General features: G+C 41.1%; 6 protein-coding genes and 1 non-coding gene across 19 annotated transcripts in view; 3 read left to right on the top strand and 4 right to left on the bottom strand.

The window, feature by feature from the left end:
* LOC135584025 (nuclear pore complex protein GP210-like) overlaps positions 1-22,493 on the top strand; it is a 52,551-nt gene extending 30,058 nt beyond the window's left edge. For all 4 annotated transcript variants that reach the window (XM_065144934.1, XM_065144933.1, XM_065144931.1 and 1 more), the window contains 12 exons: positions 2,909-3,011; positions 3,102-3,232; positions 3,422-3,493; positions 3,781-3,862; positions 18,249-18,356; positions 18,446-18,587; positions 20,354-20,434; positions 20,555-20,789; positions 20,893-20,947; positions 21,033-21,124; positions 21,491-21,551; positions 21,838-22,493. In XM_065144934.1, coding sequence (XP_065001006.1) covers positions 2,909-3,011; positions 3,102-3,232; positions 3,422-3,493; positions 3,781-3,862; positions 18,249-18,356; positions 18,446-18,587; positions 20,354-20,434; positions 20,555-20,789; positions 20,893-20,947; positions 21,033-21,124; positions 21,491-21,551; positions 21,838-22,193 — 1,518 coding nt within the window. In that variant the 3' untranslated portion in view covers positions 22,194-22,493. The remainder of the gene's footprint in view (positions 1-2,908; positions 3,012-3,101; positions 3,233-3,421; positions 3,494-3,780; positions 3,863-18,248; positions 18,357-18,445; positions 18,588-20,353; positions 20,435-20,554; positions 20,790-20,892; positions 20,948-21,032; positions 21,125-21,490; positions 21,552-21,837) is intronic.
* Positions 22,494-22,657: 164 nt separating this feature from the next.
* LOC135634561 (uncharacterized) lies at positions 22,658-24,703 on the bottom strand. The gene has a single exon (XM_065144935.1). The coding sequence runs from the start codon at positions 24,627-24,629 to the stop codon at positions 22,719-22,721; it is 1,911 nt and encodes a 636-aa protein (XP_065001007.1). The 5' UTR covers positions 24,630-24,703; the 3' UTR covers positions 22,658-22,718.
* Positions 24,704-78,922: 54,219 nt separating this feature from the next.
* Positions 78,923-80,536, top strand: LOC103981792 (fructokinase-1). The gene is made up of 4 exons (XM_009398534.3): positions 78,923-79,399; positions 79,556-79,888; positions 79,989-80,105; positions 80,190-80,536. The coding sequence occupies exons 1-4, from the start codon at positions 79,004-79,006 to the stop codon at positions 80,316-80,318; spliced, it is 975 nt and encodes a 324-aa protein (XP_009396809.1). The 5' UTR covers positions 78,923-79,003; the 3' UTR covers positions 80,319-80,536.
* Positions 80,537-81,794: 1,258 nt separating this feature from the next.
* Positions 81,795-99,021, bottom strand: LOC135586010 (uncharacterized). Of its 9 annotated transcripts, XM_065148642.1 has the most exons (14): positions 98,627-99,018; positions 97,828-97,880; positions 96,103-96,271; positions 95,950-96,013; positions 94,531-94,610; positions 94,205-94,361; positions 88,087-88,148; positions 87,881-87,943; positions 85,096-85,154; positions 84,748-84,829; positions 83,346-83,395; positions 83,017-83,265; positions 82,049-82,110; positions 81,795-81,957 (listed from the first exon to the last, which is right to left on the bottom strand). In XM_065148642.1, the coding sequence occupies exons 1-13, from the start codon at positions 98,771-98,773 to the stop codon at positions 82,092-82,094; spliced, it is 1,254 nt and encodes a 417-aa protein (XP_065004714.1). In that variant the 5' UTR covers positions 98,774-99,018; the 3' UTR covers positions 81,795-81,957; positions 82,049-82,091. The 9 variants fall into 9 exon arrangements, 7 of the variants coding, with proteins under 7 accessions (XP_065004714.1, XP_065004715.1, XP_065004717.1 ...); XR_010496004.1 differs by lacking the exons at positions 81,795-81,957; positions 82,049-82,110 and adding an exon at positions 84,255-84,376 and having other exon boundaries at positions 83,174-83,265; positions 98,627-99,021; XM_065148643.1 differs by lacking the exons at positions 81,795-81,957; positions 82,049-82,110 and having other exon boundaries at positions 83,063-83,265; positions 83,346-83,403; positions 98,627-99,020.
* A 963-nt stretch (positions 99,022-99,984) lies between these two features.
* On the bottom strand, positions 99,985-105,993 carry LOC103974698 (hydroxyacylglutathione hydrolase 2, mitochondrial). Of its 2 annotated transcripts, XM_009389570.3 has the most exons (8): positions 105,844-105,993; positions 104,829-105,014; positions 103,047-103,250; positions 101,938-102,061; positions 101,254-101,354; positions 100,651-100,725; positions 100,477-100,575; positions 99,985-100,265 (listed from the first exon to the last, which is right to left on the bottom strand). In XM_009389570.3, exons 1-8 carry the CDS (start codon positions 105,895-105,897, stop codon positions 100,119-100,121), a joined length of 990 nt encoding a protein of 329 aa, XP_009387845.2. In that variant the 5' UTR covers positions 105,898-105,993; the 3' UTR covers positions 99,985-100,118. The 2 variants fall into 2 exon arrangements, with proteins under 2 accessions (XP_009387845.2, XP_018677444.2); XM_018821899.2 differs by lacking the exon at positions 104,829-105,014 and having other exon boundaries at positions 105,844-105,959.
* Positions 105,994-107,289: 1,296 nt separating this feature from the next.
* LOC135586636 (protein root UVB sensitive 6-like) lies at positions 107,290-114,991 on the bottom strand. The gene is made up of 13 exons (XM_065149743.1): positions 114,445-114,991; positions 113,420-113,518; positions 113,173-113,286; positions 111,468-111,539; positions 111,272-111,382; positions 111,066-111,185; positions 110,086-110,187; positions 109,912-109,984; positions 109,250-109,333; positions 109,108-109,172; positions 108,801-108,902; positions 108,534-108,725; positions 107,290-107,881 (listed from the first exon to the last, which is right to left on the bottom strand). The coding sequence occupies exons 1-13, from the start codon at positions 114,850-114,852 to the stop codon at positions 107,813-107,815; spliced, it is 1,611 nt and encodes a 536-aa protein (XP_065005815.1). The 5' UTR covers positions 114,853-114,991; the 3' UTR covers positions 107,290-107,812.
* A 22,916-nt stretch (positions 114,992-137,907) lies between these two features.
* On the top strand, positions 137,908-137,982 carry TRNAI-UAU (transfer RNA isoleucine (anticodon UAU)). The gene has a single exon. It is a non-coding gene; the product is annotated as a tRNA-Ile (tRNA).
* The last annotated feature ends 6,197 nt before the right edge of the window (positions 137,983-144,179 follow it).

Below are 144,179 nucleotides of genomic sequence, written 5' to 3'. Positions count from 1 at the left end.
CGAAACGACAAGGTCGAGGCCTTAGTCGATCGACTGTTGGACGACACTAAAGACTCCGTGCAACATCTATAGGAAGTCGTGGTAGAACTTACTTCCAGGGTGACCATGCTCACAAGGGCACTGAATGCGGGAGGAAGCAACACCCGCGTTCTGCCGTCACAAAACTTGAGGGCACCCGAGCCGCATTGTTATGGAGGTGCCAGAATACTAAAGAGCTCGAGAATTTCTCGTTCGACATGAAACAATACTTTCGAGCTACGAGACCTGATTTTGAAGAAACCAAAGTTCCTATTGCAACCATGTATCTGAACGGAGATGCAAAACTTTGGTGGCGAACTCGTTGGGAGGAGATCCAACAAGGTTGGTGTCGAGTGGACACATGGGAGGACTTGAAGCGGGAGTTGAGAACTCAGTTCCTATCGGAGAACACAGAGCTCGTCGCAAGAAGGAAGTTGAGACAACTCCGCCAAAGTACTTCCATTCGAGACTATGTGAAGCAATTTTCTGCACTAATGCTGGACATACAGGACATGTCCGAAAAGGATAAGTTGTTCAGCTTCCTCGATAGTCTGAAGCCATGAGCTCAATAAGAACTGCATCGAAGAAATGTCACCGATGTGATCGGGGCAATTGTTGTCGTAGAAAGGCTCATCGACTTTGTTTCCTCTGAGGACCCGGGAAAAAGGAAACAATCTTCAGGAAATCATCCTCCAAAATATTCTCGAGGGAAGGAGCCCGGAGGCGAACAAAGGAAGAAGAGATCCCACAAAGGGCCAAGCTCAAAAGGCAAGGCTCCAAAACCTGGCGGATGCTTCTTGTGCGGAGGGCCGTACATGGTGAGGGAGTGCTCATAAAAACATACATTCAATGCTTTAATAGCTTTCATCCACCCCCCAAATCAGACAAGGGCAAAGCTGTCGCCCTTAGTTCAAGCAGTTCAGAATCTAGCAGTGACGATGAGGAGTCGCATGGTCTGATGTGGAGGGCCTTCTACTGCAATTCTTTAGGAACAAAGTACACAAAGGATTGATGCGTAAGTATGAAGGGCCCTTCCCAATTATTAGTAGGGTGGGCAACGTCTCCTACAGGTTGCAGCTATCGGCAACTTGAAAGCCTACCACTCAGATCCGCAAGATGCTTCCCGAAGTGTTCCAACTCGGCTACTCCCCACCAGAGCCTCTTACGAGAAGCAAGTTGAAACCATTCTGGTGGATCGCAAGATAAAGCTACCCAATGGAGCTGAGCAGACTGAATACTTGGTGAAGTGGCGAAAGCTTCCCCGAACTGAAGCCAGTTGGGAGCCCGTAGACGCCCTACAACATGAAGAAGCAATCATCAACAACTACCAACAAGCGTGGACGAGGGCGCCTCCTGACTTAGGCAATCCCAACTAGGTCTGAGAAGTTGGCACAAGGGTGCTTCGCGACTTAGGCAACTCGAGCTAAGTTCGCGTCTTGGCCGCAAGGGTGCCTTACGACTTAGGCAATTCCAGTTAAGTCTGTGACAGTGCGAATGAGAAGTCGTTGACGACGTTGAGGCCTCGTCGCCTTAGACGAGGAGGAGGCGACATCTCATCTATGGCGTTTGGCGAGGGAGGGTGGCGATGGGTTACGATCGTTGAGGGAGAGCGACGTCGAATTTCCAGGTTCTCCATTTTTTTCTCCCTCTTCTTCCTTCTCCCTCGGCTAATCCTACCCCGTAGCAGGCAGCGACAATTGAAATCAATCGTTACCGACCGATTTCGTGTAGTAACGGGGGGAAACAGCCCCAATCGACGGTAGCGGACGTCTGCGTACTGGTTTGCTGGCAGACTGATACATATACTAGGCGGTTTCATTCAAAATTAAAAACCTTACAATCTGGTAGGCTCGTATCACACTAGCCCGATTGGACACCAAAACTGATATTGGCTGAGATTTAAATCCTTGCTTAGCACAACAATAAGAAAAACCAAAAAATTGTTTGGTGTGGTTGGTGCAGTGCAGTATTTTATTAATATTCTACTGTTAATAGCATACCACATGAAAATTTTTTCTTTGTTAGAATTGGTCCTTCTTGTAGGTCTTTTAGGGATACTAAAAGAACATTTCACCTTAGTTAAGTTGCAATTTACCTGGAAATTCCGGACGACTCCCAGTGCTATAGTTTCATCATATCTTCAAATAGTTATATCAATATCTTAAGCTTTATTCGAGTTTGGAAAATTGCAGTTAATGCAAACAAAGTGACTTGTCAAAGAGACCAGCCATATTCTACAAGTGTCTCCAATAGAAATTTAGATTAAAAATCCATGAAGGCATGGCATTATCTTTCTGGAAATATGATATAAAATTTTACTGTGTTTGGTGTCTGCATCAAGCCATTGAGTCTTTCAATATCCAACACAACAATTCTTGTAGTACTAATATTTATATTTTATTATTCAACTTTGCCTCTTAACTTCATTTTTGCTTTCATCTATGTTTTTCATCTGTCCATATCATCTGTACATTGTCTTAAATCTTAAGAAAGCTAAAGCAAATCATATCTCCTTCACATATAACTTTCTGTTTTACTCCACTAATTTACATATTCATTATTGTTTTTCCTCTTTTGCCCATCCCTTCATATGCTGAAACTTAAGTATAGTTTTTGGTTATTTATCTTGATTTCCAATAACTTGGTCATTAGTACAATAATACAACATTGTGCTTTATTTCTTTTGTTGGATATTTACCTTTTTACCTTGTGAAAGGCCATTTTTCCCTTGTATAGCTTATCTGTGACATGTCTTGCTTAGTTAGTTATCATTTGCAAACATATCGATGTTCGTTAAATATATTCTTTCTAATTTTTGCTACTTGCAAGTCTTGTATTAGCTTGTAGAGTAAGCTATTTTAGGCAAATTAATGTGTTCTTTATTGCTCAGGTGTCACAAGTATGGGTAACTACAACAGAAGCTTTGTTACATGTTGCCTATCTTGCCGTCAATTCTAAACTTGAGTTAGATATTGGGTACTCAGATTATTTAGGTACTTTACCCACAGCTTAACTGAAGTACCTAGTCTATTCTTAGAACTTGAGGCTGGATCTGTCATTTTCTACTTAATGTTCCATTTTAGGTTATCCTTTTGCTGAAGCACATGGTGTGGTTCCACTGGAAGTTGAGACTAATCATCCTGATGTCCTCTCTATTTTCATGTCATCAAAGGATAATAACAGTACACATGGCAATGAACATGTCCTTATAGAGGTATGTCAGCTCTCTTTTACTATCACATTCAAGATATTTTATTATTTTATACTAGATGGCTTGGTCTAGGCTTGTTCTGATTGTTCACAACAGAGCATTCAACAGTGTCAATTTTTGTATCCTCCATGATTGACTTCCTGGTTGATTCTCCTCTTTTTTTTCCTTGGTGTTTGTTTCCTTATCATGTAGGCAAAGAAACCTGGTAATGCTCTTGTGCGGATATCCATCAATAGGAACCCAAGAAATGCGGACTTCATTCTGGTATTGATTTGCTTATGCTATCAAATTGATAGAAAATAACAGCAGCCAGCCTCAATTTCCAAACACTGGTTTTGGAAGTCAAACTAGTTTCTTTTTCTCTTGCTTGAACATATTTGTTGAACTCTTTGGTTTGGAAGAACCAAGTTCACTTGAAAATATCTTTGGCTTAGTCGTTTTCATCATGAAGATTAGTCAAGTAGCTTGACTTTTATGGATTGGTGCTTTGCACAAGCTCCAATATTCCAATTTTAGTGTTAAATTTGAACTGAGAATATCAACCTCGCCAGGTATCAGTTGGTGCACAATTGTATCCTAGGAATCCGGTTCTTCATGTTGGCCAATATCTGAACTTTACTGTAGTTGGTGATGGTAAGTGCCTCGCTTTACCTGCTTTTATTTCACTTTAGATTAATCTGATTCTTATCCTTAAAATACTATGCTTGCTCTACTATTTTATTTTTTGTTTCTGTTGCTAGAAAGTTCTTCATTGTTTGTCACATTCTTATGATATGCTGTTAAACAGTAGTCTCTGATGCATCTTGAAAGGCTGCTGTGCTGGCTGGATTGACTTAATCCAAAGAATTTAGGTTACCAGGATAGTGGCAGAAGATGCATTTCTTCTAAGATTTGTCTCATGTGTAAGTTGGTGCAAATGATCATCATGGATTGTTATGAGCATAAAATAGTGTCCCTGCAAGCATAAACAGCATGTCTGATTCTAGTTACTGACATGCTTTGTTGCACAAGAGGCAATCCTTAGACTGCAAAATTTCTTCTTCAAATTACGTCTTTATTTGCCATTTTTCTTTTGTATCCTTGAACCCACATACTTTCTTATTTTTCAGTTGTACTTGCCTGACCAAGGTTTGAGGGATCGAGATTGAAATTAAAATTAGCCATGGGTTTCATGATCAAGATCTGATCAGCTTGGCAAGACCAGATTCATTAATCATCTTCATGATGAACACATTTTCTAAAAATTCATACATAGGAAAGATTTTGAAAATCCCAAAATATTAAATAAATGGATAATGAAAATTAAGAAAAAATAGAGAACTTTGAGCTAAAAATCATTACATGGTTGAGAAAATATTCAACAGTAAGAATCACTATCTAGGCAAAATTGAAAGGTGAAGACTCCTTGGAAATAAAGGTTTTTGGGCTTTATGTGAGAAACTTCATTTGTAGTTTTCAGAATAACTTAAGATAGATTGGTATCAGCAGACTGGGAGTTTTGGGCACAGTTTGTCCCTTTCAATCTGAGAAATCTTGATCGTGTGGACTTTGGATCCATTCTCAAATTGCTGGTGAAGATGGCTAGAATCTATTGGAACTCACCTAGATAAGATGGTTGTAGAATCTTTGTCAGATTCTTGTGGATAAAAGCTGATTCCTTTAAGGAACTTGTGCTGATGATTGGAAAGGGTTAGCACTATTAGGGGTAAAGGATGCGAAAGAGATGAGAGGAGGATGATATGTTGGTATCCCTATCAGATTTGATCGTCCTTGGCCAAAATGGAAGAGAAGATTTGTCTGGGGCCCAAGAGAGAAAAAGAAAAGATTGGTATTATGGCTGGTTAAATAAGCTTTTTTTCTCTTTACCAAGAGAGAAAAAGAAAAGATGGTTCGGACCAGTGATTTCAATAGGCACTTGGGCGCTTTCCTAGGCGCTCGGGCGAGGCGAGGCGGGGCCCGAGTGCCTCGCTTCATTTCCAGGCGATGCGCTTCAAAGAGGCGTCGCCTGGGCGCTCGCTCGAGCTTAGGTGCCGGGCGCTTCGGGCGAGCGCTTGGGTTAAACCAGGTGACCGAACCAGCGTGTTAGGTTTGGTTCGGTCTCCGGTGCTTTAGTTGGTTCAATCGAACCAACTAAAGCACCGATATCAACTGTCGCTGCCTAACCCTAACCCTGCTCGCCGTTCACGCTGTCGCTGCCGTTGCTCGTTGCTGTTGTCTTCGCTCGTCGCTACCGCTGTCGCCGCTCTATCACGGACTTAGCTAGTTTTGCCAAAGTCGTGCGGCACCCTTGTGTGTCCGTCTGCAAAGGTCAGTCTCCCCGAAACCTCCCATGGTCCCTTAGGAACTACAAAAGATAAAACGGGTTAGAGAAAACGCCTTACTCGGGATCCACAAGCAAACATTTCCGAAAACACTTCATAGACAATGAAAATTACAAATAGACTTTACAAGCTCTGAACAGTTGCACAACAAAGGGTCGAAATTGTTCATTATAGATCGAATATCTCTCACAAGTGTCTACATGACACGACCTTTATTTACAAGCCTAAGAAAGCCACCAAACCTAACTAAAATGGGGCCGTTAAGCCTTCGATCGTTCCTCTACATGCTGTGCAAAGCATGAACAAACAGAAAGACACAGACATATATAAGTATTACATCAAACATCCTGTTTAGAACTTTGACCGTGACATTCTCCCCCACTTATTCCTTCGACATCCTCGTCGAAGCCTTTTGCCGACATTACAACTCCTCGCCTTTGCTGAGTCTTCAATCTTCTGCTCCAACTGCAATGCGCCTCTTGGCTCCCAATTGCTCTCCGTTGCTATTGTTGAGTAGTCGAACTTTTGATCCGCTATGCTATTTCAACTCGCCAATGACTTTGACTCTAGTGTGGAGTTGGCTGAGTTATGTTGATCCTTATTGATTCTTGCGGATCCTCTAGATGAAGGAAAAGATCATCCTTACTATGCGCTAGTCTCTCAAATACCATATGTTGTTTGAACTGGGTGGATGCTTGTTGGAGCTTTAACGAGCATCGCCTCGTAAACTTTCGAAGTTTTGGGTCCTTTCTCCACAAAATGTCCATCAACTCTTCTTTCATTTAGTTATCACTTCCAAGTAGATTCGCATCACTTTCGCTTTCGATTGGCATTCTGTTGGGAAATGAAGCGGATAATCTACTCTCAATAGCACTGATCACGATTGGTGAGGATTTGACAATTATTATCTTCTATTATCTTCGAAGGGTCTTTGAACCAGTGCAACACTCCTCTTACGAGTTGAGAAGGCAATGGTTACTTGACTTCGCTTGCCTCCTCGAGGGTTATACTCCATGCATCGGGTTGGTTACTGACCTTCGCCTGCTCTTTGCTCACACTTCTGAAGCACTCGAAGTGTTTGCACTCCTTGCAATGAGTTAGCTACTGTGATTCACCTTCTCAATGCCATTGAACTTCTGGAATGCAGGAAGTTTTCACCCCAACTTGGAGTAAGTCTCTAATAGTTTTGGTCGCCTCTGGGATTGTACCGTCTTCTCCATCAACCCGGCCGCTTACTCCATTGAGTAGCAAAGGTACAGCACCGCGTACTGCTTGCTTCGTTCCTTGGTCGTGCACTTTTGCATGACCCGAAGTCCTTCACTTTCGGCTATCTTAATGAGAAGCTCGTTGACACCGGTCTTACGAAGTTCCTTGGCCTCAACCCTTTAGCCTTATCTCGGTACTTGGAGTTTGCCTCTATATGCTCCACCTCCTCGGCCCCTTTCACGACCAAGCGCTCTCCCTCCATGAGAGCAAGGGATCAATGATTTTCACGGAAGTCCCGCCTCTACGGTACCATGGCGCTGCCATGCCCATGGCCCTACTATCCGTCGCCTCGCCTCTGTATCCCTTTTCTTCACAATCAGTAGAGATGTCTCCGTGGCACTCCTCTGAGTCCACCTCCATTCTAACTGATGCTTGATTTTGGGTAGCTAAGTCCCTCTGGACTCGTCGTCGCTTCCTCGCCCCTTTCGACCCCCCTGCTTCAACACCTCTGTGTTCTTCAAACAGCTCCCTTTGATCGATGGAAAGACAGACTGCAACTCCCATGCATGGCCTTTGCCATCACGTTGTAGGGTTTGCACCGATTCTGTTCTCCTTAGCTTCCTTAGTAGTAACGTTCGCTTACTCAATCTTGTCCTCTGACTTGTCGGGCTCCCTTAAGCGAATATGGGCTTTGGAGTAGTCCAACTCTCCAGCTGCTTCGATCATACCTCTGCATGATCAAGTCCCTCCCATGTCACTTACTAGTACTTGCATTCGAATTTTTCCCTTGGTGGAACATAGTTCCTATATGCTGATGACCAAGGCTTTTATCCGATGCAAAATTCGATGCACGCACGGAAGACTCGCCTTTGCGGTACCATGACCTTCACCCCTTGAATCCATAGCTCTTCTTGCCGTCGTGTTGTTCACCGAAGTGGAGCTTCCAGTAGCTCCCGATCATACCTCTGTATGATCTAGTCCCTCACGGGACAATGTCGTGTGTATCGTATTGCCACGAACTGTTCCACCACGATCCGCTGCACCATGTCGCCTCCTGGTGACATCTCAATTGCATTCTGATCCTTGTGGGATGAATTCGAATTGTGATCCCTTTATTTGTGGCCTCTGCCAATACATCGTAGGATCTCTTCCACCTTCGATTTTGTTCGCTCTTTTGACAATCGACCTTCATCCACCCACTCTTGGGTCACACCTAGATGAAGCACCGCTCTAGGACAATTTGTTGCCTAGTAGCTCTCGAAGTCCACCGACTTCGTTGCAATTAGTACACCATTGCCTGGATCCTGGGCCTCCGCCCCTACCAGCACAATCTCCGCTGTGCACCACTTCCTGCCTGGCAACTTGACTGGCAACACTGTGACATATTCTTCAAGAATACTCGCCTCTGCGTCCTCTTGCCCCGTGCCAAGGCCTTCTGAACCCAACTTTGCCTCCGCAAGTTGAGTCGCCTTAGTTCCTCCATCAAATGCTTCTCCGAGATAAGGTGCATGTGCCTAGAAGCTCCCTCCGTCTTTAGCACTATGCAAGATGAGTCCTCTCCGTCAGAATGAAGGACCCATGGAACAACATGATCCTGCTCTTGCCTCTGCAAGAGTTCATGTCCTTGACCTCTGTCCAAGGAAAGTACTGTGCCTCCGCTCCATTTTCCATCTTCTATGCTGGCTTCCTTCATGCGGCTTGGGTACTTCGTCAAGTTACACCCAAGTTGCTCCGTTCCTTGTATTTGCATTGAGTTGATGGTGGCCCTTGCGCCCACCATTCCCCGGGTCAGCCCTCCCTTGAGTCCAATCTCCATATCGACTCTAAATGTGCCTTCATTTGTGTTGCTTTGGGTCGCTCCCCCACTTGATCTCGCAATGCATCCACCAATACATTCTCTCAAGCGAGATCATGTGACGACTCCTCGCCGTTTCTCGATCCATTAAGCTTCGTGGAGTTATTGTTTGTTGAGGTACTCCTCAACATGTGCGGTTTGTTGCACATGATTCTCCCTCTGGAGAAACCAGGATCTATCCCTCTTGGATAACTGTCCCGTTGGAGCAACATCTCACTTCGTTTCGGAGACCACCATCCCCTTGGACTACTCCGATTTGTTGAGCAAACTGTGCATTGTTTTGCCTCTTACAAACGCACTTGCTAGATTGCGACTCCACGTCAATACAGCCCCCGCTGCACCACTCAAGGCCTAACGACATGTTGAACTCGCTGCACACTTCAACCTCCTACGGACGTATCCATCACATGCCGAAGAGAAAGTTTCAATGCTCTATGGCGCTGAGTTTCGGTCGCCTTGGGATGGCCGCGAACATTCCATCGTTCGTATACAAGCCCATGTATGAGTATCGAATTCTTCGAGTTAGCAATTCCCCTCACCTCTGTGAGCTTTGCACAACTCTTTCGGTCGCTGAGCAACTCATTCCACCTTGCATGGTCTTATCCTTTACCAAGCGCCTCGTTTGCCTTGAGCACCATCAAGTATAGTTGTCAACATCAAGCCGTAGCTCGAACTCAGCCATCCCAACGTTTGTGCGCTCCGCATTCTTCCAAGCTTGCTTGTTCTCGTGGTGCCTCTTGCGTGAAGGGTTGGCCATTCCTCTGAATGACAATCTCAGATGCTCGCTCCTCCGAGCGACTTCTTTTCCCTACATCTCCAAACGGTCGTGCGTGTGCTGACTGCCCTCAACACAGCCTCGCTAGGTCCCCCATGTTTGCATGCTAAGTGTTTCTGTGAGTGCTTGTCCCGCTCTGATACCATCTGTCATGGACTTAGCTGGTTTTGCCTAAGTCGTGCGGCACCCTTGTGTGTCCGTTCGCAAAGGTTAGCCTCCCCGAAGCCTCCCATGGTCCCTTAGGACATACAAAAGAAAAAATGGGTTAGAGAAAACGCCTCACTCGGGATCCACAAACAAACATTTCCGAAAACACTTCATAGATAATGCAAATTACAAACAGACTTTATAAGCTCTGAACAGTTGCATAACAAAGGGTCAAAATAGTCCACTACAGACCGAATATCTCTCACAAGTGTCTACATGATATGACCTTTATTTACAAGCCTAAGAAGGCCACCAAACCCAACTAAAATGGGGCTGTTAAGCCTTCGACCGTTCCTTTACATGTTGTGCAAAGCATGAACAAATAGAAAGATACGGACATATATAACTATTACATCAAACATCTTGTTTAGAACTTTGTCCGTGACAGCTCGTCGCTCCCGCTCCCTTTGCCGTCGCTCGCCGCTCCTGCTCCCGTTGTCGCTGCCGTTGCCACTGTCGCCGCTCTGTCACGACCTTAGCTGGTTTTGCCTAAGGCGTGCGGCACCCTCGCGCGTCCGTCCGCAAAGGTCAGCCTCCTCGAAGCCTCCCATTGTCCCTTAGGACCAACAAAAGAGAGAACGGGTTAAAGAGAACGCCTCAATCGGGATCCACAAGCAAACATGTCCGAAAAACACTTCATAAACAATGCAAATTACAAGCAGACTTTACAAGCTCTGAATAGTTGCACAACAAAGGGTAAAATGGTCCATTACAGATCGAAAAGCTCTCGAACGTGTCCACATGACACAACCTTTATTTACAAGCCTAAAGAGGCCACCAACCCAACTAAAATGGGACTTATAAGCCTTCGGCCGCCCCTCTACCTGCTATACAAGGCATGAACATGCCAAAAGACAACGGACAGACATAAGCATTACATCCAACATCTTGTTAAGAAGTTTGTTCGTTACATTCTCCCCCACTTATCCCTTCGACGTCCTCGTCGAAGCCTTTGTGAACACTGCAACTCTTCGCCTTTGCTGAGTCTTCAATCTTCCGCTCCAGCTGCAATGCGCCTCCTGACTCCCAGCTGCTCTACGCTGCTGTTTTTGAGTAGTCGACCCTTTAATCCGCCATGCTGCTACAACTCACCAATGACTCTGACTCTGTTGGGGGGGTTGGCTGAGTTGTGTTGATCCTTGTCAATTCTTGCGGATCCACCAAATGAAGGAAAAGACCATCTTTTCTGCGCCAGTCTCTCAAAATTTCCACATGCTGCTTGAACTGGGTGGATGCTTGTTGGAGCTTTAACGAGCATCGCCTCGCAAACTTCTGAAGTTTTGGGTCCTTCCTCCACAAAATTTGCTCATTGACTCTTCTTTCAGTTAGTTGTCACATCCAAGTAGGTTCGCATCACTTCCGCTTTCGATTGGCATTTCGTTGGGAAATGAAGCGGACGATCTACTCTCAGTAGCACTGATCACCGTTGGTGAGGATTTGACAACTATTGTCTTCCATTATCTTCGAAGGGTCTTTGAACTTGTGCAGAGCTCCTCTGCTGGATAGATAAGAGAACTGGGGTACTCGGTTTCGCCCATTCTCTTAAGAGTTGAGAAGGCAAAGGTTACTTTGACTTCGCCCGCCTGCTCGAGGTTGTACTTCATGCATCGAGCTGGTTACTAGTCTTTGCCTGCTCTTTGCTCACACTTCTGAAGCACTTGAAGTGTTTGCACTCCTTGCGTTGAGTTGGCTACTGTGATTCACCTTCTCAATGCCATCGAACTTCTGGAATGCGGGAAGTTTTCACCCCAACGTGGAGTAATTCTCTGATAGATGAGGTCGTCTTTGGGATTGTACCGTCTTCTCCATCAACCCTGCCGCCTACTCCACTGAGTAGCAAAGGTACAGCACCGCGTACTGCCTGCTTCGTTCCTTGGTCGTGCACTCTTGCATGACCCGAAGTCCTTCACTTACGGCTATCTTGATGAGAAACTTGTTGACACCGGTCTTACGAAGTTTCTTGGCCTCTGCCCTTCAGCCTTGTCTCGGTACTTGGAGATTGCCTCTGCATGCTCCACCTCCTCGGCCCCTTTCACGACCAAGCGCTCTCCCTCCATGAGAGCAAGGGATCAATGACTTGCACGGAAGTCCCGCCTCTGCGGTACCATGGCGCTGCCATGCCCATGGCCCTACTATCCGTCGCCTCGCCTCTGTATCCCTTTTCTTCACAATCAGTAGAGATGTCTCCGTGGCACTCCTCTGAGTCCACCTCCATTCTAACTGATGCTTGATTTTGGGTAGCTAAGTCCCTCTGGACTCGTCGTCGCTTCCTCGCCCCTTTCGACCCCCTGCTTCAACACCTCTGTGTTCTCCAAGCAGTCTGTTTGGTCGCTGGAAAGACAGACTGCAACTCCCATGCATGGCCTCTGCCATCACGTTGTAGAGTTTGCACCGATTCTGTTCTCCTTAGCTTCCTTGGTAGCAACGTTCGCTTACTCGACCTTGTCCTCTGACTTGTCGGGCTCCCTTAAGCGAATATGAACTCTGGAGCAGTCCAACTCTCCAACTGCTTCGATCATACCTCTGTATGATCAAGTCCCTCCCATGGAACTCACTGGTACTTGCATTCGAACTTTTCCCTTGGTGGAACACAGCCCCCATATGCTGATGACCAAGGCTTTCATCCGATGCAAAATTCGATGCACGCCCGGAAGACCCGCCTCTGCGGTACCATGGCCTTCACTCCTTGAATCCATAGCCCTTCTTGCCGTCGTGTTGTTCACCGAAGTGGAGCTTCCAGTAGCTCCCGATCATACCTCCATATGATCTCATCCCTCACGGGACAGATTGTGTGTATCGCATTGCCACGAACTGTTCCACCACGATCCGCTGCACCATGTCGCCTCCTGGGGACATCTCCATTGCATTCTGATCCTTGTGGAATAAACTCGAATTGTGAACCCTTCATGTGTGGCCTCTGCCAATACATCGCAGGGTCCCTTCCACCTTCGATTTTGTTCGCTCCTCTGGCAATCGACCTTCATCCACCCACTCCTGGGTCACACCTAGATGAAGCACCGCTCTAGGACAGTCCGTCGCCTAATAGCTCTCGAAGTCCACCGACTTCACTGTAATCTGTGCACCATTGTCTGGATCCTGGGCCTCTGCCCCTACCAGCACAATCTCCGCTGCGCACTGCTTCCTTCATAGCAACTCAAATGGCAACACTGTGGCATATTCTTCAAGAGTACCCGCCTCTGCGTCCTCTTGCCCCGTGCTAAGGCCTTCTGAACCCAACTTCGCCTCCGCAAGTTGAGTCGCCTTAGTTCCTCCATCAAATGCTCTTCCGAGTTAAGGTGCATGTGCCGCGAAGCTCCCTTCGTCTTTGGCACCATGCAAGATGAGTCCGCTCCGTCAGGATGAAGGACCCATGGAACAACATGATCCTACCATTGCCTCTGCAAGAGTTCATGTCTTTGACCTCTGTCTAAGGAAAGCACTGTGCTTCTGCTCCATGTTCCAACTTCTCTGCTGGCTCCCTTCGGGCGACTTGGGTACTTCGCCAAGTTACACCCAAGTTGCTCCGCTCCTCGTTTTTGCATTGAGTCGATGGTGGCCCTCGCGCCCACCATTTCACGGGTCAGCCCTCCCTTGAGTCCGATCTCCACATCGACTCCAAGTGTACCTTCATAAGTTGCTTTAGGTCGCTCCCCCACTTGATCTCGCAATGCATCCACCAATGTATTCTCTCGAGCGAGATCATGCGACAACTCCTCGCCGCTTGCTCAGTCCATCGAGCTTCGTGAAGTTGTTGTTTGTGAGGTACTCCTCCTCAACATGTGAAGTCCGTCTCACATGATTCTCCCTCTGGAGTGCCGAGACTTATCCCTCCTAGATAACTGTCCCGTTGGAGCAACATCTCTCTTCGTTTCGGAGACCACCATCCCCTTGGACTACTCCGATCTGCTGAAGAAACTGTGCATTGTTCTGCCTCTTGCAAACGCACTTGCTAGATTGCGCCTCCACGTCAATACAGCCACCACTGCACCCCTCAAGGCCTAGCAACATGCTGAACTCGTTGCACACTTCAGCCTTCTACGGACGTATCCTTTGCATGCCGAAGAGAAAGTTTTAATGCTCCATTGGCGCCGAGTCTCGGCCGCCTTGGGATGGCCACGAACATTCCATCGTCCGCATACAAGCCCATGCATGAGTACCAAATTCTTCGAGTTAGCAATTCCCCTCACCTCTGTGAGCTTTGCATAACTCTTTTGGTCGTTGAGCAACTCATTCCACCTTGGATGGTCTCATTCTTGCCAAGCGCCTCGCCTGCCTAGAGCACCATCAAGTATAGTTGTTAACGTTGAGCCGTAGCTCAAACTCAGCCATCCCAACCTTTGTGCGCTCCAAATTCTTCCAAGCTTGCCTGTTCTCGTGGTGCCTCTTGCGCGAAGGGTTGGCCATTCCTCTGAATGCCAATCTCAGATGCTCGCTCCTCTGAGCGACTCTTTTCCCTACATCTCCATGCCCGTTTTCCCTCAAACGGTCGCGCGTTGCTGACTGCCCTCAATGCAGCCCCGCTAGGTCCCCCACATTTGTATGTCAAGTGTTTCTATGAGTGCTTGTCCGGCTCTGATACCATATTGTCACGACCTTAGCTGGTTTTGCCTAAGGCGTGCGGCACCCTCGCGCGTCCGTCCGCAAAGGTCAGCCTCCCCGAAGCCTCCCATTGTCCCTTAGGACCAACAAAAGAGAGAACGGGTTAAAGAGAACGCCTCAATCGGGATCCACAAGCAAACATGTCCGAAAAACACTTCATAAACAATGCAAATTACAAACAGACTTTACAAGCTCTGAATAGTTGCACAACAAAGGGTAAAATGGTCCATTACAGACCGAAAAGCTCTCGAACGTGTCCACATGACACAACCTTTATTTACAAGCCTAAAGAGGCCACCAACCCAACTAAAATGAGACTTATAAGCCTTCGGCCGCCCCTCTACCTGCTATACAAGGCATGAACATGCCAAAAGACAACGGACAGACATAAGCATTACATCCAACATCTTGTTAAGAAGTTTGTCCGTTACAGCTCGTCGCTCTCACTGTCGCTGCTCACTTTTACCGCTGTCGCTGTACCCTCGGTCTTCCCTTACACTCCTCTTTCTTATTCTCTTTTGAAAGTATATTGTTAACAATCTACTAGTAACGGTAATGTATTTGTATTTATTAGATTAATAATAAATTATTTTGATTTTAATACTGTTAATTTTTATTTATTTGAAATTATTGTTAGGTTTCAGGATAAATGGCAAGTGTACAGAGCAGCTCAATAGCATAATATCTTAGATTTTCTTAATTTAATAGCATATTTTTATTTAAAATTTTAAATAATTATATTTATTAATTATATTATATATTTTTATATTTTAGTGTCTCGCTTCGCTCGGGCGAGCGCCTAGCGCCTCAGGTGTTTTTGAACCTTGGCGCCTTTTGATGCCTAGTGCTTTTTAAATCACTAGTACGGACAAGGCTTGAATGGGTCACCATATATGATTTTTTTTTTAATTTTTTACATTTATAAATCCATAGATATATGATATACGAAAAATATTATTAACTAATAATTGGCAAATAGAAAAAAAGGTGGTTACATGTGAATCGTATGATGTTGCTTGTTAACTTATATGATTTTGTCCAAATGATATATATTATTTGGCTTAAAAATGAATAGTATGATGCAAAAATACGATGATAATATTTTTATAATTATTTTCATAGTTGCTTTAGGTGTTGTGATTATATCATCCTTGGCTGATTTAACCATGACCTGTTTCTCAATAGACCTACTGACCAAATAACTTGGATTGAACATGCTTAGAAGTTAGAACTATAACATGAAATGCTTAATGAAAAATTATTAGTAGTAATCCACAAGCACCATATACCATCATATCCCTTCCAACCTCCAGTGTGGAACTGATTGGTTGATGCAAATCTTGATTCCAATCTTGTGAATTTTGCTTTCATTATGTTGAGGGCTTGGGTTTGATCCATATTGAGGCCATCACTCTACCAAACTTTGCTCATATTTAAGTCAGCCACGTCAAATATAATACTATTTATGGAGATCATTCACCATTCATCTATGACTCCATTCTGGAAATGGTGGTTCTTTTGGAAACTGATGTGGTTTTCAAGGAATGCTATTTCGTGTCGGATCCCGAGCTTTAATCCAAATATCTTAATTGTTGATTCATGCCAGATTTTCAGTAATCATTGATTAAGAAGATTAAACAAGTGAGTGTGAGGCAGTGATTGCAAAAGGCGCTCGGGCGAGGCGAGGCCAGGCCCGAGCGCCTCGCTAATGTCCCAGGCGGCGCGCTTCAAACAGGCGCCGCCTGGGCGCTCGCCCGAGCCCAGGCGCTGGGCGCTTCGGGCGAGCGCCTGGGTAAACCAAGGCGACCGAACCAGAATTTTAGGTCTGGTTCGGTTGTTAGTTGGTTCAATCGATCCAACTAAACCGATATAACCCCAACCCTAACCCTAACCCAACACTAACCTGCTGCCGCTGCCGCTCTCGATCGCGATCGCGATCTCGTCGCTCGCTACCGTTGCTCCCGCTGACGCTGCTCGCCGCTGTCGCTGCTCGCGCCTCCCGTGAGCCTTCCCGCTGCTCGCGCCTCCCGCAAGCCCTCTCGCTGCTTGCGCCTCTTGCGAGCCCTCTCGCTGCTCGCGTCTCCTGCGAGCCCTCCCGCGAGCCTTCCCGCTGCTTGCGCCTCCCTCGAGCCCTCCCGCGAGCCTTCCCTCTGCTCGCGCCTCCCGCGAGCCCTCCCAACTGCCGTGAGCCCTCCCTTTGCTCACGACTCCCGCAAGCCCTCCCGCTACTCGCGCCTCCCGCTCCCTTTCCTTTTCCCCCCGCCGCTTGCCGCTGCCGACGCTGCTTCCTTTCTCCGTCAAGCTCAGACTGCTCAGTATACTCTTAAATCTTAATATTAAGTTTATTTGAATTTTGAAATGATTAATTTTCATTAATAGATTAATAATATATTATTTTGATTTTAATGTTATTAATTTTGTGATTTTGTATCTTAGATTTTTTTAATTTAATAGCATATTTTTATTTAAAATTTTAAATAATTATATTTATTAATTATATTATATATTTTTATATTTTAGCGCCTCGCTTCGCTCGGGCAAGCGCTTAGGCGAGCGCCTAGCGCCTCGGGCGTTTTTGGACCTTGGCGCCTTTTGGCGCCTAGCGCTTTTCAAATCACTGGTGTGAGGAGTGAAAGTGAGAGTGAGCGAGAGTGAATGAGAGATGGAGAAAGGTGGTGGCTTTAAAAGGCCATAACAGGGTCCAATAGTCAATTTGATTGTTGGAACCTAGTTTGACTGGAGAGGAGACCGATATGGTTGAAATCCAACCATTACTGACCCATATCAGTTGGTAATGGTCGAGTTGGGTCCGTATGGACCGATATATGAGGAATACTGATCGGTACACCCACTATAAATACGTACCGCTAAAATGGGCTTGTCCACATACTAGTTAGCTGGCGGTACCACACATTTCATACTGTAATGGGCGGTATTCCAAAACATTATGGTTTTATGATGACATATGAAGGCTTCTTTCTGTTTTGTGTGTTTGTTATCTTTATTTTTCTTCGGTGGGAGTGTGTCAGGCATTTACTTGGTTTATCTACTTTAATGCCAAACATTTATTTGGATAACTGATGATAACATATGAAATCTCCATATATTCCTGTTGTAATATAGTAATATAGAAGCATATATAATAAAGCCAAATAATTGTCTTTAGGTAGCTGTTATAAAAACAGCATATGGCTGAAAAGGTAATTGCAAGAACTGGTTCTGACACCAATAGTTACTCTGCAAGGTTGTATCTATTATCTTAAACCTATTGAAAGATGGTACATGTTGACAAATAGAAAAGTAATGTCTAAATCGATATGAAAAAAAGATTGTAATCTAAATAGCTACATGAATAAACAGGTGTTTGAATGTGAAAATTGTCTTTAGGTTTTGTAGTACTTTTAGTTTAGTGCATTCACTTGTCTTACACAAAAGAGTCCTTTATCTTGTGATTCTACTTGTACCCTCTTAAGCATTTCTTAGGGACTAATGCTTCATGATTGGTTCACCCCACCCCATTATTATTATTATTTTTTCTGTAATTAAAACTCTTCTATAAAACAGTTCAGTTCATACATTTACACTCCATTAGTGTTGTAGCTCAATATATTGCATCACTCATTAGTAATTGTATCTGAAGTTGGCTAACCAGTCACTCACCTTCACTCGAGATATAGTTACAAGGTTTATTTAGGTACTGACAATTCTCTATACTTAAAAAGTAACTCTTTCAGATGAGGTGTAGGCCCAACTGAGCCCACCCTCATGGTCCGGCATTTTAGTCTGCCCCATCCCATTATGTTGATCAGATTTTATGTTGACAATCTGAAGACATCAGGTTTTCATGTTCTTTTTTCGTCTTCCTAGGCAAAAGCTTCCACGTGATTTTATTCTGTGTTGCAAATATGCAATTGTAAAAGTATTTTATGCTTAATTAAACTTATCTAATGAATTAATTGTTTTTTATATATAATGATGGTTAGAACCAATGAATTTATTTACAGAGCATATAATTATCGTATCTTAGCCTTTTGCTACAAATTCTTATTTTGATAGGAATTGATGGTCTTCAGTCTGGCAAGTGGTTAAGTGGTAATGGTAGTGTCCTATTGGTAAATAGGATCACTGGAGAAGGATATGCTCGCGGTGAAGGTGCAACTCAAGGTACTTAATTTGCCTTTTGACTGTTGATATAATTTTTGCTTGGGATGTTCACTAGATCCTGATGCTCTGTAATTATGATATTTTTCTAGTTATCTTTGTTGGTTCAAACTTAAAGTTGCAAACAACAGTAGCTGTGATGAAAGTTGGCCAGCTATCAGTTTATGCTCCAGCGAAGACCCTGACTAATATTCCATTTCCTACCAAAGGTTACATGTTCTGTGTAAAATTTAGGTTTGTATTTCTCTCTCATGCTCCCTCTCTATATTTGTGTACATAGTATATAACCAAATGTTGATGTTTATATAATTAGTTGAGCTATAATTCTATCTGGAGGATTTAGGTCTTGACAGTTCGATGAACTTAAAACTAACAGTGGGGACTCCAAAAAAGATCAACTTCATTGAGCATGATCTGTGTTATTCAAAAGTCCTAGAAAGAGAATTTATATGATTTTGATATACTGTGTATTCATCAAAGCAACACAAGATCAAGACTGTTATTAGCACTTGTATATGACAGTATGATCAAGGCCATTTCAATTAATGATCTGAACCATTGATCTCTGTTTATATAATATAGATGCTTGCGAACTTCATCTTGTTTTGATCAACTGATAAAGAAGTTCTATGGCTTCTAAACTATTTATTTTTTACCCTTTATTGGTCTCTGCTAAATAACTTGATCCACTGTGGAGACTGATCTTTCAAATTTTTTTTTTGTTATTTTTTAACAATCAAAAGAGAGTCTTTTAAAGCTATTCCCTCTCTTCTCCCATCTTATCTTGATGAACACATGGCTTTAGTGCCGTAATTAGAGACACCCTTGTAGGACCTTTTTGTCTCCCTTTTTGTAGGATATAACATTCTTCCATACACTAGGATCAGCATGTTCACTGACAAAAGTCTAGACCTCTGTGGATCAAGCTTCACCCTTATTCCATTTCTCATCTCTTCCCCTTGTTTCTTTCTCTTTCCTGTTGCTTCATCATGTATCCTCAGTCAATATTATTTTGTATGAATTCAATGCTATTTTATGTCATACTGTCTGCCAGAAAAGACAAGGTGAAGATTTTCATAATATCAGAATCCTGAAAAGTAAGAATAATACAAAAAAATTGAAAGGTGGTTGAATTCATCATCCAAAATTTCAATGGCATCATAGAGTGCCAACCAAATCTACCTTGAAATGAGTGGAAAGTGGAAACTACTCTTTAAGTTTTGGAACCTTCAGCATATTTGTAGTGGATTGCATTCCTGCTGAAGCAGCTTTTGCAGGACCCACTTGTGAAGTATCCACATGTTTAAGAAAATATTAGGGTAGAATAGCTTATAAAAAGGTGGTGATAAGACGACAAATTTGACATTATCAAAATTGTCACGTGACATGTCAACAACCGGAATTCTCACCTTATGATAATTGAGCCAACTCACTACCACCTAGGCTACAGTTATGCCACTTCATCCACCACCTCAGCTGCAGTTGGGCCTCTCCAACAACTGGAACTGCCACCTTGCAGCATTTGGACCATCTCACTGCCACCTAGGAAACAGTTACGCCACCATACCTGCCAGCTTGACTGGCGGTTGCACCCACTCAGCAACTGCTCCATCCACTTTAAACTCTGATAGTTACAGGTCTCGGAGTATAAATAGTCTCCCTCAGTATTTTTCTTTCTCTTCCACATCTTTTATTTGTACTTCAGATGTATTGCTGACTTGAGTGTCGGAGGGCCCGAGTCGAGCATTCTTGACATTGGTCTTCTTAAGGTACCCAGACGACATCCCGGGAATGGCAGATCTTCATCGGCAAAACATCTGGATTTTACCTTCATTGTTTTCTCTGGTTGACTTTGATACAAGAGAAACTTTTACCTTTGTTGTTTCATGTGTTTTAGAAAAAGCTATTCCGATATGACTAGTATCTTTTTCTGGATGTTTTGCGTGGTTCTCCCACAGCCTAGTTGAATCTGATATTCTTTCCTCTATTATTTTTTAAAGTGAACCTGTTGACTACAAGCTGGAAGCTACTGGAAATAATGAAGCCCCATTTGATTGTCGGGTTGACCCACCATTTGTTGGGTATGTTTTGTTCCGATTGTTGTCGCACAGATATGTATCTGCACAGATAATGAAGCCCCATTTGATTGTCGCACAGATATGTTTCTCTTTTTTTTTAAAATTTTTTTCTCCACGCTGTAGGTATTCAAAGCCATATATCAACAATGTTACAGGCTACTCTTATTGCCTCTTCTTCCCATACTCACCGAAGCATTTGTTGAGTGTAATGTCTAAATCAAGTATTAGACAGCAAGGAAATGCAAACAGTGAAGGATTAGTCTCTGTCTCTATTATTGCATCACTGAAAGAAACCCCAAATGTTATTGGATCTGCACATGCAGCATTTGTTGGCGGATTTGTTTTGGACACTGAGAAGGTAAATATTTACTTATAAGCCACTTTTCTTTTATATTGTGGAGATTCACATAAATGATTTCTTTCGCAATTTTACTAAGTAACACTACATATGTTTGGTGTAGTTAAACTTGACACCAAAGGTTAATAAAAGCATCATAGCAATAATGGGGAATACAGGTATTCAAAGATAAGCTAGTCATGTTTCTTCTGTTGACTTCATTTCAATAAGCTTTAGCATGACTTTAGTTGTTTTTTATTGCAGATGTTGAGATAAGTTGGAATGCCAAAGATTTATTGTCCGTTAATCCTCTAAATATAGTCAGTTTTGGTATGGTGGGAATTATTGAGTATGAGGTGGGTGATGTAGCTGCAGATATATGTGTGTATATATATATATATATATGTATACATATATACATATATGTATACATATGCATACACATACATATGTATATGCATACACATACATATGTATGCATATGCATACATATATATATATATATCCATACATATATATATACATATATATATACATATATATATATACATATATATACATATATATATAACAAACTGTTATGCATACATATGTATATGTATGCATATGCACACATATATACATATATATATACACATATATATATATATATATATATATATAACAAACTGCAAAACCTATGAAATTTGTATTAATGATTATTCGTGGATCATTCATTGCAGGTCAAAGTCCTCAGAAGCCAAAAATTTAAAGATAAGATTGCAATTGTTCTTCCTGCCACTGGTATGCCATCCTTTTATACTGACAAAGTTCAAGTATAATTTCATTTTAGAAAAGAAAGCTGAGCTTTACCGCTACTGGCTTGCTACTTGTTGCATCAAATATTTCTACTGGCTTGCTACTTGCATCAAATATTTCGTTGTAACGTATTTAAATTTCCCTGCACCAGTTGTCACTGTTACAATGTAGGAGCCTTGTAAATTGCCCCTTCTCAACGTATTATCAATGTTCTACCTTTCTCTATCAATCATGTAAACTAGTAGTGATTGATATCAGCTGCTTGTTTCAGGTCAGAGAACTGAGATTGATGTTACTTATGAGCCTGGAGAAGGAACTTCTGCATCAGGAGTGAGTAATATCACATGGACTGCAGTTTTGATCTGTGCTGCTGTGCTGATGGTCACAGTCGGAGTCTTCATGAGGTTGCTGGAAAGACCAGACAGGTCTTTACTGTCGAGGCAGGCAGGGCCGACATCGTCAGCTGTTGCAGGGCCTGTGACAACAGACTCTATATCCACTGGTAACTTTCAGTCCTCTCCTCGGACACCTCAGCCTTTTATGGAGTATGTGAGAAGGACGATTGATGAAACTCCATACTACAATCGGGAGGGGAGGAGGAGATTTGACCCGAGGTACACCTACTAGAATTCAAGATCTATATACCCAACAACACCACAATTGCTGACCATGGAAAATTTTAGCTGGATATGAATGTTAGAACACGGTGGCCACAAATTTCTTGTGCATGTAATATCCCTTGTTCCATCATGTGTGAAGGTGTTGACCCTGGTTGACTTGGAAATTAAGCAGGATACCTCCTTGTTCTTATCATTCACAGTGAGGTGGATGTGATGGATATCCTTTTGTGAGGTCGGCATTATTTGGATATTTTATTGAATAATGTTTGTGAAGGTGAGGCGAAAAAATTTGCTTATTTTTTGCTGAGAGGATCTTTGTTGATTTCTCGAATTTCTCATTGCATAATTAAGGTTATTTGGTCGTCTGCAAGTGAATTCCACCTGCAAACGTATAGTCGTGAGTAGTTAAACTATTATTACAAGCTGCAATGCTACTTGTGATCTAAAAGTATCGCATGTCACGCTTGTGGATACAAAATGGACGTGGATATTGTACCCCTCCTCGAAACTGTACATGTAAGCAACAAAATGGCTACCTCTCGAAGCCTATGTAACTTTGTGCTTCATGTCCGTATAGCTGGAGCTGACGAATGGCTCTCGGGAGCAGCTCGTCGAGGGAAGGGTGCCGTGCCACCGCTCTGCGGCGGACGGATTCCAGCGTCAGCAACACCCTCTCTCTTTCCAAAGCTTCATGTCTCGGCACGTGCGACGCCAGGCAGCAGAGCAAGACTAGCCCTGGCAATTGGCTCTTTTCACCCGGCCTCAGCAGCCTCATGAGGGGCCGCACGCCCTCCAACTCCACTATCGCCGCCGCGTGCGCCACGCAGAGGTAATTGTCCGGGCTCGCGAACTTCCCCAACGCCATGGCGGCCTCGGCAGAAACGTCCGAGTCCTGGTTGCCCAGCTGCGTCACCAGTGGCCGGAGCACACGGGCCTCGCGCGCCGGAAAAGTCCTTGCCAATGACCCTAGAGCCCTGATGGCGGCTGCTTGCACCGACGGGCTTCTCCCCTGCTGTGCCAGCCGGAGGAGCTGCTCCACCACCGACTTCGCTACAGAGGAGTTCTTCTTGAATGCCGACCCCCGGAGGTCGGCGTCGGACTCCGCGGCGGCCGCGATCTCCATCACCGTCCTGAGGCAGTTGAGCTGGAGCTGGTCCTCCTCCGTCTCCATGAGCTTGGCAAGGCAGAGCAGCCCGACGGTCTCGGTGACCTTGCGGCTGCTTTCGATGGAACCTTTGCAGAGCATCCACAGGGCTTCCGCGCACGCAGTTTTGAGCTCGAGCTTGGCTGCCGGGCTCTCGTCGACGTAGCCGCCGCCATGGGCGAGGGAAACGCGAGAGCTTCGAGTCGAGAGGGACGCTGTCATGGATGGGGGTGGCGCGGTGTTAACGTCGTCGCCAAGCGAGACATCGGAGGAGAGGAGCGCGACGAGGGGAAGAATGGCGTTCTCCCTCGCGAACTCCTCACAGGCGAGGGCGTCCAATGCCGCCATGCGGGAGATAAGGGACGCCAGCTGAGACTGGAGCCTCGTGGAGGTCGAATCGGAGAGGGTTTGGACGATCACGGGGATCGCGAAGGCGTCGGCGACGGTGGAGATGAGCTCACGATCGGTACAGAGGTTGGAGAGAGCCGCGGCGGCGGCGGATTGGGAGGCCTCGTCGTCGCGGTCCTCGAGGAGGGCGAGGAGCGGCGGCACCGCGCCCTCGTCGACGATGACCCACCTGTTGCGATGGCCATCGCGGGCGAGGTTCGCGAGGGATTGGGCAGCGTCCGCGCGGTCGGAGGGCCGGGATGCCATCTGGATCGCCGCGACGAAGGTCCAGACATAGGACAGGACGGGGTCGGTGGCGGCGATCGGGGGGAGGCTGAGACCGACGCCCACGGAGGCGGCGTCGCCGCCTTCGCCGTCGTCGTAGGGGTAGAGGGAGAGGAGCCAGCGGAGGTCTGCGAGGGAGGCGTCGAGGTGGGCGAGGGCGCGGCGAAAGTCAGCTGCACCGGTGGCGGCGAAGGGGATGAGGAAGCGGAGGAGCGCCGCGGGGGAGGGAAGGAGGAGACGGCGGCGTCGGCGGCAGCGGCGAGCAAAGGAGATGGCGCGATCGAGAGAGCGGTCTGCGGAGGCGGCGACGCGGCGGACGGGGGCAGAGTAGGGAGGCTGGTGGGGTAGAGAAGAGAGGCGGCGGGCCACAGCGCGGAGGACGGCGGCGATGAGGTCGGCCCGGTGAGTGAGTTGGGAGCACTCGGCCCTCCACGAGTCAGCGTCGGCGGCAACCTTCTTGAGGCGATCGGCAAGGGTGATTAGCCGGGAGAGGTCTTCTTCGACGGTGCTTTCTCGTCGACGTCGTCCTCCTCCTCCTCCTCCTCCTCCTCGTCCTCCTCCACCGGAGGGTCTGATTGCGCCGCCGGTGATCTTCCTCGTCTTCGTCATCTCTGTAGAAATTTCCATCCTTCTATATATATATAGGTATAGTATTTGGGTGAGAGGAGATCGGAGAACAACTTCGAGGAAACTTCGTCCTCGATCGAACTCCATTCCTTGGAGCTTTGTTTCTATTTCTTACGTTGACGTCTCCGTGTGAGGGGTTGGAATGGAAACCGAAAGTGTTGACGCGCAAAACGGAAGCACGTTGTGGTGACCGAATCACCCTGGTAAATTTGTTTAGCGTGACGTGGCTTTCTGCGAGACTGTGCAAGCGGGGCTCACTCTACTTCAAGGACGGGGACCCAGGTCAACTTGCCATCGTCGACCTTCTTCGTCAAGCGGGGCCCACAATACAATTCGTCATAAATATTGGGAAGAATAAGTGCATCATTCGATCGATCGGTCGTGTAATCATAGGTTTGAACGCAGAGATTACAAAATAATAATAATAATTTTCCCAAGTCGACCCTATGAGGCTGAGTTAAGCATTATCGTTGGTGCCATTCCTAGTTTTGTTCGTAAGGTCTATGTCCGTTAGCGGGAATGGTGGTCACATATTCAACGATTGTTTACGTGTCATATCTCTCATATTGTCTATCCCATCGTATTGAAACATACCAAGTGAGGTCGAGACATAATGTACCATATAGTAGGTTATCGACTATATTATCGAATGATGTTCTATGTCTAAACTAGTTACATCATTGTTTTCTTGTATTATGTAATTATCATAAGATATTTTGTGACTGATTCGATCACATCATTATTGAAGAATATTTCTAGACGGACTCGGTCTCGTATCATCGCAAGATACTTCATGATTGATCCAATCATGTCATTGTCGCAAGATGTTTCGTAACCAGTTCAATAGTATTATCATCGTAAGATGTTTTATGACTGATTCAATCGTGTCATTATTGTAGGATACTTCATGGTTGATTCAACCATGTTGTCATCGCAAGATGCTTCACTTTCGATCATGTCATCCTCTCATGATGGTTCATGACTTATTCAATTGTGTCATCATTGAGAGACGTCAAACATGACTCTTTGTTGCTTGTGCTACGCACATTATTCATTCTTGTCCTTTTAAATTCTAGTTTGTATAGCAAACGTGACGATGGATTAGATCTGCTCGTGTAAGCCTCATTAACACATCGATTTCCCTCGAGCCTATTGCTTCAACCACAAAGCCTGATTTGATTTGATCTGATTATTGGCACTCGCAATGATTGCCTAATAGATTATTTGCATGGCATAATGTTAAGAGTTTTAGGTAAGTTATCAGTCCAACCATTAAGGATTGCTGCTTAAGTTGATAGAGGATTTGGACAAATGCCGAAGTAAGCAAAATGTACTCAGAGTGAGCCAATTCGAGAATGCACCTTGACATCATGGTAAATACCAAAAATTGTTATGTGTATCATTCGACCATCAAATGGTCGTGTAATCATGTGTCCGATATATCAAATCAGCTTTTCCATCAATGTTGTATGATCACTCTCATAGGTTCGAGTTGACATCCTCATAGGCACACGTCATTTAGCTCGTAAAGACATCCCACTTGACGTGTTGATTGAGCGAGAATACAGTGTCGACCAAATGGAGGCTATGTATTAAGCATGTGAAAGTGACGTGTCAACAATATGTGGAGGACACGACATGTCGATAGTTACCGACATGTCATATCTCCTATATTGTATAACATACATGTTGATATAACCAACAAAAATAAATAAGATATATCAATGATATAGTTAACAAATTTGTATACATTTATGCTCAAAAGATTTTATACAGTAGAAACGTGGAAATATATTATCAATCAATCATCATTCATTTGACGAGTAGCCAACATGTGGAGTCCTTGGTGAGAGAAAAGAATCAAAGTTACCATTCACCAGTCTGCCCATGTTGACAAGAGTCCAAGATAGATAGTTCGGAGTTGTCTCCCACTTGTCACTCACGTGGATAAGACACCAAGAAGGGATCGTTAGGATGGTTATAGGCTGTCTCCCCTCCAAGGTCAGATATTAAAATATATCCCCAACACGACACTTCGGGGGTCTTTATTTCTTTTGATAACTCACGCCTGTATTCATTTCAGGTTATTAACTTGAGTGTCGAAGGAATCAAGTCAGGAAACCTTTCTTGACCTTGGTCTTCATGTAGGAAACACTTCAAGAGCTCGACGTTTCTACCTCGAAGGCACCGAACCCTATACATATGGATCTAGACTATGTCGGGTTGACTAAAATATTAACGACTCTTTCTTATAATATTTTTGGTACTAAAAGGAGGACATGATGTCATAGGAACATCCACTTACCAACCCTCTCAACGAACACTTGAGCGAGGAGATTTTGCCCCCGATCCATAGTACTATCACTTGGGGGGGTGTTCAGTAGCTACCCTTTTCGCACATAGATGTGTCCACCTTAGTGCAAAAATTGATGCGATACTCGCGTTTGTTCAATAACCCAAGCCCCTCTCGGCCCCCAAGGTGATCTCGAGCCACCTACTCATCCCTGCTAAGGTGTTCTTGAACCTCACTCAGTAGGTGCATATGCTAATGGGCATGATGCAAGTGTAGGGAAATCTAGCGACGACATCACATGTGTAGCAGAATAATATAAAACAAAAATTCTAAATTTCTCAAAAGATGTTCGTCGTCGTGTGAAGATTAATACGTAAAAACCCGTAAAACTGAAAACCATGTGTGAGATAGTTGTGTTACATAGGGAGATCGTATATTCCTGGATTCCTATAGATCTGTGGGAGAGGATGAAGGAGGTCAAGGGACCTCCTCTCTAGCGGTGATACACACGATAGGGGCTGTGAAGACGCTCATTGAATTACTATCCAAATCTACACACCTGCTATATGAGGAGGAGAAGGGGAGAGGAAAATAAGAGGTGGTAACCAACAAGCTTAACCTATGACCCTTTGGTTCTCTCTTATTTATAGAGGCTCCCTGTCAATTTAACTATAATAAATCCTTCCTTATTGAGTATTGGATATTCATCCAACTACCTAAGTCTATTAGATTAGTGGATCTTTATCCAATAATATCTTATTAGCTTTTATTGGATCTCATATATAAGATCCAATAATTCAGGGGCTTAATGGATATCCAATAAAATAAGGGATCTGGCGGATATCTCATATCTGACCTTTACTCGTAATAACATCTACCATATGTGTGACTCTCTAGGCCCAATATCGATCTGGCCGTGAGTGATACCTATCAGAACTCTTTCTAGCTCAGTGAAGTATTATCTTTATAATAATTCACTCGACTCATCAATTGCGGACGTACTAGGCCACTACGTTGTAGTCCCCAAATGATATAAGGGAATCCAATCCTTTGGACCTATTTGCCCTTAGTTACCGTCTACCTATAGCCTCTCATCTATCTAATATCCTAGAGACCATACACTGAGCATGGTGCTGTCAGGCCTATACGGTTTCTCCCCAAGTCTCGCTCTAATCGAATTCTCCCGGAGAACTCTTTCTCTCTCAATCCGAATGAGATTGACCAAGGATTTGTTTGAGCAAGAATATATGAGATATTCCCCTCATAATACTGAGAGCAGATAATCCTCTAACGACACTCAATAACCCTCGTGAGGTTGGCTACCACTCCCGATAATCAATTGTACTTGATCTGGAACTTCCAAACCTATAGGTTTGGTATAAAAAATTGGAGTACTCATACAGGATATCCTTAGTGTCTTAAGTCTAAGGACCATGTGCACTATTGGGATGACGGAATCGATGTTTGACAATGAGGTACCATCAACCATCCAACATTCCGTGAGCAGATCAATCAGTGAACTCATTCTCTAATGAGCACTTGCACTATAGCCCTAGTGTCCTCAAATGAGCAACTATGAGACCAGCTGCCTCTATCATATGGATGAGGATACATAACACAAGTCTGTCTGGTTTTCTCGATGTCCCTCTCGAATAACTTATGACCAGGATTATTTAGGGTTTATGTTTAGAGGTGAATCAGTCTCATTATCATGTTTTCATCATAATCTGATTCGCATTACACAAATCCATGGACATCATAATATATTTATACATCAAGTAATATAAGTAAAAATTATCATAAAAATAATAAGCGAAAAGATTGCGTGTCATGTCACACGTGCCATCATTCACGTGATTGGTTTGTAGGGCACCTATGACTAGCAATTTTCTACTTGACCTAAAGCCAATCACCTATGTGTCTAATCCCTATCAAACACTTGTGATGCTAAAAAATAATTTGAGACATTGGCTTTGTCAATGGATTTGCGATGTTATCTTCGGATGTAACTCTTTCTACTACTATATCTCCATAGGCCACGATCTCTCTAATAAGTTGGAACATTCTCAAAACACTTCTGATGAGACCCGAGTTCTCTTATTTGAGTAATCGCCTTATAGTTATCACATTATAAGGGAATCGTCTCCTCGTTGCTAAGAACGACTCCTAGATCTATGATGAATTTCTTCATCCAAACTCTCTCCTTTATTGCTTCTACCGTAGCAATGTACTTCGCCTCTGTGGTCGAGTTAGTAATAGTATCTTACTTGGAACTCTTCTAGCATATTGCTCCTCCATTCAGGGTGAACACATACCCTGAATTAGACTTGCTATCATTGACATCATATTGAAAGCTTGAGTCCATGTAGCCCTCAACCCTGATGTTACTTCCTCCATATACCAGTAAAAGATCCTTAGTCCTTCTCAAATACTTAAAGATATATTTTACTGCTTTCTAGTCCTCCAAGCTTGGATTCACCTAATACCTGCTCTTGACAGTTAGAGCATATGTAATATCAGGCTTAGTACATAACATAACATACATGATAGACCCTATCGTTGAGGCATAGGATATCTTATCCATGTTTGCTCTTTCTTCAGGAGTCTTTAGGGACATACTCCTAGAAAGTAATACCCCATGTCTCATAGGTATGAGACATCTTTTAGAATTTTTATGTCAAACCTTTTGACAATGGTGTCTATGTACATAGACTGGGACAAGCCAAGCATCATCTTAGATCTATATCTATAGATTCGAATCTCCAATATATAGGATGCTTCCCCTAAGTCTTTCATTGAGAACTGTCTAAATAGCCAAGTTTTTACTATGGAGAGCATTCATATATCATTCCCAATTATTAGGATGTTATCCACATATAACACCAAGAAAGTGATAGCGCTCCCATTTACCTTCTTGTACACACAAGGCTTATCTTCGTTCTTAATAATGTTATAAGATCTAATCGCCTTCAAATCTTATGTTCTAACTTTGAGAAACTTGCTTCAATTTATAGATGGACCTAAGCAATCTATACACCATATTTGGACTTTCTTTGAACATGAATCTCTTAGGCTATATCATATACACCTTCTCCTCGATGTTGCCATTGAGGAATGCAATTTTCACGTCCATCTATCAGATCTCATAATCATAGTGTGCTGGAATAGCCAATATAATTCAGATAGATTTTAGCATGGCTACGGGTGAGAAGATTTTATCATAGTCAACACCTTGCCTTTGACGATACCCCTTGGCCACTAACCTTGCTTTATAGGTCTCTACGTTTTCTTCTACTTCTATCTTTTTCTTAAAAATCCACTTGCAACTAATGAGTATAATACCCTCGGGTGCATCAACTAGGTTCCAAACATTATTGGAGAACATGGAATCCATCTTAAAATTTAGGGTCTTTTATCACTTCCCAGAGTTTATACTCATAATAGCCTCCTCGTAGGTCTAAGGATCAATATTCTCAACATCCTCTCCTTTGATATGTCTCACATATCTTTCAAGAGGATGGGGTACTCTATCGGACCTACGTAAAATTGGAACTTGTGTGTTAGGTACCTGAATAGACTTGGATTGTGGAGTAGTATTGGAGCTAGATTCTCCAACCTCTCTCAACTTTATCACGCTCCCACTGTCTCCGCCAAGAATATGTTTCTTCTCAAGGAACACTACTCCCTTCGTTACAAAGACCTTTTGGTCCTCAGGATGATAGAAATAATACCCATAAATTTCCTTAGGATATCCCACGAACTTACACTACTCCATCCTGGATTCCAACTTATCGGGGTTGTATCTCTTAGCATAGGCAAGATAGCCCCAAATCTTAACAACCTTAAGATCGTGCTTTCTCTCTTTCCATATCTCATATGGTGTATACACTATCGACTTAGTTGGAATTCTGTTTAAAAAGTAAGCTACGATATCTAGAATATATCCCCAGAATAAGAAGGGTAAGTCGACAAAACTCATCATCATGGACTGCATTACGTTTAACAGTGCATGTTTCCACCTCTCGGATATATCTTTGAACTGAGGTGTATAAGGAAGTGTCCATTGGGATAGAATCCAATGATTCTTAAGGAATTGGGTGAATTCTGTACTCAAGTACTCACCTCCTCAATATAATCAAAGAGTCTTGATGCTCTTTCCAATCTGGTTCTCCACTTTATTCTTATATTCTATAAATTTCTCGAAGGCCTTGGACTTATACTTCATCAAGTACACATGTCCATACCTTGAGAAATTATTAGTAAAAATAATGAAGTAGGAGTAACCACCTATGGCATGAGTTGACATAGGACCACATACATCACTATGTATGAGTTCCAACAACTTGGTGGCTCTCTCTCCAATTCCACTAAATGGAGAGTTGGTCAATTTTTCACGAAGGCAAGACTCGTAAGTTGTATATAACTCATAGTCGAATAGATCTATGTATCCATCCTTTAGTAACTTTTGAATTCTTTCCTCATGGATATGACCTAACCTATAATATCACAGGTATGCATTGTTCACCACATCTCGTTTCCTCTTAGACTCACTTACATTCATGATATGTGGAGCAATGTCTAGTATAAACAAACTATTATGAAATGCTCTTTTCGTGATGATCTTATCATCTAATTATATTGAAAAACCATTATTCTCAGAAACTAATTTATATCTACTAACTGTCAAACAAGGAATGAAAATAATGTTTTTGATAATAGAAGGAACAAAATAGCATGCATCCAATGCAATAATAACTCCACTAGGTAGACGTAGGATGACCTCTGCTAATCATAGGTGCCGTATAAGCCAATAATGTGAGTAATGACACGTGTGACATAACACAGTCTTTTTACTTATTATTTTTATGATATTTTCTCACTTTATATTGCTTGATATATAAATATATTATGATGTTTATGGATTTGTGTAATGGGAATCAGATTATGATACGATCACGATAATAAGGTTGATTCACCTCCAAGCATAGATCCTAAATAATCTCGGTTATAGGTTACTCGAGAGGGACATCGAGATAACCGGATAAACTAGTGTATTGTATACCCATCAATATGATGGAGATGGCTATAGTACAGGTGCTCATTGGAGAATGAGTTCACTGATTGATCCGCTCACGGAATGTTGGATGATTGACGATACCTCATTGTCAGACAATGATTCTCTATCCAATAAACTCTCATTGGATCTTATTGGATCTCTTCCATAGTATCCAATAATTCAGAGGCTTATTGGATATCCAATAAGATATGAGCTTCGATGGATGTCTCATATCCGAACCTCTATTTATTGCAACACCTACCATATGTGTGTGACCCTCTAGGCCCAATATCGAGCTGACCATGAGTCTTACCTGTCAGAACTCTTTCTAGCTCAGTGAATTATTATCTTCATAATAATTCACCCGACTCATCGATTGCGAACGTACTAGGCCATTACACTGTAGTCTCCAGATGATAAAGGGGAGTCCAATTAATTTGACCTGTCTATCCTTAGTTATCGTGTACCTATAGTCCATCATTCATCTAATACCCTAAAGATCATATACCAGACATGGTACTGTCAGGCCAATACAGTTTCTACTCGAGTCTCGCTCTAATTGGATTCTCCCGGATAACTCTTTCTCTCTCAATCCGAATGACTCTAGCTAGAGATTTTTCTGAGTAAGAACACATGGGATATTCCTCTCATAATAGCAAGAGTGAATGATCTTATATCGACACTCAATAGTCCTCGTAAGGTTCGATACCGCTCCCGATGGTCGGTTGTGCTAGATTTGAAATTTCTAGACCTATAAATCCGGTATCAAAGAATAGAGTACTCATATAGGACATCCTTGGTGTCTCAAGTCTAAGGACCAAGTACACCACTAGGACAACATAATCATTGTCTGACAATGATTTATCATTAACCATCCAATATTCTATGAGTGGATCAATTAATGAACTCATTCTCTAATGAGAATCTGCATTGTATCCTTAGTGTCCCCTCATGAGCAGTTATGAGACCGGTTGCCTCTATTATATGGATGAGTATATAGCATACCAGTATGTCCGGTTATCTTAATGTCCCTCTCGAGTAACTTATGACCAGTATTATTTAGGGTTTGTATTTAAAGGTGAATCGGTCTCATTAGTATGATCTCATCACGATCCGATTTCCATTGCACAGATCCATAGACATCACAATATCTATATGCATATATGCAAAAAGTAATATAAAGTAATAAAATATTAAATAATATAATAAGCAAAAAGAGTGTGTGTCATGTCACAGGTGCCATCACTCATGTGATTGGCTTGCGGGCACCTATGATTAGTAGGCTGTGGTACCACCTAGTATCAATGTGTTAGGTGATGGTACTATTAGACTATGCAGTGGTATCGCCAAGTGTCAAACTCACAGGCGGTGGTATCGCCAGTACCTCAGAAACCCGGGGTTTTAAATTTTGGCTCTAATTTTTTAAGCTATTTGGGTCTATAAATACCCCATAAATTTTTGCTTAGAATACACATAAAAGTAGAACAAAAACTCTATGATTCCAAGGTTATAATATCTTAAAGTGTAGACTTCCTCCTCCTAGAGCTTAGTGATAGTCTTAAGGGAGGTGTGTGAGGGAACACTTATAAAAGAGGGGTGTAAAGGTTCTCTCCCGAGTCTGTCAAAAGGAGAAAGAGTTGTAAGAGGGTAGTTAATCTTCGCCCATTGAAAGAAGATCGTTAGTGAATGCTGGTGGCCTCGATGGAAGAGGAATCAGGAGTGGATGTAAGTCACGATGACCGAACTACTATAAAACTCAATTTGCATTTATATTTCGTTGTTTACTTTTATTGCAAACTGCTTTACTTGCTTATTAAATTCTTATGAATATTTTCAAGTTAAACATATTTTCGATACGATTTTATCGAACGAGATTTTCATGAATTAGCATAACTTTTACGAAAACACTAATTCACCCCCCCCACCCCCCTTCTAAGTGTCGATTTCGGTCCTAACAACGAGCAGGTATTAGGCAGATCTAGGTTTGGAGCACTAAAAAATAGTAAAGTGTATCCTTAAGTACTTGAGAAGGACTAAAGATCTTTTACTAATATATAGAGGTAGTAGCCTCAGGGTTGAGGGCTATACGGACTCGAGTTTCCAATCTGATATTGATGACAACAAGTCGAATTCGGGGTATGTTGTAACAACCCATTAGTCCCACATCGGAAGTGGGCAATGTGTATGATTATCTTATAAGGGCCTGATGAGTGTACTACGTTAACTCCCGCTTAAGCATTTTGGTCCGTGGTTGAAGGACCAAAATGGAGTTATTGGCCAGTTGGCTCATCAAACTCGGGTCGTGACATTTGGCATTAGAGCCGACCTAGCATTTGGGTAGGGTGAGAGGGCTCGAGCAGGAAAGGGCTACCCGTGGATGCTTGACGAGGACGTCAAGCTAATTGAGTTGGGGATATTGTAATATCCTATTAGTCCCACATCGGAAGTGGGTAATGTGTATGATTAGCTTATAAGGGCCTGATGCTCAGGTCATGACATATGTATGATTAGCTTATAAGGGCCTGATGCTCAGGTCATGACATATGTATACTCCCTGGAGAAGCAGTATTCTGGAAGAGTTCCAAGCAGGATGTTAGACTCGATCACAGAGGCGGAATATATTACGACGATAACGGGATAACATGTCCACTAATAAAGTCGTTGTCTCATATTGGGAGATTGCTAGTTATAGGTGCCCTACATGTCAATCATGTGAGTGATGACCAGTGTTATAGGTACCCGCTCCTCTAAGTGACTCCCGCTTAAGCATTTTGGTCCGTGGTTGAAGGACCAAAATGGAGTTATTGGCCAGTTGGCTCATCAAACTCGGGTCATGACATTTGGCATTAGAGCCGACCTAGCATTTGGGTAGGGTGAGAGGGCTCGAGCAGGAAAGGGCTACCCGTGGATGCTTGACGAGGACGTCAAGCTAATTGAGTTGGGGATATTGTAACATCCTATTAGTCCCACATCGGAAGTGGGTAATGTGTATGATTAGCTTATAAGGGCCTGATGCTCAGGTCATGATATATGTATACTCCCTGGAGAAGTAGTATTCTGGAAGAGTTCCAAGCAGGATGTTAGACTCGATCACAGAGGCGGAATATATTACGACAATAACGGGATAACATATCCACTAATAAAGTCGTTGTCTCATATTGGGAGATTGCTAGTTATAGGTGCCCTACATGTCAATCATGTGAGTGATGACCAGTGTTATAGGTACCCGCTCCTCTAAGTGACTCCTTTTTCCTACATCTCCATGATCGTTTTCCCCCCAAACGGTCACGCGTGTTGGCTGCCCTCAACACAGCCCTACTAGGTCCCCCACATTTACATGCCAAGTGTTTCTATAAGTGCTTGTCCCGGTCTTGCGCAACGGAAGAACAAGAAAACAAAATCCCTGATTCCCAAAAAGATGTTCGTCGTCGTGCGAAGAGCGAAACATGAAACTGCATATAGAGTAGATTGTGTTACCTAGGGAGATCGTATATCCCTATTTCCTTGCAGATCCTTAGGAGAGGGTAAAGGAGGTCAAGCGTCCTCCTCTTTAGCGGTGATCCACACAGCAGGGTTGCGACGACGCTCCTCAAAACTCCAGGCCTGATTTGAGGTGGAGAGGAAGAGGAGAATAGGAAAGGCAAGCAAAGGCTCTAGCCTATGAGGCTCTGAATCCCTCCTATTTATAGAGGTCCCCTGTCAAACCCTAATGGGTCCTCCCCTAGTGGGTATTGGATCTGCATCCAATAAGACAAGGGCTCCGTCGGATATCTCATATCCGAACCTCTACTCATCACAATGCCTACCATATGTGTGTGACCCTCTAGGCCCAATATCGAGCTGTCCGTGAGTCATACATGTCAGAACTCCTTCTAACTCAATGAATTATTATCTCTGTAATAATTCACTCGACTCATCGACTACGGACGTACTAGGCCACTATGCCGTAGTCCCCAGACGATACAAGGGAATCCAATCCATTGGACATGTCTGTCCTCAGTTACCGTGTACGTATAGTCCCTCATCCATCTAATATCCTAGAGACCGTATATCGAGCATGGTGCTGTCAGACCCATATGGTTTCTACTCGAGTCTCGCTCTAATCGGATTCTCCCGGAGAACTCTTTCTCTCTCAACCCGAATGACCCTGGCCAGGGATTTGTCTGAGCAAGAACACATGGGATATTCCTCTCATGACGCCGAGAGTGGATGATCCTCTATCGACACTCAATAGCCCTCGTAAGGTCGACTACCACTCCCAATGACCAACTGTACTAGATCTGGGATAGCCAAACCTATAAGTCTGGTATCAAAGAGTGGAGCACTCATACAGGACATCCTTGATGTCTCAAGTCTAAGGACCAGATACACCACTAGGACTATGGAATCGCTGTCTGACAATAAGGCATCATCAACCATCCAGCATTCCGTAAGCGGATCAATCAGTGAACTCATTCTCCAATAAGCACCTGTACTGTATCCCTAGTGTCCCTACATGAGCAACTATGAGACCAGCTACATCCATCATATTGACGGGTATACAGCACACCAGTCTATCCAGTTATCACGATGTCCCTCTCGAGTAACCTATGACCGGGATTATTTAGGATATGTGTTTAAAGGTGAATCGATCTCATTATCGTGATCTCATCACGATCCGATTCCCATTGCACAAATCCAAGGACATCATAATATATATATATATATATATATATATATATATATATATATATATATATATATATATATATATATATATATATATATATATATATATATATATATATATATATATATATATATATATATATATATATATATATATATATATATATATATATATATGCACATATGCAATAGTTATAAAGTGATATACGCCAAAATATAATAAGCAAAAAGATTCTGTATCAAGTCACACGTGCCATCACTCACGTGATTGGCTTGCTGGGCACCTATGACTAGCATTAGCTAGTTTTGCCTAAGTCGTGCGGTACCCTTGCGTGTCCGTCCCCAAAGATTAGCCTTCCCAAAACCTCCTAGAGTCCCTTAAGACATACAAAAGAGAAAACAGGTTAGAGAAAACACCTCACTCGGGATTCACAAGCAAACATTTCAGAAAATACTTCATAACTAATGCAAATTACAAACAGACTTCACAAGTTATGAACGGTCGCATAACAAAGGATCCAAAATGGTCCACTACAAATCAAAATCTCCCACAAGTGTTCACATGATACAACCTTTATTTACAAGCCTAAAATGACCACCAAACCCAACTAAATTGGGGTTATTAAGCCTTCGATCGTCCCTCTACATATTGTGCAAAGTATGAACAAACCAAAAGACATGGACACACATGAGCATTGCATTAAATACCTTGTTTATAGTTTTGTCCGTGATAAGATGATATAGGAGAATATAATCTTTTGGACTTATTTATCCTCAATTACTATGTACCTATAGTCTCTCATCCATCTAATATCTCAAAGACCATATTCTGGGTATAATGTTGTTAGGCCTATAAGGTTTCCCCTTGAGTCTCGCTCTAATCGGATTCTCTCGAAGAACTCTTTCTCTCTCAATCTGAATGACTTTGGTCAAGGATTTGTTTGAGCAAGAATACATGAGATATTCCTCTCATGATATCGAGAATGGATGATCATCTATCGACACTTAATAGCCCTCATAAGGTTGGTTGTCACTCTCGATGATCAGTTATACTAGATCTGAAACTTTCAAATCTATAAGGCTGGTATCAAAGAGTGGAATACTTATATAGGACATCCTTAGTGTCTTAAGTCTAAGGACCAGATACACAACTAGGACGACGAAATCATTATTTGACAATGAGGTGTCATCAACTATCAAGCATTCTGTGAGTGGATTAATCAGTGAACTCATTCTCCAATGAGCACCTGCACTATAGCCCTGGTGTCCCCACATGAACAACTATGAGACTAGCTGCCTCCATCATATGAATGGGTATATAGTCTATCAAATGAGCACCTGTACTATAGCCCTAGTGTCCCCACACGAACAATTATGAGACCAATGTTAGGATCAAGAGCACTAAGAGAGAGGGGGGGGGGGGGTGGTGTGAATTAGTGCAGTGGAAAACTTTCGAGAATTTAAAACTGCGTTCGTATGATAAAATTGTTTCTGACGTAAAATCGTTTTCGGAAACTTAACTTGAAAGCGAGTTCGTAAATGAGTGCAGCAAAAGTAATGAGAAAGTAAAGCACATATGGAGGTTTGCAGTAAGGTAAGCAGCAAGAATAAATACAAACCAGAGAAGACAAGAGTTTATAGTGGTTCGGTCAATCGTGACCTACATCCACTCCTCCGATAACTCTTCCGTTGAGGCCACCGGCATCCACTAACGATCTTCCTTTACTAGGCGAAGATCAACCTCCTTCTTACACCCCTCTTCTCCTTTTACTAGGTTTAGGAGACAACCCTTACAAGCACTCACTCTCCTCTCTTAAACAGAATTCTAACACTTAAGCTAGAGGAGGGAAATTATAGAGATTATAGCAACATTTTTCTCTCTTTTAATCTCTCTGTGCTTGTGTGTTTTACCCAGGGATGGGAGGGGTATTTATAGGCTCCAAACTGGTTTGAATTTGGAGCTCAAAATTTTTATTTTCCGGATTTCCGAGGTCCTGGCGGTACTACCTCCTGACTGGGGCGGTACAACCATCTGGCAGCTCGGAGAATGAGCCTCTGGGCGGTGCCACCACCCAGTCTCACTCGAAGACTGAGCCCAGGCAGTGCCACCGCCTGACTAGGGCGGTTGCACTACCCAGTCTCGCTCGGAGACTGAGCCCAGGTGGTGCCATCGCCTGACTGGGGTGGTTGCACCACCCAGCTTTCCTGGGAGACCATCTCCTAGGTGGTGCCACCGCCTAGCAAGAATTCTGGTCCGAATAGGTTGATCCATTCGGCCCAATTTTGGTCTGTCAAGGGCCCAATTGCCCCTAGATTAAGTTAATAGGATTACCTCCCATTCCTAACTTAATATATATGCTAACTACGATATTTCTAAATGTTGGGAAATCATGGGGGGGCGACATCATATGCGCAGCGGAAGAACAAGAAAACAAAAATCCCCGATTCCCAAAAAGATGTTCGTCGTCGTGCGAAGATTGGTGCGCAAAAATCGGCAAAACAAAAAACTGCGTATAGAGATTGTGTTACCTAGGGAGATCATATATCCCTGTTTCCTTGCAGATCCTTAGGAGAGGGTGAAGGAGGTCAAGCATCCTCCTCTCTAGCGGTGATCCACACAGCAGGGTTGCGACGACGCTCCTCAAAACTCCAGGCCTACTCTGAGGTGGAGAGGGAGAGGAGAATAGGAAAGGCAAGCAAAAACTCTAGCCTATGAGGCTGTGAATCCCTCCTATTTATAGAGATCCCGTGTCAAACCCTAATGGGTCCTTCCCTAGTGGGTATTGGATCTGCATCCAATAAGACAAGGGCTCCGTCGGATATCTCATATCCGAACCTCTACTCATCGCAATGCCTACCATATGTGTGTGACCCTCTAGGCCCAATACCGAGCTGGCCGTGAGTCATACCTGTCAGAACTCCTTCCAAATCAGTGAATTATTATCTCTGTAATAATTCACTCGACTCATCGACTACGGACGTACTAGGCCACTACGCCGTAGTCCCCAAACGATACAGGGGAATCCAATCCATTGGACCTGTCTGTCCTCAGTTACCATGTACCTATAGTCCCTCATCCATCTAATATCCCAGATACCATATATCGAGCATGGTGCTGTCAGACCCATACGGTTTCTACTCAAGTCTCGCTCTAATCGGATTCTCCCGGAGAACTCTTTCTCTCTTAACCCGAATGACCCTGGCCAGGGATTTATCTGAGCAAGAACACATGGGATATTCCTCTCATGACGCCGAGAGTGGATGATCCTCTGTCGACACTCAATAGCCCTCGTAAGGTCGACTACCACTCCCAATGACCAGCTGTACTAGATCTGGGATAGCCAAACCTATAAATCTGGTATCAAAGAGTGGAGCACTCATACAGGACATCCTTGGTGTCTCAAGTCTAAGGACCAGATACACCACTAGGACTACGGAATCGCTGTTTGACAATAAGGCATCATCAACCATCCAGCATTCCGTAAGCGGATCAATCAGTGAACTCATTCTCCAATGAGCACCTGTACTGTATCCCTAGTGTCCCTACACGAGCAGCTATGAGACCAGCTGCATCCATCATATGGATGGGTATACAGCACACCAGTCTATCCGGTTATCACGATGTCCCTCTCAAGTAACCTATGACCGGGATTATTTAGGATATGTGTTTAAAGGTGAATCGATCTCATTATCGTGATCTAATCACGATCTGATTCCCATTGCACAAATCCAAGGACATCACAATATATATATGCATTTATGCAATAGTAATAAAGTGATATACGCCAAAATATAATAAGCAAAAAGATTCTGTATCGAGTCACACGTGCCATCACTCACGTGATTGGCTTCCTGGGCACCTATGACTAGCAATCTCCCACTTGACCTAAAGCCAATCACCTATGTGTCTGATCCCCATCAGAATCCTGTGAAGCTCAAAGACAATCTGAGACAATAGCTTTGTCAGTGGATATGCAATGTTATCTTCGGATGGAACTCTTTCCACTGCTACATCTCCTCGGGTTACGATCTCTCTAATAAGCTGGAACCTCCTCAGAACACTTCCGATGAGACTCGGGTTCCCTTATTTGAGTAATCGCCCCATAGTTGTCGCAATATAAGGAAGTCGACTTCTCACTATTCGGAACGACTCCCAAATCTGTGATGAACATCTTCACCCAGACTCCCTCCTTTGCTGCATCTGATGCAGCAATGTACTCCGCCTCTGTGGTCGAGTCAGCAGTGGTATCTTGCATGGAACTCTTCCAGCACACTGCTCCTCCATTCAAGGTGTACACATACCCTGAATTCGACTTGCTATCATCGACATCAGACTGAAAACTTGAGTCAGTGTAGCCTTCAACCTTAAGGCTATTACCTCCATATACTAGTAAAAGATCCTTAGTCCTTCTCAAATACTTAAGGATACACTTTACTGCTTTCCAGTGCTCCAAGCCTGGATCCGCCTGATACCTGCTCGTGACACTCAGAGCATGCGCTATATCAGGCCTAGTACATAGCATGGCATACATGATAGACCCTATTGTTGAGGCATAAGGTATCATATCCATGTTCGCCCTTTCTTCTGGAGTCTTTGGGGACATACTCGTAGAAAGCGATATCCCATATCTCATCGGTATGAGACCTCTCTTGGAATTTTTCATGCCAAACCTTTTGACAGTAGTTTCTATGTACCTGGACTGGGACAAGCCAAGCATCCTCTTGGATCTATCTCTATAGATTCTAATCCCCAAGATATAAGATGCTTCCCCTAAGTCCTTCATGGAGAAGTGTCTAGATAACCAAGCCTTTACTGTGGATAGCATTCCTATGTCATTCCCAATGATGAGGATGTCATCCACATATAACACCAAAAAGGTGATAGCGCTCCCACTTACCTTTCTGTATACACAAGGCTCATCTTCGTTCTTAACGAAGTCATAAGATCTGATTGCCTCATCAAATCTTATGTTCCAACTTCGGGAAGCTTGCTTTAGTCCATAAATGGATCTAAGCAACCTACACACCTTATCTGGGTAGTTCTTGGACACGAATCCCTCAGGTTGCATCATATACACCTCCTCCTCGAGGTTCCCGTTGAGGAATGCGGTTTTCACATCCATCTGCCAGATCTCATAATCATAGTGTGCTGCAATAGCCAATAGAATTCTGATGGATTTTAGCATTGCTACGGGTGAGAAAGTTTCATCGTAGTCAACACCTTGCCTTTGACGATACCCCTTAGCCACTAGCCTTGCTTTATAGGTCTCTACCTTTCCATCTACTCCGATCTTTTTCTTAAAGATCCACTTGCAACCGATGGGTACAATACCTTCGGGCGCATCAACTAGGTTCCAAACCTTATTGGAGTACATAGAATCTATCTCAGAATTCATGGCTTCTTGCCACTTCCCGGAGTCTATACTCATAATAGCCTCCTCGTAGGTCTGAGGATCAATATCCTCAGCATCCTCCCCTCTAATATGTCCCACATATCTCTCAGGAGGATGAGATACTCTATCAGACCTGCGTAAAGTTGAAACTTGTGTATTAGGTACCTGAACAGACTCGGGCTGTAGAGTGGTGCTTGAGCTTGGTTCTCCAACCTCGCTCAATTCTATCATTCTCCCACTATCTCCGTCAAGAATGTGTTCCTTCTCAAGGAACACTGCTCTCTTAGCTACAAAGACCTCTTGGTCCTCGAGATGATAGAAATAATACCCATAAGTTTCCTTGGGGTATCCCACAAATTTGCATCGCTCTGTCCTTGATTCTAACTTATCGGGGTTGTGTCTTTTAACATGGGCAGAGCAGCCCCAAATCTTAACAACCTTAAGATCAGGCTTCTTCCCTTTCCATATCTTATATGGTGTAGACACTACCGACTTAGTTGGAACTCTGTTCAGAAAGTAAGTTGCGGTTTCTAGGGCATATCCCCAGAATGAGATGGGTAGGTCAGCGAAACTCATCATGGACCGTACCATATCTAATAATATACGATTTCTCCTTTCAAAGACACCATTGAGCTGAGGTGTATAAGGAGGTGTCCATTGGGATAATATCCCATGGTCCTTGAAGAACTGAGTAAATTCTGTACTTAAGTATTCACTGTTAGGATCGAGAGCACTAAGAGGGGGGGGGGTGAATTAGTGCAGCGGAAATCTTACAGCGATTAAAAACCAAAAGCTGCGTTCGTTCAAAACTATTACGATGCAAAAGCAAATTCTCAGTTTGTATCTAAGTGCAGTTTGCGTCTAAGCGCAGATTGCGTCTAAGCGCAGTTTTGCGTCTAAGCGCAGTTTACGTCTAAACTCAGATTTACGTCTAAACGCAGTTTTACGTCTAAACGCAGATTTACGTCTAAACGCAGATTTACGTCTAAACGCAGATTTACGTCTAAACGCAGTTTTACGTTTAAACACAGATTTACGTCTAAACTCAGATTTACGTCTTAAACTTAGATTTACGTCTAAACGCAGATTTACGTCTAAACGCAGTTTTACGTCTAGACGCAGATTTACGTCTAAACTTTGAAACTCGTTTGTATACTCGCAGAAGGCAGTATGCAGTTGAAATCAAGACGTAAACGTGAACTGAGAACTGATGATTGAGCGAGGAAAGCCGATTTACGTCTGAATGCAGTTTTACGTCTAAATGTTAAAACTCGTTCGTAAAATTGTAGAGGACAGTTTGCAGTTATCAATAGGATCAAAATGTAAGTGTAAACTGCAAAGAAGCTCGTTCGTAAAGGCACGGAAAACAGTTCTGCAGAATCAAACGTAAACGTAAACTGTAATGTATGAAAATACGAATTTACGTCTGAATGCAGATTCGGAAGAACAGCACTTAGAACTTGTTCGTGAAAGCGCAGAGAGCAGTAGTAATGAAGGAGGTTTGCAGTAATGATAAAGTGCTCGAAAATAAATGCAAACCAGAGATTTAGAGTGGTTCGGTCAGCCTTGACCTACTCCACTTTTGGCTTCCTCCACCGACGAGGTTGCCGACGTCAACTAGGGGCCTTCCTTCAATAGGCGAAGGCCAAACTGCCCTTTTACAACTTCTCTCCTTTTGACAGGCTCAGGAGACAACCTTTACAGACCTTTCTCTCCTCACTTTACAACTGAAAACTTGAAGAACAGAAGGAGGAGACTTAAAGGCTTTACAACACTTTTGAGCTCTTAGAATCACAGAAAAGATCAAGATTTCGGTGTAGGTCTGTATCTTTTCAGTGCTGAATGGGTGGGGTATTTATAGGCCCCAACCCAGTTCAAAATTCGAGCTCAAAACCATCAAATCCCGGAATTCCGGGATCAGGCGGTTGCACCTCTTGACTGGAGAGGTTGCACCGCCTGGCAGAGCTCGAAGACTGAGCTCAGGCGGATGCACCTCTCTGTCAGGGGTGGTTGCACCTTCCTGCCAGAGCTCGAAGACCGAGCTCAGGCGATGCATCACCTGTCCAAGGAGGTTGCATCACCCTGCCAGAGCTCGAAGACCGAGCTCGGTGGTTGCACCTCTCGGCAGAGCTCGGAACTTGAGCTCTGGCGGTGCTACCTCTTGACAGAGGAGGTTGCACCGCCCAGTCTCACTTGGAGACTGAGCCGTGGGCGGTTGCACCTCCTGGCTGGAGCAGTTGCACCGCCCAGTCTCGCTGGGAGACTTAGCCTGGGCGGTTGCACCTCCCTGCCTGGGCGATTGCACCTCCCACAGCTACTTGGGTTCGAATGGGTTGAACCATTCGACCCAACTTGAGTTCTTCAGGGGCCCAATTGCCCCAGGATTAAGCTAATGGGATCACCTCCCATTTCTAACTTAATCACCGTGCTAACTACGATTAAATCTAAGACAATTTCTGCAGCTTTGCTTCGGTACGTCAATCGCTTCTTCCGGCGAGTTTCCGGCGAACTTCCGTCGATCATCCGATGAACCCTCGGTGATGCTTCTGCGGACTTCCGGCAAACTCCTGGACTTTGCGACGATCCACTTGGCGAGTTCCGACGAGCTTCGCTTGGCAAGCTTCTGGACTTCTTGGATCTGTTCTCGCTGAACCTCCGACGACCGTCCGAACTTCCGTCGAACTCTAGAACTCCCAACGTGATCATGATCTTGACTCCGGCGCAACACCTGCTGCTTGTCTAACTTTCATCGTAGTTAATCCTGCACAACAAAACAAAAACTTCGATCGAGACAATTAGTTCTAAGCAATTAACCAAGTTGTCCGGCATGTCATTGGTCTCTCGACGCTTCGTCCGATTCTTCGGCGCATCGTCCTCTTCTGCAGCCTATTGCCCAATCGGCCAGTCGACTCCGCAACTCCGATATCCTTGGCACAATACCCGCTCTTCTTGGCCCGATGCCCGAGTCCACGACCCGAAGCCTTCTGTCGATACGTCGACCGATCCACCGGCCCGATGTCCAATCTTCTGACATGTTCCTCCGGCACAACATGATGTTCCTGCTTTAATTGTCTCATCCTGATTGAAGCATCCTGCGTCACTCAAAACGCAGATTAAATCATAAACATATATCAAGTAGTTTCATCATTAAAATACGAGATTCAACAATCTCCCCCTTTTTGATGATGACAACCACTTGATGACGGAGTTAAGCTTAACTCCCGGAGTTTAAATAAACTCCCCCTATCAATATGCCATATTGATAGAACCTTGAATTCAAACTGAATTCAAGTCATTGCAATATTCATCATGAATACTTGCAACACGTAAATAAACTCCCCCTATCAATATGCCATATTGATAGAACCTTGAATTCAAACTGAATTCAAGTCATTGCAATATTCATCATGAATACTTGCAACACGTCAACATGAACTTATGCATAAACTTATGCATCACATGTCATGTCATCAACATACTTCTCCCCCTTTGTCATCAACAAAAAGGAGAAGTACTACAATCAAGTGTGTGTGATATTGGTTCAACTCATTGCATGAAAATCATAATGTCAAGTTTTATCATCATGCAAGTTTGCTAATATCAAATACCAACATGAAAAATTGCGATGTAAGCTTTTGATATCATGATGCAAACATTTCAAGTGTTTATCAATTATAGCATTTCATCACATGGTATAATACAAGTTTGGCAATCATAGCATCAATTCATATATTTCTCATCATGGCAGTGTTTATCAATTCATATGTTTCTCCCCCTTTGTCAACAACAAAAAGCATGATAGCATTATCAAGTACATAAAGGAAGTTATGACACATATAATTATTTGAATACCTCTTTATTGTTTGTTGCTTGAAGGAGAAAAGTCATTTTTCAAAAAGTTTTCATAAGAGTGTACAGGAACATCCCATTTTTAGCATACAAACCGAAAAATGCATTTGGTTAAAAATATTTGTCACATGATTTGCAACATGTAATAAACTAGTTTAAGTACTCGGACACATCAACATTCCTAATTCTCTTCTTATGTAATCAAATTGTTCTTCACATAGTGGTTTTGTAAAGATATCAGCTAGTTGATGTTTGGTATCAATAAACTCTATGGTTACATCATGATTAGTGACATGATCTCGTATAAAGTGATGTCTAATATCAATGTGTTTTGTTCTTGAGTGTTGTATAGGATTTTTAGTTAAGCATATTGCACTCGTGTTATCACATTTAATGGGAATATCTTTAAGATTCACTTTGTAATCTTCTAAAGTGTTTTTCATCCATACAACTTGTGCACAGCATGCACTTGCTGCAATGTATTCAGCTTCGGTTGTTGATAGGGCAACCGAGTTTTGTTTCTTAGATGACCAGGATACAAGGGCATGTCCTAAAAATTGACATGATCCTGATGTGCTTTTTCTGTCTAGTCTACAGCCAGCGAAGTCCGCATCAGCATAAGCTGTTAATTCAAAATTTTCTGATTTTGGGTACCATAATCCTAGATTGGTAGTTCCATTAAGATATCTGAGTATTCTTTTGACTGCTTTGAGATGAGATATCTTAGGGTCTGATTGAAATCTAGCACAAAGTCCTACACTGAACATAATGTCTGGTCTGGTGGCAGTGAGGTAAAGTAAACTTCCTATCATACCCCTATAGGTTTTTTGATCGAAGCTTTCTCCATTCTCATCAATTTCTAACTTAGTGGAGGTGCTCATAGGAGTGTCAATGGCTTTTGAATTATTCATTTTGAACTTCTTTAGCAAACTCACAGCATATTTGGTTTGACTAATAAAGATGCCATTGCTTAGTTGTTTGATTTGTAGGCCTAAGAAGAATGTTAACTCTCCCATTAGACTCATTTCGAATTCATGACTCATAGTTTTCGCAAAGGATTCACAAAGAGATTCATTTGTAGAACCAAAGATAATATCATCAACATAAATCTGAACAATGAGAAAATTATTTTCAAAATTCTTGATAAACAATGTAGTATCAACCTTGCCTTTTATGAAATTATTTTCAATGAGAAAAGAGCTAAGTCTCTCATACCAAGCCCTTGGGGCTTGTTTTAAACCATAGAGAGCTTTAGTTAATCTAAACACATGATTAGGGTAGCCATTATTTTCAAATCCAGGAGGTTGTTCAACATAAACTTCTTCGGAAATGAAACCATTTAGAAAAGCGCTTTTAACATCCATTTGAAATAACTTAAAATTATTGCAACTAGCGTAGGCAAGGAGCATCCTTATGGCTTCCAATCGAGCCACAGGTGCGAAGGTTTCTTCGTAATCGATACCTTCTTCTTGGTTGAAACCTTTGGCCACTAATCTAGCCTTGTTTCTAACCACGATACCATTTTCATCTTGCTTGTTTCTAAAGACCCATTTAGTACCAATTACTAAATGGTCATTTGGCCTAGGAACAAGCGTCCATACCTCATTTCTCTCAAATTGATTTAATTCATCTTGCATTGCGATAATCCATGAATCATCTTTCATGGCTTCATCAACACATTTGGGTTCAATTTGGGAGAGAAAAGCGGCGTTGGCACAAAAGTTTTTAAAAGACGATCGTGTTTGAACCCCCTTTGATGTGTCTCCTAGGATTAGCTCCTTAGGATGAGCATCTATATACTTCCAATCCTTGGGTAAGGATGTTTCGGAAGTGGATGCATCCAAGTTGCTAGTTGGAGACGGGGTTTCGTTTAAATTCAAGGAATCAAAATTAACATCATCATCAAGATCATTTTTCTTAATTTCTGAAATTTCATTGAAAACAACATGGATGGATTCTTCAATAATTAAGGTTCTTTTATTGAAGATGCGAAAAGCTTTTGAAACCGAAGAATAACCAAGAAAGATTCCTTCATCAGATTTAGCATCGAATTTTCCTAAGTTATCCTTTTCATTCAAGATAAAACACTTACACCCAAAGACTTTAAAATATGAGACATTGGGTTTTTTGTTAATTCATAAGGAGTTTTGGTGAGTAAGGGTCTTACTAGGACTCTATTTAAAATATAGCATGCAGTGTTTACAGCTTCGGCCCAAAAATATTTGGGTAGGCTATGTTCATTCAACATGGTTCTTGCCATTTCTTGTAAATTTCGATTTTTTCTTTCTACTACCCCATTTTGTTGAGGATTTCTTGGAGTAGAGAAATTATGGTTGTATCCGTTGAGTTCACAGAATTCTTGGAAGTCATGGTTTTGAAATTCTCCACCATGATCACTTCTAATTGACGAAATCATAGATTCCTTCTCATTTTGAACAAGTTTACAAAACTTGGTGAAATATCTAAAGCATTCATTTTTTTGTTTTAAGAAGTAGGTCCATGTATATCTGCTGTAGTCATCAATAATGACAAAGGCGTATTTACTACCTCCTAGACTCGATGTAGAGATTGGTCCGAACAAGTCCATATGGATCAATTGTAAGGGTCTAGAGGTGCTTATTTGATTCTTAGCTTTGAAGCTACCCCTAATTTGCTTACCTAATTGGCAAGCATCACATACACTATCTTTGATGAACTTGATATGAGGAATTCCTCTTACAAGTTTTCTAGATGATACTTGAGTGATTAGTTTCATGCTAGCATGACCTAATCTTCTATGCCATAGCCAAGCATCCTCATTCATAACGGCAAAGCACATTTCATCACATAAGTCATTGATGTCAATAGTGTATACGTTGTTTTGTTTTAATGCAATCATAGATATATTTTTGTGTGGTTTTTCAATGATGCAAGCATTAGATTCAAATCTTATAATATATCCTTTATCACATAATTGACTAATGCTCAAGAGGTTATGTTTTAAACCATCAACTAGTAAAACATCTTCAATAGAGAGGTTGGATTTGTTACCTATGGTTCCTTTGCCAATGATTTTACCCTTGTTGTTGTCTCCGAAGGTGACATATCCTTCGTCTATGCTAGTGAGCTTAGAGAATTGAGATGGATCTCCGGTCATATGCCTCGAGCATCCACTATCAAGGTACCATTTCTTGCTCCTAGCATGCGATTGTTTAGTTCTCTCCTCTTCGATGGCCATAAAGGCGTAATGAGCAACTTGCTCGGTGTTGGACTCCTCTTCCTCAGATGCGCTCGAATCATCCCATATTGCTTGGAGTGCCTTCTTCTTTGTTGTTCTTTTCTTGACTTGGGGACAATCATTCTTGTAGTGTCCCGGCTTTTTACATTCGTAGCAGATCACTTGGTCCTTCTTGGGTTCAAGTTTATTTTTCACATCGTTTTTAAACTTGTTTCTTTTGAAGAATTTCTTAAACTTTCTTGTCAAAAGTGCCAAGTCATCATCACAGTCCTCATCACTTGAGTTTTCTCTCAAGTGGCATTCAGAAGTTTTAAGTGCCATATCCTTCCTGTTCTTTGGAAGGATGTCTTCTTGCTCTTCATGAGCTTTGCAAGTCATTTCGTAGGTCATTAATGACCCGATTAGTTCTTCAAGAGGGAAGTTGCGCAGATCCTTTGCCTCTTGAATGGTAGTGACTTTAGGATCCCAATTTTTAGGAAGGGATCTTAGTATTTTATTTACGAGTTCAAAATCCGAAAAACTTTTTCCGAGTCCTTTTAGACCGTTGACGACATCCGTGAAACGGGTAAACATGTCGCCAATGGTTTCACTCGGTTTCATTCGGAAAAGTTCAAAAGAATGCAGCAACAGATTGATTTTTGACTCTTTCACTCTACTTGTGCCCTCGTGGGTCACTTCAAGTGTGTGCCAAATATCAAAAGCAGTTTCGCAAGTTGAAACACGATTAAACTCGTTTTTATCAAGTGCGCAAAATAAGGCATTCATAGCCTTTGCATTAAGAGCGAAAGCCTTCTTTTCCAACTCATTCCAATCGATCATTGGAAGAGAAGACTTTGAAAATCCGTTTTCAACAAGGTTCCACAGTTCAAAATCCATAGAAATAAGAAAGATCCTCATTCGGGTCTTCCAGTAAGTGTAGTCCGTTCCACTGAACATGGGTGGACGTGTAATCGAATGCCCCTCTTGGTTTCCGGCGTATGCCATCTCTCTTGGGTTTTAATCCTTTAGAGAGTTAACCTTGCTCTGATACCAATTGTTAGGATCGAGAGCACTAAGAGGGGGGGGGGGGGGGGGGGGGGGGTGAATTAGTGCAGCGGAAATCTTACAGCGATTAAAAACCAAAAGCTGCGTTCGTTCAAAACTATTACGATGCAAAAGCAAATTCTCAATTTGTATCTAAGTGCAGTTTGCGTCTAAGCGCAGATTGCGTCTAAGCGCAGTTTTGCGTCTAAGCGCAGTTTACGTCTAAACTCAGATTTACGTCTAAACGCAGTTTTACGTCTAAACGCAGATTTACGTCTAAACGCAGATTTACGTCTAAACGCAGATTTACGTCTAAACGCAGTTTTACGTTTAAACACAGATTTACGTCTAAACTCAGATTTACGTCTTAAACTCAGATTTACGTCTAAACGCAGATTTACGTCTAAACGCAGTTTTACGTCTAGACGCAGATTTACGTCTAAACTTTGAAACTCGTTTGTATACTCGCAGAAGGCAGTATGCAGTTGAAATCAAGACGTAAACGTGAACTGAGAACTGATGATTGAGCGAGGAAAGCTGATTTACGTCTGAATGCAGTTTTACGTCTAAATGTTAAAACTCGTTCGTAAAATTGTAGAGGACAATTTGCAGTTATCAATAGGATCAAAATGTAAGTGTAAACTGCAAAGAAGCTCGTTCGTAAAGGCACGGAAAACAGTTCTGCAGAATCAAACGTAAACGTAAACTGTAATGTATGAAAATACGAATTTACGTCTGAATGCAGATTCGGAAGAACAGCACTTAGAACTTGTTCGTGAAAGCGCAGAGAGCAGTAGTAATGAAGGAGGTTTGCAGTAATGATAAAGTGCTCGAAAATAAACGCAAACCAGAGATTTAGAGTGGTTCGGTCAGCCTTGACCTACTCCACTTTTGGCTTCCTCCACCGACGAGGTTGCCGACGTCAACTAGGGGCCTTCCTTCAATAGGCGAAGGCCAAACTGCCCTTTTACAACTTCTCTCCTTTTGACAGGCTCAGGAGACAACCTTTACAGACCTTTCTCTCCTCACTTTACAACTGAAAACTTGAAGAACAGAAGGAGGAGACTTAAAGGCTTTACAACACTTTTGAGCTCTTAGAATCACAGAAAAGATCAAGATTTCGGTGTAGGTCTGTATCTTTTCAGTGCTGAATGGGTGGGGTATTTATAGGCCCCAACCCAGTTCAAAATTCGAGCTCAAAACCATCAAATCCCGGAATTCCGGGATCAGGCGGTTGCACCTCTTGACTGGAGAGGTTGCACCGCCTGGCAGAGCTCGAAGACTGAGCTCAGGCGGATGCACCTCTCTGTCAGGGGTGGTTGCACCTTCCTGCCAGAGCTCGAAGACCGAGCTCAGGCGATGCATCACCTGTCCAAGGAGGTTGCATCACCCTGCCAGAGCTCGAAGACCGAGCTCGGTGGTTGCACCTCTCGGCAGAGCTCGGAACTTGAGCTCTGGCGGTGCTACCTCTTGACAGAGGAGGTTGCACCGCCCAGTCTCACTTGGAGACTGAGCCGTGGGCGGTTGCACCTCCTGGCTGGAGCGGTTGCACCGCCCAGTCTCGCTGGGAGACTTAGCCTGGGCGGTTGCACCTCCCTGCCTGGGCGGTTGCACCTCCCACAGCTACTTGGGTTCGAATGGGTTGAACCATTCGACCCAACTTGAGTTCTTCAGGGGCCCAATTGCCCCAGGATTAAGCTAATGGGATCACCTCCTATTTCTAACTTAATCACCGTGCTAACTACGATTAAATCTAAGACAATTTCTGCAGCTTTGCTTCGGTACGTCAATCGCTTCTTCCGGCGAGTTTCCGGCGAACTTCCGTCGATCATCCGATGAACCCTCGGTGATGCTTCTGCGGACTTCCGGCAAACTCCTGGACTTTGCGACGATCCACTTGGCGAGTTCCGACGAGCTTCGCTTGGCAAGCTTCTGGACTTCTCGGATCTGTTCTCGCTGAACCTCCGACGACCGTCCGAACTTCCGTCGAACTCTAGAACTCCCAACGTGATCATGATCTTGACTCCGGCGCAACACCTGCTGCTTGTCTAACTTTCATCGTAGTTAATCCTGCACAACAAAACAAAAACTTCGATCGAGACAATTAGTTCTAAGCAATTAACCAAGTTGTCCGGCATGTCATTGGTCTCTCGACGCTTCGTCCGATTCTTCGGCGCATCGTCCTCTTCTGCAGCCTATTGCCCAATCGGCCAGTCGACTCCGCAACTCCGATATCCTTGGCACAATACCCGCTCTTCTTGGCCCGATGCCCGAGTCCACGACCCGAAGCCTTCTGTCGATACGTCGACCGATCCACCGGCCCGACGTCCAATCTTCTGACATGTTCCTCCGGCACAACATGATGTTCCTGCTTTAATTGTCTCATCCTGATCGAAGCATCCTGCGTCACTCAAAACGCAGATTAAATCATAAACATATATCAAGTAGTTTCATCATCAAAATACGAGATTCAACATTCACCTCCTCGATCTGATCGAAGAGTTTTGATACTCTTTCCAGTCTGGTTCTCTACCTCATTCTTATACTCTCTGAATTTCTCAAAGGCCTCGGACTTGTACTTCATTAAGTACACATATCCATACCTTGAGAAATCATCAGTAAATGTAATGAAGTAGGAGTAACCTCCAATGGCATGAGTTGACATGGGTCCACATACATCACTATGTATGAGTTCCAACAACTCATTGGCTCTCTCTCCAGTTCTACTAAATGGAGATTTGGTCAGTTTTCCACGAATGCAAGGCTCACAAGTTGCATATGACACATAGTCGAATGGATCTAGATATCCATCATTTAGCAACTTTTGAATCCTTCTTTCATGGATGTGACCTAGCCTACAAAGCCACAGGTATACACTGTTCAACTCATCTCGTTTCCTTTTGGACACATTTACATTCATGATATGTGGAGTGGTGTCTAACATAAATAAACCATTATGCAATGTTCATTTCGTGATGATCTTATCATCTAATAATATCGAACAACCATTGTTCTCAAAAATAAATTTATATCCACTAACTGTTAAACATGAAATGGAGATAATATTTTTGATAATAGAAGGAACAAAATAACATGCATCTAATACAATAAAAGGTCCACTAGGCAGATGTAGGGCGACCTCGCCAACAGCTAATATAGCAACTTTTGCTCCATTACCCATCTTGAGGTCCATCTCGCCTTTCTCTAGTCTCCTAAGCTTTGCCAGAACCTGCAACGAATTGCATATATGATAAGCACTACCGGTATCCAATACCCATGTGTTATCATAAGAGTCTGACAAATGGAGACTGATCATGAATGTACCTGAAGCTTCATCAAGCTTTTGTTTCGCCCTTTCTGCAAGGTACTCTTTACAGTTTCTCTTCCAATGCCCATCTTTACCACAGTGGAAGCACTGGCCTTTGTCCTTTGCTGGGTCTTTCTTAGCAACCTTTGCTTTACCTTGTTTGCCCTTGCCCTTTCCCTTCTTAAGGGACCTTTCTACTTTCCTTTTCTTTCTGGTCTCACCAGTGTAGAGAACTGGCTTCTCTTTCTTAATAGTACTCTCTGCCTCCCTCAACATATTGAGGAGCTCTGGGAGAGTCTCCTCAAGCTTGTTCATATTAAAATTCATTATGAACTGTGAAAAGGAATCTGGTAGGGACTGAAGCACAATGTCCACACACAAGTTATCCTCTAGGACCATTCCTAGACCTATGAGTTTCTCTATCCACTCAATCATCTTAAGGACATGGTTCTGAACCGGTGTCCCCTCAGTCATCCTAGCGCGGAAAAGGCTCTTGGATATCTCATATCGTTGAGTCCTTCCCTGTTCCTCAAACAATTTGCGGACATGTAGGAGAATGGATCTGGCATCCATCTTTTCATGTTGTCTCTGTAACTCTGGAGTCATAGAGCCCAACATATAGCACTGAGCAAGAGTGGAGTCATCAATGTACTTCACGTAGCGAGCGATCTCATCCTGGCTTGCCCCTTCTTCGGGCGTAGGCATCACTATATTAAGGACGTACACGATTTTCTCCGCTGTGAGAACAATTCTCAAGTTACGGAGCCAATCCGTATAATTTGGACCAGTGAGGCGGTTGACATCAAGTATGCCACGTAAGGGATTTGAAAGCGACATTTTCTGAAAATAAAGATGTAGCAGAAATGAATAACATGCAGATTTTGCAAGAAATAAACTATCAAGATATGGACTTCTATCTTAATATGCTCCCACTATTTTACTAACGAGTCACGCGACACCCTCAGCACGTGAAACGGAAGTCTCCGACAGACTTCTAGTGGGGATCAAGATCCAATCAGCGTCTTAGTGTAACCTCGAGGGACTCGACCAATCACACTAAGCCTAAAAGGTAGGCAACTCTTGCCGATCACAACTCCTTGTGATTCCCGTCCTATTCGGCCTCCGAATCACCATGGCCTCGAGGGACTCGACCAAGATGCTCGGTTAAGTCAACACATTCGTTACAAGATGAGTCTGATTTGATGATATACCCTCGAGGGACTCGACCAACCATACCATGCCCTCAGGTCACCGGTGACATCTCTATGTCGTAAGCAAGATAGCGAATCGCGATATAGGTGAGTCTCGAGGGACTCGACCAACTCAACCTACATCGGGAATCGGTTCATACTCATAACGATGGAAGGCCACGTGGGTCAATCTAATTGCCTCACGTTTACCGACTTAATATTATCGAGAGATGTTTCTATAATTTGATCTCCTAATATGACATGTCACACATATACATATTTAATATATATCTACATCGCATGCAAATATATATACATATCTAGTATGTGTATAAGCAATCACATCAGATGATCATGGACCACAACCTAATATGATTAGGCCCGAGCCAGTAGGCCTAATCACTCACATCAAGATTTATGTGTGCAACGGTGCATCTCCATGCCCTGTGATCGTCCATCTCGTCCTCGTCGGTTCCGTCGACATCTTGATGCATCTCCATGCATCACGATCGTTCGTCTCGTGGGTCCCGCTATCGCATCCACGCTCCCGCTGCACCTCCTCATATGATTACAACTTAATCATAGGCACGCAGGCCCGACAATAAACGAGAAATATAATGGAGGTTCGCAGACCTCAATAATAATAATCACAAGTACACACATCACACGGTCCATGATCATTTGTCCACACATCATACATCACATGTATAAATAATCATCATCATATAGGACTACTAGATAATAATAAAAATAATAATCAACTAAATCTTTTAATTAATTAATATTTTTTTGAAATCAAGGACATGTAGGGAATTTCTCATTCCTAAGGGTATTTTCGTAATTTGGACAAAAGACAGAAACTGGAATTTCTCAAACTGGCGGCGATGCCGCTGCGGGTGGGCGCCCCCTTCGGGCGCCGTTGCCTCCGTAGGCGGTGTTGTACCGCCGGGCGGCCGCCCCTGTTGGGGGGTTTCGCCCGCGGGAGCAGCGGCGGCAGGCGTCGCGCGTCGTTGCCCTGCGGCGGCAGGCGCCGCTTCCTTTCGGCGGCAAGCGCCGCTTCCTTTCGGCGGCAGGCGCCGCTTCCCTGCGGTGCCTCTGCCCGTGGGTTGCCAGCCCCGCCGGCAGCAAGCCTGCTGCAAGCAGGCCGCCGGCCGGCTGCTGCAGACGCAGCCCCTGCGCTGCCCGCCTTCGGCTGCGCTGCACGCACGCAGATCGAGGGCAGTAACTGTTGCTGCCCTTTCTCGCTTTTGCATCAACGATTTTGACGTCAATATTCTTCCTAAACACAACACACGCAGTTCAAAACCAATCATTCGCACGAACAACCTTGCTCTGATACCACTGTTGGGAAATCATGGGGGGGCGACATCATATGCGCAGCGGAAGAACAAGAAAACAAAAATCCCCGATTCCCAAAAAGATGTTCGTCGTCGTGCGAAGATTGGTGCGTAAAAATCCGCAAAACACAAAACTGCGTATAGAGATTGTGTTACCTAGGGAGATCGTATATCCCTGTTTCCTTGCAGATCCTTAGGAGAGGGTGAAGGAGGTCAAGCGTCTTCCTCTCTAGCGGTGATCCACACAGCAGGGTTGCGACAACGCTCCTCAAAACTCCAGGCCTACTCTGAGGTGGAGAGTGAGAGGAGAATAGGAAAGGCAAGCAAAGACTCTAGCCTATGAGGCTGTGAATCCCTCCTATTTATAGAGATCCCGTGTCAAACCCTAATGGGTCCTTCCCTAGTGGGTATTGGATCTGCATCCAATAAGACAAGGGCTCCGTCGGATATCTCATATCCGAACCTCTACTCATCGCAATGCCTACCATATGTGTGTGACCCTCTAGGCCTAATATCAAGCTGGCCGTGAGTCATACCTATCAGAACTCCTTCCAACTCAGTGAATTATTATCTCTGTAATAATTCACTCGACTCATCGACTACGGACGTACTAGGCCATTACGCCGTAGTCCCCAGACGATACAGGGGAATCCAATCCATTGGACCTGTTTGTCCTCAGTTACCATGTACCTATAGTCCCTTATCCATCTAATATCCCAGATACCGTATATCGAGCATGGTGCTGTTAGACCCTTACGGTTTCTACTCAAGTCTCGCTCTAATCGGATTCTCCCGGAGAACTCTTTCTCTCTCAACCCGAATGACCTTGGCCAGGGATTTGTCTGAGCAAGAACACATGGGATATTCCTCTCATGACGCCGAGAGTGGATGATCCTCTGTCGACACTCAATAGCCCTCGTAAGGTCGACTACCACTCCCAATGACCAGCTGTACTAGATCTGGGACAGCCAAACCTATAAGTCTAGTATCAAAGAGTGGAGCACTCATACAAGACATCCTTGGTGTCTCAAGTCTAAGGACCAGATACACCACTAGGACTACGGAATCGCTGTCTGACAATAAGGCATCATCAACCATCCAGCATTCCGTAAGCGGATCAATCAGTGAACTCATTCTCCAATGAGCACCTGTACTGTATCCCTAGTGTCCCTACACGAGCAGCTATGAGACCAGCTACATCCATCATATGGACGGGTATACAGCACACCAGTCTATCCAGTTATCACGATGTCCCTCTCGAGTAACCTATGACCGGGATTATTTAGGATATGTGTTTAAAGGTGAATCGATCTCATTATCGTGATCTCATTACGATCCGATTCCCATTGCACAAATCCAAGGACATCACAATATATATATATATATGCATTTATGCAATAGTTATAAAGTGATATACGCCAAAATATAATAAGCAAAAAGATTCTGTATCAAGTCACACGTGTCATCACTCACGTGATTGGCTTGCTGGGCACCTATGACTAGCACTTAAGACATTTACTACAACTTACTCCGATGCATCAATCGCTTCTTCCGGCGAGCTTCCGGTGAGTTTCCGGCGAACATCCGACGAACCTTGGACGATGCTCTGGCGGACTTCCGGCAAACTCCTTGAGTTGCGACGATCCACTTAGCTAGTTCCGACGAGCTTCTTTGGCAAGCTCCTGGACTTCTCGGATTTGTTCCCGCAAAACCTCCGACGACCGTCCGGACTTCCGTCGAACTCTCAAACTCCCAACGTGATCATAGTCTTGACTCCAGCGCAACTCCTGCTGCATGTCTTACTTCCATCGTAGTTAATCCTGCACTTGTAAAACAAAACTTCGATCGAGACAATTAATCCTAAGCAATTAACCAAGTTGTCAGGCATGTCATTGGTCCCTCGACACTTCATTCGATTCTTCGACGCATCGCCCTCTCCTGCGGCCTATTGCCCAATCGGTGAGTTGACTCTGCAACTCCGATATCCTTAGCACAATACCCGCTCTTATTGGCCCGATGCCTGAGTCCACGGCTCGAAGCCTTCTGTCGATACGTCGACCGATCCACCGACCCAACGTCCAATCTTCTGACATGCTCCTCCGGCACAACATGATTTTTCCTGCTTTAATTTTCTCATCCTAATCGAAGCATCATGCGTCACTCAAAACGCAGATTAAAACATAAACACATATCAAGTGGTTTCATCATCAAAATACGAGATTCAACAACCAGTTGTCTCAATCATATAAACGGGTATACAGTTTGTCCGGTTATTTCGATGTCTCTTTTGAGTAACATATGACCAAGATTATTTAGAATTTGTATTTAGATGTGAATCGATCTTATTATCGTGATCTCATCATGATCCAATTCTCATTGCATAGATCTATAGACATCACAATATATTTATATATTAAATAATATAAAGTGAGAAAATACCATAATAATAATAAGTGAAAAGACTACGTGATGTCACATGTGTCATCACTTACGTGATTGACTTGCAGAGCACCTATGACTAGGTACACACATACTAGACATAGTAGATGTGATTGTTTATACACCTACTAAACACACACACGTGCAAACACACGCACGCACACACATGCGCGCGCGCGCATGTGTGTGTGTGTGTGTGTGTGTGCGCGCGTGTGTGTGCGTGCACGTCCGTGCGTGCATGCATGCATGTGTGTCTAATAGGTGTATAAGCAATCACACCTACTGTGTCTAGTGTGTGTGTATGTGTGTGCATGTGCACGCGTGTATGTATGTCTAGTCGGTGTATAAGCAATCACACCTACTGTGTCGAGTGCGTGTGTGTGTGCATGTGCATGCATGCATGTGTGTGTCTAGTAGGTGTATAAGCAATCACACATCACATAAGTAATCAAACCAGATGATCTTGGACTATAGCCTAATGTGATCTAGCTCGAGCCAATGGCCCAATCACTCACATCATGATCTATTTGTGCATTGATGCATCTTCATGCCATGTGATCATCCATCTTATCTTCATCGATTCTGCCAGCATCTCAATGCGTCTCCATACGTCATGATCGTCCGTCTCGATCTCGTCGGTCTCGTTGTTACTTTCACGCTCCCGCCGTGCCTCCTCATGTAATTACGACATAATCATAAGCACGTAGGCCCTAGAATAAAAGAGAAAATATGGAGGCATGTAGGCCCCAATAATAACAATAATCACATCACATACATATATACATCACATCACACGATATATGATCATCCGTTTGCATCATATATCACATGTATACATCATCATGTAGGACTACTAGATAATAATAATAATAATAATAATAATAATAACTATTTAATTAATTATTTTATAGAGTTTTGGGTTACCTTACCCTAGTGTGTCCCATGCGGCCAGGAAACCTTGGCTGCTAGGGTCACCCCTATAGTCAGGAATCCCTAGTCGTAGGATAGTGTTGGGTCCCCTCTACAGCTAGGAAACCGTGGCTACAGGGCAGCCATGGGTGGCCAAGAATCCCTAGCCGCTAGCTTGCTCCATGCGACCAAGAATCCCTAGCCGTATGGACATCTAAGCGACTAGGAAACCCTAGCCGTCAGGGGTTCCCCTTGTAGCCAAGAATCCTTGGTTGTAGGGGCTCTACCCTGCTTGGCCGAGAGCAGCATGGCTACTTTTGGTCTACTGCAGGTGGCCAAGCCGAGACCCTCTTCTAGGGCTCTTGGCCAAGGCTACAAGCAGCCTTTGGCTGACCTATAAGGCTACAACAGTTGCTGCACTTTCTCCTTCTTTTGTGTTAACAATTTTGACACCAAAAGGTCTCTCTAAAACACCTTTTAACAAAGAAAAGAGGTGCAGTTTCAGATTTAAAAACTACGAGAAAAAATCATAGTGATCATGCAAAAACAATTCTACGCAATTTATCAACACACGTAGTTTAAAAACCAATCGATCGCACAAGCAACCTAGCTCTGATACCATTGTTGGGAAACATAGACAGAGCATCAAATGTGCAATAGAAGAACAGGAAAAAAAAAAATCTCAGATTTCCCAAAAGAAAAAGGTTTTGTCATCATGTGAAGATTGGTGCGTAAAACAAAACGAAAAACCAAAATTGCACATATCAAGTGAGATTTGTTATATAGGGAGATCGTATATCCATGTAAAATCTCATATCTGTAGGAGTGGATGAAGAAGATCAACTATCATTCTCTCTAACGGTGATCCACACGATAGATACGACGAAAACGCTTCTCAAATTACTACACGATCTTTCTCTCCGCACATGCGTGCACACACACTTGCAATATCAGTCTAAAAGATCATAAATATGTTGGTCTTCTATATTTCTTATTTAAAGGGTCAAAAATTTTTAGTAAGGTTGCTCGTCTGCAAGCTTTTTTGTATTTTTAATATTTAGAGGTTCAAAGAATCCGACATAGATTTTGGTAGATTAGCCAAAGTAAGAGTGTATAAGGTCATCCATATTTCTTTACAATGTCGATCTCATCAGTGACAGCTTCGTGCATAATTGCGCATCATTAAGCTAGTCATAATCCAGCAGGTTGAATATGATAATTTAGGATAACCACTCTTCATTTTGTATCTTGCAAGACAACCCTTCACCATCAGCCGGATATGTTACAATTTTGTTAGATATAATAGATGACCGACTAATAAATGAGTGTGCACATGATAAGACCTAAGGTCTTATCGTAAAAGAAAGAAGAATGAGATGATCACTTCGAGAGGATCGACCTCCTTGATCACTTCAAGGGGATCAGCCTCCTAGGGTTTATTCACAGACTAGAATAATATTTCATTGATTGATTGCCAAAAAGAAAGGGTTACATCACTATTTATAGAGTTCCACCTAGGGTCCACCGGGACTTTTAATTAAAAATAAATATTAAATAAACCTCTACTTGACTCTAATTGAACTAAACAAACTCAATAAATATTATTTAAATGCTCAGAAAAAGGGTCCAAACAATTCCTCCCTCTTCAAATCAGTCTTGTCTTTAAGGCTGAGCAACATCAAACTCGGGGAGCTTTTCTTTCAGCACTTCAACCATAGGCTATCTGCAGCGCATCACAGCCCATTGATCAAGTAAATATAGTCTTCACGTTTTGATAATGTAAGCAACAGGTCGATCTTTCAGTGTAGTAATCATTGTAAGAAACTCCTGCCCCTATATAATCAATTTTATCTTTGAACATTTGCTATCACAAGTTAAAATTCGTCCATTAGTGATCTTTACTTCGAATCTATCACAACTTTAAACGTGGTAGGCTAATCGGTCAACAGTCTCACTGCCCATAAAATTGTTAGTGCTATCAATATCAATTAAAACTATAACATACTGATGTTCCAAAGTTCCGCCAACTTTTATAGTTTGTGGGTTAGAGTAGTCGGTTAATGCATGCATTGTATATATGGTAGGTTCAACATCTTCATTAGAATCTATACCTTCATGATCGGAGTCCACATTCTTAGCTTTCGATTCCTCTCCAATTGGTTCAATCATCAGAAGTTGCCCTTGTTTACATCGGTGCTCCATACTTCATTTTTCATCGCAAAAACAGCACAAACCCTTCGCTGATCTTTCTTCGAGTTCTTCTCGGGTTAGTCTGCGAATGTTATGATTTCGATTAGGAGTAGATGGGGTGGGCTGCTTGCTAATCACCTATTTATTGGCACCTCTGTTTCGACGATATTCCATGCTGATTTTTTCCTCATGCAAGAATGCAAATGAAATCGTAGCTATCATAGTGCGAGGTTAACGAGCCTTAACTTCACACCAGATCTCTAGAATAAGCCTTTCAATAAATGTACCCAAAAGTTATCATTCTGACTAATCTCTAGCTTGATTTGATAATATTTCAAACCTACTCTGATATTCTAACACTATAGAAGTCTGATGAATTTCGACAAACTGTCCATCAATATTCTCATATTTGGATAAGCCAAAGCAAACAAGAAGCCCTCTTTTGAATTGCTCCCACAAAGGAACTTCGTGGCAAGTTTCATACTAATAGTATAACTGGATTGCATCGTCATCGAGTTGGATTGAGGCCACTTCTACCTTGGATTCTTCTGGGGTTCTGTGAAAATGAAAAAAAAATTCCGCCCTAGAGATCCAACTGGTCGGATCTTCATCTTCCCATCTCAGAAATTCTACCTTAATGCGTGGATAGTTTGTGTCACAATCTTGGGGCCCTTTTCCTGTATTTCCATATTTGTGCAACGTAGAACTTGAGCTCCCATCTTGTTGAAATTTGCTGAGGCTCTCCAGTAAGCTCTTTTCAAAATTATTAAGTGTTTCTTATAGTTGGTTCTTAATTCTGATTTCCAATGCTTCCATTTATGCTTTCATTGAGTTATGGGTGGCCATTGCATAAGACTGCAAATCTGTAATTCCAGCTCCTGCTTCTGGTGTCGGTCAAGGGCATCAGCACTGTCGATGCAAAGTTGCCAAGGAGGTAGACATCGAGGGCAGTGCTGCGATCGCTGCGTTGGAGGAAGAGTTGCTGCCATATTTTTGTCGCTGCGTGGGGTGAGAGCACCAGGACCGGAAAGCAACTGCGTCGATGTGGCTGTAGTTTCTACGACCCAAGGGGGCGATCGCCAAGCAGCGGGGTTGAGGCTACGGTGATGGCAACCTATGGTTGTGGTAGAAGATGCTAAGCAAGGGGGAGGCGGCATTGAAGCGGCCGAGGTTGAGAAGAGGAATTGATGGTGCGTGCGTTGTTGGGGTTAAGGCAGGGCAATGTACTTACTACGGTTGTTGCATGCACTATTGGAGGGTGGCTGCTACAGAACAAGGGGTTGGTCGTTGGCCGGGAGCAACAACAGTGGTGGTTGCTGGCCGGGAACTACGGTGATCGGTGGCTGCGACAAAAAAATGCAAAGTTGCTCTGTTCTAGTCGCCACGATGTCACGGACAAACTTCGAAACAGGATGTTTGATGTAATGCTTATGTATGTCCGTGTCTTTTGGAATGTTCATACTTTGTACAGCATGTAGAGGGACGACTGAAGGCTTAATAGTCCCATTTTAATTAGATTGGCGGTTGTTTTAGGCTTGTAAATAAAGGTTGTGTCATGTAATGGATCATTTTACCCTTTGTTGTGCAACTGTTCAGAGCTTGTAAAGTTTGTTTGTAATTTACATTGTCTATGAAGTGTTTTAAAAAATGTTTGCTTGTGGATCCCGAATGAGGCGTTTTCTCTAACCCGTTCTCTCTTTTGTGGGTCCTAAGGGACATGGGAGGCTTCGGGGAGGCTGACCTTTGCGGACGGACAGGCAAGGGTGCTGCACGAATTAGGCAAAACCAGCTAAGTCCATGACAAATGGTATCAGAGCGGGACAAGCACTCATAGAAATACTTAGCATGCAAATGTGGGGGACCTAGCGGGGCTGCGTTGAAGGCAGTCAGCACACGCGCGATCGTTTGGGGGAAAACGGGCATGGAGATGTAGGGAAAAGGAGTCGCTCGGAGGAGCGGGCATCTGACAATGGCATTCAGAGGAATGGCCAACCCTTCGCGCAAGAGGCACCACGAGAACAGGCAAGCTTGGAAGAATACGGAGCGCACAAAGGTTGGGATGGCTGAGTTAGAGCTACGGCTCAATGTTGACAACTATACTTGACGGTGCTCAAGGCAAGCGAGGCGCTTGGTAAAGGATGAGACCATGCAAGGTGGAATGAGTTGCTCAATGACCAAAAGAGTTATATAAAGCTCACAGGGGTGAGGGGAATTGCTAGCTCAAAGAATTTGGTACTTATGCATGGGCTTGTATGCGGACGATGGAATGTTCGTGGCCATCCCAAGGCGACCGAAACTCGGAGCCGTGGAGTATTAAAACTTTCTCTTCGACATGTGAAGGATACATCTGTAGGAGGCCGAAGTGTGCAATGAGTTCAGCATGTTGCTAGGCCTTGAGTGGTGCAGCAGGGGCTGTATTGACGTGGAGTCGCAATCTAGTAAGTGTGTTTGCAGGGGGCAGAATAATGCACAGTTTGTTCAGCAAATCGGAGTAGTCTAAGGGGATGGTGGTCTCCGAAATGAAGAGAGATGTTGCTCCAACGGGACAGTTATCCAGGAGGGATAAGTCCTGGCTCTCCAGAGGGAGAATCTGTTGGGAAATCTTGGGGGCGACATCACATGCGCAACGAAAGAACAAGAAAAACCAAATCCACGATTCCCAAAGAGATGTTCGTCGTCGTGCGAAGATTAGTGCGCAAAATCCGCGAAACTTAAAACTGCGTATAGAGTAGATTGTGTTACCTAAGGAGATCGTATATCCCTATTTTCTTACAGATCCTTAGGAGAGGGTGAAGGAGGTCAAGCGTCCTCCTCTCTAACGGTGATCCATATAGCAGGGCTGCGACGACGCTTCTCAAAACTCCAGGCTTGCTCTGAGGTGGAGAGGGAGAGGAGAATAGGAGAGGCAAGCAAAGGCTCTAGCCTATGAGGCTTTGAATCCCTCCTATTTATAGAGGTCCCCTGTCAAACCCTAATGGGTCCTCCCCTAGTGGATATTGGATCTGCATCCAATAAGACAAGGGCTCCGTCGGATATCTCATATCAGAACCTCGACTCATCGCAATACTTACCATATGTGTGTGACCCTCTAGGCCCAATATCGAGCTGACCGTGAGTCATACCTATCAGAACTCCTTCTAACTCAGTGAATTATTATCTCTGTAATAATTCACTTGACTCATCGACTACGGACGTACTAGGCCACTACGCCATAGCCCCCAAACGATACAGGGGAATCCAATTCATTGGACCTGTCTGTCCTCAGTTACCGTGTACCTATAGTCCCTCATCCATCTAATATCTCAGAAACCGTATATCGAGCATGGTGCTATCAGACCCATACGGTTTCTACTCGAGTCTCGCTCTAATGGATTTTCCTGGAGAACTCTTTCTCTCTCAACCCGAATGACCTTGGCCAGGGATTTTTCTGAGCAAGAACATATGGGATATTCTTATCATGACGCCAAGAGTGGATGATCCTCTATCGACACTCAATAGCCCTCGTAAGGTCGACTACCACTCCCAATGACCAGTTGTACTAGATCTGGGACAACCAAACCTATAAGTCTAGTATCAAAGAGTGGAGCACTCATACAGGACATCCTTGGTGTCTCAAGTCTAAGGACCAGATATACCACTAGGACTACAGAATCGCTGTTTGATAATAAGGCATCATCAACCATCCAGCATTCCGTAAGCGGATCAATCAGTGAACTCATTCTCCAATGAGCACTTGTACTGTATCCCTAATGTCCCTACATGAGCAGCTATGAGACCAGCTGCATCCATCATATGGACGGGTATACAGCACACTAGTCTGTCCGGTTATCACGATGTCCCTCTCGAGTAACCTATGACCGGGATTATTTAGGATATGTGTTTAAAGGTGAATTGATCTCATTATCGTGATCTCATCACGATCCGATTCCCATTGCACAAATCCAAGGACATCACAATATATATATATATATATATATATATATATATATATATATATATATATATATATATATATATATATATATATATATGCACATGTGCAATAGTTATAAAGTGATATACGCCAAAATAGAATAAGCAAAAAGATTCTGTATCAAGTCACACGTGCCATCACTCACGTGATTGGCTTGCTGGGCACCTATGACTAGTAATCTCCCACTTGACCTAAAGCCAATCACCTATGTGTCTGATCCCCATCAGACCCTTGTGACGCTCAAAGACAATCTGAGACAACGACTTTGTCAGTGGATCTGCAATGTTATCTTCGGATGGAACTCTTTCCACTACTACATCTCCTCAAGTTACGATCTCTCTGATAAGGTGGAACCTCCTCAGAACATGCTTAGATTTCTGATGAGACCTGGGTTCCTTCACTTAAGTAATCGCCCCATTGATGTCGCAATATAAGGAGATCGGCTCCTCGCTACTCGGCACGACTCCCAAACCTGTGATGAACTTCTTCACCCAGACTCCCTCCTTTGCTGCATCTGATGCAACAATGTACTCCGCCTCTGTAGTCGAGTCAGCAGTAGTATCTTGCTTGGAACTCTTCCAGCATACTACTCCTCCATTCAAGGTGTACACATACCCTGAATTCGACTTTCTATCATCGACATCAGACTGAAAACTTGAGTCCGTGTAGCCTTTAACCTTAAGGCTATTACCTTCATATACTAGTAAAGGATCCTTAGTCATTTTCAAGTACTTAAGGATATACTTTACTGCTTTCTAGTGCTCCAAGCCTAGATCCGTCTGATAACTGCTCGTGACACTCAGAGTATGCGCTATATCAGGCCTAGTGCATAGCATGACATACATGATAGACCCTATTGTTGAGGCATAAGGTATCATATCCATGTTCGCCCTTTCTTTTGGAGTCTTTGGGGACATACTCGTAGAAAGCGATATCCCATATCTCATCGGTATGAGACCTCTCTTGGAATTTTCCATGCCAAACCTTTTGACAATGGTTTCTATGTACCTGGACTGGGACAAGTCAAGCATTCTTTTGGATCTATCTCTATAGATTCGAATCCCCAAGATATAGGATGCTTCCCCTAAGTCCTTCATAGAGAAGTGTCTAGATAACCAAGCCTTTACTGTGGATAGCATTCCTACGTCATTCCCAATGATCAGGATGTCATCCACATATAACACCAAAAAGGTGATAGCGCTCCCACTTACCTTCCTATACACACAAGGCTCATCCTCATTCTTAACGAAGTCATAAGATCTGATTGCCTCATCAAATCTTATGTTCCAACTTCGGGAAGCTTGCTTTAGTCCATAAATGGATCTAAGTAACCTACACACCTTATCTGGGCAGTTCTTGGACACGAATCCCTCAGGTTGCATCATATACACCTCCTCCTCAAGGTTTCCATTGAGGAATGCGGTTTTCACATCCATCTGTCAGATTTCATAATCATAGTGTGCTGCAATAGCCAATAAAATTCTGATGGAATTTAGCATTGCTACGGGTGAGAAGGTTTCGTCGTAGTCAACACCTTACCTTTGACGATACCCCTTAGCCACTAGCCTTGCTTTATAGGTCTCTACCTTTCCATCTACTCCGATCTTTTTCTTAAAGATCCACTTGCAACCGATGGGTACAATACCTTCGGGCGCATCAACTAGGTTCCAAACCTTGTTGGAGTACATAGAATCTATCTCAGAATTCATGAATTCTTGCCACTTCCCGGAGTCTGTACTCATAATAGCCTCCTCGTAGGTCTGAGGATCAGTATCCTTAATATCCTCTCCTCTAATATGTCCCACATATCTCTCAGGAGGATGTGATACTATATCAGACCTACGTAAAGTTGAAACTTGTGTATTAGGTACTTGAACAGACTCGGGCTATAGAGTGGTGCTTGAGTTTGGTTCTCCAACCTCGCTCAACTCTATCATTCTCTCAATATCTCCGCCAAGTATGTGTTTCTTCTCAAGGAACACTACTATCTTAGCTACAAGGACCTTTTGGTCCTCGAGATGATAGAAATAATACCCACAAGTTTTCTTGGGGTATCCCACAAATTTGCATCGCTCTGTCTTTGATTTTAACTTATCGGGGTTGTGGCTTTTAACGTGGGCAAGGCAGCCCCAAATCTTAACAACCTTAAGATCAGGCTTCTTCCCTTTCCATATCTCATATGGTGTAGACACTACCGACTTAGTTGGAACTCTGTTTAGAAGGTAAGCTGCGGTCTCTAGGGCATATCCCTAGAATAAGATGGGTAGGTCAGCGAAACTCATCATGGACCGTACCATGTTTAATAGCGTACGATTTCTCCTTTCAGAGAAACCATTGAGCTGAGGTGTATAAGGAGGTGTCCATTAGGATAATATCCCATGGTCCTTGAGGAACTGAGTAAACTCTGTACTTAAATACTCACCTCGTCGATCTGATCGAAGAGTTTTGATACTCTTTCCAGTATGGTTCTCCACCTCATTCTTATACTCTCTGAATTTGTTAAAGGCATCAGACTTGTACTTCATTAAGTACACATATCCATACCTTGAGAAATCATTAGTAAAGGTAATGAAGTAGGAGTAACCACCAATGACATGAGTTGACATGGGTCCACATACATCACTATGTATGAGTTCCAACGGCTAAGTGGCTCTCTCTCCAGTTCCACTAAATGGAGAGTGGGTCAGTTTTCCACGAAGGCAAGGCTCGCAAGTTGCATATGACACATAGTTGAATGGATCTAGATATCCATCATTTAGCAACTTTTGAATCCTTCTTTCATGGATGTGACATAGCCTACAATGCAACGGGTATGCACTGTTCATCTCATCTTGTTTCCTCTTAGACACTTACATTCATGATATGTGGAGTAGTGTCTAGCATAAACAAACCTTTATGCAATATTCCTCTCACTAATCTCCCCTCGGCTTTGCTAGAATTTACAATAAATTGTAGATGTGATAAGCAATACTAGTATCCAATACCAATGCACTATCACAAAAAATCTGACAATTAGAGATTGATCATGAATGTATTGAAGCTTCTCCAAGCTTCTATTTCGTCTTTTCTGCAAGGTACTCTTTACAGTTCCTCTTCCAGTGCCCATCTTTACCATAATGGAAGCACTGACCTTTGTCCTTTGTTGGGTCTTTCTTAGCAACATTTGCTTTACTTGATCTGCCCTTTCCTTTCTTAAGGGACCTTTCTGCTTTTCTTTTCTTTCTGGTCTCACTAGTGTAGAGAACTGACTTCTCTTTCTTAATAGTACTCTCTGCCTCCCTCAACATATTGAGGAGCTCTGGGAGAGTCACCTCAAGCTTGTTCATATTAAAATTCATTATGAACTGTGAAAAGGAATATGGTAGGGACTGAAGCACAATGTCCACACAAGTTATCCTCTAGGACCATTCCTAGACCTGTGAGTTTCTCTATCCACTCAATCATCTTTAGGACATGGTTCTGAACCGGTGTCCCCTCAGTCATCGTAGCACGGAAGAGGCTCTTGGATATCTCATATCGCTGAGTCATTCCCTGTTCCTCAAACAATTTACAGACATGTAGGAGAATGGATCTGGCATCCATTTTTCATGTTGTCTCTGTAACTCAGGAGTCATAGAGCCCAACATATAGCACTGAGCAAGAGTGGAGTCATCAATGTACTTCACGTAGCGAGCGATCTCATCCTCGCTTGCCCCTTCTTCGGGCGCAGGCATCACTGTATCAAGGACGTACACGATTTTCTCCGCCGTGAGAATAATTCTCAAGTTACGGAGCCAATCCGTATAATTTGGACCAGTGAGGCGATTGACATCAAATATGCCACGTAAGGGATTTGAAAACGATATTTTCTAAAAATAAAGATGTAGTAGAAATGAATAACATGTAGATTTTGCAAGAAATAAACTATCAAGATATGGACTTCTATCTTAATATGCTCCCACTATTTTACTAACGAGTCACGCGACACCCTCAGCACATGAAACGAAAGTCTCCGGCAAACTTCTAGTGGGGATCAGGATCCAATCAACGTCTTAGTGTAACCTTGAGGGACTCGACCAATCACACTAAGCCTAAAAGGTAGGCAACTCTTGCCGATCACAACTCCTTGTGATTCCCGTCCTATTCGGCCTCCGAATCACCATGGTCTCGAGGGACTCAACCAACCATGATGCTCGGTTAAGTCAACACCTTCATTACAAGATGAGTCTGATTTGATGATATACCCTCGAGGGACTCGACCAAGCATACCATGCCCTCAGGTCACCGGTGACATCTCTATGTCGTAAGCAAGATAGCGAATCGCGATATAGGTGAGTCTCGAGGGACTCGACCAACTCAACCTACACCGAAAATTGGTTCCTACTTATAACGATAGAAGGTCACGTGGGTTAATCTAATTGCCTCACGTTTACCGACTTAATATTATCGAGAGAGATGTTTCTATGATTTAGTCTCCTAATATGACATGTCACACATATACATATTTAATATATATCTACATCGCATGCATATATATATATATATATATATATATATATATATATATATATATATATATATATATATATATATATATAGTATGTGTATAAGCAATCACACCAGATGATCATGGACCACAACCTAATATGATTAGGCCCGAGCCAGTAGGCCTAATCACACACATCAAGATCTATGTGTGCAATGGTGTATCTCTATGTCTTGTGATCATCCATCTCATCCTCTTTGGTTCCGTTGACATCTTGATGCATCTTCATGCATCACGATCGTCCGTCTCGTGGGTCCCGCTATCGCATCCACGCTCCCGTTGCGCCTCCTCATGTGATTACAACTTAATCATAGGCACGCAGGCCCGACAATAAACGAGAAATATAATGGAGGCTCGCAGACCTCAATAATAATAATCACAAGTAAACACATCATACGGTCCATGATCATCCGTCCACACATTATACATCACATGTATAAATAATCATCATCATGTAGGACTACTAGATAATGATAAAAAATAATAATCAACTAAACTTTTTAATTAATTAGTATTTTATGAAATCAGGGATATATAGAGAATTTCAGAATTCATATGGGTATTTTCATAATTTAGACAAAAGAGAGAAATTGAAATTTCTCATATTTCGAGGGGCAAAACTATCTTTTGCCTAGAAAACCCAAATGCCCTACTCCCCTTTGCTGCTGCCGCCGCCGCCACCCTGCTGGCGGCAGTCTGTGCGACGGGGCGAGGGCGCTGCCCTCACCTGCAGGCGGCACGCCCGATGGCGGCGCTGCCGCTGTGGGTGGGCGCCCCCTCAGGCGGTTCTGCTGGCGGGGCAACGCCCGCAGGTGGTGCTGCCCCTGTAGGTTGGCGCCCCTACGGGTGTCGCCGCCTCCGCAGGCGGTGTTGTCCCGCCGGGTGGCCGCCCCTGTGGGGGAGGGGGGGGGTAGGGGGGGGGGGGGGGGTGGGCGGGTGCGGGGTTTCGCCCGCGGGAGATGCGGCCGCAGGCGCCTCTGCCCGCAGGCTGTCAGCCCCGCCGGACGCAAGCCTGCTGCAAGAAGGCCGCCGGTCAGCTGCTGCAGACGCAACCCCCGTGCTGCCTGCCTGCGATTGCGCTACACGCACGCAGATTAAGGGCAGCAATTGTTGCTGCTATTTCTCGCTTTTGCGTCAACGATTTTGATGTCAAAAGTTTTTCCTAAACACAACACACGCAGTTCAAAACCAATCATTCGCACGAACAACCTGGCTCTGATACCACTGTTGGGAAATCTTGGGGGTGACATCACATGCGCAGCGGAAGCAGAAGAACAAAAAAAATAAAATTCCTGATTCCCAAAGAGATGTTCGTCGTCGTGCGAAGATTGGTGCGCAAAATCCGCGAAACTTAAAACTGCATATATAGTAGATTGTGTTACCTAGTGAGATCGTATATCCCTGTTTTCTTGCAGATCCTTAAGAGATGGTGAATTATTATCTCTGTAATAATTCACTTGACTCATCGACTGCGGACGTACTAGACCACTACGCCATAGTCCCCAGACGATACAGGGGAATCCAATCCATTGGACCTATCTGTCCTCAGTTATCGTGTACCTATAGTCCCTCATCCATCTAATATCTCAGAGACCATATATCGAGCATGGTGCTGTCAGACCCATACGGTTTCTACTCGAGTCTCGCTCTAATGGATTCTCTAGGAGAACTCTTTCTCTCTCAACCCGAATGACCTTGGCTAGGGATTTTTCTGAGCAAGAACATATAGGATATTCCTCTCATGACGTCGAGAGTGGATGATCCTCTATCGACACTCAATAGCCCTCGTAAGGTCAACTACCACTCTCAATGACCAGTTGTACTAGATTTGGGACAGCCAAACCTATAAGTCTGGTATCAAAGAGTGGAGCACTCATATAGGACATCCTTGATGTCTCAAGTCTAAGGACCAGATATACCACTAGGACTACGGAATCGCTGTCTGACAATAAGGCATCATCAACCATCCAGCATTCCGTAAGCGGATCAATCAGTGAACTCATTCTCCAATGAGCACCTGTACTGTATCGCTAGTGTCCCTACACGAGCAACTATGAGACCAGCTGCATCCATCATATGGACGGGTATATAGCACACCAGTCTGTCCGGTTATCACGATGTCCCTCTCGAGTAACCTATGACCGGGATTATTTAAGATATGTGTTTAAAGGTGAATCGATCTCATCATCGTGATCTCATCACGATCCGATTCTCATTGCACAAATCCAAGGACATCACAATATATATATATATATATATATATATATATATATATGCAATAGTTATAAAGTGATATACGCCAAAATATAATAAGCAAAAAGATTCTGTATCAAGTCACACGTGTCATCACTCACGTGATTGGCTTGTTGGGCACCTATGACTAGTAGAATCATATGGGACAGACCTCACAAGTTGAGGAGGAGTACCTCAATAAACAACAACTCCACGAAGCTCAATGGACTGAGCAAGCGGTGAGGAGTCGTCGCATGATCTCGCTCGAGAGAATGCATTGGTAGATGCATTGCGAGATCAAGTGGGGGAGCGACCCAAAGCAACTCAAATGAAGGCACACTTGGAGTCGATATAGAGATCGAACTCAAGGGAGGGCTGACCCGTGGAATGGTGGGCGCGAGGGCCACCATCGACTCAATGCAAAAACGAGGAGCGGAGCAACTTGGGTATAACTTGACGAAGTACCCAAGCCGCATGAAGGGAGCCAGCATAGAAGTTGGAACATGGAGCAGAGGCATAGTGCTTTCCTTAGACAAAGGTTAAGGACATGAACTCTTGTAGAGGCAAGAGTAGGATCATGTTGTTCCATGGGTCCTTCATTCAGACAGAGCGGACTCATCTTGCATGGTGCCAAAGACGAAGGGAGCTTCTGGGCACATGCACCTAATCTCGGAAAAGCATTTGATGGAGGAACTAAGGCGACTCAATTTGCGGAGGCGAAGTTGGGTTCAGAAGGCCTTAGCACGGGGCAAGAGGACGCAGAGGCGGGTACTCTTGAAGAATATGCCACAGTGTTGCAAATCAAGTTATTAGGCAGGAAGCGGTGCGCAGCGGAGATTGTGCTGGTAGGGGCAAAGGCCTAGGATCCAGACAATGGGGCACTAATTGCAGCGAAGTCGGGGGACTTCGGAAGCTACTAGGTGACGGACTATCCTAGAGCGATACTTCATCTAGGTGTGACCCAAGAGTGGGTGGATGAAGGTCGATTGCCAAAGGAGAGAACAAATCGAAGGTGGAAGAGACCCTGCGATGTATTGGCAGAAGCCACACATGAAGGGTTCACAATTCGAGTTCATCCCACAATGATCAAAATGCAATAGAGATGTCACCAGGAGGCGACATGGTGCAGTGGATCGTGGTGGAACAGTTCGTGGCAATGCGATACACACGACATACTCCCGTGAGGGACTAGATCATATGGAGGTATGATCGAGAGCTACTGGAAGCTCCACTTTGGTGAACAACATGACGGCAAAAAGGGCTATGGATTCAAGGAGTGAAGGCCATGGTACCGCAGAGGCGGGTCTTTCGTGTGTGCATCGAATTTTGCATCGGATGAAAGCCTTGGTCATCAGCATATGGGGGTTGTGTTCCACCAAGGGAAAAGTTCAAATGCAAGTACCAGTGAGTTCCATAGGAGGGACTTGATCATGTAGAGGTATAATCGAAGCAGATGGAGAGTTGGACTGCTCCATAGCTCATATTCGCTTAAGGAAGCCCGGCAAGTCAGAGGACAAGGTCGGGTAAGCGAATATTGCTACCAAGGAAGCTAAGGAGAACAGAATCGGTGCAAACCCTACAATGTGATGGCAGAGGCCATGCATGGGAGTTACAGTCTATCTTTCTATCGACTAAAGGGTGCTGCTTGGAGAACACAAAGGTGTTGAAGCAGGGGGTCGAAAGGGGCAAGGAAGCGACGACGAGTCCAGAGGGACTTAGCTACCCAAAATCAAGCATAAGTTAGAATGGAGGTGGACTCGGAGGAGTACCACAGAGGCATATCTACTGATTGGGAAGAAAAGGGATATAGACGCGAGGCGATGAAGAGTAGTGCCATGGGCACGGCAGCGCCATGGTACCGTAGAGGTGGGACTTCCGTGAAAGTCATTGATCCCTTGCTCTCATGGAGGGAGAGCACTTGGTCGTGAAAGGGGCCGAGGAGGTGGAGCATGTAGAGGCAAACTCCAAGTACCGAGACAAGGCTGAAGGGTAGAGGCCAAGGAACTTCGTAAGACCGGTGTCAACGAGCTTCTCATCATGATAGCCGAAAGTGAAGGACTTCGGGTCAGGCAAGAGTGTATGACCAAGGAACGAAGCAGGTAGTACGCGGTGCTGTACCTTTGCTACTCAGTGGAGTAGGCGACAGGGTTGATGGAGAAGACAGTACAATCCCATAGGTGACCAAACCTATGAGAGAATTACTCCAAGTTGGGGTGAAAACTTCCTGCATTCCAGAAGTTCGATGGCATTGAGAAGGTGAATCACAGTAACTTACTCAACGCAAGGAGTGCAAACACTTCAAGTGCTTCAGAAGTGTGAGCAAAGAGCAGGCGAAAGCTAGTAACCAGCTCAATGCATGGAGTATAACCTCAAAGAGGCGGGCGAAGTTAAGTAACCTTTGCCTTCTCAAGCCTTAAGAGAATAGGCGAAACCGAGTACCTTAATTCTCTTATCTATCTAGTAGAGGAGCTCTGCATAAGTTCAAAGACCCTTCGAAGATAATGGAAGATAATAGTTGTCAAATCCTCACCAACGGTGATCAGTGCTACTGAGAGTAGATTGTCTGCTTCATTTCCCAACGAAATGCTAATCGAAAACGGAAGTAATGCAAACCTATTTGGATGTGACAACTAAGTGAAAGAAGAGTCAATGAGCAAATTTTGTGGAAGGACCCAAAACTTTAAAAGTTTGCGAGACGATGCTCGTTAAATCTCCAACAAGCATCCACCCAGTTCAAGCAGCATGAGGCATTTGAGAGACTGGCGCAGTAAGGATGGTCTTTTCCTTCATCTGGAGGATTCGCAGGAACCAACAGGGATCAACACAACTCAGCCAACCCCACACTAGAGTCAGAGTCATTGTTGAGTTGAAGTAGCATGGCGGATCAAAGATTCGACTACTCAAAAGCAACAGCGGAGAGCAATTGGGAGCCAGGAGGCGCATTGCAACTGGAGTTGAAGATTGAAGACTCAGCAAAGACGATGAGTTGCAGTGTCGACAAAGGTTTCGATGAGGACGTCGAAGGAATAAGTGGGGGAGAATGTCACGGACAAACTTCGAAACATGATGTTTGATGTAATACTTATGTATGTCCGTGTCTTTTAGTATGTTCATGCTTTGTATAACATGTAAAGGGATGGTCGAAGGTTTAATAGTCCCATTTTAGTTAGGTTGGTGGCCGCTTTAGGCTTGTAAATAAAGGTTGTGTCATGTGGACACGTGTGAGAGATTTTCGGTCTATAATGGATCATTTTACCTTTTGTTGTGCAACTGTTCAGAGCTTGTAAAGTATGTTTGTAATTTACATTGTCTATGAAGTGTTTTCGAAAATGTTTGGTTGTGGATCCCGAATGAGACGTTTTCTCTAATCCGTTCTATCTTTTGTGGGTCCTAAGGGACATGGGAGGCTTCGGGGAGGTTGTCCTTTGCAGACGGACACGCAAGGGTGTTGCACGACTTAGGCAAAACCAGCTAAGTCTGTGACAACGAGGAGGGGAGGTCGAGCGACTACGACCGAAGAGGAGGCGGGTGACGGTGGAGGAGGCAGTGAGGGTCACGACTAGGAGACGTTGGCCGGGAGCAGCGGTAGGGGAGGGCGGTATTGAAGCGACCGGGGTTGAGAAGAGGAGTCGGTGTGATCGTCGAACAGCCGGGTTGAGGTTGTGGTGATGGCAACTAGCGGTAGCGGCAGTGGAGGAAGAGCAAGAGGGAGGTGGCATTGAAGTGGCCGGGGTTGAGGTTATAGTGGAGAAGAGGGATCGACGATGGCACTACGGGAACAAGGGCAATCGTTGATTTGCCCTATTTCTATCACTAGAGCAAGGGGGAGGCTACGAGGATCACGGCCGGGCGACGAGCGACGTCGTCGCAGGCTGTGCAATCACGACGACAGTGGTGGCAATTGGCGTTCGCAGCAGCAACGGGACCAACGACTACTGCAGTAGAGGTGATTGCTCTATTTCGGTTACCAAGGATGCATACCAAGGGGGAAGTAGCGGCTGGGTATTATGGTAATTTCATCATAACCATATCTGATACCTAAGCTTTCTATCTGCACATCATCTGATCCATGGGTGTTAAATCTTACTCCAGCTATGCTGAACCACTCTAATTTTTCTCTTTCATGCAGCATCAGCCATTAAAGAAAGGGCCAGGTAGGAATGACCTACAAAATAGGGTGAGAAGATACAAATGATGGCATGCCATTATGGTCCTTAGCACCGAGGCATATCCTATCGTGTGCACCTCTTAGGGTTCGGATCCCCATCACAATCATCAAACCTTCTTGCTACGTATCCTCCCCGGGACTGATGCTTTGACTTCATCTTGCAGATGCAAACGCACACCCACCCCACAATAAAGTTCACCGAACCAGACACAACGGAATCGGTGAAAAGGGTGATCCATCAGGAGATGGGAGAAGAATCCCGCGGGGGCGCTGCTGCGCCGAACCAAGGGGGTCCCTTCCGCCACCACGTTGAGCTCGCCGGTCGCCGAGGCGTAGCGGGCGAGCGGCGCCGGCGGCCCATTCGATCTATTGTCGCTTCCGAAAGAGAAAAGGTTGTCGCATCCCATCCGGATAACTATGAACGCGCTTGCAATGATATTTGCGATGGCCATCTTCACGCATTGATGGTGTGAGCGAGAAAGTGACAAAGAGACGACGTGGCGCCGGTAAACTAATGATCGACGTAGATAACGTCAGCGCGCATCGCAAAGGTAAGTTTGGCAGCGACTCACCCCCAACCTGATGGCTGACTCCCGTGGAGCGATTGGTAAGGCGGAAAACCGACCCCAAGTGACTCGCGATCTGTAATACCATACACACATGTGACTGGGTCCCGCAATTCACTCCAAAGTGTTTGGAATTTGGCGTGTGCGTGGGTCGGTTAGGATGTGGATACGAAAACCAGGAGAAAACGTATCCAAATATAATTTGGGATCAACAACAAAACTAAAATGACAGAAGCAATTCATTCGAGGAAGAAAATAATATTTTTTGGAAGGGGTAATTAATTAAGTAGGTGTTGTATCTTCTAATTCTTTTAATTGCCTCGGTTCTCTGATGCATCTCATCAGCACTTGCTGTCGATTCTTCCCATTTGATAGTATATCTTGAATCGATCCAAGGTGTGATCGCAGATCATGTAAGTAAAACAAATTATGATATCCGATCGTGATATTAATTGTTTAATTGTTTAAGAACAAAACATAAATATAACAATAAATTTGACGAAGATTAAATGGACGATTATGATGCAGGGCAGGCATCATTATGCCTAGAATTTATATTCATTATTGGTGAACAATATTCATTCCAGTGATAATAATAAATTTGTTTTGTGAAAATAAGATTGTACCTGTTGTTTCCAAGGTTACGTATATCGCTTCTCTTGTTTGGACAGGATGACGATTTTGGCATGCTCAGAGAATTTTTTGTTCGTCTTTCATTGCCAAATGTCAATGTTTGGGTGGGTCCCATGACACAGTTATGCTCCCATGACAATGGCATGGTGCAAGTTGGAAAGTCACGTCGGTGACAACTTGCATTTGGGTATAGCAGCCATGAGATTTTTATTTTTCTTTTTTCTCTTTTCAGGAAGCACAACTAAGCTGTGTGCAAAGAGAGGAAAAGTGACGTGTGGATATGTTTCGGTCGTTACAAGGTGCTGCTGCTTGAAAACCAAATCCCGGTTTGACGTTGGCTATATTTAGCAACCGGAACCGAACACCATGCTCCTCATGGTTTCCAACCAAATCAAAACCGACGTGATTCAATTTGGTTCCAGTTCTTGAATGAATATTGAAATCAGTATCGACGGTTCTGATTCAGTTCTAAACCAGAATCGGTTCCGATTCTATTATGATCTGACTAGAAAAATAAAAAAATATAAATATCTCTGTTATTTAGTCTCCGGTTAAGAAGTATGAAAACCAAGGACTCATGCTTTTTGAAGTTCACAAATTCTGAAAGGACAAAATCGTATGGGTAATTCCTCGTGAACCTACAAGTCGTATCAATGACCAACTAACCAAATGAACTCGTCTCATATCAATAACCAATTTATTCTTTTAATAGTTAAATAAATAGTTAATTTTTATAAAGATAATTTAAAAATAATTAATATTAAAAATTAAAATAAACGATTCTGATTCAGAATCGAAACCAAAATCAGAATTGATTCGATTCTAATTTTAAATTTTAAATTTGACTAAACCAAAATCTGTGGATTCCGAAACCCTAAAATCTTATATCAATATTTTAAAATACATGGTTGAAGATATTGAAACCCTAAATCTTGAGATCTGAGAGTTCCATGCATACCGGTGGAACCTAATCCAAGATTCATGTATCCGATCTCAAACCTTCTTGGAATACTCAGCAGACATTTTGGACCACAAAAGTCTAGTCTCTTATATTATACCTAACAAATTATATTGACTTCCAAGTTTACCATACCCTCCAAAGACACAATTAGACAACGGAGAGGAAGCAATGTCAAATCAGGTCTCCTAAGAACTCTGTAGGCACTCTTATGTGCCCGGCCAAAAGCACACCGTATCGTAAATCAATTTTAGAGCATATATCTCTCCCACAGGTCCCCTTCCCATTGTATCATACTTATCCAACGGAAGCTAACATGGTTTGACCATTCCATGCCACCCACCCCTCCTCCGTGTTTATTACACCCACCTCCCCTTCTCTTCTTTTTCTTCTTCTGTCCTGTATAACTCATTCTTCTCGTCTCTCCTCCCTTTCGAACACCTCAAAGATGGCCGACTCCGGCGAAGGCCTCATCGTGAGCTTCGGCGAGATGCTCATCGACTTCGTGCCGACGGTGTCGGGGGTGTCGCTGGCGGAGGCCCCGGGGTTCCTTAAGGCCCCCGGCGGCGCCCCGGCCAACGTGGCGATCGCCGTGGCCCGACTCGGCGGGCGCGCTGCGTTCGTCGGCAAGCTGGGCGACGACGAGTTCGGCCGCATGCTGGCGGCGATCCTGCGGGAGAACGGCGTGGACGACACCGGCGTCACGTTTGACGCCGGGGCCCGCACCGCCCTCGCCTTCGTCACGCTTCGGGCCGACGGCGAGCGTGAGTTCATGTTCTACCGCAACCCCAGCGCCGACATGCTGCTCACGGAGGCCGAGCTCAACCTTGATCTCATCAGAAAGGTCGATCCTTTATGTCTTTGTTCTATAGGATCTGCTCATCTTTTCTTGGTGCATGGATTCTTGTGATGAGCATGTGATTCGTCTCCGCCAAGAAATCAAAAGAGTCTAATTCTCTTTCCTTTTATTACTCATAAATTTGGATGGATGGATCTGCAGGCTGCAATCTTCCACTACGGATCGATAAGCTTGATCACGGAGCCCTGCAGATCGGCTCATCTGAAAGCCATGGAGGTGGCCAAGGAAGCCGGGGCGCTGCTGTCGTACGACCCCAACCTCCGGTTGCCGCTTTGGACATCGCCTGAGGAGGCTCGCAAGCAGATCCTGAGCATCTGGAACGAGGCAGACATCATAAAGGTCAGCGACGTCGAGCTCGAGTTCCTCACCGGCCATGACTCGGTGGAAGACGAGGTGATCGCGCAGCTCTGGCGCCCAAGCCTGAAGCTCCTCCTGGTGACGCTCGGTGAGAAGGGCTGCAAGTACTACACCAAGGTATAGAACACATCTCTACTTGCTTAGAACTACTCTACCTCAAACGCCAGTGAGCAGGCCAAGCTAAAAAACGAACTCTCTTGCTCTGACCAACTCCAAGGATTTCCATGGCGCCGTCGCGTCCTTCACGGTGGAGCAGGTGGACACGACGGGGGCCGGAGACGCGTTCGTCGGCGCACTGCTCCGGCGGATCGTCGAGGACCCGTCTGCGCTGCAGGTGAGTGACATCCCATCACCAGTTTGCTTCAGCACTTGTCCGCCACCAGATACTTACCGTACGGAGATGCGTGTTGGGCTGCAGGATGAGAAGAAGCTGAGGGAGGTGCTGAGGTTTGCCAATGCGTGCGGGGCGATCACCACCACCAAGAAGGGTGCAATCCCCTCGTTGCCCAACGTAGCAGAAGCAATGCGACTCTTTGAGAGCGCATAGAACATGATTAGATCTCGAATTGATCCATAGCTACCCTTTTTTTCTCACAAGCTCTTCTTGTGGCCTTGGTACTGCAAGGCCATCATCAATCCCTTTCTTGATAACCCTTAGCAACCTGTTACAGATCGAGTTGGTTTCTTGTCGAATGGACTCTACTACCTCTGGTAGTGGGCAAATAATAAATCCATTTTAATCAAAATGTTCATGGTTTCACGATATATGTTTCAGGGAGCAAGAAATGCTTCAACCCTTCCTAACATCTGACGTTTGATAGCAGGAAGCTATATTGTCTGCCACCTATATGATGAAATGTGCATGTTCCTGTGCGGTGTTCTTCTTCCTTCTTTTACCTCCTCGGAAAACAGAGGGGATGAATCCCTATCTAAAGATTCTTCCATATCATGTATCAAGAAGGAATATTAGAGGGAAAAGGTTGACGAAATAAAAAAGCGGCGTTTCTGGATGGGACGATGCAGATACATTCACCGATTTCTCTCCAATTACGAGCGAGAGGAAGCGCGAGACAACATATGGGGGGAGGGGAAGGGGAGGCTTGCCTGAAGCAACCAGCGGCGACGACCGTGAGAGGATCGAAGTGACAGGATCAGGAGGAAGCAGGAAGCAGGAAGACGAAGCCAAGGACTGCTTACTTGTTCAAACCCTAACGACAAAAGGGGCTGCGAGGAAGAGGCGAAGACGCAGTGCGTACTGACGTCTCCACCGAACCCAGAAATCTGTTGTTTACCGCGCGGGGACGGCTACGGCGTATGGGCATTTATAGTTATTAGCCAGTTTAAAATCTTGAGAATTCTAATTATTTAGGGAGTGAAATATACTTAATAAAAAAGATTTCTTATGTTTATATATCATCTTTTTATTACTTACCACCAAACACACAGCAATTTGTGATGTTAGATAAACATATAGAGAGGCTTTTTAGATATAGTGCAAGGTTTGTACCAAGCATGATTTGACATTGTAAATTTAGTATGACTTAATCCCTCCAAATATTAGGATCCTCCCTTATCCCATGACATTAATATACATTCAGAAAGCCCAGATTCAACCATGATTCCTAAGATATAAAATGCCCTTTAACATTCCTAATATTTTCAACATCATAATAAGTTTTTAAATAGTAAAGACATAAATGTGTCCTCATTTTGTTGCAGTTTTATTTAATATCCAAAGGCTTATATTTCAGCTGTCTAAAAGTGTTGGAAATAAATACCTAGTCATGATCATAAGAGCAATTAATGTCCTATAAGAAATCAATGCTGGTGATAGTGGCAACAAGGAAGAAGACATACCAGGTACACAAAAGTTGCCTCCAACTTGGTTCCAATACTATCCTTTCAGGGGAAAACTGGAAAAATAATCAGCAATTTAGACACCTATTAAGTAAACCTCACCGATCAGTGAATATAGATAGCATTTTAAACGTGAAACCCAAGTTTGAGATCTAAGGCACAAAGAGGAAACAAAGCAGAGGATATATATATACTCCGAGAGCCAATTTTTACAGTCCTTTCGTGTTAGATCTAATAAGGTCTTTCAACATCACAAAAGCTAGAATATTTTTGTCAGTTTTGCTTGCCCAAGTCAGGCATCATCCACTCCCAATTGTAGCAACCATCAGCTATGAACATGAGAAGATCAACAGACATTCGTCAGCAAGATCAAGACAAAATATCACAGCAACATGAATGATAGATAAATCCAGACATTACCAGGTCCATGGCTGACACTTGAGTGATCCTGGAGCAATTACTTTTAGTACCTATCATGACGCCTGCAGCAAGAAGACAAATATTTTAACATGTTAAATTGAGATAGCTGTCTTTTTTTTTTTTTAATAAATGAAAACAATATATCTATTATAAGCAAGACAATGTTCACATAGGACAAAAGCAGGTTTGATTATGAAAAACAAGCCTTTGATATAATATAGAAAATATATCTGGATTCCTCTTTAGTTTTTTACTTGCAAATTAGTGTTGCACTAGCATAACAAAATAACCTCTAAATATTGCCAATCACCTGGTGTTTGATCTCAACTCAATAGACATCAATCAGCTACAATTCCAGTGATAACATTGCAAAGAGAAGAACATAATTAATTCACGATATTGAAAAACCAATTATTAACAAACAGGGCAAGAAAAGTGTGGTAGGCTGAAGATTACAGGGACCATAGTGTTGACTATCTAGAACCTTAATAACACAAGGATTGAAAAGAACTTACTACCTAGAGTCTAATAGCAGGCAATGCAATATGGATGAAAAATGAATCTGCCTTTACATAATATTTACCCTTGTAGAAAAAAGGGAAAAAAAAAATCATAATGTGTTCTTGAAGACCTGGTGATGACCACCAAAGACTAATATCTGCCGAGCATACCAAATCTCTCACCACAACCAAGGGAAGGATCTAATTCCATATTCACACTCTCAACTACTATTGATATGAACAAGGTCAACATCAGTTGATGCACTTTTTAGACTAAATCATGTTAAATTAACAATAATTTTAAACATATTCTACGTCAATGCCCTTCAACACCGACAATATCTTATGTTTAGCTACACAACTCATGACATACAACAAATTCTAAATGATAGCTCTTGAATTGTGATAGCTAGTGAAAATAGACAAACGGAACAGTACAAACTTTAAAACAAGTATATATAGCAGTACCTATGTCGGTCATAATCTTTGGCACGATCCCTGGAGCGAGAACGTGACCTCCGACTTCTCGAATCATAGTTGCGAGATCGATCAGAACCTCTATCTCGGTCTCTATGACCTCTATCATAATGCCGATCATGGTCCCTGTTTCGTCGATCATGTTCCCTGCCTCTATCTCGGTTATCACCTCGAACATCTCTATTTATATCTCGATCTCTGCTTCCTGCCCTGTCATGATCCCTACTCCGTTCTTTTGACCTAAATCATCAATTTAGAAATATAGTTGTAAATTGATGGCATTACCTAGTTTTTCAAAGCATGAGAAGCAATGAGAATACCTTCTATCATCTTCAGATCGATCAATCTTTCGTTTCTTGTCCCTCTCTTCCTGGAAAACTAAATTGTGAAGACATTGACATTTTAAGAAAAAACAAGTGGACCATATCCAATGAATCTCAACAAAATCATGATGTTTCAATATGGTCAAAAGTAACAGAAGCAAAGAAATTCAAAATAAATAATCTTCAAAAAAATGCCCTTGAATTTGCTCCACATACATTGTAAAAGTTTAAAACATGCATATCACTTTAGGCATCGATAAAACCATATATGTAAAAGGATTATTTTAACTAGTTCCCAGTGATACATCATTTGAAATTTTATCAGAGAAATGAAGATTCACCCAATTAAGAACACACTAATAGCCTACTTGAGAAAGTCCTCATAGCAAGACACAAGGTGAATAAAGATTACAGAAGTCTTAAAATCAATTGTCAACCAGAAAAATGAAGCCAATGACAGATTTTGCTTGAAATCAAAATTGTCATTGAACTAATGCATTCAAAAAGAGACTTTCAAATTTCTACTAAGAAATGTATTTAAAAATCTAGATGCCAGCATTTGGGCAAACACATAACATTGAGAATAAGCATTTCTTTGTATCACATAATCATTTATTATTCATAACAAGGTGAAGGAAGTGTCAAAATTAAAACAGGTGCTCATTAAAAACTGTAAATTCTAAAAGTTCACCACCAATCAAAATAGGTGCTTCAGAAACACTTAAACCAGACAGACAGTGACAGTTAAGATGGCTCATAAGTTACCTAACAGGTGTTAAGAAGCTTCTGCTTTCAAATCAGACCCCAAATCACAAAATAAAAGCCAGGGTCATGAAAAAATAAGCAATTTCTTTAAAGTGGAACAAACAGAACATTTTGCTACCAATTTTAATATGCATCACATACAGCTCATCTGCTTACAGACTTTCATTTATTGCAGTTGTCCAGGTAAGGAATAGAACTGATTCTCTGAGTCCATATATGGCCACCTTTGGTACTTCAAAGGATCCCTCCCAGTTCACAGTGTGCTAGCCAAGTAAAAGAAGTGAAGACAGAAACTCAACATAACCACATGGTGATTTTTCAATGGAGGTAAGAAAACTCACTGATGCCAAATTTAAGTGTAACTCTTTATTGCAGAATGTGAAACATTATACCAGCACCTGAACAACATGTTCAGAATTTGAACTTCATGGACATTTAGCAAGAAGACAAACTGAATCGACATGGAAAATAAAGGCAAAAAATGTAACTGTACATCATGTTCAGGATTTAGTGTACATCTGCAACATCTACCTAAAGAAGGTGAATAGTTATTCTAAGAATCAGTAAGGAATAAAATCCAGTAAATAAAAAATTGTACAAAATTGTACACAAGGAGATAATTTGCAAAGGTTACCTGGAGTTCTGCTAGTTTCTCACGGATTTGCATATATCCCAAATGAAGTTTCCCTCCAAAATGATCAGCCAGGCGACGATCACTGAGCATACAATAACAACTGACTCATTAGCATATACAAAAATATTAATATCTCTTAAGTTCCTAATATACAAGGACCAACGAAACATATATTCTTTTGACTACAAAAGAATATTTGTTTTGCATAATACAATGCAGACAGCCAGTATGTAACAAGGAGGTAGTGCACTAGTCATAAATACATCAAAATCTAGCTCAAAGTCCACAAGGGTTTCAAGTTTTTAGGAGCATGATTACAACTTTTATATGATCAAGTGAGAGGATTACTTGTCATAGACACTCAAGAATGCTCCACAAATATCGCATACACGCAACTTCTGATCGGTCTGCAAAAGAAACTCGCATGGTGTTACAATTCTTATATTTTTGATTTGATAAAGACAAGGATTATAGGTTAAATGATCATCTAAATGCAAATAAATTTTCCAACAATAGTAACAGAGAAGAGGTGTTGAAGCTGAAAAGCAACTCTCTTAACTAAGAGAAATAAAAGCAACAACTAAGAATGGCAAAGCTAAAATACATCTGACATTTGACAATTAAATATTGAGCACAGATAATAAATGAAGCCCTTAAAATGAAGCAATAGAAAGTTTAAACCAAACAATTTGTAATTGTTAACTGATGTAGGACAACCTAAAGGGTGGTCAGATTGAAGGGTTTGAGGAGGACAGTTGGTAAGGAAGGGAAAAGAAAGGCCAAAAAAGAGAGGATATGAATAACATGTTGGTTCTCAGAAATTTTAATTTAAACAACAAAAAAAATATAGAAGATTCAAAGAAAACTGGTTCTTAGGAAAGGAGAGAAACACTGGACCGCCCTTTTGATTAGTATGACTTAATTGAATAGTTGATGTTGATCCATGTGTCTTCAATGCAGGGTAGTTCCACAAACGGTATGCATCCACGAGTTTGGGATTCAGAAGACTTGGCAATGGTGGATGTTAAATTGTAAGCTAGTGGGGAAGAGGAGAAAGGGAGAGAGAGAAAATCTTGAACTCGTTCCAAATCCTTTGAACTCAAGTTGGAAGAAAGAACATATTGACACATCTTATGGAATAAGTCATTTATTAAAAAAACAAATGATCACATTACAAGCCCTTTGGCCCTTTTAAATGCCCCAAGTACGAGAAGATAAGAAAACTAAAAACAAAAAAATACAATCATATCAAGATTAAATTATTTTTTTCTTTGGGAAACCAGTGTCCAAACTCATCTTGGCAAATAATCTTGCCTTTCTTTTTTTTTTGTGGCTAGGTAATTCTTTTCCTCGTTTTATTCATTTACTTTCTCTTTCTTCTTTCTTAATCAATTTAGAAAATCAAGACAAAATTGTATGAGGGTGTTGTCATATAGAAACCCAAGTACTCCAAAAGACCCATCTTATCATACTAACATTATTCCAAAAACAAAAAAATAGATTAAAATTAGAATATGATCAAATCCGAACCTGAGTTCATAACTGATTTGGAAGGATTCAGTTTGACTCTTCTTTCCCTTCCTAGTATGGACGTGGAAAAGTATCTCACTTTCCATCATTAACCACCAACAAACCCATGATTTATTCACAGTCTTTTCCTGGCTCCGATAGAATACAGTCTCTCATCCCACCGACTCACAAAGCCAATCTTCTGTTACCTCATTGCTTTAATGGCCATGACCAAGCAAGCTCCAAATATCTTATGCTCTTGCATTACTTAGTACAAAATCATACCAATACCGTACTCCTTACAGTGATATTTGGACTATTTGTCAAATTATACCATACAATTATCCACTGGAGTTTTTGTTTCATTTAATGCATGAATCCATTAACATGAGCATTAACTCCATCTATGCATACATATTGAAATTTCCCTCTACCGAAACCATACTTGTAAAAAGGACTACATCAGTAGTTAATGGAAACTAGATTGATTGCAAGGTTAGGTTACATGTGACTTGTCTTGAAGTTAAACTTATTGGGTCTAATTCAGGTCTCTTTATCTATTTTTCTAGTTATTGGAGCAATTATCATCATTTTAATTGAGAAAAGAAAAAGATAACAATTCAAATTCCATGAATCATAGGCAAGTTCTAGTCTAGGAAGGAGAAATATCAGTCAGGTCCAGATTTGGTACTCTTTTCATTGATTATTTGTATCATTTTTTCCTATATTAATGAGAACACAGAACCCATCTTTAATGCATCAAAAAATTGATTGTTCTCTCTTGTTAGGGAATGAATGATTTGAAACTGGGAAAGAAAACAGTGATTTCTCTTGGCAGCAGGTCCTCAACCTCTCTTGGGTGTGCATCTCCTTCCCTCCCTCCCCCCTCTCTCCTCTTCGTATCTTTATCTACCTTTCTGCAGGAATAATAAAACAAATTGTAATCTTCTTTTCCCCCCAGAAAGTATTACAGCTTCTCATTATATTAAATCTCCTTTTCTCCTCTCCTTGGAGGATACCATATAACATCAAAGTGATCTTAATTGCTTATTCAAAATTTTGGAACCACAAATGGCACATTAGTTATCCCATCTACATAAAGTCCCAAGCATGGCCTGCCTTTTTGACATCCTGAAAACCAACTTCAAAATATAATAACTTTTTACTTCTCAATTCTAAAGGCTTGACTAAGACCAAGCCTACATAGCAAAGTTGTAGCTGCACAACTTAAGATAATTGACATTACATTGATAATAATCAGAAAAAAAAATTTGTTTAATCTATCCACGAAGCTCTTCATCTTAGATGCTGAGCAGGATGACAATATGCATACTGATACTTGGTTTGCAGAGATCTCAATGAGCCAGGTACAATCAGGATAATTGGAATATAAAGTTTATTGAAGACAAACACAAAAGGAACAAGTACCTATAACCAAGGTCTTTAAATTCCTACAATCATATGATAGAGCCTGTTTGTAGCTCAACATAAAAAAGTATAACTACACTGAGGCATATATCTACATGTCTAAATACAGAAAACATATATATTAAAAATATTAAATATCAGTTCATGTTTCAAAACGAAGATAATAGAACAGCTTTCTCAGTTCAGTTGAACTCACTATTCGAACATCAACAGCACTATACTTTGAAGGTTCTATAACAGGCTCTTGCCGTCCACCCAGCTGAAGAAAAAGGTACTCATAGTTGTAATGAAGCAAGTTTAACATAACATAAGACATAGTTTTCACAGGTAGACAAATTAAACAAGATTATCACAGGTTGACACATGTAAGGGTCATAATTCAAGTGACGAAGGTGGAAAAACCTTTTTCAGAGCCTCTGCCTCTTCTAGAGCTTTCTGGGCCTCATCTATCATTCCCCTCTCACCTGTTATTTCAAGGGGGTAAAACAAACATTAATTGAAAAGGGAAGAAAATGTAATTTTTCTACCTGTGATTTCCTCAAAAAGTGTCACTTAAATTATACAATTTGCTCCACTGAACATTTGGCGATTGTTGCCACACAACTAACTGAAATTAGCTCATGACAGAAAAAAGCCCATGGTTTTTTAATCTTATGCTATATAAACAGAGGGCAAACCAAGCATTTACTGGTAATATTAATACTTCATTGATATGCTGGCACCTATAGAACACTAACATGGTCCAGGCTCCAGACACTGTTCGTTGAATGGTTTAAACAGAGCACATACCACCCAGTTAGAGACCCATATTGGTCTATTTGTGTTGCCCTGTCAGTCCACATTACCACATGTCAACAAAAAATTTATGTAATATCCAGTGGGCCCACATGGATGTTACCTGCATACAAGATTTGCAATACTGCCGAGTACAGCATGGTATGGACGGTGTTTACGGCTCCAATCGCCTATCAGCACGTGAACCAAGGTAAACCTGGCATGCCCATCTGGTACAGGGACTGTACCATCTTGTCATGGACAAACTTCTAAACAGGATGTTTGATGTAATGCTTATGTATGTCCGTGTCTTTTGGTATGTTCATTCTTTGCCTAGTATGTAGAAGGACAGCCGAAAGCTTAATAGTCCCATTTTAGTTGGGTTTGGTGGCCGCTTTAGCCTTGTAAATAAATGTTATGTCATATGGACACTTGTGAGAGATTTTCGGTCTATAATGGATCATTTTGACCCTTTGTTGTGCAACTGTTCAGAGCTTTAAAGTCTGTTTGTAATTTGCATTGTCTATGAAGTGTTTTCGGAAATGTTTGCTTGTGGATCCCGAATGAGGCGTTTTCTCTAACCCGTTCTCTCTTTTGTGGGTCCTAAGGGACTGTGGGAGGCTTCGAGAAGGCTGACCTTTGCGGACGGACACGCAAGGATGCCGCACGACTTAGGCAAAACCAACTAAGTCCGTGACAGATAGTATCAGAGCGGGACAATCACTTATAGAAACACTTAGCATGTAAACGTGGGGGACCTAGCGGGGCTGTGTTGAGGACAGTCAGCACACGTGCGACCGTTTGGGGGAAAACGGGCATGGAGATGTAGGGAAAAGAGTCACTCGAAGGAGCGGGCATCTGAGATTGGCATTCAGAGGAATGGCTAACCCTTCGCGCAAGAGGCACCACGAGAACAGGCAAGCTTGGAAGAATGTGGAGCGCACAAAGGGTGGGATGGCTGAGTTTGAGCTACGGCTCAACGTTGATGACAATACTTGATGGTGCTCAAGGCAAGCGAGGCGCTTGGTAAAGGATGAGACCATGCAAGGTGGAATGAGTTGCTCAGCGACCGAAAGAGTTGTGCAAAGCTCACAGAGGTGAGGGGAATTGCTAACTCAAAGAATTCGGTACTCATACATAGGCTTGTATGCGGACGATGGAATGTTCGCGGTCATCCCAAAGCAACCGAAACTCAACGCCATGGAGCATTGAAACTTTCTCTTCGGCATGTGAAGGATACGTATGTAGAAGGCTGAAGTAGCAACGAGTTCAGCATGTTGCAAGGCCTTGAGTGGTGCAGCGGGGGCTATATTGACGTGGAGTCGCAATCTAGCAAGTGCATTTGCAAGAGGCAGAACAATGCACAGTTTTTTCAGCAGATCGGAGTAGTCCAAGGGGATGGTGGTCTCCGAAACAAAGAGAGATGTTGCTCCAACGGGATAGTTATCCAGAAGGGATAAGTCCCGGCTCTCCAGAAGGAGAATCATGTGGGACGGACCACACATGTTGAGGAGGAGTACCTCAACAAACAACAACTCCACGAAGCTCAATGGACCGAGCAAGCGACGAGGAGTCATCGCATGATCTCGCTTGAGAGAATGCATTGGTGGATGCATTGCGAGATCAAGTGAGGGAGCGACCCAAATGAACACAAATGAAGGCACACTTGGAGTCGATATGGAGATCGGACTCAAGGGAGGGCTGACCCGTGGAATGGTAGGCACGAGGGCCACCATCAACTCAATGCAAAAACGAGGAGCGGAGCAACTTGGGTGTAACTTGGCGAAGTACCCAAGCCGCATGAAGGGAGCCAGCATAGAAGATGGAACATGGAGCGGGGGCACAGTGCTTTCCTTGGATAGAGGTCAAGGACATGAACTCTTGCAGAGGCAAGAACAGGATCATGTTGTTCCATGGGTCATTCATTCTAACGGAGCAGACTCATCTTGCATGGTGCTAAAGACGAAGAGAGCTTCTGGGCACATGCACCTTATCTCGGAAAAGCATTTAATGGAAGAACTAAGGCGACTCAATTTACGGAGGCGAAGTTAGGTTCAGAAGGCCTTAGCACGAGGCAAGAGGACGCAGAGGCGAGTACTCTTGAAGAATATGCCACAGTGTTGTCATTCAAGTTGCCATGAAGAAAGCGGTGCGCAGTGAAGATTGTGCTGGTAAAGGCAAAGGCCCAGGATCCAGACAATGGTGCACTAATTGCAGCGAAGTCGGGGGGACTTTGAGAGCTACTAGGCGACGGACTGTCCTAGAGCGGTGCTTCATCTAGGTGTGACCCAAGAGTGGGTGGATGAAGGTCGATTGCCAAAGGAGCGAACAAAATCAAAGGTGGAAGAGACCCTGTGATGTATTGGCAAAGGCCACTCATGGAGGGATCACAATTCGAGTTCATCCCACAAGGATCAGAATATAATAGAGATGTCACCAGGAAGCGACATGGTGCAACGGATTGTGGTGGAACAGTTCGTGGCAATGCGATACACACGACATAGTCCCGTGAGGGACTAGATCATACAGAGGTATAATCGGGAGCTATTGGAAGCTCCACTTCGGTGAACAACACGACGGTAAGAAGGGCTATGGATTCAAGGAGTGAAGGTCATGGTACCGCAGAGGCGGGTCTTCCATGCGTGCATCAAATTTTGTATCGGATGAAAGCCTTGGTCATCAGCATACGGGGGCTGTGTTTCACCAAGGGAAAAGTTCAAATGCAAGTACCAGTGAGTCCCATGGGAGGGACTTGATCATGCAGAGGTATGATTGAAGCAGCTGGAGAGTTGGACTGCTCCAAAGCCCATATTCGCTTAAGGGAGCCCGGCAAGTCAGAGGACAAGGTCGAGTAAGTGAACGTTGCTATCAAGGAAGCTAAAGAGAACGGAATCGGTGCAAACCCTATACTGTGATGGTAGAGGCCATGCATGGGAGTTGCAATATGTCTTTCCATCGACCAAAGGGATCTGCTTGGAGAACACAAAGGTGTTAAAGCAGGGGGTCGAAAGGGGCGAGGAAGCGACGACAAATCCAGAGGGACTTAGCTACCCAAAATCAAGCATCAGTTAGAATGGAGGTGGACTCAGTGGAGTGCCACAGAGATATATCTACTGATTGTGACAAAAAGGGATGCAGATGCGAGGCGACGGATAGTAGGGCCATGGGCATGGCAGCGCCATGGTACCGTAGAGGCGGGACTTCCGCGAAAGTCATTGATCCCTTGCTCTCATGGAGGGAGAGCACTTGGTGTGAAAGGGGCCGAGGAGGCGGAGCATGCAGAGGCAAACTCCAAGTACCGAGACAAGGCTGAAGGGCAAAGGCCAAGGAACTTCGTAAGACCGATGTCAACGAGCTTCTCATCAAGATAGCTGAAAGTGAAGGACTTTGGGTCATGCAAGAGTGCATGACCAAGGAACGAAGCAGGCAGTATGCAGTACTGTACCTTTGCTACTCAAGGGAGTAGGCAGCAGGGTTGATGAAGAAGACGGTATAATCCCAGAGGCGACCAAATCTATTAGAGAATTACTCCAAGTTGGGGTGAAAACTTCCTGCATTCCAGAAGTTCGATGGCATTGAGAAGGTGAATCACAGTAACTAACTCAACGCAAGGAGTGCAAACACTTTAAGTGCTTCAGAAGTGTGAGCAAAGAGCAGGCGAAGGCCAATAACCAGCTCGATGCATGGAGTACAACCTCGAAGAGGCGGGCGAAGTCAAGTAACCTTTGCCTTCTCAACCCTTAAGAGAATGGGCGAAACCGAGTACCCCAATTCTCTTATCTATCCAGCAGAGGAGCTCTGCACAGGTTCAAAGACCCTTCGAAGATAATGGAAGACAATAGTTGTCTAATCCTCACCAACGGTGATCAGTGCTACTGAGAGTAGATTGTTCGCTTCATTTCCCAACGAAATGCCAATCGAAAGCGGAAGTGATGCGAACCTACTTGGAAGTGACAGCTAAGTGAAAGAAGAGTCAATGGGCAAATTTTGTGGAGGAAGGACCCAAAACTTCAAAAGTTTGCGAGACGATGCTCGTTAAAGCTCCAACAAGCATCCACCCAGTTCAAGCAGCATGAGGCATTTGAGAGACTGGCGCAGTAAGGATGGTCTTTTCCTTCATTTGGAGGATCCGTAGGAACCAACAGGGATCAACACAACTCAGCCAACCCCACACTAGAGTCAGAGTCATTGGCGAGTTGAAGCAGCATGGCGGATCAAATGTTCGACTACTCAAAAACAATAGCGGAGAGCAGTTGGGAGCCAAGAGGCGCGTTGCAGCTGGAGCAGAAGATTGAAGACTCAGCAAAGGCAAGGAGTTGTAGTGTCGGCAAAGGCTTTGACGAAAACGTCGAAGGAATAAGTGGGGGAGAATATCATGGACAAACTTCTAAACAGGATGTTTAATGTAATGCTTATGTATGTCTGTGTCTTTTGATATGTTCATTCTTTGCCTAGTATGTAGAGGGACAGTCGAAGGCTTAATAGTCCCATTTTAGTTGAGTTTGGTGGCCTCTTTAACCTTGTAAATAAAGGTTGTGTCATGTGGACACTTGTGAGAGATTTTCGGTCTGTAATGGACCATTTTGACCCTTTGTTGTGCAACTGTTCAGAGCTTTAAAGTCTGTTTGTAATTTGCATTGTCTATGAAGTGTTTTTGGAAATGTTTGCTTGTGGATCCCAAATGAGACGTTTTCTCTAACCCGTTCTCTCTTTTCTGGGTCCTAAAGGACCGTGGGAGGCTTCGGGGAGGCTGACCTTTGCGGACGGACTCGCAAGGGTGCCGCATGACTTAGGCAAAACCAACTAAGTCCGTGACAATCTGATACAAGGTCTATACCACCTGGTATGCCCAGAACAGGGTCTGTGCCATCTGGTATAGGTCGGTATATGTCCAATACCAGGCAATTTCTTCTCTTTTATTTTTCATTTTATTCATGGTTTTTTTTTAAACTTGATAAACATCGAATTTTGATGCTTGTACACTGGTACAATACCCGTCTGAACCCTGACCGATTACATAAATTTGTGAACCTTGCATGTATACCACATCAGTGGAATGTCATGACAATCTTGGACAAGTATCTATGATATTTTGACCTGAGTTGAGAAACAAAACTATAATTTAAAGTAAAACACCAATCAATTTTCACTTTTATAGCTATGGTTGACGTTTTGAATAAGACCACCCAAAAGGAAGTAAGCATTAATCCCTGAAATAAATTTACTGCTGTTAGATATTATTATGTAACAGTGAACTTTCTGCCTCAAATAGCCTGTGAAAACTTAGGTTCTGTAGCCATTACTGAAATTTTCCCAGTATCTCTGACAGCTAAAGCTATGAAATGGCAAGTGTGAAGCCATAGTTATCCAATCGAATATGTCAAACCAATCAAAAACTTCACTATGCCAAGAACAAATGCCTGCATTCTAGAGAATGGTTTTCCTATAGTAAGATAGGATGAGCTTGGAATGTCAGGGCATCATAGTCTTCCAACAGATTGTTCCCACCAACCAAGTGGTAGTGGAAGGCTGTAAATATACTCAAAAGCCTCTGATTTCAAAAACAGATAGCAAAGCTTGAAACATGGACAACTTGCAGTAGCACATTGACATTCCCCTCTAAACTTCTTTCTAGGTCACATTGAGAACTATCCATTCATACTGAGAAATGCAATATGAGCCATCCAAACTTAAAGTACATGTTGAAAAATAGCAATTCAGCATCAGTAACTAAAGAGTGATTTACCAAGATCTTCTGCCTTCTTAAGTTTTTCATTGATCATTTCTTGTGTACGAGGATCTGGAGGATTGAGAACAGACAGAGTTGCTAATTGAGGAGGATTTTGATTTGGCTGCGGCAAAGAAGCCCTATCTTTGTTAAAAGCATCAAGTAGAAGAATTGCCTGCACTGAAAACAAGAAGTTATCACTCCATTGCACCAAAATTAATTAGCTTAAAAAATAAGTAATCAGAAACATCATAACCTAGTACCGCATAACACAAAGTTACTACAGATTGACTTTGCAGAATAATGCCACATAAATCTATTATGGAATGACTCTGGAATCATACCTGTTTGTCAGCTCTCTGGGCTTTGAGCTCCTCCACCACTTCTAGAACCCGTATTTTACTATCAGTTTTTCCTTCAAAATCTGGAAACAAAACCCTATTATTTAACTTAAGCAACATGTAACAACAATTATTAATCTATATGTTATATTAGTAAGCAATATGGTGTTAAGCATAAGCTACATTAGGAATAACAAGAGAATGAAAAGCATCAGAAAAAGTGTCATTCTTTGACAATTTATCAAAAACTTGAGAGCACAGGCGTACAAGAAAAAGAAAAAGATAAACATCGCAATGTTATTTGCAATGAAACAATTATAAAATGACTTTGTAGAGCAGAGGAAAACAATTTTTATGAATTTCATGTCAAAGATGACAGGTTAGCCTAGATTCAATATGAGACAACCTGCTGCAAGCTGGGCCTATTCAAGATATCACAAAACTTGGGTTGCAAAATCCTGACACGAGCTGAATTTAGTTGGGATTCATCTAAGGGATAGGGCAACCTGACACAAACCAAACTTGAGGAACCCAACGAAGCTCACAGAGTATTAGCATATATATGCAAAACTTAAAACTTCAACCAGTGTATCAACCCAACTTTGTTACAAATTTTATCTGAAGCTAATTTCTAAATGCCTACCCCCCACCAAACAACCCACTAAAAAAACAAAACACCAGTCTCCCTCCATCTCTTTTCTCTCTCGCAATCAGTTTGCCCAATTCGGGTGGGGCAAAAATGGGTAATGAGTCATGGTAGGAAGATGATTATACAAATGTATCATTGGCATTTTTAAATCCATTCCTATTTTTATAGTTTTTTATATCTAATATTATTTCAGAAGATCCATACAGTGGCATAATAGATATTAGACAAACAAACAAGGCCCTCTGGATCTGTAAAAAGAGATCAACATGTTACAACAGAATGGTTTACAACAAGACGGCATGTTTGTGCCAACATGTCCATGACAGACCTGCTCAACTACCAACTAGGCACCCTAGTTGCCTCCACCACATAAGATCAGCACAAACCAGTAAATACCATGGTCCAGACTGGTTCAACTGGTGTTTGAAACCATGGTCTAAAGTTTAGCCTCTAAACTACTCAAGTTTTGATTATAAAATTGTTTGTTACATTTCATACCTGAAAGCTGACAAGATATTCCGAAGTTAATAACTACATCTCTAAATGGTGGAATAAATTGTTTTACAAATAAAATAAAAGCATCATAGACAAGATTTAAACAAGTTACTATGGCTTCTTTGGCTATAACTAATAAGCAGCAAATGTACTCTACAAAGGCAACCATTAATCCAATAACTGAAGTAACTAAAATTACAGCATAAGTTCTACAAAAAGATAGATTCAAACACAAATTACAGAAATTATTTTCTATGGACAGTAAAAAACAAAATTACCAAAAGCATCAGCTTCTTTTAATTTCTCCTTTATATGTCTTGACAATTCCATGACTTCAGGTGTCTTCAATTTAACAGGATAAAAATCATTAGAGAAACTTATGCCAGATGCTAGAGATTATCATTATGCATATAAAAGAAATAAATAAATACCTGAGTAACATTGGATACAGATATTGCTATAGCAGCCTTAGCATCCTCCTCCTCAAGACGCTTGAGAGCTCTTTGAATTTTCCTTTCGCATTCAACAATGAGTCTTTCAATCATATCTTCAAGTTCTCGATCAAAATTATGATCGCCTTTTGCTTTTGCTTCTTCATATCTATGGGGAATTTAGGAAGACAATACAAGTGTAGAGCTTCTGTAGCAAACAGAAAAAGGAATCTAATAATCAAAGTTTCTAATTAATGGTGGTTCTGACCTTCCAGGAACACAAAAATTTCCATATATTTAGAAAAGTATGCATGTATGCTAGTATGTGTATGCATACAATAGTGTAGAATTTTTATATTTAGGACGAAAGACTCATATATGCAATATGCATGTATGCATAAGAACAGGATACAAAAATGAAAAACCTATTGACATACGTATGTACATACATACATATACATATATATATACATACATATCAAGGTATACAATTTCAAATAATACTGTCCGTACCGGGCGGTACGTACCGGTCCGTCAGTTGACCGGTACACGGACTGCCCATTATCAGACGGTATATATATATATTCTTTTTTTAAAGCGACGTCACCATGTGTGGGAGAAGGAATATATACATATATACATATATACATATATATATATATATATATAAAGGTGACGTCGCGTCGCCTCGACGTTGTCCACCAAAAGAGCCATCAGGAACTCATAATTCAAGAACTGCTTCTCAAAATACAGCTTCATAATGTGATTCTCCAGAGAACAGATAAGAAACCTATTCATAACCCCGTCTCTTTTTTCCTTTTTCCATCCAAAGCTAAGAATGCTAGATGTTGTCCACCAATATGGTTTTGCATAAAAGTGAAAGTTACCAAGAAACCCCTTCAGCCCACAAGGATTACCTGCCTGACAGATGACTGCATCCTGCCAACTGAAGGTCTTCAATAAAGAATATAAGGATACTTGAGAATTTTTTTTATCAAAATTATGTTTCATATAAGCAAATATACATGTTCAGGTCGTGAATCCTACGAATCCTATAGAGGATTACATATATAGATAAAGCAGCAATAAACAATAACTGAGAAAGACAAACAGGGGATATGACTGTTTAAAGTTGTGTTGACTGTCCAGAATAGGTGTAAGAATGATGGAGAGAGATTAATCTGATAGTGGATGATTGAAGGATGAAGCATGACGAAGAAACAGTCACTGATCAGCTATATAAGGAGTTAAGAACCTTGCCTGGTGACACTAGCATAATATTTAACACACATACAAGGAGGTTAGTAAGGTAAATTAGAAAAAGCAAATGCAAAGAATCCGCATTAGACCTATAATCTCTAACATAACACCTACAATATATGACAATAGTATTAACTATTAACTATCAAGAATCATATCCGAGGCAGGACAATTGGTTACCAATGCTTGATAAACAATCACCAGCAAGCAACACTAAAAGCACACAAAGTGAATGTTGCATAAGCATATTAAAGCAGGTATTTTATCTTGTATGGAAGTTCACAAACTTTTGTTCAACAAAAAATGTGTTACTAAATGGTTTTTTGAGATCATATAGCCAATCTGAAATTAATAGTTATGGACACTCTGGTTCTTTGTTTGGTAGAATTCCTCGTTCTACATGAATCAGTGCTGACGAATCTAAAGTAAAAGAAAATATAGATATTTAATAAGAAAAAAGGATACTCCTTCCTGAGCTGCAAAGAGTGAATCTTTGGGCAGGGACCCATATCCATTTTCTGATGCAAATTGGTACAGCTTTATTAGTGAAAGAACATATATAAGTAGTTTTAAATTTCAAAGCCTTAAGTGCAGGCATAAAAATCAGCACTCAGCAGTACACCTTGGAAGGTAAACCAAGTTAAAAAAGATCGAGATAATACCAACTGCCGCTGTGAACAAGCCATGACATCGCAATCATGGAAATGGAATATCAGAAGACAGAAAACAAATCACAATATGATAGACATCATGAAAGTCAAATAGGGCTACGATTCTCTCATCTTAAGTCATCATATCAACAATACACACCGAGCTAGAAAGAACTATAAGCCCCACATAGTTCCTCTCCCAGAAAGGAATAGAGACGGAGAAACTTTACATTTGCCAAGTTAGCAACATCAATATTGTACACGACCGGAAATGTGAAAAAAACACCAGCTAAAATAAACCAAAAACCAAGCTCAAAGTACAAGTTGTATTCTTCAGATCTTTGGAAGCACCTGACGACAAGATAGGATCACAAAAGAGGGGCAAAAGCTTGAAACTTAACTAGTAACGAACATTCATAAAACACAAAATCAAATGGAAACAAAGGATTTTTGACACCAAAATGGAAGGAAGAAAAATCATCCAAGAACAGTCAGTAAACAGAGCTTGCACTTCATTTCGCTGTTAACATAACACCAACAGCTCCAGATTCGGAATCCATATTTGAATGTACAAGCATCCAAGAGTAGGGTTTCAGGAAGGTGAGGTGAGGCACCGTGAGCTGGAAGAGGTCATGGGGGCAGAGGCCGGCCAAGAAGAGGCGGCAGATGTCGCGGTCGTAGTACTTGCGGCTCACCTCCGTCACGTCCCCGTTGCGGTTAGCGCCCATGAGCACGTCGAGTTGCTTCCTGATGGCGTCCATCCTATTTATCTCTCTCTATCTACCTATCGAGGGCTAGGGCTTCGATGAGGGTTCTGGATTTGCCTCTCTCCTCTGCTCTCTCAAATTCGCGACGGAACTTCCTACAAGGATCGCCGACGAGAGTGAGAAGCCAAGAGATGAGGAAGGGAGTTGTTGCTTCGAGAGGGCTCTTCTTCGGCGGAGGAAATGCCCTCTTAAAAGGCAGCCCTTTTCCGTCCCCTTGGTTGAGCTGTGGCGTGGTTTTCAGAAGGGGTTGTTTCTGGGGAACTCACAATTGACAAGGAGGAAATTGCAAATATTGGAAAAAAAGCATATAAATTTGATTTATAATTTTTTTTATTACTGAAAATAAAATAAAATACTGTAACTCCATTTAAAAATACTATAACTGGAAAACATCTATTTTTTTATCCACATTTCTCCATCATATATGATTATAATTATTATAATTTTTTTAAAATATTTAGACCTAAGATAAGGTTAAAAAAATAGAATTGTATCATGTTTTATTTGAAAGATATCAAGATCTTCCTAATTATCATCCAAAATTATTAATTGAAGGCATTATAATATTATTATTTAGCTTATAAAATTTAAAATTCGAAGATCTTATAAAATTGTTAACTATTATAAAATTTAAAGTGTGGAGGTTTAGAAGCACTCGGGTGGGTGATTGACAAAAGACAAAATAACAGTATCTGATGGTGAAATTTTGGTTGACAGATTTATTTGAAGCTTGGCTCATTAATACCATGCAACTCTCAGATCGTCATTCATTTCTGCTACATATTAACAAAGTCCACATGGCCTTATAATTAATTTTTTTATCCTCCATATAGAACAATACAAGAGCATGTGCACATGCTAGTAAGTTGTTTTCATTGTACAAACTCCTCATAATATCCTAAAAACAACAAATTGTAATGTCATCGAGTTCTGCAGAAAAAAATAATATTCTTACTCAAATCAAGAACATTCAAATCACTGGATGGAACCCATGAAATCGAAACAACTATGATAAGGAATGGGAGCTTAAGGTAGGGAAAACGAAAGAGAACGATGGGATATTAGCTAGGACAATTTATTGTAATGTTGAAAGTAAATTGGATTTAGGAAATGAAACGACAACAAATAATCAAAAGCTCAGAATATGGGAAGATATACAAGAGGACAACGAATTCATTTCATGTCAGAAAAACATTTACTCTGAATGATATCTGAAAAGTGATGAATATCTCATATAACCAAAAGCATATTACACACAACTAGGCAACATTACAGAGATCTTGAAAGAATATTAGTTTCCAAATAATACAGACCTGTGTTTATTACAGAAAGAACTGCATTAAAAGTTATCCTTGGCTCGACGAATGATACCCAAGGCTTGTGCATCACTCGCAGAAAGGGGGATATTCAACTTTCGCCGGATCTCAGGACTGGAGGTTCGCAGAAATGGATTACACTGTTTTTCTCTTTTTATTGTTGTCGGAATCTAGAACATCACAGTATGTCAATGATCAAATTCAACAAGTGTTACAAAGTCAAGATGAGTTCTTTCATTCTTTTAAAATAAACAGAATTCTCATCAAAAGGCTTTCTGGAATGACAAGAAAAGGACACCACTGAGCCAACATATATAGTTTGATTTCTGTTGTATTCAAATCAACAAAGACAAAATCACTATTAAGTTTTAATAGTATTACCGTTGGCAGCATTTTACTGCATAGCTGAGCAACATGTGCTGCATATTCCTGGAGTGCTTGATTGTTGGGTTCTATAGATAAGGCAAACTTAGAGTTGCTCTGCCAGAAGCACCAGTAACATCAATACTGCATCCACAACTTGTCACTTAAATACTAAAAGAAATGACCTCATACCAGAGTATATTCATGGCCACAGTATACATCTGTGGCATCTGGTAAAGACATAATTTGTTGAAGCGAAGAAAGCATCTGCATCAGGAGAAATACAACTTGTTATGCACATTATAGAAACAAGATAAAATAATGCAAAATTGTCAATGACTCATTTGTTTTATGTCAAAGTTCAACATGGTGCATTTACTTTAATTTGGCACTCACAAGTTGCTTGCAATGCACATAACTTTATGCTTCTTTTTGATATATGATCTTTTTAAAGGCAATAACACTAGTCATTCTTTAGATACATATGCTAACACAAATGAACCCCACATCCACATTTGAACAATAGGTATATGCAGATATAGAACTATAGAAAAAACTAGTCGATGTATTTAATTTACAAATTGATCATGAGAATGAAAAAATTCATAGATTTTGTCGTCTGTAAACATTCCAGGACAAACAAGTTAAGAATGCATCAGCCATTTTTCTTGCCCATTTTAAACTTAATGGACTAGTTTGCTATAGCCTGTCCACTTTAAAAGTCTTATCATCAAAGCCACAGAAATAGGGTGTGTGACAGCAAACACAAAATCACATATTTTGGCAAAAGAAAACCTGATCTGGATCTCCTTCAAAAAGTTTGCCACAGGATAAGCTAAACAAGGCATCCCCGGTAAATACTGCTCCACATCCTGGAAAGTAATAGCTCACATGACCTGTTAAAATTTAAAAATGGTTAAGAATATTTTGCATCATCACAAGGAAGACAAAGTTGTCTTACAGGATGGCCAGCAGTTGTACTATATGTTTAGTTACTCCCTGAAACCAATATGAGCTTAATAAAGTTCAGAAAGCTTGGTGATTAATCCAAATTAAAGTTATTGCAGCAGTTGCAAAAATTTATTATGAACTAACACCAATAAATGATTGGACCACCAAAGAATTTTGGTAAAAAGTAAAGTAACTAGAACTTTGACACTAATCATGGTTCTTAGAAAAGCAAAATGAAAAGCTAATGGTATTACTATGGAAACACTATCTGAATAACAAATCATGACAATCAAAATATGTTGGTGATGAAGTATACTGTAATATTTGGATACATGACAATAGTGCCCCTTTTGCAAAAGATTTTTATGTGAAGATATTGCTTTCCCAGAGACTGACCAAGAGTGAGCAACAAATAGAATGTCAGTTATGAAATGAAAGAAAAAGAGGCTAATCTGACCAAAATTCTGCAAGGAAGAAAATAGCAAAATAATTAAATGCTGTACATTCAAATGATCAAATAGATTTGACCTTTTGTGTGACCAGGAGTTTCCATCACGAGCACCTCATGGCCTGCAAACATCCACGTTTCTCGATCATGTAGGGATATGTCTATGCCAGGAATTCTATCCTTGTCTTTAGCCGAACCAATAACCTAATTTTAGCATAATGAAGTCAAGAACTAGCCAAAAATAACTTTATCAAAATATTAGTTGCAAACTTGCACTTCCAGCAAATGCATGCTTTTAGAGTACACAAGATCATCTATTTCCCAAACTAAGTTGAAATGTCAGCCATTCCCATTCTTGTCACATTTAAATTAGATTTCTATCTAAATGAATTATTAAGATGCTATAGTAGTGAGAAATGCGGAAAAAAAAAACAAACCATTGATGTGTTCCATCCACTTCCAACAATTTCAAACAGAAGGTTATAACTCCAATATGACAATAATTGAAATGTCAGCCATTCCCATTCTTGTCACATTTAAATTAGATTTCTATCTAAATGAATTATTAAGATGCTATAGTAGTGAGAAATGCGGAAAAAAAAAAACAAACCATTGATGTGTTACATCCACTTCCAACAATTTCAAACAGAAGGTTATAACTCCAATATGACAATAATTGGCAATCAAAAGACTATGCTGCCAGATACATGTTCTGGGTACAATTGACCAACAATCTGTCGTATGGGAAATAATGCATGATCTCAATATCTTTTCGCGTTCTCCTAGGGAAACTTCATCATTCTCTCCTAGTGAAATATCAATTTCACAACTTAATCGTTTGAAAGGAATTTCCAGCTATGCAGAGATAATTGACCAAAATTGAATACTCAAAGACTACAACCTCTGTTATTTCATGCATAACTCAGCTGTAGTAATTGTCTGATTGTTCTGTGACTAGCAATACAAATCAACTTAAGTGAAGGGTTCCTAAAACTATGACAACTGTATATCAAAATAATAAAGAAACCACAAAGACATGGATATTTGCTAAATTACAGAGACAATAAATCATTTTTTCCAGATAAATCAGAAAGGCAATGAGACAATGACAAAAGAAAAGAGGTTTATATTGGTAGAGTCTATTTCAGTCCCAGAATCACATGGAAAAAGAAATCGTCTACCATCATACCTTTGCACCATACCTTGCTTTCAGCTCCAAGTTTCCACCAGTATGATCATAGTGATGATGGGTATTAAGTATGTAAGTTAAGTTCTGATTTCTGCGTTCCAGCACATTTATAACAGGTGCGGCTTCAGAAGGATCAACGACTCCAACTGTACCTGTATCTATGTCATGCAAAAGATATGCATAATTATCTTGAAGGCACGGCACCTGAAAAAAATGTGGGACACATTAACACCAAAAGAAAAGTGAGGACACTGGCTGAGCCATGGTATGAAAACACAAGATTGCCACAGGCTGAGATATACAAAACTTAAATGCAGACATACAGAGGCAGCTTTGCAAATAGTAGTTTGTAACAGACACAGAGAACAAATTTCAGCATTATATACAACCATTTCTTTATAAATTGGACTAAAGTATGTGTTTGCTACGCCCCACTTGATCATATTTTAAAAGGTTATCAAAATCATGAAACTGGGAAGACAACATCATCTTCTAGATAAAGCATTATTAAGTAGGCTAAGTTGTACAAACTGTCACAAGATGACCATTGCTGTCCATGACTTCTTCATTTTCCTTATGCAGAATGTTAAGATGAAGGGTGTAAAATCAGAACAATTTGTTCTATTAATCCATAATATTTATAAAGAGACAGCTTAATACACAAGGCTCCCACAAATGATGGGTTTGGGGAAGATCAATTTACATAGCTTTCCCCTTGGAAGCATAATCACTGTTTTCTAACCCAAATCCTAGTCACCAAGATCACAAGGAGAAATTCTGCCATGATATCAACGCTCACTCTCAATCTATAAGATATAAGGCTTATTTAGAGCACTTCAAAATTATTTATAGATCAGGATTATTTATCATTCTTTCTCGAAGCCAAAACAACCAAATAACTCTCTTAAACTATCAGGAACTTTATTAAACTATTACAAAATTTACTGAAGGTATCAATATTCCCTCAACATAGAGCAAAAAAATAATGAATTGTAATCTGATTCTACGCAACATGTCTCTAGGATACAGAAAGCTCAATAGATATTCAAATTGGATAAGGTGCCAGACAGATGTCTTACCATTCTTTTTCATGTATACCTTTTTCCCTGTTAATATGACAGCTAGCACCAATACCCATCATACAAAAGGCTAAATCATCTTACTTGGCAAAAATTCTATTTTTAATATCTAACTAGTAAATCAAAAAAATTTGGTTGAATACTATATGAACAATAAAAGATCTACTCATACAGAATCTTCTTTCGTAACCCCTACCAAGTAAGATTTTGAATACCCTAGACAGAAAGACCAAAGACTTGGTCAATCACAAAAAAAATGTGCCCACCTTGGCATTGTCCAAGGACATTGCAACCAATAGTGCTATGTGATGATAAAAGGTCCTCACTGTTTTTTCTTCTATTAAGTAACAGAAAAATGATCCAAATACAACTAGTAAGCTAAAGAATGTGGTAGATTCATGACCATAAAGATAACTTCTAAAGTTGGCATATGAAAGGGAACTGATAGCTATTAGGTTAACTTGTGTTACTGTTCTCAACAAGAGCTCAAAGGCACAAAAGATTCCATGAAAAAAGAAACATGCAGCTGACTCCAAATATCTGGAGAATATGCTTGTGTTGTTGCAAATCTTAATGTGAGGGGATTGTCAAAGTAACTCATATTAACAGGTTTCATCGGCTATAGTTTAATTCAGTAGTTTAGTGCAAGATAGTAATGTAAAAGCACGTAAAATATAGAGATCCAAAGACATCAAACACTCACCAACTCAATTTGTAATGAGGATGACATACAAGTAATGTTGCAAAAGAAAGGGGGGAGACCCAAAAACTGGTTCACCCCACGCAAAATTTTTATAGGACTGACGATCAGGGTTCCAAAGCCATATAGTAAATTTTTCCCAAACCATTGTTTTCTCATATTTGGCCACATGCATGGTTGTCCTCTTACCTACAAAAGAGAACTTAAATAATTCACAAATAATGCTTAATTCATCACATTACGAAGAATATGCTTACTTCATAAATCAGCAAGCAGAAAAAAGAATAAGCTAAGAGAATGCGGAAAATCCATAGAACAGAGATGGAAACAGCACTTTGCAATTTCTATGGTTCAAGATGAAAACTAGGGGCACACACCAGTCACCTTTCTATAGGATTAATACTTGTGATACAATAGTCTATAGTACTGAAAAACAACGGATGCATGATCCTTGAGTCGAATTCCTACGCTTCCCAACAATGTAGACAATTTGGTTTCAGGTAATCTGAGTTAATCATCTCTATACACTTGGAATTCTAACTCACAGTCTTTATATCTGATACTAACACGACACCCATGATCGCAATAACACAAAGCTAGACCACATCACCAAACCTCCTCTCAGCATTCAATGTGTGCCACTTCGAACCATCCCCATGCTACTAAATCATCACCAACAAAAACTAATTCATAACAAATGACGTCCATAAGTAGCACACCCCCACATCGAAAAATCGAAAACTATTAGATCCAGCATAAAATCCAGGAATTAAGGAACGCACATCAGATCCGGCCAGAACTCGACGCCTCAGCATCATCAAAATCCGAATAAAACAAACGAGATCGCAAGAAAAAAAGAATCGAACCGAAACATGCAATTCCTGGCGCGAAAAGGATCTCAAACGCGCCGAGGCTGAGGTTATCTTATCAAAACCGCACCAAAAGATACATTACAACAGATCAAAGGATAAGAACCAGAAGTAGAAAGGAAAAGGAGACTGGGAGGAAGATAACGAACCCTAGAAGAAGAGCAAGAGAAGGAAGACATCTGGGTGGAGGCCTTCGCAAGCATCGCTTGATGAGAAGACAAAAAGAAGGGATTTAAATTAAAGAGGAGGAAAGAAAAAGGGAAAAGAAAGGACTTTATCGCTATGTTGAACCCCGGATTTATTTTATCAGGATAATAAGTCTTTTATACCCCTGGCATTACTTACAAATATGGTTGACTCATGTAGAAATCAGTAAAAGGATTGAGGGTATTTTAGTCAATACGGGCAAGCGAACAGTGCATCAGTGGGAGTTGAGTCGGTGAGCTGCTTTAATGTTTGGGAAGTGAGCCCCCCCTCGGACTGTTAAGAGTGTCGTTGGAGCACTATTGGGAGTCACTGCTGCTAGTGCTGCAACTTGGGAGGCATAATGTTCAAACGATTTGATACTTGCATGGTTGATTTTTGCTAACCTTTTAGCTTTGTGGAATCTAAAAGTTTGATCGTAGGTTGACTCTAATTTCATGAAGGTTGTAGTTTTTCCTCAAAGAATAGATATGGACATGGCATCACATGATATGTTTTTTCACTTTATGGCATGTTCCCATGATTGTTAAGGTATAAATTGATGACTCCATCAGGAATTGACTAAGTTTTTTGTCTTAGAAGAACTAGGAACAATTCTTGGATGAAAATTTTTTCTTTTCCCCAAAAGATGAATCAGGCAGTGGAATTTGGCCTTCTTAACATTTAGTGCATGGGATCTAATTTGGAGATTTGGTTTGGTTTGAGCTTATTGTTCCTCTTAGACGAAAAACTGCAACCATCAAAACAGCTGACAAGGATACTATAGATCGGATGAGATGTCATTGTAGCTGGAATATTTCAGATAACGAAATCATTGTAGTGTGACTGTTACCATAAATCATTCTCTGTGGTTATGTAGAGCCTGTAATTTCACCTGCACAAATGGCATCCACAAATGACTTGAAGATTATCCATTCGTGGCCAACCAAACGCCTGCATGCAATCTTGCAGCCTGCAAGAATAAAAATACTACTACAGTGAAGTAAAACTTGCAATTTTAAAACATGTTAGGTTTAATCTACTAACCTTGTAAGTGACGAGATGCCTGCAAGTGTCAAACTGGGCCAACACCACTTGAGATTCTTTCACTTACGTAGGCTGAGGTAATCCAATATGAAGCTCCCTAACAAGTCTTATCAGACAGCGTGTATTTGCATGTTAATGCTAGGAATAAAATAAAAAAACTGCATGAATCAACAATTAACTCTGTTTCGGAGATTTTGACCAGTTACAAGTCATCATGACTCACAAGAATAAGAAAACAAATCCATAGTAGCACATGAAGAACAATGTCAGCCAGACAAATTTTCACCATCTTTTGACCAAATATAGATACATACTGAGCAACAAAATCTATCTTTATCGGAGAGCTTTTATGAGGCTGCAAAATCTGTGTCAAACCCTTCACGTAACCTCTGAACCACATTTTAGCGTCTTGCACCTAATACATATTATGTTACAAGATAAAATTGCTGAATAATGATATAAAGGTATTTACAACATTAAGATGAATAATACTAAATCCCAGTCCGAAAGACAAGGCCCAGAAATCCACAAAGAAAAGGCTTGCATTGAACATTTACCCATCCATATCACGTGCAAGAGTGAGAAGCTTGCAACTATGAAAGACCAAAATTTTTTTCAGATGAAAGTTGGGTTCTATAATTTGTATGAGACAGCATGTCCAAGAGCTAGTAAAAATCGAAATTCCATCACTTCATGTTGAGATATCTTCGTACCCGATATAGATGATAGAATGGTATACTCTGCAGTTGCTGCAGTGTTTACTTCCACTCGCTTAGTACAAGTGTTAGATGTGACATGAAGCATGATTTTACCATGAGTTTTCACTGCAGAATCTTAATGATGAGCATCCACGAAATGAATGTCGAATTTCTGAATGATAGTCAAAGATCAAAGTTCTTTGGTGCTTAGTAGCCGAGCTCTGCCAGGGTTCAGCAATGACTCCGACATTATCCACCCCTTGACAAGAAAAAAAAACAAACACTCTTAGCATAAAACTAGCTTTCACTTCTAGATTAATTAGTTCAATGAATGCAAAAGCACTAATTCATTATGAAAAGATAGAATATTATGCTAGTCAGTTTCTTTGCCATTAAATCATTTCCCTTGAAAAAATAGCAATTAAAAGATTGAATATACCATAGAAGTATATACGGAAGTTGACATAATGTCTGCCCCAAAAATGACATGAGTATTTCTAATGTTCAAATGGAAATTACAAAAGATTCATCCAACTTTGTGAGAATAATAATGAGACTTCAACTTTGCAGGGGTACACATAAATCATAAATGACTTAGATTTCTTTCTCTTTGATCTGATAATGGACTTCATAAATATTCCCTGCTCATGCTTTTTCTTAATCCATATTCCTTAAAAGTGAAGGCTTCCAGAATCATCCAAAGTGAGGACCCAATTACTCTTTATCTAGATATTCCCCAAGCTAACACAGGCAACAAATCATAATTATGAATTTACTACTATGACCAGCTAAATTTAGCTTGCATATTAGATGAATGTATAAGTAGAAAGACTACAGCAGTATATGGAGTAGAACATCCTAAAAAAAGGGTACCTAAGCTAACATATAATACCAAGTCTTTGATGCATCACCTGCTCTGCTGCTTTTCTCTTGAATATCGCATATGAAGATGAAACAATCTTGCAAGACTCTTCCATATGAGCAAGGAAGTCAGCATTTGTAGGAAGTAAGGGTACTCCATATGTTGATTGGTTAGAGTTCATCAGCTTTCTCAAAGCTTGATTTGAACTTGACAAACGGATGAAATATAGAAGGACATGAGCCTGTCATAAAGATAAAGCACACAATTAAATAGGCAGGTGTTACTGGCTAGTCAACCATCAATAACCAATACTCACATGAAATGCTGCTTTCAATATATCATCTGATTTTGCTTGATCCTTCAATAATGCATATATTTTATCCTTTGAAGGGTTGTAGGTAACCATGTATCTCTCTTTCTGTAATTACAAATGAAGCATAGACAGAAAATCATCAAGTCATATCAAAATTGGCTAAAAAGAAAAATTATAATACTAGTGTTGATTTCTAAAACTCAATTAACATAAGTAGCAAACTGAACAATGCATGTAGAACAATCATAATCTGTTATGTGAACTACACTGCATAAAACAAGTAGCATGAGTAAATGGTAAGAAACACTACCTCGAACAAGGGTTGTATGGCAAAAAACGAGGATGGCTCCTGGAATGCATCACAAAATCTTGGGCCTAAAGCCAAGGTAAAAAAGTAGCTATAATTGTAGACTGATAAGAATGAACAGAAGTACAGTCCAGTTATCACATACCTATAACTACTGGTGTATGTTTCGACCATGGAGGACGAAATATACTTTCCTTAGAGTTTCCTTCCTTCAGTGATGGAACATGCCCTAGAAAATTCCAAGGATTGAACATTTAGTAAAGGTTAAAATTTCTGTACACACTGATCCTTCCTAGACCCCACATTAGCGGGAGTCTTGTGTAATATACCACTATCTACTATTATGTTTCATACATGTATCTATAAGCCACAACAATAACACATTAATATTTCAATCTTTATTCATTTTCTTAGCATTCGTTATTTAAAATGCTTCTTAGATAACAAAAACATTGCATTACTTCTAATAGATCTATAAATGCAACATGTCTTGAACTTTGATGGTATATTTATGGTCAAGATTATGGTATGAACAGTAAATTCAGCCTCAAAGTGTCATACACCACAATACTAACTCAACATCCTGCATGCCATGACTACTTTTTTAGATCAATCGAACTGATCATATTTGCATCTTCCCCTCTCCTTTCTCTTACTCATAGTTTTCTGTTTTCTCTTCTTGTTTTTGCTTCTCTTTTCTCAACCAATCCAAAATTTTGGAAACCATATCAAATTGCTTCATCACATCTTGTCTCTTTTACAACAATGACAATTTCTTTTACGTTTTATAGTACTTGCTTGACTTACCAGTCTTGATGAAGGATTCCACGGCCACAGTGAATCTTGCCCTGTTTAATGTATTCAACACAACTGATTTGACCTAGCAAGGAAGATAGATAAACAATTACAATAAGCATGATCAACAAGAACTATCAGTGAGAAAAGGTAATAAAGTCACAGCAGGGAGTTACTGATACTAACCTCTTGATATGCGCTAAAAACATATCCGCATGACAGGAATGCGAATGAAGCCACCAAAGATGGATTCCTTTTTGAAATCAAGATGCTGAGTCCGGTTCCCAACTTAAAACAAATGGATTTTTATTTAGTCTACTGCAAAGCTTGATAAAGCAAGGGAAATGGTGCATAAAACAGATGAACTATTATGCAGGGTTTGTCATTCCGTGGTATACCGTGCGGTATGGCCAGTACATACTGGTCCGATAGGGTACTGGTATGCGGACCATCCTGTACCAAGCGGTCCAGTTAAATTAATAAAATATTCAAAGAAATGGTGGGGTCCATGGCCAAATCAGCATAAAAAAGAACCTAGGGTCCGTGTTCGCAAGCCCTTTTCTGGCATAAGGTGTCGTTGCCTCATCATCACCGCTTCACTTCTGCTGTCGCTGCTACTTTGTCGTCGCGTAAGGTCCCACTGCCTCGTCATCATCGCTTCGCCTCTGTTGCCACTATTGCTTCGCTATTGTGTAAGATGCTACCACTTCCCCACTACTACTATTGTCGCTTGGCCATCGCGTAAGATATACCAAGTGGATTTTGATTTTAATGCTTACCATGTTTTCTTCCCTAATTTTGCAATACACATTGAGAATAAACAGAAAAATGACAATTTAGCGTAACTTTAGTCTATGATTTCTAATATGTATGAAGTTTAGATCTTTCATAGGTAACTACATCTCTTTACGTTCTCTTTTCTAGTAAATGCTAGAAAGATTTGGTTCAATATTGAGAAAAATACTTTTAGTGCTCAAAAAGTGAAAGACAAGTAAGAAACTAAAAGGAATAGCTGCATATAGTCACATACAATTGCATGTGAAACGTGCCCCGTGAAATGGTTTGATGAGTCTGACTTTTGTGTCAGATTCCATCCTGAACCAAACTTATAAACTATTGAAACAACCATGCACCAGTAAATGTGAGCACACTCTCAAATAGCATACCAGATCAGCAATATTGCCAACACATTCTCCTTTAGCAGTGACATCTCCAATATTTTCTCCTCTGGCATAGGCCTTGTAGATTGGAGTGCGTGTCGATGTTGATGTCACAGCAGCAACGTTCTACAGATGACACAATTGAAGACATCATATACCAAACATCACCAGTCAGACGCTATAAACTGAGAACATATATTTGTTTCTCCAACCTTCACCACATTAGCTGCACAAGCCAATGGCAAGAAAAGGTGTGGAACAGTAGCAGTTGCTAACTCTACTCCAGCACCTAACTCCATTAAAAGATCACCCGCAAAGCGAAGCTGTGGCAATATCCAATACCGATCAGTGATAGTTGTCATATATGTAAGGTCATAGAAGTAAAAGAACAAAAGCACAAGGGTATACCTGCTTCAGATCATAGTCAAATTTCTTTCCTTGTCGTGCAAAGAGCATTTTGCCAACACGCCCGGCTCCATCCTGCATAATATTGAAATTGCATTTTAATATTTAAAATAACATAATTCTAGCAAATCAGAATAGATTCAACAAGAAAAGTGATAATAATACAAAATACAAGAACAAGAAACATGCCCTTGATGTTCTCCAAGAAAGAAATAAGAAAATATGCCTTTAATCAAGCAATGAAGACTTTTTCGTTTTTGCTTCAAATTCATCTCTTCTAGATAGTCATATCTTCAATTTTTCATTTTTTAGTGCAATGCTTCTGTTTTATAATTGATAAATGTCCTCTTAAACATTATGGCCACATGCATATGAAACAGTCAGCTAGCATTGGCATTGACACTAAGTTTATTATAGCTCGGTAGGGATGACTGCTATGTGAAAAGCAGTGGCTTTCACTAGGTTAGATATATAATCTGGCAACTCAAACAAACCAATATTGCCATGCAACACAGGTAAAGCTAGAGAGTTCAAGAATAGAACACTGGGGAGGAGAACAATCAAGTCAAGTAATCTTAAATTGTAAAGGATTGTGTCTCAGCTTCTGAGCAATAGTTTTCATTATGATTGGATCTTGATTCAACACTTTATACACAAAAAAAAAAAAAGATTGCAATGGCAAGTTATTCAATAAACAACTCCTTTTAACAAATATCATCTACAAAGAAGATCAGTCAATTCATCTGTTAATGTATTGAAAGATTAAATGATATAAACCAAAAGAATACCATTTGCATACAGACAAATCAGTAGTGACTAGAAAGGCCATTTGTCAGTTGCTTCAAGAGAGCCCATGGGAGACAAAATGTTCAAGGATATTAATTATTTCTTTAGCAAAAAACTGTTTACACGGCCTGCAGATCTACCAATATGGTGTGCAATTTACCAAATCCAATAGAAGCACAATAAATCAGTTTGCCTGATTGTGTTGTACATGGTGCTCAAAACCTGTACACACAAACCCGGCATCGGCCAGTGCAACTAATATATCTAAGGACCCCTTCAAAAAAAAAAAACAGTATGTATATAGGTGTCATGGTAAGGTTAGCTTGCATACATTGGCCCCCGCATTAACAGGAGCCATGTGTTTGTGCACTGGGATCACCCTTTTTATGGACATCATTCACTTGCGCATATGGTAAACAAGATATATAACCCTTATACTGATTCCAATATCAATCTGACTAATATATATGGGATAGTATTTACCAGCATCCAGACCAGATCATTTAGCTTGCTATCGGACCATATAGCTCGGCACTGTTCAGTATTTAATTTTTCACTATTTTTTGGTAATACCAGGCAAAGGCAATACAAGTTTGTACACCACCCAATATAGCAGTATCATAGTGGTTTGACAAGATGTCAAAAACTGGTATCGTATCAAGATCTAAAACCTCGACCCTTATATTGCTTCCATATTTTTGCATTTAAGGTGGATAATGCCATAAGCAATATATGCAATATCACCATTTTGTATAGTGTACATAAACAACTTTTCAGTCATCCCAAATAAATAGAATGAAAGAAGATGAAAAGATGGTTTAGCAGGCTTTTGCTGCTTCAACAATTTAGACCATGGTTCTAGAGGAATTAGCACATAACTAGCTGTTATTTTGTTTTGCCAGGAAATGCAGATTTTCTTCACCTTGAGTATCCAATTAATGGCAACAGCACCTGGTGTAGTTTTATTTTTGGATACTCCAACAGAGCTCAACAGCGTCTGTGTTGTAAAAACACCCATGGCTCCACCAAAGAAATGCTAATCAATAACGGAAAACATTAGTAATGAGGAGCTCAAGAAAAAAAAAACAAATGAAAAATTCTTCCAAATAGTTTTGAGACAAATACAGAAATAATAATAGGCTTCAAAAGGTTTCAGATCAAATGAGTACCTTTAGAGCTCTCCAAGTCATATATGGAACATACGAAGGGGTAACACTATCAGGAAAGCCTTCAGGTACTACATACGATCTCACGAATGACATCAACTCCTGCACCAAAATGTGTCCTCGTGATGCTTGGACAACCAAGAACTTATGTATTTTCTTAAATTTTTAGAAAATACTTCGCAAACCGACAATTTTTATTCCTGATAGGTCAAAAAGTATCCCATGCACACACTACAACTCATAGTTCTCCTGTAAATTAATAGATAATGTTATATGCATTATGCAATATTAAATTAGAGCACACTTAACAATCTTAAGGTTGTGAACCCTTTACAGCACTGTAATAACTGTGAATATGCAAATTAAAACTGGAAAGAAAAAGTGATAAAGCACAATATTCAGTGAGGTTTATCAAGATGGGGGGGGAAGGATGTGTGCTACAATACAACATTCACTTTTTTTTCTCAAACAAGGGACATTCTTGATCTAAAACACAGCATGCAAAAATGTGGTCCTAATGAGTATACCCTCTCTCTCTCATTTCACATGGCATTCCTCTTTTTCACCCTTCTAGACTGATAAAATTGCCTTGTACAAAAAATTTCCAAGATCTTGTTAACGTTACACATCAATTTAAGCAACAATGACCTGACGGTGTTAAGTGTTATTACCACCACTCCTCTTGCTTAATTTACTAGATCGAACATCTTTCTTCTGAATATTTGCAACAGAAAACAACTCTAGAATGAAAGAATTCTTCATTTTGTTGTCACTTTATGCATTATCTCACAGGATAAAGTAGTCTAAAAGGTCTTTTAAAGAGAAGCTATTTTAATATTTTCAAACGAATAAAAAAAAGAGAAAAAGAAATACTTAACTGAAGAGATAGGGAAAAGAATAAAGAAACCTATTTACAACTAATAAAATCGGAAAGAAAATTAAGCCACAAAACTAAAAGGAGAAAAGAAAACAACAATTTCTCCGGGAATTCAGTTACCCGATCCGGATGCTGTTGACAGAGATCTCACCTCCAACGGAGCCACCGGGCTCTGCATCGGCACGGCCCGGACAGACGAGCCCCTGCGTGCCCTTCCGGGGGTACCGTCGACGTCCACCACGTAGCTCCATCTCCTCCCGTCGATTTCCTCCCAGCAGAGGACCCCGGGAGCCGGCGCCGCATCGAGGGCGAGTCCCTCTACGGGCGGCCCGAACCTGACCTCAGCCTGGACCCGATCGGTCTGCTTCTGAGGCTGAGGCTGAGGCTGCGGCGGGGTGGGCACGAGCGGGGGTGAGGCGAGGCTGGCGGCGGCGCTGGCGCGGACGGCCTCCCGGACTAGGCCGCACGCCTCTGGGGCGCCGCCACGGGTCAGGCTCTGTGCGGAGCTGGCCAGGCTCTGTGCGGAGCTGGCCGACCGCTTCAATGGAATCGGAGCCATCGATCAAGGAAAATGAACAGGAGGAGAGGGGAATAGAGGAGGAGAGGGCGGCTTGGAGAAGTCGAAAGGGAGCCTCGGGGTTGTCGCGGCTACATTTGGAGAAGTGCGCGTGGGGAACAGCGAAGCGGCCGTCCAGAAAAAAAGAATGTCACATAGTCGAGAGTAAAGAAAAGGAAAAGGAAAAAGAAAAAGAAAAAATTGCATATATAATATGTTATTTACATATTTAATTATTTAAATTAAATTTTCATTTACATACGTATAAACCAAAAATTCTGTACATGTATTTGTAATTTATCTCCATAGCACTTTTGTTTATTTCTAGTTGATACTCTAATTGATATCAATATTTTTTTTCTACTGATGATCCAATGATTATCTAAATAATAATTATTATTCTTAATCGATATTATTCATTTTCATCGATAAAATAACTCGATAGCTTTGATCCCATCAATTTTTTAGTAGTAATTATACATTTTGGTGAGTATCATTTATTAATATTTTTTTTAGATATGATCTATGCTATGTCGGATAGTTCTTTCCGATTATCCACTAAAAAATATTCAAGTATCATAAAAATTAACTTTAATAGTAATTTTTTATTACATCAAGACTTATTTTGTAAATTATTCAAGTCTCAATTAGTTGACTCCGATAATTATCTCAGAAGATAAGATTTGCTCTAATTGATGTCAATATATTTCTACTTTATCTCTGACATTCCAATGATTATCTCAAAAAATACTATTTGCTTTTAATCTACCTGACTCATTTTTATCAAATATAGTAACTTTTGATCCCTTCAAACTCTTTAGTAATAATTTATAATTTATTAATCTTCTTTTTGGATATAATCTAAATTATGTTGATAGTTTCTTTCAATTATCTACCCAAATACTCAAGTATCGATAGAATTAACATTAATAGCAAATTCTGATTACAGAACAAGTTAACAAGTCATCTCAGTTACTAGTATTATAGTGTTAACATCACTAATCTCTTTATATAGTATTATAGTGGAAATCAAACTATAAACTACACCAATGCTAAGTATTCTATCTATCCAAAATAACCAAAAAAGAAAGTATAATTATTGATTATATGTAAAATCTAAAAGTTCTTATACATAACTTGACTTTAATAGATCGTTTCTTGAGTGATGAATAAATCATTGTTTCCATTGTTACCGATCATAAAGATGAATACAAGTAAGTAGCGATGATAATTCAAGTATATAACTCACTAATGTCATTTGAATAATTATAGAATAAGTTAACTAATTATGAAAGAAATGAGAAGAGAGAGACTAAACCGGTTATTATAACTCAATTCAAAGGAATAATTAATAAAGTACCGAACATAATATCTCATGGATAGATAGATCAACTTTTTTAATTATCATAGAAATTTTAACCCAAATAACTCAGGAAATAATTAAAACCCAACAATCACTATAATTATCATAAGTTCTAGCATTTTAACAATAATAATCAGTGAAAAATTTTCTACTAACTTTGTGATAAAATTGGACACACTGTAAAAATCTATCGAACTCTATTAATTGAATTATTAACTCTATTATTTCTTGTCATATTATTTTTTACTTTTAAAATTTATCTATTTACTCTTATTATGGTAGCAATAAAAATATTATCATCGGTGACAGTAATAAAATCTTTATCATTCACACTAGTATCTTAATACTTAATTCATATATGACTATCTTTAAACTCGATAATGTTTTATGTGTACCTCACATCACAAAGAATATTATTTTTATCTCCTAATTTTATAAATAAAATATTTTTTTAATTCTTTCCTAACTCATTTCTTATAAAGGATAAGCAGAGGGCAACCTTGGTATGGAATAAACATATCTACGAGTGGTTATTGTTAGCAACTCCCTAAATCATATAGCTAACTGTCTTTGCTTTAATTGTTGCCCTATGTGATAACATCACCTTGGTCATTCGTCCTCCTCAATTCAATAATAACTTTTTTTTAGTTTTAAATTAAATAATATTACTACTAATTATGATTATTATCTTATAATAAAAGTTACATATTATATTTTAAAATATTTTATATATCCTATTCAAAATCATCTAAAATTATTTATATTGATGTCTCGAGTCTAACCTCAATCACTTTCTTTAATAATTTTAGATTTTGTGTTATTGCTATAGATTAGCTTACTAAATATGTATAGTTTTATCATCTTAAATATAAATTTAAAGTTATCTTAGTCTTTACACATTTTTAAAAAGTGATCAAGATCTTCTTCTGATCTACTTTTAAAATAGTTTACTATGGTAAAAGATGTAAATATATCTCATTTTATAGTATACAACATCTCAAGTTACCACCGTATATATCTCAATTAGTTAACTCTACCGAATAAAAGTACTAATATCTAATTGAAACTAATCTTACCCTTCAAACTGTTATCTATCTCATTAATCGTATACTCACTCTAATCCTACAACATCATTTATTATTTAAAATAATATTTTATAAATCTTCAAACATTTATAAGATTAAAGTATGATTATTTATATTTTCCTTAGCTATTCCTATATACTTCATACAAGTTAACACTAAGATCTAAGTAATGTATCTTTATTGTGTACTTTTTTAAGCATGGTGCTTTTCGATATTTTGATCTTCAAACTTACAAAATCTTTATATCGTATCATGTCATCTTTGTTGAGTCCATTTTTCCCTTCTAAAATCTTGTTTCTTCGTCAATACGAGTTACTACAACAATCATCGATAACTTAGTTAATATTAGTATACCCCAAACCCCCCTCAAACATACCTATTATTGAATTAACCCATAGTTCCAAGTCTCTACTTCCTTATTACTCCATTTTAGCGACACCTTACCCCTTATGTAACTTTTTCATCTACCATCTCACTCTACAACACCTGATGAAACAATATCTTCGATACCATAAATAAGGTTTTTGTTTTCTCCCCTGTCAAGTAATATTAAAGTGTATTAGTCTGATCAACTTGTTGGATTAGGTCACTCGAGAAAACCCAACAATAAATATTTTGGCCTATGTACTTAAACCCATTAGGGTTAGATTTGGAGACACTCACGATACACAACTCAATTTCACAACAGCCACTATAGAGAGAGAATTTTTTTTGGATTTTTTTAAAATTCATCCAACCATATTTATCTGATGATCGGATGGTGAGATTTTTGTCGAATCATATTGATTTTTGTTGGAGATATTCTAAGCTTAGTGATCTTCATTCTGAATGGTGGAGATATGGTTTGGAGGTCTTCTTCATAGGGTTTTGGCTTCTTGAATAACAGTTGTTCATTGATTATTTTATTACCGATCAGTTTACTTCGACTCCTTACTAATTGTTGGATTTGGTTGAAATTTTGTCAATGGGTATAAGGCTTCTAATTGTGCATTCTAAATGATGAATATCGGGATTGGAGGGCCTTTTAAGTATCTCTTTTGCTGCTTTAACAAAGATTATGCTACTGGTTTTCTACTTCGAATAGTTTCATCTCATTCAAACTGTCATTTGTGGTTCGATTTGACTTTTTTTTTTTATGAGCATGTTCTATACTAGTGGTTTCTTAATATAAATGATAGAACTTGCGTTTGAATGTGGTATCTATCATCTATGATTTCTATCTCTATTTGATGGGTATTTGAGTTGTGAGTTTTTAAATTTATCGTGGAACAAATTCGCTTGTGGATCTTTATTGTTGTGAACAATATTTTCATAGTAAAGATTTTGATTTGGACTAAGAGATGTCCCGTGATTTTTATCCTTCGTATTGAAAGAGTTTTCTATGTAAAAAATAGCTGGTATTCTTGTGTGTTTGATTGTAATTTAATTGTTCATTACTCATATACTCAAGTTAGTACTACTAACATATTCATATAAGTAGGAGAATTTTTTTTTAAAATTAATTATCTATTTTCGTATATATTTTTTATCAATTTTTCATAACATAATTATATGTCATTAACTCATTACCAATTCTTCTACTATCAATATAATCCAATAATACTATCAAGCCTAATTATCTTATGACCACACGACTATAACACACTTCAAAAATAACATCCTTAAATTAGGCTATATTCTTAATATTTATACTGCCACAAGCTCTCCATTCGCCTTCACTGAACCTATAACATCAGATAAGTATAAAAATCTTCATATTATCATAAAACTATATGTGAAGAATATGATTTTCTACTCCATAAGATCACATTGACCCTTCTATCATCTCACCTAATATAAAATACATGTATCAGTGGATCTTTTGAATTCAGTGAAACTCAAATGGGATATAAAGCACATCTAATGGCTAAAAAGTTTTACCAATAATCAAGTGTTAATTTCATTAAAACCTTTTGTTTGATTGTTAAATTGATAATAATTTAATTTATCCTTAGTTTAACTATCACAAAAAGCTAGCATGTATGACAACTAGATGTTAACAATGTTTTCTTACAAAGGTATTTAACTGGGGATATATTTATACAACAACTCCCGGGTTCCATTCATCTTTAATATTTTAATAATATTTATAAACTATAGAAAGCTATCTATAGAATTCATCCAGCACCAAGAGTCTAATATGCCAAACTTGATTTGTTTATGATATAAACTAACTTCGTTTACTTCAAATCTGATAGCTCTTTATTTCTACGATAATAAAAGGGATATACTATATATCTACTAATTTATATGTATGACACAACTTTTATTCGTTTAGACATATTATTTGTAGTCAACAAACTATCATAATATATGTATCATTCGAAGATTGACATGAGCCAATTTGTTAGAACCCTTGCAGATTCTAAACTTGGGGTTGATCTCTTTAAGGGATCGACCTCCTTGGAACTCTATAGGGGTTCCTCCCTCCAAGTTGCTGCTCAAAGGCTGCAGAAAAGATTTATCTATTACTTATGAAAAGAGAAGGAATACATGACTATTTATAGGGCTTCTAAACCCTAACTCCTAATAGGACTCCTACTTAAGACTCTTACTTCCAACCAACTTCTAATAGGACTTCTACTCAAGACTCCTATTCCCTTACAACTCCTAATTCTTCTCTAAGAAAAAACCTCCTATATGAATGCCCCTCTCAATTAGGACTCTCCTAGCTAGAGTCCTAACATTTTTACATGAATGTCTCTCTCAATTAGGACTCTCCAAGCTAGAGTCCTAACAGACCTGCCCTCTTCAAATCAGCCTTGTCCTCGAGGCTGATGATTCGTAAATTCTGAGAATTTGATCTTCAAGTCGTCATAGTTCTCCCAAGTAGCATCTTCTATTGGTAGGTTCACCCACTGTATTAGCACTTCATTAGTGGGTCGTAGTCGTCGAGTCACGATCCGTCGATCAATAATGGCACTTGGCTAGGTCTGGAGTTCTCTTTGGGTAGTCATATTTGGTGGGTGGCTTTCAGTTGTCTCCAAGCACCTGTTTAAAACTTTCGGTTGGCTGTTGGTTTGTGGGTGATATGTCGTACTCCTTTTCAATTTAGTACCCTGCATATGGAATACCTTTGTCCAAAATCTGCTCGTGAAGATGCAAGTATAATTTATCATAAGCACAATGCGTCCCTTATAGTGTAATTCTTTTGAGTCCCAATTGTAATGAGCCATGGGGCTTGGTGCTTCCTCCAATTTTTTTATAATCTTACTAGTCTCTGAATCTTCCTGCCATTCCATCTTAATATCCTTAAGAAAGTCACTGGTCGGAAGTGAAACGGTCGAAATTCAACTTGTTCGGGCTGCGAAAGCGCATCTGCAAGAACATTCTCTTTCTCCTTTTTGTAAGTTATTTCATAATCAAATCCAAGAAGTTTTATTACCCTTTTTTGCTGCTCAGGGGATGATATTTTTCGCTCTAAAAAGTACAAGAGGCTTTTATGGCTGGTTTTAATTTGAAATCATCGGCCAATCAAGTAGGGTCTCCACCTCGCTGTTGCGCGCACAATGGCGAGCATCTCCTTATCATATGTTGACTTATTTTGATAGGAGGGAGATAATGGCTTGCTAGTGTATGTGAGTGATCGACCATCTTGCATGAGAATGACTCCAATTTTGACTCCAGATGCGTCGGCCTCAATAATGAAGGGTCGATTGAAATCTGGTAGTATTAGCACCGGCGTCGTCGTCATGGCTGCCTTAAGTTAGCCGAAAGCAACGGAGGCTCTGTCCAACCATTGGAAGACATATTTTTTCAGTAAAGAAGTAAATGGTGCACTGATCTCTCCATAGTTTTTCACGAACTTGCAGTAGTAGCCTGTTAAACCCAAAAAGCCATGTAGCAATTTTATGTTCCTCGGAGTCAGCCAGTTTTGCATTGCTCCAATTTTGAAGGGGTCTACTTGTTAGTCATAGGTGCCCAGCAAGCCAATCACGTGAGTGATGGCACGTGTGACTTGATACAGAATCATTTTGCTTATTATATTTTGGCGTATATCACTTTATAACTATTGCATAAATGCATATATATATTGTGATGTCCTTGGATTTGTGCAATGGGAATCGAATCGTGATGAGATCACGATAATGAGATCGATTCACCTTTAAACACATATCCTAAATAATCCCGGTCATAGGTTACTCGAGAGGGACATCGTGATAACCGTATAGACTAGTGTGCTGTATACCCGTCCATATGATGGATGCAGCTGGTCTCATAGCTGCTCGTGTAGGGACACTAGGGATACAGTACAGGTGCTCATTGGAGAATGAGTTCACTGATTGATCCGCTTACGGAATGCTGGATGATTGATGATGCCTTATTTTTAGACAGTGATTCCGTAGTCCTAGTGGTGTATCTGGTCCTTAGACTTGAGACACCAAGGATGTCTTGTATGAGTGCTCCACTCTTTGATACCAGACTTATAGGTTTGGCTGTCCCAAATCTAGTACAGCTGGTCATTGGGAGTGGTAGTCGACCTTACGAGGGCTATTGAGTGTCGACAGAGGATCATCCACTCTCGGCGTCATGAGAGGAATATCCCATGTGTTCTTGCTCAGACAAATCCTTGGCCAGGGTCATTCGGGTTGAGAGAGAAAGAGTTCTCCGGGAGAATCCGATTAGAGCGAGACTTGAGTAGAAACCATATGGGTCTGACAACACCATGCTTGATATACGGTCTCTGGGATATTAGATGGATGAGGGACTATAGGTACATGGTAACTGAGGACAGACAGGTCCAATGGATTGGATTCCCCTGTATCGTCTAGGGACTACGACGTAGTGGCCTAGTATGTCCGTAGTCGATAAGTCGAGTGAATTATTACATAGATAATAATTCACTGAGTTAGAAGGAGTTCTGACATGTATGACTCACGGCTAGCTCGATATTGGGCCTAGAGGGTCACACACATATGGTAGGCATTGCGATGAGTAGAGGTTCGGATATGAGATATCCGACGGAGCCCTTGTCTTATTGGATGCAGATCCAATACCCACTAGGGAAGGACCCATTAGGGTTTGACATGGGATCTCTATAAATAGGAGGGATTCACAGTCTCATAGGCTAGAGTCTTTGCTTGCCCTTCCTATTCTCCTCTCCCTCTCCACCTCAGAGTAGGTCTGGAGTTTTGAGGAGCGTCGTCGTAACCTTGCTGTGTGGATCACCGCTAGAGAGGAGGACGCTTGACCTCCTTCACCCTCTCCTAAGGATCTGCAAGGAAACAGGGATATACGATCTCCCTAGGTAACACAATCTCTATACGCAGTTTTGTGTTTTGCGGATTTTTGCGCACCAATCTTCGCACGACGACGAACATCTTTTTGGGAATCGGGGATTTTTGTTTTCTTGTTCTTCCGCTGCGCATATGATGTCGCCCCCCATGAATTCCCAACAGTGGTATCAGAGCCAGGTTGTTCGTGCGAATGATTGGTTTTGAACTGCGTGTGTTGTGTTTAGGAAGAATATTGACGTCAAAATCGTTGACGCAAAAGCGAGGACGGGCAGCAATAGTTGCTGCCCTCGATTTGCATGCCTGCAGCCACCTGCAGCGGCAGCCGCAGCCAGGCAGCACAGCGCCGGCGCATGCGCAAGCGCTGTGCCTGCAGCAGCCGGCCGGCGGTCTGCTTGAAGCAGGCTTGCTGCTGGCGGGGCTGGCAGCCCACGGGCAGAGGCGAAACCCCCCCAACAGGGGCGGCCGCCCGGCGATACAGCACCGTCTGCGGAGGCAGCGGCGCCCGAAGTGGGCACCCACCCGCAGCGGCAACGCCACCAGCGGGCGTGTCGCCTGCAGGCGAGGGCAGTGCCCTCGCCCCGCCGCACAGGCCGCCGCCGGCAGGGTGGCGGCGGCGGCAGCAGCGAAAAGGGGAAAGGGTATTAGGGTTTTTTGGGCAAAAGATAGTTTTGCCCCTCGGAATTTGAGAAATTCTAGTTTCTATCTTTTATCCAAATTACGAAAATACCCTTAGGAATTGAGAAATTCCCTACATGTCCCTGATTTCAGAAAAATATTAATTAATTAAAAGGTTTAGTTGATTATTATTTTTATTATTATCTAGTAGTCCTACATGATGATGATTATTTATACATGTGATGTATGATGTGTGGACGGATGATCATGGACCGTGTGATGTGTGTACTTGTGATTATTATTATTGAGGTCTGCGAACCTCCATTATATTTCTCGTTTATTGTCGGGCCTGCGTGCCTATGATTAAGTTGTAATCACATGAGGAGGCGCAGCGGGAGCATGGATGCGATAGCGGGACCCACGAGACGGACGATCGTGATGCATGGAGATGCATCAAGATGTCGACGGAACCGACGAGGACGAGATGGACGATCACAGGGCATGGAGATGCACCGTTGCACACATAGATCTTGATGTGAGTGATTAGGCCTACTGGCTCGGGCCTAATCATATTAGGTTGTGGTCCATGATCATCTGATGTGATTGCTTATACACATACTAGATATGTATATATATTTGCATGCGATGTAGATATATATTAAATATGTATATATGTGACATGTCATATTAGGAGACCAAATTATAGAAACATCTCTCGATAATATTAAGTCGGTAAACGTGAGGCAATTAGATTGACCCATGTGGCCTTCCATCGTTATTAGTAGGAACTGATTCCCGGTGTAGGTTGAGTTGGTCGAGTCCCTCGAGACTCACCTATATCGCAATTCGCTATCTTGCTTATGACATAGAGATGTCACCGGTGACCTGAGGGCATGGTATGCTTGGTCGAGTCCCTCGAGGGTATATCATCAAATCAGACTCATCTTGTAACGAAGGTGTTGACTTAACCGAGCATCATGGTTGGTCGAGTCCCTTGAGGCCATGGTGATTCGGAGGCCGAACAGGACGGGAATCACAAGGAGTTGTGATCGGCAAGAGTTGCCTACCTTTTAGGCTTAGTGTGATTGGTCGAGTCCCTCGAGGTTACACTAAGACGCTGATTGGATCCTGATCCCCACTAGAAGTCTGCCGGAGACTTCCGTTTCACGTGCTGAGGGTGTCGCGTGACTCGTTAGTAAAATAGTGGGAGCATATTAAGATAGAAGTCCATATCTTGATAGTTTATTTCTTGCAAAATCTGCATGTTATTTATTTCTGCTACATCTTTATTTTCAGAAAATGTCGCTTTCAAATCCCTTACGTGGCATACTTGATGTCAACCGCCTCACTGGTCCAAATTATACGGATTGGCTCCGTAACTTGAGAATTGTTCTCACAGCGGAGAAAATCGGTTACGTCCTTGATACAGTGATGCCTATGCCCGAAGAAGGGGCAAGCGAGGATGAGATCGCTCGCTACGTGAAGTACATTGATGACTCCACTCTTGCTCAGTGCTATATGTTGGGCTCTATGACTCCAGAGTTACAGAGACAACATGAAAAGATGGATGCCAAATCCATTCTCCTACATGTCCATAAATTGTTTGAGGAACAGGGAAGGACTCAACGATATGAGATATCCAAGAACCTTTTCCGCACTAGGATGACTGAGGGGACACCGGTTCAGAACCATGTCCTAAAGATGATTGAGTGGATAGAGAAACTCACAGGTCTAGGAATGATCCTAGAGGATAACTTGTGTGTGGACATTGTGCTTCAGTCCCTACCAGATTCCTTTTCACAGTTCATAATGAATTTTAATATGAACAAGCTTGAGGTGACTCTCCCAGAGCTCCTCAATATATTGAGGGAGGCAGAGAGTACTATTAAGAAAGAGAAGCCAGTTCTCTACACTGGTGAGACCAGAAAGAAAAGGAAAGCAGAAAGATCCCTTAAGAAGGGAAAGGACAAGGGCAAACAAGGTAAAGCAAAGGTTGCTAAGAAAGACCCAGCAAAGGACAAAGGCCAGTGCTTCCACTGTGGTAAAGATGGGCATTGGAAGAGAAACTGCAAAGAGTACCTTGCAGAAAGGGCGAAACAAAAGCTTGATGAAGCTTCAAGTACATTCATGATCAGTCTCCATTTGTCAGACTCTTATGATAACACATGGGTATTGGATACCAGTAGTGCTTATCATATATGCAATTCGTTGCAGGTTCTGGCAAGGCCTAGGAGACTAGAGAGAGGCGAGATGGACCTCAAGATAGGTAATGGAGCAAAAGTTGCTGTATTAGCTGTTGGCGAGGTCGCCCTACATCTACCTAATGGAGCTTTTATTGCATTAGATGCATGTTATTTTGTTCCTTCTATTATCAAAAACATTATCTCCATTTCATGTTTAACAGTTAGTGGATATAAATTTGTTTTTGAGAACAATGGTTGTTCGATATTATTAGATGATAAGATCATCACAAAAGGAACTTTGCATAATGGTTTATTTATGTTAGACATCACTCCACATATCATGAATGTAAATGTGTCCAAAAGGAAACGAGATGAGTTGAACAGTGCATACCTGTGGCATTGTAGGCTAGGTCACATCAATGAAAGAAGGATTCAAAAGTTGCTAAATGATGGATATATAGATCCATTCGACTATATGTCATATGCAACTTGTGAGCATTGCATTCGTGGAAAACTGACCAAATCTCCATTTAGTAGAACTGGAGAGAGAGCCAATGAGTTGTTGGAACTCATACATAGTAATGTATGTGGACCCATGTCAACTCATGCCATTGGAGGTTACTCCTACTTCATTACATTTACTGATGATTTCTCAAGGTATGGATATGTGTACTTAATGAAGTACAAGTCCGAGGCCTTTGAGAAATTCAGAGAGTATAAGAATGAGGTGGAGAACCAGACTGGAAAGAGTATCAAAACTCTTCGATCAGATCGAGGAGGTGAATACTTAAGTATAGAGTTTACTCAGTTCCTCAAGGACCATGGGATATTATCCCAATGGACACCTCCTTATACACCTCAGCTCAATGGTGTCTCTGAAAGGAGAAATCGTACATTATTAGATATGGTATGGTCCATGATGAGTTTCGCTGACCTACCCATCTCATTCTGGGGATATGCCCTAGAAACCACAGCTTACCTTCTGAACAGAGTTCCAACTAAGTCGGTAGTGTCTACACCATATGAGATATGGAAAGGGAAGAAGCCTGATCTTAAGGTTGTTAAGATTTGGGGCTGTCCTGCCCATGTTAGAAGACACAACCCCGATAAGTTAGAATCAAGGATAGAGCGATGCAAATTTGTGGGATACCCCAAGGAAACTTGTGGGTATTATTTCTATCATCTCGAGGACCAAAAGGTCTTTGTAGCTAAGAGAGCAATGTTCCTTGAGAAGGAACACATTCTTGACGGAGACAGTGGGAGAATGATAGAATTGAGCGAGGTTGGAGAACCAAGCTCAAGCACCACTCTACAGCCCGAGTCTATTCAGGTACCTAATACACAAGTATCAACTTTACGCAGGTCTGATAGAGTATCTCATCCTCCTGAGAGATATGTGGGACATATTAGAGCAGAGGATGTAGAGGATATTGATCCTCAGACCTACGAGGAGGCTATTATGAGTATAGACTCCGGGAAGTGGAAAGAAGCCATGAATTCTGAGATGGATTCTATGTACTCCAATAAGGTTTGGAACCTAGTTGATGCGCCCGAAGGTATTGTACCCATCGGTTGCAAGTGGATCTTTAAGAAAAAGATCGGAGTAGATGGAAAGGTAGAGACCTATAAAGCAAGGCTAGTGGCTAAGGGGTATCGTCAAAGGCAAGGTGTTGACTACGACGAAACTTTCTCACCCGTAGCAATGCTAAAATCCATCAGAATTCTATTGGCTATTGCAGCACACTATGATTATGAGATCTGGCAGATGGATGTGAAAACCGCATTCCTCAACGGGAACCTCGAGGATGAGGTGTATATGATGCAACCTGAGGGATTCGTGTCCAAGAACTGCCCAGATAAGGTGTGTAGGTTGCTTAGATCCATTTATGGACTAAAGCAAGCTTCCCGAAGTTGGAACATAAGATTTAATGAGGCAATCAGATCTTATGACTTCGTTAAGAACGAAGATGAGCCTTGTGTATACAGAAAGGTAAGTGGGAGTGCTATCACCTTTTTGGTGTTATATGTGGATGACATCCTCATCATTGGGAATGACATAGGAATGCTATCCACAATAAAGGCTTGGTTATCTAGACACTTCTCCATGAAGGACTTAGGGGAAGCATCTTATATCTTGGGGATTAGAATCTATAGAGATAGATCCAAGAGGATGCTTGGCTTGTCCCAGTCCAAGTACATAGAAACTATTGTCAAAAGGTTTGGCATGGAAAATTCCAATAGAGGTCTCATACCGATGAGACATGAGATATCGCTTTCTACGAGTATGTCCCCAAAGACTCCAGAAGAAAGGGCGAACATGAATATGATACCTTATGCCTCAACAATAGGGTATATCATGTATGTCATGCTATGTACTAGGCCTAATATAACGCATGCTCTAAGTGTCACGAGCAGGTATCAGGCGGATCCAGGCTTGGAGCACTGGAAAGCAGTAAAGTGTATCCTTAAGTACTTGAGAAGGACTAAGGATCTTTTACTAGTATATGGAGGTAATAGCCTTAAGGTTGAAGGCTACACTGACTCAAGTTTTCAGTCTGTTGTCGATGATAGCAAGTCAAATTCAGGGTATGTGTACACCTTGAATGGAGGAGCAGTGTGCTGGAAGAGTTCCAAGCAAGATACCACTGCTGACTCGACCACAGAGGCGGAGTACATTGCTGCATCAGATGCAGCAAAGGAGGGAGTCTGGGTGAAGATGTTCATCACAGATTTGAGAGTCGATACAGATAGCGACAAGTCGACTTCCTTATATTGCGACAACTATGGGGTGATTACTCAAATAAGGGAACCCGAGTCTCAACAGAAGTGTTCTGAGGAGGTTCCAGCTTATCAGAGAGATCGTAACCCGAGGAGATGTAGCAGTGGAAAGAGTTCCATCCGAAGATAACATTGCAGATCCACTGATAAAGTCGTTGTCTCAGATTGTCTTTGAGCGTCACAGGGGTCTGATGGGGATCAGACACATAGGTGATTGGCTTTAGGTCAAGTGGGAGATTGCTAGTCATAGGTGCCTAGCAAGTCAATCACGTGAGTGATGGCACGTGTGACTTGATACAGAATCTTTTTGCTTATTATATTTTGGCGTATATCACTTTATAACTATTGCATAAATGCATATATATATTGTGATGTCCTTGGATTTGTGCAATGGGAATCGGATCGTGATGAGATCACGATAATGAGATCGATTCACCTTTAAACATATATCCTAAATAATCCCGGTCATAGGTTACTCGAGAGGGACATCGTGATAACCGGATAGACTTGTGTGCTGTATACCCGTCCATATGATGGATGCAGCTAGTCTCATAGCTGCTCGTGTAGGGACACTAGGGATACAGTACAGGTGCTCATTGGAGAATGAGTTCACTAATTGATCCGCTTACGGAATGTTGGATGGTTGATGATGCCTTATTGTCAGACAGCGATTCCGTAGTCCTAGTGGTGTATCTGGTCCTTAGACTTGAGACACCAAGGATGTCCTGTATGAGTGCTCCACTCTTTGATACCAGACTTATAGGTTTGGTTGTCCCAGATCTAGTACAGCTAGTCATTGGGAGTGGTAGTCGACCTTACGAGGGCTATTGAGTGTCGACAGAGGATCATCCACTCTCGGCGTCATGAGAGGAATATCCCATGTGTTCTTACTCAGACAAATCCCTGGCCAGGGTCATTCGGGTTGAGAGAGAAAGAGTTCTCTGGGAGAATCCGATTAGAGCGAGACTTGAGTAGAAACCGTATGGGTCTGACAACACCATGCTCGATATACGGTCTCTGGGATATTAGATGGATGAGGGACTATAGGTACATGGTAACTGAGGACAGACAGGTCCAATGGATTGGATTCCCCTGTATCATCTGGGGACTACGACGTAGTGGCCTAGTATGTCCGTAGTCGATGAGTCGAGTGAATTATTACATAGATAATAATTCACTGAGTTAGAAGGAGTTTTGACAGGTATGACTCACGGCTAGCTCGATATTGGGCCTAGAGGGTCACACACATATAGTAGGCATTGCGATGAGTAGATGTTCGGATATGAGATATCCGACGGAGCCCTTGTCTTATTGGATGCAGATCCAATACCCACTAGGGAAGGACCCATTAGGGTTTGACACAGGATCTATATAAATAGGAGGGATTCACAGCCTCATAGGCTAGAGTCTTTGCTTGCCCTTCCTATTCTCCTCTCCCTCTCCACCTCAGAGTAGGCCTGGAGTTTTGAGGAGCGTCGTCGCAACCCTGCTGTGTGGATCACCGCTAGAGAGGAGGACGCTTGACCTCCTTCACCCTCTCCTAAGGATCTGCAAGGAAACAGGGATATACGATCTCCCTAGGTAACACAATCTCTATACGCAGTTTTGTGTTTTGCGGATTTTTGCGCACCAATCTTCGCACGACGACGAACATCTTTTTGGGAATCGGGGATTTTTGTTTTCTTGTTCTTCCGCTGCGCATATGATGTCGCCCCCCATGAATTCCCAACACTACTGCCACACCTTCCTCTGATATTGTATGCCTAAGATATTCCACCTTCTTTTGAATAAAGAAAAAATTCATAGTGGTTGTTATTTGTTCAAAAGGTAGTTTTCGGTATGTCTTCTTCGCATACTCGTATTTGATGATACCCGGATCGAAGGTCCAGCTTTGTGAAGATTTGTGCTCTCTTAGCAACTCAACTACTATTGGAATAGGGTATTTATCCTTGATGGTTATGCCATTGAGAGCTCGGTAATCAACACATAATCGCCATATTCCATCCTTCTTTCGTATGAGGAGCACCGGTGAAGAGTAGGGGCTGCAACATGGCCGAATAACTCTTGTTTTGAGCATCTCTTTTATAATCCTTTCAATTTCATCCTTCTGGAGATATGGATACTGATATGGCTGAGCATTTGCTGGAGATTTGCTTGGAAGAATCGTTATACAATGATCATGCCGATGGGTAAGAGGTAGGTTGCGCGGTTCGTCAAATATATCTGAAAATTTAGCAAGCAAAGGAAGTAGATTTGGATCTTCAAATTTTGTTGGCTCTCTCTTAGTTTACTGCTCAAGTTGTACTAAAAAGCCCCTATATGCTTTATGCAAAACCATCTCCATTTGTTGTTTGCAAATCATCGTTACGTCGCCCTCACGTTTCCCATGCAGTATCACATGTTTCTCCTTACTGTAAAATTTTATAAATAGTTGCATAAAATTCTAAGAAATATCACCTAATGTTATCAACCATTTAATTCTGAGTATGGCCTCATGATCATCATGAGGGAGGAGGAAGAAATCTGCAATTATCTCTTGGTCCTGTAGTAACAGTTTCACCTGCGGGCACCTATGATCACACTTCAAAATTTGTCCGTTGGCGACCTTAACGACAAACCTGCTGCAATTCTCAATAGGTAAGTTCATATGGACAACAACCTTACTGTTTAGGAAGTTATTAGTGCTGCCCGTGTCGATGAGAACAGTGATCGGTTGTTATTTGAGAAGGCCTCCAACTTTCATCGTTTGCGGGTTTGAGTAGCCAACTAGTGTATGTACCGTAACTTCGGTCGGTTGTGGCTCTTCTTCTGCATCTTCTTCTTCATGTTCAAGGCTCTCTTTTGGATGTTCAATGACCTCTTCTTCTATCGATTCTATCATATGAAGTTCCCCTTTACTACAACGATGCTCACGGCTCCACGGCTCGTCACAATGCCAACATAACCCCTTCGCATATCGCTCCCGAAGCTCTTCTCTTGTTAACCTCTTTGGTGTAGGGACTTGGTCAATAGTAGGGGGGGTTGAGGGCTTCAATATTACTGGTTGAAGAGTGACCCTAGTCCTCCGAGCTTCATGGTTCGATTGCTCCTCTTGATGTCGTGCGAAAGAGATGGCTACCATAAGCGTATACGGTTGTTGCGCTTTAACTTCTCCTCGGATCTCCGGCTTCAAGCCCTCAATAAAGGTCCTCAATAGCTGTTTTTGAGACCAATCATGAGTTTGATTAGATAACCTTTCAAACCTGGTTTGGTACTCCTGAATGGTGGAAGTTTGTCGGATCTTTGCTAGTTGTCCATCAATATTCTCGTAATCGGTTGTTCTGAAGCGGATCAACAGTCTTTCTTTGAATTGTTGCCATGAAAAGACTCCATAAGTATGTTCAAACCAGTCAAACCACTGCATAGCATCCCCTTCAAGATGTATAGCTGCAATTTTCACCATAGATGCATCCGCGGTTTTGTGGTACTGAAAATATCGCTCTGTGCGCGAGATCCAACCAATCGGGTCTCCTTCTTCCCATCTAGGGAAGTCCACTCTCATGCATGGATAGTTGGGTTTAGTCATAGAGTCTCCCCTCCCTTGGAACTCATCTCTTTGAGCCTGGTGCGATTGGGCAAAGCTCTCTCCGTGATATGATTTTTTCGGGCTTAGTGGTCGGCCCAATCTGAGTTCGGTAAAGAGCGTCCGAATCTTATCCTCCATTCGTGCCTCCAAGGCTTCGAATTTAGCATTGATTGCCTCCTTAGATGCCATAGTATATGCCTCCAAATCTATGATGTTAAGATCTCTCTTTTGTTGTCAGGTTAAAGGAATGTATAGTTGAGAGAAGTGATGGTCGAAAGGATTGGTGGATCGATGGATGCAGGCTACGATTTAGGCTTGTTTTGTGGCTGTTTTGGGTGCAGTTTGAGGGTGTGGTTTAGTGGAGTTTTAGGGCTATGGATGAATGTTTTGGATCTGTGGTAGATGGTAGCAAAGGTTTGATAGAAATCAGTGGAAGTTGCAGCAAGTATGTGCTGTCTTGTAAGAGTAGAATTGTCGTCGAAGAAACAACGGTTTCTCGATGTAATTTCCACTAAAAACTTGAGAGAATTGAGGAGGGAATTAATAGAAAAATTATAGTTTATATGACAGAAAGGATATCTAATTTAATCAAGAAAATTTCAGTAGTATAACAGCAAGGAAATTGGTGCAAGTTACGATTGCAAAATTCTCGTCGAAAAATTTCAGCGGGCTACGACGAAAATTTGCAGCAACATAAAATCATTTTTAGAGATGAATTTCTTAATATATCAATCTTAGATAGAAGCCAAGATGATCTATGAAGTGTATACGAAATTTCATTCAAAAAAGATTGCAAATAGATGGGTTAAGGCAATAATATGCAACTGAAATTTTTGACAGTACAGATTTTTAGGTATAGTAGATTGGACATAAAAGATCAGTGGTTTATATTAAGAATTTTTTGATGAAACTAAAGGGAAATCTACTGTTAGGAAGTGTCAAAGCTATCATAAAAATTTCGTAGAGATTTGGATAGAAACAATATAGTATCAAGATCAAAGAAACAGTGCTATGCGGCTGAAATTTTACAGTGCAGATTTTCAAGTATAGTAGATTTGACGTAAAAGATCAATGGTTTATATTGAGAATTTTTTGAAAAAACCAAAGGGAAATCTGCTGTTAGGAAGTGTCAAAGATGTCATAAAAAATTCATAAAAATTTGGATAGAAAAAGCATAGTAGCAAGATCAAATAGATGGTACTATACGGCTGGAATTCTGCAATGTATCTTTCGTCGTAGAGATGAAAACTTTGTGACGAAAGGTTTATGCAGCAATATAGGAACAGTTTTTTTTTTTGGATTTTCGAATAAGGATAACTAAATTGCAGTAGCAGTAAGGTAGGAAACCGGAACCTGTTGCAATTCACGGGGAGATCAAAGGATGATCCGCGGTGGTGGAGATGATGGTGGAATTCGGCGATAATCTTTTAAGCAATTATGGGAATTGCTTTAGGCGGTTGTGGAGGGCTGATGGATAGCAATGGAAGGGCAGCGAGATGCCAAGAACACTGCTCTGATACCAGGTGTTAGAACCCTTGCAGATTCTAAACTTGGGTTGATCTCTTTAGGGGATCGACCTCCTTAGAACTCTATAGGGGTTCCTCCCTCCAAGTTGCTGCTCAAAGGCTGCAGAAAAGATTCATCTATTGCTTATGAAAAGAGAAGGAATACATGGCTATTTATAGGGCTTCTAAACCCTAACTCCTAATAGGACTCCTACTTAAGACTCTTACTTCCAACCAACTCCTAATAGGACTTCTACTCAAGACTCCTATTCCCTTACAACTCCTAATTCTTCTCTAAGAAAAAATCTTCTACATGAATGCCCCTCTCAATTAGGACTCTCCTAGCTAGAGTCCTAATAGAATGTCCCTCTCAATTAGGACTCTCCTAGCTAGAGTCCTAACATTTTTACATGAATGTCTCTCTCAATTAGGACTCTCCAAGCTAGAGTCCTAACACAATTGTTCATGAAAATTTTCAATTACATCAATGATAAAAGTTTATGGGGGTCATGATAGATACAAATTTAGATAACAAACTCTATATTTCTTAATATGTTATGATCCTCGATTGTATGATTTGAAGATTAATTATCATGATACATAAGCTTGATTGAAGCAAGTATATAATTGAGAAAATTCTCTCCCTTAAATCTATATAAATATACATTACAATCAATCGATGAATTATCAAGCTTGCACATTATTTCTTCATAAAAATCACTAATATATTAACATTATTAGTCCATAAGAAAACTATGATTATCTTTTTGTTATTGGTCTTGTCCTAGCTAATATATACTTTTGTCACATTTTATTTTGGAGATTACTGTTTATAATCACCTCTTTATTATTTATAATTTTATTTTAAAATTTTATAATATCTCAAAACTATCCTTTCATAAATGAATATAAATATCCTCTTCTTTTTCTTGTTCTTCCCCGTCCTCTTCCTCTTTTTCATACTCATTTTTTTCTTTATCCTCTGTTTGTCAACAGATGTGCTATGGCTCGTTAGTTAACACGGCCTGATCCACGGGTCGATGTCGAGAGTGTCCCATCGACTGAGCTAGACGTCGAAACATCGATCGACCCTCGGTGTTGGGTTCTTGGTCAACGTTCCTCAACCTGGAGGCTGAATAGTCGATGACTCGCCCACGAGGTCGTCGGTCGGGGCGCCTGTGAATCGTGGGTGGCCGCTTTCCTGTAGAAAAAGGCCTTCGCTGGGTGAACCCCGGCCATGGCCCCTCCGACGAGCAAGTTAGTTGAATGTTTTTCCCCTCCCCTCCCAAATCCCCCTTTTGTGGGTATCCACGAAGGGTTCTTATACTATGGCATGAGGGTGAGTCGTATGCGGTTCGAGGTGATGGGCATGTCGGACAGTGTCTCAGCACGCCTGGGCTCCAACCTTGCGTGCGAGGGTGGTGACGTCCTGAATTTATTGGAATGAGGCGTGTGGGATGTCATGACGTGTGACATTTTGGTCTGAATTTTGACTTTGCGTGTGGGATGTGGTGATGTGCCTTGGGTCCATAATTTGTCATATCACTTCTCCCTCCCCTCCAAGGCGTGCCGCGGGGCCCTCAGAGGGCCAAGAGGCATGCTAGTGTTGGAGTGATGCCTGGGTTGGATTGGTTCTGCTGATCGGGCGTTGGATCGATCAGGTGGCTGCGCTTGGGGTCAACGGGTCACAAGTTGGGAGCGATCTGCAGCGACCCAGGCATGAACTGAACCTTGTGGGTCGAGCGACTATGCTCGAGCTCAGGTTTTGGTGTCGACGGGTCGCAAGTCAAGAGCGATCTGTAGTGACCCGGGCACGAGCCGAACCTTGTGGGCCGAGCGACTACGCTCGGGCTCAGGTTTTGGTGCCGACGGGTCGCAAGTCGAGAGCGATCTGTAGCGGCCCAAGCACGAGCCGAACCTTGTGGGCCGAGCGACTATGCTCGGGCTCAGGTTTTGGTGCCGACGGGTCGCAAGTCGAGAGCGATCTGTAGCGACCCGGGCATGAGCCGAACCTTGTGGGCCGAGCAACTATGCTCGGGCCCAAGTTTTGGTGCTGACGGGACGTAAGTCGAGAGCGATCTGTAGCGACTCGTGCATGAGCTGAACCTTGTGGGCCGAGCGACTATGCTCGGGCTCAGGTTTTGGTGTCAACGGGTCACAAGTCGAGAGCGATCTTTAACAACCCGTTGAAATTTTGTCAACGGGTATAAGGCTTCTGATTATCCATTCTAAATGATGAAGATCAGGATTGGATGTCCTTATCTCTTTTGCTGCTTTAACAAAGATTATGCTACTGGTTTTCTACTTTAAATAGTTTCATCTAATTCAGCATTTGAACTGCCATTTGTGGTTTGATTTGACTATTTTTTTATGAGCATGTTCTACACTAGTGGTTTCTTAATATAAATGATAGAGCTTGCGTTTGAATATGGTAAACACTAAGTATCTATCATCTATGATTTCTATCTCTATTTGATGGGTATTTGAGTTGTGAGTTTTTAAATTTATTGTGGAACAAATTGGCTTGTGGATCTTTTTTTTTGCTATGAACAATATTTTGATAGTAGAGGTTTTGATTTGGACCAAATGATGTCTCATGATTTTTATCATTCGTATTGAAAGGGTTTTCTATGTAAAAAATAGTTGGTATTCTTATGCACGTAATTGTAATTTAATTGTTCATTACTCATATACTCAAGTTAGTACTCTTAACATATTTATAGGAATTTTTTTTATAATTAATTATCTATTTTCGTATATATTTTTTATCCATTTTTCATAACACAATTATATGTCATTAACTCATATTATCTCATGACCACACGACTATAACATACTTCATGACATCCTTAAACTAGGGTTAGATTCTTAATCTTTATACTGCCACAAGCTCTCTATTCGCTTTCACCGAATCTATAACATTAGATAAGTCTAAAAATCTTCATATTATCATAAAATTATATATGAAGAATATGATTTTCTACTTCATAAGATCACACTGACCCTTCTACCATCTCACCTAATATAAAATACCATAATGTATTAGTGGATCTTTTGAATCAAGTGAAACTCAAATGGGATATAAAGCACCTAGTAGCTAAAAAGTTTTACCAACAATCAAGTGTTAATTTAATAGAAACCTTTAGTTTGATTGTTGAATTGATAATAATTTAATTTATCCTTAGTTTAACTATCATGTATGATAACTAGATGTTAACAATGTTTTCTTACAAAAGTATTTAACTAAGGATATATTTATACAACAACCCTCGGGTTCCATTCATCTTTAATATTTTAATAATATTTATAAACTATAGAAAGCTATCTATGGAATTCATCAAGCACCAAAGAGTCTGATATACCAAACTTGATTTGTTTATGATATAAACTAACTTGGTTTACTTCAAATTTGACAACTCTTCGTTTCTACGATAATAAAAGGGATGTACTATATATCTACTAATTTATATATATGACACAACTTTTATTCGTCTAAACATCTTATTTGCAATCAACAAACTATCATAATATAGGTATCATTCCAAGATTGATATGAGCCGATTATTAGTGAGATTTTTCAATTACATCGTTTTAAGATCGTCCTCAATGATAAAAGTTTGTGGGGTCATGATAGATGCAAATTTAGATGACAAACTCTATATTTCTTAATATGTTATGATCCTCAATTGTATGATTTGAAGATTAATTATCATGATACATAAGCTTGATTGAAGCAAGTATATAATTATGAAAAATCTCTCCCTTAAATCTATATAAATATACATTACAATCAATCAATCAATGAATTATCAAGCTTGCACATCATTTCTTCATAAAAATCTCTAATATATTAACATTATTAGTCCATAAAAAAACTATGATTATCTTTTTGTTATTGGTCTTGTCCGAGCTAATATATACTTTTGTCACATTTTATTTTGGAGATTACTGTTTATAATCACCTCTTTATTATTTATAATTTTATTTTAAAATTTTATAATATCCCAAAACTGTCCTTTCATAAATGAATATAAATACCCTCTTCTTATTCTTGTTCTTCCCCATCCTCTTCCTCTTCTTCATGCTCGTTTTCTTCTTTGTCCTCCCCTTCATCTTACTCTTCTTATTCTTTTTTTCTTCACTTTTTCATCTTCCTCATTCGCGGACAATATCGTAAGAGCAATAAGTGGGGTGAGAGCATGGGTTGGGGAGCGACGAATGACAATGGGGAGAGTGGGTTGAGGGTGGCAATCAGTAATGATCATAACTAGGGGGACAACAATCAATGGGGAGCGCAGGCTAAGTGGTGCAATCGACAAAGAGATGTGAGGAAGGAAAAAAAAATTTTAAAAATTATAAATAATAAAATATTATTTTATTAATTATTTTTAAAAAAAGTAATAAAGAGATTGTCAATAGTTAAAAAAAAAGTCTTAAGTTTCTTATTTTTTTAAAAAAGTTTTCTCTTATTATTACCCTAAGATAATTTTGCCTTTTACCTAGATAAAAATGATGTCCCTTGTTACTTAGTAGATTATTGTGACACTAAAAAGAATGTCCTACCCTGATTAGTATATGCTTTATAAAATTGATGCTATCAATTTGCCTTTAAAAAACATATGTTTTTCATTAAGTAGATTGCTCTGATATTAGAACCTTTATCATCATTAAAACAGTACTTTCAACAAGGTCCCGTAGCTCAGTTGGTTTAGAGCATTGGTCTTATGAGCCGAAGGTCGCGGGTTCGAGCCCCGCCGGGACCAAACTTTTTTAAAAACATTTCGTAAAATAAATTTAGAATATATATATATATATATATATATATATTAACTATAATAATAATAATAATTTATTTTTGAGATTTTTTTAAAGTATAATAAGTGGATTTTTTTGAATTTCTTAAAACAAATTTAAAATGTATAATATTTTTTTGATAAACGAAACTATATATATTACTATGAATATGAAAATTTATAATAACATGGGTAGAAAATATGATTGGACTCAAAAAATTGAGCTCTGTAAGCGAGCTTTAATATTAATTATACTCTTATACATTTGAACTTAATATTATCATGATCACTAATAGTCCTGTTGTATAAAATTAGAGAGGATCTCATGATTAAAATGATGATCATTTGTAAAGCTCTACATTCGACAAAACTAGTATCGATCGCTCTACAGGGTTTAAACATACAATTATAATCATGCTATTATTTAGAAAAAAAATTAATATCAAAATATGAAATCAAATATCATGGATCAAAAAAATTAAATATGAAATATCCTTATTTGATATATATATATATATCAAATAAGGATATTTCGTAAAATAAATTTAGAATATATATATATATATATTAACTATAATAATAATAATAATTTATTTTTGAGATTTTTTTAAAGTATAATAAGTGGATTTTTTTGAATTTCTTAAAACAAATTTAAAATGTATAATATTTTTTTGATAAACGAAACTATATATATTACTATGAATATGAAAATTTATAATAACATGGGTAGAAAATATGACTGGACTCAAAAAATTGAGCTCTGTAAGCGAGCTTTAATATTAATTATACTCTTATACATTTGAACTTAATATTATCATGATCACTAATAGTCCTGTTGTATAAAATTAGAGAGGATCTCATGATTAAAATGATGATCATTTGTAAAGCTCTACATTCGACAAATCTAGTATCGATCGCTCTACAGGGTTTAAACATACAATTATAATCATGCTATTATTTAGAAAAAAAATTAATATCAAAATATGAAATCAAATATCATGGATCAAAAAAATTAAATATGAAATATCCTTATTTGATTTATATGATGCTTCAATTTCCAAAACATAAGAATATCAAGCTACAAGAAAACTACATTATCATTCTTCTCTTTTTTATGAGACCATTATAAACAATAAAATTTGGCTTATATGAAGATGAAAATAATATGTAATCTCATGTATGTTATATAGTATATTATTATATTGAGTCACTTAGATATTTGTTATAAATGAGAGTAGAGAGGATATGATAAGCAAATAGAAGAGTCCTTATCGTCTCTTAAGAAATTATATTATAAATATATTTTTCTTTTATTAACCTATTATCATAAATAGAATCAAATTAAAACTATAATATATCTTATCTAATTAAATAAGAATATATAATATAAAACCACCTTACAAAAATATAAGGAGCATTTTATTAATTATCACACTTGAAGTTAAGATACTCGTATTCATATTGGGAGTAGAAATTGTTGAATCTCGTATTTTGATAATGAAACTACTTGATATAAGTTTATGATTTAATCTGCGTTTTGAGTGACGCTGGAAGCTTCGATCAGGATGAGACAATTAAAGCTGGAAAATCATGTTGTGCCGGAGGAACATGTCAGAAGATTGGACGTCGGGTCGGTAGATCGATCGACGTATCGACAGAAGGCTTCGGGCTGTGGACTCGGGCATCGGGCCAAGAAGAGCGGGTATTGTGCCAAGGATATCGGAGTTGTGGAGTAAACTGGCCGATTGGGCAATAAGCTGCAGGAGAGGACAATGCGCCGAAGAATCAGACGAAGCGTCGAGGGACCAATGACATGCCGGACAACTTGGTTAATTGCTTAGGATTAATTGTCTCAATCGAAGTTTTGTTTTAAGTGTGCAGGATTAACTACGATGAAAGTAAGATATGCAGCAGGAGTTACACCGGAATCAAGACAATGATCACGTTGGGAGTTCGAGAGTTCGACGGAAGTTCGGACAATCGTCGGAGGTTCTGCGGGAACAAATCCGAAACATCCATGAGCTTGACAAAGAAGCTCGTCGGAACTCGCCAAGTGGATCGTTGCAAGTCCAGGAGTTTGCCGGAAGTCAGTAGAAGCATCACCGAGGGTTCATCGGATGATCGACGGAAGTTCGCCGGAAGAAGCGATTGACGCACCGGAGCAAGTTGCAGTAAATGTCTTAGGAAATATCGTAGTTAGCACAATGATTAAGTTGGAAATGGGAGGTGATCCCATTAACTTAATCTTGGGGCAATTGGGCCCCTGAAAAACCCAAATTGGGCCGAATGGATCAACCCATTCGGACCCTGATTTCTGCCAGGCGGTTGAACCGCCCCAGCCAAGCGGTGGCACCGCCTGGGCTCAGTCTCCGAGCGAGACTGGGTGGTGCAACCGCCCCTGACAGGAGGTGGCATCGCTTGAGCTCGGTCTTCGAGCACTGGCAGGAGGTGCAACCGCCTCAGTCAGGCGGTGGCACCGCCTGAGCTCGGTCTTCGAGCTCTGACAGGAGGTGCAACCGCCCCTGACAGGAGGTGGCACCGCCCAAAGGCTCAGTCTTTGAGCTCTGCTAGGCGGTGCAACCGCCAGATCCCAGAATTCCATGAATTGACAGTTTTGAGCTCGAAATTCAAACTGGGTTGGGGCCTATAAATACCCCACCCTTTCAGCAGTGAGAGGGCACCCAGAAACCACCGAAATTCTGATTTTACTTTGTGATTTTTAGAGCTTAAAAGTGTTGTATGAGTTGAAAGTTCTTCTCCCTCTTTTCTTCCAATTTCTGATCTTTAAAGAGATGAGAGAAAATTCTGTAAGGGTTGTCTCCTACGCCCGTCAAAAGGAGTGAAACTGTAAAAGGGTGGTTGGCCTTCGCCTATTGAAGGAAGGCCTCTAGTGGACGTCAATGATCTCGTCGGTGGAGGAAGCCAAAAGTAGATGTAGGTCAAGATTGACCGAACCACTCTAAATCTTGGTTTGCATTTACTTTGAATATATTATCTTTACTGCAAACCTCCTCAAAAGCTTACTGCTTTCTGCGCATATACGATTGGGTTTCAAGCTTTGCACTTTCCGAATCGGCATTTAGACGTAAATCAATTTTATCGTACGATCATCATATTTCAGTTTGCGTTTACGTTTTGATTTCTATCATAACTGCAAACTGCCTTTATATCCTTGCTTTAACTGCATCTCGCTTAATCAAGTGATTTACGAATCAGCATTTAGACGTAAATCAGTTTTTCCGTACGAATATCATATTTCAGTTTGCGCCTACTATCTGATTTAAACTATAACTGCAAACTGCATTTATATCTTTGCTGCATCTCGCTTAATCAAAAGTTAAAGTGATTTACGAATTGCCTTTCTTACTGAAATCACTTTTATCGAACGAACGCAGTTTTATTTTAATCGTAGAAGGTTTTCCGCTGCACTAATTCACCCCCCCCCCCTCTTAGTGCTCTTGATCCTAACAATTGGTATCAAAGCCCGGTATTTCTCATTTCGGATTTACACCCGAGAGAAATAGTTCTTCATGGCTTTCAAGAGGGCTTATCGGTTGTTCGTCCATCGTTGTTTAACGGATTGGACTACACTTATTGGAAAACTCGAATGAGAGTTTTCTTGATTTCTATGAATTTGGATTTATGGAATATTATTGAAAACGGTTTTCAACTTCCCTCTAAACCGATGAACGAATGGTCGGATTTGGAGAAGAAGTATTTTTCTTTAAACGCAAATGCTATGAATGTCTTATTTTGCGCTTTGGACAAAAATGAGTTCAATCGGGTTACTTTGTGCGAAACGACTTTTGACATATGGCACACTCTTGAAATCACACACGAAGGCACTTCTAGAGTTAAAGATTCGAAAATCAACTTTTTGATGCGTGATTTCGAGCTTTTTCAAATGAAGCCAAGCGAAACCATTGGTGACATGTACACCCGTTTTACGGATGTCGTCAATGGTTTAAGAGCTCTTGGCAAATGTTTTTCGGATTTTGAACTCGTAAATAAGATTTTGTGTTCTCTTTCTAAGAAGTGGGATTCAAAAGTAACTGCAATACAAGAAGCTAAAAATCTAAACAACTTACCACTTAAAGAACTAATTGGTTCGTTGATGACATATGAAATGGTGCACAATGCACATGATGAACATGATGAACAAAACAACCTTCCAAAGAACAGGAAGGATTTGGAACTCCGGACAAATGAATACCACTTGAGCGATGACTCTGATGAGGACAATGATGAACTTGAACTTCGAACACTAAATCTTAACAAGTTTATTAAACAAAAATCTAAAATAAACAATAAACTTGAACGGAGGAAGAGGCCAAAGAAGAAGAACACAAAGTGGGATGAATCGAGCTCCTCCGAAGACGAGGAGAAAATCAAGAAAGGCGAGGTGGCAAACTACGCCTTAACCGCTTTCAATGATAAGGTAATCGAAATCCCCCCGATTTATTTCGAAATTACTTGATGCTTTCATGATATATTTTCTTTTTTAGTTTAGAATTAATTTCCTTGAAAATTACATGTTTAAAAATAAAAATACAAAAATTATGATCATGCTAGTAATTTCGAAAATGATAATATTACATATTTTATGATAAACAAAAATAATAATTTTGATTGAAAATATGAAATCATGGTTAAGAAGTAATAATGTGTATCATGTTTGATTAGCATTGTTGAATGAAATCATGTTTGATTTGAAGTAATGCATAATGATATAATGAAAATATTAAATATTTTTTATACAATAATTGACAATTTTATGCATGAGATTTTAAGTTATACATGATAATAAGCATGTGTTATTTTCATGAGTGTATTTGAAAAACATATGGCAAAACCATGTCATCCGAATGCATGAAAGTGTTAAATTTCATTTTCAGATTTTCTTGACCATAACAATTCATTTTTGAGAATCTATTGATCTTGATGGTTTTATGACAAAATTTATTTTTTGATCCTAAATGTCAATGCATGTTTTTATTTAACATAAATGAAAAAGCATATTAACATGAAATCAAATACTTAAAAAAGGAGAGAAAATATATTATCAATGAAATCATGAATCTACCTATGTTATGAATTTTGTGAACCATAAAAGTGATTTTGATGATTTAAATTTGAAATGAGTTTTATCAAAATCATGATATTGATTTCTTGGAATAACATGAGATTACCTTTGATAATCATTTTGATTCATGGAATTTTGGATTCATGACTTGGTCTTACATTTGTTTATGAGATGGTTGAAATCTTTGTACCTTTGAATTCTTCCCTTCTCCTTTCAATTTGTGAATTTATGCATGTTATATGTTGAAGATTTGAAACCATGTTTTGGTATCATGCATATCTAAGAAATGTTGATGTGACAAATTGAATGAGTTGAAAATGAATGATGATTTTTCTCTTGAATATAACTTGTGATATTTTTTATATAAATCATCATTTGATTTCTCGACATTCGATACATGAGATTTTATTATAAATCAAAATTTCTCATTAATCGATCTTCTATGATTTTACTTGATATTCTCTTGAGAGGAGATTTTCTAAATGAATCATGATTTTTCCTTGTGAGTTCTTGGAGTTATTATTTGATTTTCTTTTAAAACAAGATCTCTTCCTTGTACTCTTATGATTTTTCTTGATATTTTATTTAAAAAAGATATTTACTATATGAATCATGTCTTTTGGTATTCAAATGATTTTATCCTTCGTGACATGATTTATTTGTATTTATGGCTTGCATGGCTTGAAATGTTTTGGTATGATGCATGCAATGATGAAATATTTATGAAGTTAAAATGATGTATGCAATACTTATGATAATGATGTACGTGATGTATTGCATATGATGTGTATCATGAATACTTTAAATGTTGAATGTTTGGTATCATGATCAACATGTTGATAAATGCTTAAAAATTTTTAATGTTTGAGTATCATGTATGATATGCCTATTAATGATGATTGATTTATTTTTCGGTATCATGCATGAAAAATAAGGTTTTTGAAATTGTGTTTGTTTTAATTTGAATATATAATGATGCACAAATAAGATTGATACTTACCTTTGTCATAATATGAAAATTGATATAAGGGTCTTCCCTTCTTTTTGACAATGACAAAGGGGGAGCAAGAATTTCAAGCGTGGA

The sequence above is a fragment of the Musa acuminata genome, chromosome BXJ3-4, assembly GCF_036884655.1.
Source record: "Musa acuminata AAA Group cultivar baxijiao chromosome BXJ3-4, Cavendish_Baxijiao_AAA, whole genome shotgun sequence".
Taxonomy (NCBI): domain Eukaryota; kingdom Viridiplantae; phylum Streptophyta; class Magnoliopsida; order Zingiberales; family Musaceae; genus Musa; species Musa acuminata.
This window is presented reverse-complemented; position numbering and strand designations above follow the sequence as displayed.

Coding starts and splice junctions, on each gene's coding strand:
- LOC103974698 (XM_009389570.3), bottom strand. CDS start 105,897: ATGCTTGCGAAGGCCTCCACCCAGATGTCTTCCTTCTCTTGCTCTTCT. Junction 105,015..105,843: donor TCTCTTGCTCTTCTTCTAGG/GTTCGTTATCTT, acceptor TCTCTTTTGTAG/GTAAGAGGACAACCATGCAT. Junction 100,576..100,650: donor GTGGCCATGAATATACTCTG/GTATGAGGTCAT, acceptor TGCTTCTGGCAG/AGCAACTCTAAGTTTGCCTT.
- LOC135586010 (XM_065148642.1), bottom strand. CDS start 98,773: ATGGACGCCATCAGGAAGCAACTCGACGTGCTCATGGGCGCTAACCGC. Junction 97,881..98,626: donor ATGACCTCTTCCAGCTCACG/GTGCCTCACCTC, acceptor AATTTGCATCAG/AAAATGGATATGGGTCCCTG. Junction 83,396..84,747: donor AGAAACTAGCAGAACTCCAG/GTAACCTTTGCA, acceptor TTAGTTTTCCAG/GAAGAGAGGGACAAGAAACG.
- LOC103981792 (XM_009398534.3), top strand. CDS start 79,004: ATGGCCGACTCCGGCGAAGGCCTCATCGTGAGCTTCGGCGAGATGCTC. Junction 79,400..79,555: donor ACCTTGATCTCATCAGAAAG/GTCGATCCTTTA, acceptor ATGGATCTGCAG/GCTGCAATCTTCCACTACGG. Junction 79,889..79,988: donor GCTGCAAGTACTACACCAAG/GTATAGAACACA, acceptor ACCAACTCCAAG/GATTTCCATGGCGCCGTCGC.
- LOC135586636 (XM_065149743.1), bottom strand. CDS start 114,852: ATGGCTCCGATTCCATTGAAGCGGTCGGCCAGCTCCGCACAGAGCCTG. Junction 113,519..114,444: donor GCCCGGTGGCTCCGTTGGAG/GTGAGATCTCTG, acceptor ATTTTGGTGCAG/GAGTTGATGTCATTCGTGAG. Junction 111,186..111,271: donor GTGCAGCTAATGTGGTGAAG/GTTGGAGAAACA, acceptor TGTCATCTGTAG/AACGTTGCTGCTGTGACATC.
- LOC135634561 (XM_065144935.1), bottom strand. CDS start 24,629: ATGGAAATTTCTACAGAGATGACGAAGACGAGGAAGATCACCGGCGGC.